Here is a 144,179-nt window from a genome sequence, read left to right on the forward strand (position 1 = left end):
GACCACTTATTCATAATCCTTTAAACATATTTTCTATTTAAGAACGCTTCGATTAAACGATCGAATGAATTTAAAAGTGTTGTAAATACATGTCAGACTTGAGGCACTGAATGAGGCCGTCATTCCAAAATCCCCCCCAAAGACAAACCTGAATGCGTCTTATACACATGCATACAGTATTTCACATTCTCATTGGCAAGGGTTGGTCCCTCCCCGGTACTTCTGACTGTTAAAAGAAGTGTGATATCTCACACATACACGGTATGTCAGGGGATTAAAGGTCCTGAAAACAAAACCACCTCACATCATGGGTAATAAAAGTCATGCAGAAAGACACACAGGCAGGGTTCTAAAGCCAAAATGTCCATGTTTATTGGTAAAGACCATCCGTGTAGTAAATGGCATACTGCAGAGGCTTACACGCACACTTAAGCATTCGCCACAACCTTTGACCCAGAACCGATGGGCAATCCACTAGCTCTCCACAGCTGAACTACACAACATCAACAAAGAAGAACAGAACGGAAGGAACTAAAAATATTCAGTACAAATAAATAAGTAAACAAATCAAGAAGAGAGCTAAATGGAACAGAGCCGTACTGTACTGTAATACTGCAGAAGAGATGAAGATCTCGACTGATTCCGGGGAACGTGTTGCTCTAGATACAGAGAAATATATACTGTACGCATCAACCTGTCAGAAACATGTCCCGATCACATTTCACATCCACACGTCAATGACACAAATGAATAAGAAATTATATTCTCCTAAAGGATAACCAAACGTCTCTTTTGCATCGTGAATCATTTTCATGACAACATGTGTGTTATTCTTTATATTTTAGTACTTTCTACATCGTGGTAGTATTTGTTGTTGCAAAAAAATAATAACAATGACCATAAGTAGATGATGAAAATCATGATGAGAATCAAAAAACATTTTTTATCATTTATTTTTATCAAAAGGTTAAATATATTTAATCGTCATGAAAATGTCACAATGCAAAATTATTAATAGTCCTCAAAATAGGCTTCATTTCTGGATTTTGAATTTTCCGAATGAAATGTGACCAGGACATGTTTGATAAGAGATTCACCCATTAAGAGAGACGGAGAGAAACGCAGAGTTTCCAAAAAGTCTGCCTCAAATCCTGAAGAACTGTGTTCTGCTCATGGTAAGTCAAAAAATAGAGACTATTTACATCTTTAGATTATATACATGGCAATACATGAACACACGGTCAGCATGAGATGATGACAGAAAGAGAGAGAGACAACATTCAGAGTGATGATACGGTTTTTAAAGTCCATAAACACAATCTGCCTGTGCTCAGAAACAACCTCCTCTCGCCTAAACACACAGCAACCCTGCAACATCTTTACCAACTCAGGGCTAATAGCAGTCTGAAACGTGAACAATTTAAGATGAATTATCTCTCAGAAGATTTTGCAGAGAGAGGAAAGGTTTCTGCTATAGGATGGCAGAGATCTGAACATGATCACATTCATAGACAAGAAATAGAGAAAAACAAAAATGAGGCATGTTGTCTACAATATCAATCTCTGAGTCAGATGTGACTCAGTCTCAAACTATTAAAGAACCCATGAAATCAAAAAACTGTTTTAGTAGATCTTATGTTTGTGAACTTCTAAAAGATGGTCAAATCAATAATAGGCAGATATACAGGTTTAAAATGTCTGGTCTTTTTCTGGAAAAGCCAGGCGAAAATACTCACAACGCATGACTCATTTTGCTATGTAGCACAGTGGTTTTCAAACTGGGGAGGCCCAAGATGGATCTGGGGGGGGGGCACAGATTTTGATGCATTGTATAAAATCCAGCTCAAACCTTTCCTTTTTTTATACAAAATACAGAAAACTTGTTGAGCTATTTAATGTGCCTCTTAAAAGCAAGAGAAAAAACAACTGTTGGCAGGATTGAGATAACTGGCTACTTTAAATATACTTTAATTATAGTCTTCAAAGCATGTTGTCACACAGGTAACCATTTCCAAATGACAAATAGATCTTGCGTGTGTTTTTTCCATCTTTCCAAATTTCTACATACACACACAATATGGGTGTGTGTTTTAGTTGTGTCTGCTGTTGCCCACTCGGAGAACAGCTCCCTCACATTAAATACCTTTTACGTATGTTATACTGACGTAATGATCATTTACCTATGTTCCCCATCAGCAGATGACGGTCAGACGCTACAATAAGCTTTAAAGAGCATTTCCTGGCAATGTTGTTGTTGCTAGGCAACCGCACTGGATATTCAAAAACAATCAGCTTTTGTACTGTAGGGAGAAATATGGAAAGCAATAAAAGAAAAAACACAACAAAGAAAACAGTTTATCCTATAATTCCATTATGAAGAATAGCAGGCAGACATACTGTAGGGTGATTTCGGGGATCGTGTCCTCCGATCACTGAAGTACATATACAGCGCTTTAACAAAAAAGAAACGGTTTTCCTAAATGAGAAAGATTAATTGGAGAAGTAGATTAAATGCAGAAACAAACTGCCCAATTTGTCAAATTTAGTGTCATTTGATTTATGAAGGTTACCATCATTTTTCATTCGTTTCTAAGAAAAGATCAATTTTAACAACATCACCCTGATAAAAAGATAATGGTGAACTAGAAATGAAAAACGGAGTCAAGTTTAATGAAGCACTTACAATGATACACGCATGTGTACTCCATTAATGGCACATTGTTAATACACAACTCAAAGCCATTCAAGGATGAAGACCTTGATCAATAAAATTCTTTATGTAGTCAGCAGCGACTTTTAGAAGTTGACGTATGGCTGCCTCGCATTAGATTTAAACCCTGAAGCTTAAACCTTCACCCCGGACCACCGATTCAATATATAAACCGTATACTTGAAAATCTTTACATTAGATCGCGTTATATTGCAAAATCTTTCATCTGGAAAATCTGAGCGTATTCATATCATGTTTCATTTTCTACCTTTTAAAAATCTAAAATTTCACTCTGCAATTATGTCTTGGTCGGCTCTCGGTATATCTGAAAGCCTAAATAGAACTTAAAATCACATTTGCCTTCTTTATATGCGTATTTGCATTTGTAATCTTTAACCAAAACGTAATGGGAAATGTCGCTTCTAAAATGACTAACGTCATCCCTCTTATGTTCACCAATATAACGAAAAAAGTCCCACCCAACATCCAATCCTGTTAATTCATCAGAATACGAAAGCAAAACGGGTCCAAATTGGCATTTCACATTGATTTCCAGACACATAAAAAAAACATGGGACGCCAGTGAAATAGCCCTTACACATCGCTGTTGCTCTTCAATTTGGCACAAACAGAACGAACGGCCTCTCAAGATCTCTCCAAACGTACATATGCACCAAAAGCTTGCGCTACGGCATCTCGCGGGGGGAGGTGAGGGGGGTACCGCAGCCAAAGATGCGTATTACCTTCCTCTAGAGCGGTGATGAAAATACATGTCACCCTGAAATTGAGTCTTGTGGAATTCGGATTCAGATAATGAGCTTATGAATGGATTCTCACTTGTGCTAGATTCCAATGGCGTCATGAAGCAGAGGGAATGTAAGCGTGTGTTCTGGATCACAGCGGTTCAAGTCTTTATTTCCGAATCAGTCTCGGCCGTCCCTCTCACACACACACAGGTACACTTCCTAGTGAGGATGACCTCCTAGTGATGAGCAATGACCTCCGAGAAGTGTCAATGTGTTTATGTCTGTATACAGGTCTGTAAGCTGCTGTACAGCTGTGTGATTGTGTCGCTGTGGCAAACCAACATTTATGTAATTACACTACTTTTAATATAGACTATATTTTAATACGCGGACACAACTCATAGGAACTGCAAAAAAGACGCTTGCTTTGGCACGTGTGTACTCAATAGTGCCATGTCCACTTTGTGTGTAAAAGCTTGTCCTTCTGTCCATTGAATGAAATATTCCATTGAATCTTTCGGCGAGGAAGGGAAGGACGTTCTGTAAGAGTCCATAACGTCAAAGACCATCCCACTGGCACAAAAACCAGTCTACTTCCCTTTCTGTAAGTGTGAGCAGATCAGATCTGGGTCTCCTGAACACTCTCCTTGGAGCCATTGGAAAGCAACAGAGGCTCAGTCTGCATGTTGGGACCGTGGCTAAGGCCTTTCAGAGTTCCATGGAACGTCATGGCCATCGGGATGGGAATCGGCAGGGGAGGCGAGGAGGGGTTGGAGAGGTCACCAGAAGCAATCCCCATTTTCAGGGTCGAAGACTGATTTTGGGACCCAGTGTTGGGTTTGTTGTTAAGCATTCCAGAGGACATGTTCAGGCTCAGGACGTTGTTGTTGAAGTGATGCGTTTTGTAATAATGGTTCAGGTGGTCAGACTGTCCGACGCTCGGCAGGGTCATGATCTCGGGCTCGTGGATTCTCGGACTCTGACCACCTCCTCCGCCCATCCCCGCACCCTTGTGGATGGTGCTCCCTCCTGTGATGCCACTGGTTCCTCCTGCAGAACCAAGCTCATCTTCGACGTTGATGATTTCAATGGCACGTGCCGGGCCATGGTGTTTGTGAAGCTGGTGCTGCTTGCGGAGCTTGTAGAAGACGACCAACATCACGGCCGCCATGAAGGTGATGGCAACGAAGCAGCCGATGATGATCTTGGTGGTCTTCATCACGTCCTCCAGACCCGACAGGTTGGCCACGTCTGTAATGGAGACGGTGAACGGGCGATCGGGTGCACGGGTTGCTCGGGTCGACAGAGAGGACAGCATGGAGCCAGTCGGACCTGCTGATGCGGATGAAGCTGTCGGCCCTGGAATGCTGATGAAGGTCTCGTTGACAAACTGCTGTGCAGAATCGTGTCCGCCTTGCACCGTCTCGACGGTTTCCACGGTAACTGTTGTGAAGAAGCTGTATACGTTGCCTGGGTCGGGAGCAGAAACGTTCAACATGGCGGTTGCAGTGGTGTTGCCAGCAGAGTTGGTCACCATGCAGGTATACGGGCCTGTGTCCTGCATGGTCACGTTGGTGAAATTCAGGGTGCCGTTGTGAAGGACAGAGATTCGCACCTTGTACGCACCGTGGGTCAAGAAGGTGCCGTTGGGGGTCAGCCAGTTAACGGACGTCATGGATGTGCCAGAGCGGCATTTCAGCTCAGCGGCCATTCCCTCCGTCACGTTCAGGTCAGTAGGTGGTTCCACGATCACAGGTGCGTAGCAGGTGAAGTCTCGCAGGTCGAGATCTCCGATGTACCTGCCCTTGGTGCCTGGCGGCGCGTGACAACGTGCACAACACGTGGAGTTATCGGGCACGGTTTCTTTCAGCCACCAGCTTAACCACAGAACATCACAGTTGCAGACCCACGGGTTGTGGTTCAGATGCACACGCTCCAGCTGCTGCAGCGGGGTGAACAGATCGTGGGGCAACGAGTGCAAAGAATTATGGGACAGATTGAGCTCCTCCAGGTTCTTGAGATCATCGAAGGCGTTCCGCTCGATGACGGAAATTCGAGAGTGCATGAGCCACAGCTTACGTAGGGAAACTAGACCCTGAAAGGATCCAGGCCGCACCACGCCCAGCTGGTTGCCCGATAGCTCCAGTTCCTCCAGCCGCACAAGGGGTGTTAAGTTGGGTACGTCCTTAAGCCCGCACATGCCCAAATTCAGGAAACGTAAGTTGTCCAGGCCATCAAATGCCACCTCTGAGATGAAGCTCAGTTTGCGTAGCTCACCGAGATCTAGCCGCCGCAGGGATGGCACGCGATGGAAAGCGTACGCTGGCAGCGTCTCTATAGGGTTGTTTCTCAGCCAGAGTTCACGCAGCTTGCTCAAGTACTCGAACGCTTGGGATGGAACCAGTGGCAGTCTGTTGTCAAACAACTCCAGCGTGATGAGATTGGGGAGGCCATTAAATGCTCCAACCTCGATCTGACGAATCTGGTTCTTAGACAGCTGCAAAATCTCCAGGTGACTTAGATGCTTAAAGGTGTCTGACTTGATCATCTGCAGAAACCGTGAGAGAAAACAGATTAAATCTGGAACTGTAACTTCTGGATGTTCACTGACATTGGTCGTCTTGCACAGCAACACTGTAGTATAAAATGTAAGTATATTTAAAGTATAATGACTTGTGTCTGTAGGTCAATATGCTTAAACTAAATGTTATTACTAAATTACATTTAATTCATATATTCTATCGGTGGCAATTTGCTCAATTGCAGCTGAGTTATATTTTATCAAACTTAATGTTGAGGACCAGAAACACGGCAATCCACAGTACCTCATATTATAATTATATTAGATTTGAGGCACGTTAAATTTCTACTGAAATAAACCATGCCATGACAACATTTTAACATGGTTTTATTAGTAAAAGTGTAGTAGTAGTAGTAATGTTTGGTTTAGCTTATGGTTAAACTACAGTAACCATATATCTTTGGTATAGCACAGTCGTTTCCATTGGTTGCTCACATCAGTCGTGGTTTTAGATCAGAAGTTACACGTGTGTAGTGTATGGGGGAGCTCACCTGTATGGAGTTCTCCTGTAGGTTGAGGTATCGAGTATTGGACGAGATACTCTGTGGAACTTCATTCAAGCCTTTTCTGGTACAAATGACTCGACTGGCTTGATTGGAGCAGCTGCAGGGAGTAGGGCAGGAAGGACTGGCCTCAGTTAATCTAGGTCCAAGGAGGTGTGGCCACAACAACAGCTGGACCAAACAGATGAGGGGGGAAGGGCTAAAAAAGCCTGTTACCATAGCAGCCTGCATGGCAACTGGGTCATGTCCTGCCCCTTTCCTAAAAAAGGCAAAACGAAAGTAAGTACCAAAATGTCAAAACTTAATTTTCGTATTAATAATTTTCCATTAAGTGAACAAACTATAAAAATGTGCAAGAAAAAACGTTGTTTTTTACTATCAACTTCGGGTAATCGGGTAACTTGGCATCCAAGTGTGAATCCAAACAGTTGATAATAGCGCCGGATGCTGCTAAAGGAATCTTCTGCTTTCCATCAGAATCATCACAGTCAGCAATGACTTTGCTTACTGGAAGAAAGAGTTGAGAGAGAGGACGAGAGAGGTCAAAAACTGCATATGTGTACATCTGATCATATTTCACATAGCTAAGGACGTGATGGCTGACCGGTTCAGCAACTAAACCCTGTGACCAGTCAAAGAGGAACTGTTTTCTGTCATTTCAATACATTTACACTATGATTAATTTTCTACTATTTTTATTTACTTATTTTCTTACCTTTAAATGGTGGATCACTGAACTTATTTTATTCTATTTGATTGTCCTTAGAACAATACCAGGAGCCAAATATAACATTAATATAGCAATAGTATGCTGATTCTAAACTAGATGTAAACGATTGCACACAAAATCAATGGCTTTCAAGCCATGGTTGAGTAAAATATAGACAAACTCAACCCTTGATAACCTTAACATAAAATGTCCATAAAACTATGGGTCAAAACAACACAACATTTGTAGCAAATATGAATCACATACAAGTATACAGTCTTTTCACATGAATAACAATCATTATTATTATTATAAAAATAATAATAAAAAGAAGAAGAAGAACTGTTTTTGGTTGCATGCTGCCTTCTCAATTTCATAAAACTGAATTAGGCCTATAATATTTTAATTCGGTTCTACAAAAAGTCAGCCAGACCTGAACTCATAAATTCATATTTGACTCGTTTACGAACAAGTCAGCATTTGCTTTGGCTTCAGGTTATTTAAAAATGAGCCAAAGGAAAACATTCTTACAAGTGCAACAATACAATTTAAAAACATAAACCTGAACTAATATCAAAACGTCCTAATATGGCTGTAGCATCTCTGCCCATCACACGCAGGCGCATCGTCCCTGTGTATGTGTGTGTGTCACAGGTGCGGTGCTGCAGCTTCACTGTAACCATGACAACGCTAAATTGATTTGCAGATGCTGGGTGTCGGAATCCCGTTGGGTGGCGGCGCTCTATTTGCGCTACGGCTCCGTTGAAACACATCCACAGGCCAAAAAAGCCCGAGACAAATGCAAAGATTAAAATATCCTTTTCAGAATAGATTGTGTGCGTGTCTACCACACAAAACCAATGATATCCATCATGTAATGAAAGGTGGCAACCGCAGTGGGTCTTCCAGTCATATATGACCGAAAACCGGTGCGTGTGCATTTGAATGCGTAAGTGAATGCGGTGTCGTTTTAACGGAGACCGTCGTACGCGTTTGAAATACACAAGTGAGGCCCCGACACATACACATACACACGCACGCAAACACACACACACACACACACACACACACACACACACACACACACACACACAAGAAGACGCGCAACAAAATGGCACACGGCGCGGGTCTGATAAGGAAAAAGAAAAATCAAATCCATGCGTTATCTCCATAACCAACATCCGAATAGATTCCTCAAAATGTCATTTTTTATAATTGCACGGTAAATTCATACGCATAAATACCCAAATAAGTAAATGGAATATATAAATAAATAAAAACGTGAAAGGAATGCTGAATGAGACGTCTTACCGTTCTTCTCTCATGCGTCCGTGACATTATCCAAATCCTCTTCTAAAGACGCATCATACATTTCACAACCATGTGGCAACCTCTGGAAAACCAAATCAATGCCAATCAATCACATCGTGCATTTGTAACCAAACCTATTCATTATTCCACAGACGCATTCTGAGACCACGCATGTGATAAAACGCCAGTCTTTGTACCTTTTCTTATTTCCATGCGCCAAACCGACGGATCCCCTAATGGTGTTTTGCGCTCTCCGTTTGTTCAATTGATTCTGTGTCTCCAACGGATCCGGCGCGCGTCAGTGGCGCGCGGCGACGGTGAATAACGGGGAATAAACACTGAACAAATAATACGAGAAAAAAACGACGCTATGCAGTCGACGCGAGCTGTAGAAACCGAACGCGAGTCGATTAACCGGTATACGAAGCGTAAAGAATCATCCGCGCATTTTTCTAGACGCTATGCATGCAGCTCGAATGCGTCGTGGCCGTGTAGAGGGACGGATGCTGCACCCAGCGTAACGGCACATCTTACGTAAATTCCGTAGCGTCCGTCCTGAATACGGCGGCAGGCTGAAGAGATATGTACAAAACACACCTGCTGTAGCCAATTAGTGCCGATCTACTCTCCATACATCCATGCATGCATGCATCCATAAAAGCATCCTCCCGTCTGTGTAATGCACAGCTGCATCTTTGTGCTCGAGCTGGAGGGGTGTTGGGGGGATTTCTTGCAATAAAACACAGTGGGGTACAAGACACCCCTCGGTAAATGCTTCTATGTTGTATTTTTTATCTTGACAATTGTAGGTACAAATGCGAGTTAAAAGTTTAGTCGAGAAGTTAAAACTCAAATGCATTCACAGGTTCGTGCAAAACCAGATGATCCATGTAGTCCAGCATCACTCAATATAAGACATCTGACCTTTTGTACAAAGTATACACTTGCATATATATTGCATCATATAGGCTATTTTATTTTCATTTTAGGCCAAAATCGTTTTGAAGAAATTGGTTGTCTACATTCTGGTGTTCATGTTATTGATTTAGCATTTACACTAAATTCGCCGTAGTGTGCGTTGTTTGCATTGTAACCGGTGTTTAAGCGTCATTGGTAAAACTAGATTAATATGACTGTGGGACACAGACCGGTGTCTAGATTCATTCTTCCTGGTTTTCACACTGTATGCTTTGGCCCTGCATGTTAGAAAAAGCACAAGAGAAGGGTTTCATAGAGAAGGGTTACACGAGAAGGGTTTAAAATGATTAGTGCAATTTACTTATCAGTGCAAATGTCATTTAATCATTGTTAAAATGATGCATGTTTGCTTCTAATGTTGCATTCATTTGTAATTTATTGAGCAAAAGATGAATTCTTGATTTAAAGCTTCAGGGACCTTGTGAAGGTCCAGCGAGGAGTCTGAGAAAAGATTAATACGACATGTTTTTATAAATGTTGTTAAATGAGTTTAAAAATGTGAGGATCATACGGGCCGGGGTGCATCACAATATTTAGAAACTGTCGCTTCTTGGGAGGGGTCCCAGTGCTGGTTTTACATGTGGATGATGGGGTCTCTGGATCTGTAAAACCCCTCTGGTTTAACTGGTTCTCTCTCTCTCTCTCTCTCTCTCTCTCTCTCTCTCTCTCTCTCTCTCTCTCTCCCTCCCCCCTCTCTCTCCCTCTGTCTCTTTCTGTCTGTCTGTCTCTCTCCCCCCTCCCATTAAGAATCCAGTCACACAGTGGTGCAGTGGATATTCTGTCTCTCCTTACCTCACTCCATTCCCTACCACACGCACAGACACACACATACAAATATCAACAAACAATAAGCAACGTGTGTTCGGTCTCTCTCTCCTGTAGGTTGAGGTGTGTAATAATATTTGCTGATGTCTTATTACCAGCGGTCGCTCTGTAGACGTCTGTCATCATCAATGTCATCATGTGGATATGATCTTTTGTGCACTGGTGTCAGTGTGTTGCGGTCTATGGTGTGTGTCCGAGCCAGCTGTGTGTGGCGGTGGGTTATATGTGCATGTGTGTGTGTCTGTGTGCCTGTGCGTGTGCGTGTGAAGGATGGGGTTGTGTGTTGTGAATGAGTTCTCTGTGTCAGGTTCACTCAAACGCTATGTGCTTCTGATACTAATCCTGAAGCTCTGACCTCATACATATGGACCTTTAGAATGAGAGAAATGATTTTAGCTTGATATTTACACAGCCGCGGAAAATAAGAGCTACTTTAAAATGATTTCCGTTTTTTATTTACTATTTATACCTGTTTAAGTAAAATGATCATTAGTGACAATATAAGACTTTATGTCATTCTACAGGTTTGTTTCTGTTGAAATTCAACTTTGTACTGAAATTAAAACAACACATATATAAAGGCCAAATTGGAATGATATCGTTTTTTTCCCACGTCTTATTATTTTATTATAGTAAAGCTCTCTCTGATCTGATTTTATGACCCCTTTGTCTTGCCCTAGTTGTGGAATATTGACAACAATATTTTGTTATGTATTTTTATTTATATCCCAAAAACATTTATTATCTGACTTACTCAGCCAGATATTTTTCAAACTGTTGCTCTTCAAAGACATTTGTTGAGCTGAAAGAGAAAACAGATCATTAGAGGACAGCATGTTATCCTTGCTGAAATTCTATTTTGTTATTGAATACAGTGCAAGACAAGGAAAATGTAACCACCGTCTGTTTACTAAGTTTCATCCACATTTGCGTGTTATGTTCAAGTAGCTTATATGAACATATAATGTTTCATTTGCTCAGAAAAACTCTCATCAGTTGAACTGAAAGACGAAATTCTATATTGCAGAAGTTACTAATCCATTCTTTTTCTCACATTAAATATGATTTTAAATACTTTTGGGAAATAATTGTTTGCCAGACGTTGACAAGGTTAATACTCAGAAAAACACAGAGCTCTTTAATTTCTCAATTATTTCTCCTAGACATACTGTAAATGAGATTAAATAGAGATCAAATAGAAACTATCGCTCAAGTCTCATCTGCGTCTCAAATCTGACAAATGTGTCTTTCATTAGAGTTTCAGAAAAGATTTCAACAGTGTGTCAAACTGAGCGGAGATTGACACAATTAAAAGACATTATTAATGAAGTTCTCAATCAATGTGCACTCAAACATTTCTCATCAAATGTATTATCATAAATCTTATTTCTAGTTTTCTTCCTAAGTCTGTTTGTCCAAATATTTTATACACAAAGTCAACACACCAGCTGTGTGGAAACATGCGATTTCAGATCCACCAGCAGAGGTCCCTGTCATTCCAGGATTTATGATGAGTTGCTATAGTTACACACCTGTTCCTGGCTGTTCATCTGGTAACAGAAACAAAAACTGGTAACCATCATGTTTTCATCACATGTTTATTGCTTTAATAAGAATATAATTGTCTCTAACATTTATCTGATTTCAGATGCATAAGATCAGCTGTTATATTGGGTTTGATGATTAAAGATTAAGTTCTTTAGTCTTGATTGCTCCAGTGGCCCATAATCTTTCTAACAAGCTCCTACTGGTGTTTTCTGCACGCTCTCTTTAAGCAATAGAAATGACAAAGAGAGAGTTTCTGGAGGATGCTGGAATCATTTAACAGACTCTCTAATAGGGTTTCCAAAATCTAAGAGGAACACGAATCAATTAATAAAGAAATAAAAGTATAAAGGTTTATCAATAAAGATAAATTACGTTTTATTGTAATGTTGGTGTTTCTTATAGTTGTTGTTTTTATTTAGGGGCAATACAAAATGTAATTTTCACCAGAAATTCACCAGCCACAAAAATATTTGGACACTTATGTCACACGTACAAATGTCATTGTATTAGATAACAAAATATCAAAGCTAATGTATTAGTTTAAAGTTAACACAAACACAAGTGAAGTTTCTTTTGAACAATAATATGCAAAATGAAGAAATATAGTGTTGACACTTTATCTTAAAAAAAGGTTCTTCACGAATGGGATAGGAGAACCGTTTTTTGCTCGAATGGTTAACATTCAAAATACTTTCTGTTTCATAAAAGGTTCTCTGTAGTAAAAGATTCTTTGCATTATGTAAGGGTTAATGAAATGTGAATTTGAAATATTTTACTTGCTCAATTTTACCGAATGCAGAGCTTACTTTCCGTTTTAAGTTAAGAAATTACGTTCAAATGTCACGAACAAGCAATTTGGTTTTATCATTTGTAAATATAATGTCATGACATATTTATATGTCAAAGTGATTTGCTGCAGCTGCGTTATTGTGTGTTATTAGTTTTTAGCGGTTGTTATCTGGGAATAATGAACTTGCAAATGTTGCGACTGGCCAATCAGAATCAAGCATTCCAACGAGCCGTGTGAAAAAAAAAGTTAATAGTTCAGAACTGTTCTTCTATGGCATCGCTGTGAAGAACCTTCTGTTGCACCTTATTTCAGAGAGTGTGTTTTCACAAAACAATAATACTGTACGTACACTATGAATACCACCTTAACTTCAGTTAATAATCATTGCAAAAATATCTCAACTACTTCTAACCAAAGCTTCAGGATGAATTGCTTTAGACGACGCTCTCGTCAATATTTTGTGAGACTCAACATGTGTCCATATCATTTCTGGTGGCACTGTTTATAATACCCAAAAAGGAAAAGTGTAAATAAGCGTTATGACATTATTGCACAGGCAGCACATAATTGGCTGGATAATATCCTTCAACTCCGCCCTCCTTCACCCCCCAGCACCAGCCCTGGTCATCTTCATCCTCCACCTTGAGGAATACCTCACCTGTAAGACAGACAGGTTCAGATCACCTGATGTGTTTTCATCATTTATCCACAGACGCTCGTGTTGTCATGTACAATCACCTGCTTTCAATGACAGTTCATCGGCTTCTGCTCCTTCATAATTGTACATCGCTCGTACACGCACGCCTCCGATCATGACCCTGAGAAAAAAACATTCAAGAGAATTTCGACCTGTGTTTCACCGACTAACACGAATACTCTTTAATATCAAAGTGAAAAATAATAATGTAATAAAAAATTGACGTTTGACACAACATGCAAACTATATAGAAAAACCTTTTCATATCCCTTAAAGACACTAAAGCACATCATTTAAAAGATAATTTTCACCAGCATGAATCTGCCAGAACTGAGTGCCTTCCAGAAGCTAAATGACAGCACGGAGAAGCTGTTGTAAGTGAGACCATTGTTTCTAAAAGAGTTCCAGTCCTCCAAGGAACGAACGCAACAATAGTGACTACAATACGCTCACAAAAATGGAATGGAACTGGACGAAACAAAGATACAAAACAGACCTTGGGCTTTTCCGCTTAAGTGCAAAAATTTGTCAGAAGTCCATGACAGCCGCTCACAATGAAAACAGCTTTCCCAAAAGTGAAACACGAGAGCTTTGTGTATTATAAATGTGACACTGAAAAAACTATAAAACTCATAAAAACTTAAACACTGACGGAGTAAAACAAACTAATTCTCAGAGAAAAACATTTGCAAACTGGGTTTAAAATATTCAGTCGTGCAACAAGACAGGGTGAACTGAAACAATACATCAAAGCTAAACTTCAGTGGCTTAAACTGAAGCGGATGACAGAAGATGATGATGAGGTTATTAAAGTCCTAGTCCAGGCTCTTGTCCTGTCCAGACTATTGAAATGCGCTACTGGCTGCCACAACCAAACCTCTACAGATGATCCAGAATGCAGTGGCAAGAGTGATCTTCAACGAACCGAAGAGAGCACACGTTTCTCCTCTCTTCATTAAGTTACATTGGCTCCCTACAGTCGCTCGCATCAACTTCAAAGCTCTGCTGTTGGCCTACAAGATCACCACTGGTTGCCAGATCCCTACGCTCTGCAAATGAACAACGTGAACAAGTGCCATCCCAAAAGGGGGAAAGAATCCCTCTCACGTACCTGTTCCAATTCTGTGGCTTGATCTGCCCGCTGCTACAAGATCAGCAGATTCTGTGGCCATATTAAAGAATCGGCTGAAAACACATCTCTTCCGTCAGCCCTATTCTATTTATTTTCTACTCTTTATATCCTTAAATTCATTGAAGTTTATTCTTCAACTTTATTAAGTAATAGTACTTTAGTATCTCTGAACTGTAAAAATTAAGATGAGGTAAATATACATTAATAGACACTTTAGTGTGTGTTTGTGTGTGCGCGTGTGTGTGTACAAAGCGAGCTTACGCTTTGTCCTCTGTTTCTCTCTGTAGTTTTTCTTTCTTTTTTGGTTTCTGCTTTTTAATTGGAGGGATCCATTCCTGCAACACACACCCCCGCACACACGATTAAATCTCTCTGACATGTAAACTTGGGTTAACATTTTCTATAGGTACAGTAAAACCAAACTATCTATCTTAAAGTCAGTCAGTTAATTTAAATAAAAGACAAGTAACTTCACTATAATATTTACCCGAATGCAGATGTTTTGCACACACACACACACACACACACCTCTAGTTTGGGCCAGTCGGTGGGCATCCCGGGCCCACGCTTGTTTTTCCACCAGCGAAGGTCATCTTGCTCGCTGATGGTCATGATTGTGTGATGCAGTTCACTGTAAACTGCTTTTATACTAAAACGCACAAACACTACAGTTAGTCCAGTTGAGTATCAACATTGCATTAAACAACACTGCAGTTAGGATAACTTTATAAAAAGACAATATTAAAAACAAGATTTTGTTTCATGCTTTCCATGTAAAATGATTGTACATGTGCCAAGGGCCCTTCAATGAAATTATGCTTATAGACGCTGTAAAACACTGATATAAAAATAAATGTTTTGGTTTATAATCTTTATTTTTAAGAGTGTTGGTTTTAGGTTATGAGTATTTTAAGAAACGTGATCACACACAAACCTCTCATTGTTGGTGATGTCGAGGTGTCTGTGTACAGACAGGAAGGCCTGTTTCAGGAAACTAATCCTCTTCCTCTCCTCCTCCTGTGATTGGTCGAACACAGATTCCATTTCCTCCATGTATCGAGGTGCAAAGCCAGTGACGTTCTCCAAGACCTTCTCATAACGCTCACGTGCCTGCGACAACATCCACAGTCAGACCTGAGATCAGTCACTAGCATTGTGATGATTAATTGAAGTTTAGATGTATTTTTGGTGGTTACTTTGTTGCGGTTTTGTGTGGCTTTTTCTCTCATCTGCTGAATCTTGGAGAGTTTGCTTTCGCTCAGGTTGGGCTTGTTTTTGGCTTGACTCTCTTTTTCCTGAGCTTTCTGCTCCTTCTGGCATGACTTATGATAAACCGCACAAGCCTTTTCCAACTAACAGAGATGAAAATAGTACAGTCAATTCCCAATTAATTTCCTTGTTTCATCTTTAAAGTCCCGTGAAGTGGAAGTTGCAATCGTTTTTACTTTTGACGCATTTCCGAGTGAAGCTGAATTTCTAATGAGAAAAATAGTGGGCGCGGCTTTCGGCTTTCTCTGCGATTTGATTGGATGTATAAAAACAGGCTTTGCAATTTGAAGTGGAACTGGCAGCAGACTAACAGTTGAAGGGGAGGATAGTCATTACAGGAAGTGCATTTTCAGATTTTAACTGAAGATTAACGCACACAAATTTTAAAAAGAGAATGACCAGCATTGATAAACTATTTAAAATGATGCTGCAAAATTTCATGAAACAATAGGCATTGTAGTTTTTTATTTCACTGGGACTTTAACAACTTATAAAGTGTGAAGTCTGCAATGTAGTGTGTATTGCAATTGATGTATTGTTTCGAGTTTGACCTTTTTTAATCTTTTCACCCAGGGCTTCTGAGCACGCGAGAAAGCCGTCTCAAGGTCACGAGACTCTCTGAAGCCACAGAACATCTTCCGTGGAAACGTCTCCTTCTGCCAAGAGCGTATGCGTTCTCCATCTTCTCCCACCAGAGACTGAGAGATGGATGTGTGCAGGGCAGACAGACGCTCGGCGGACGAGAAGAAGCATTGCCAGGCCCGCATCAGTGACCCGTAGAGCGGCCCTGACCCGGAGAAAGGAGTGAGACACCATTGAGAAACAGAGATCATCTACATTTTTGAGTATCTTAAATAGGTTTTTGGGATCTTGATCTACTGAATTGAAAGCCAATTACAAACAGAACTAAACTAGTTTACAACATCTAGCTGGAGCTTTAAAAACTCACGGCTGTCCGTGATGGACTTCCATCTCTTGCTCCATTGAGTCAGCTGGCTGGCGTACTGACGCTCGACCTGGGCTCTGTCCTTCATACACGCTATGATGTCCTTAGAAGCCTGGTACGACTCTGACGTTCTCTGCACCGTCCGCACATAATTTCCTGGCTGGGAGACAAACACAGGAGGAAATCAATACAGAATTCGATGGAGTTTGAGAAACACATTGCCTGTCAACCAGACCATTGTACACACTTTTAGTTTTTAACAAAACCTAGTGAGCCCCCTTCATAGACAGCATTTCAAGACAGCATTATGCTACTTTTTCGTACATACTGCACATAAATTTGGCAATTCTTTACAAAGAAAGCAAATCTCAGAATGTCCAAGAGAAGCCGTGTTCCCTTTCTGTCGGTCTCTCGACGTTGTGTCGAACCGACAGATGGGGTTCGCCCCTGAGAACCTATCATCTTCTGACTACTTTGAAAAGGACTATGAAATTGGCGAATGAAATTTGCATGCCGGTCTCCGCCCCCGGATATCCGGGTATAAAAGGGGAGCCGGTGTACTCATTCATTTACCTTTTGTTCTTCGGAGCCTTCGCATCTGATGACATTCTTCGAATTGCCGAATTCTACAACGCGGTCCAGCGGAGATTCCCCTGGGCGTCCTGGCAGTTCCTGAGGTATTTTTCTTAAAGAGCAATTTCCTCAGCGTGGCATTGCCCACTGATCTCTTGGGTGCAGTACACTCATCGAGGACGGGGACGGACACGGTGGTTGCCACAGGTGTTCGGGGGTCCGACCACTGTGGCAGCCTCGTGGATTCGTCCTGCCCGCACTGCGGGCGGATGGCTATTCAGACGCTGCGTCATGGTGGCTATGTTCTGTCAAGATCAAGCCACCACCTCGTTTGCTTCCCGTTCTGTGACCGCAGCGGCTACGGCCCTGCCGTCAGCGGCGGCGAGCAGCGAGGGTGATGTGGGGATTATCGTGAGCGTTAATCCGTCAGCCGGCCGGCTCGCGGACCGCTCGCGCCCCGTCTCGCTTGTTTAGCAGTTCCCCAAGGATGGTCCTAAGCCATCTTATTCCTCAGCCACGCGCTCGGACACGAGCTGTGGAGATGAAGTGTCTCTTGCAACATCGGAGCGTGACCTGCTGGCATCAGACTCTGGCGATTCCCTGAAGCTCCCTCCCTCGGGAGGTCGAGCACAGGTGAGAGCAGACGTCAGGATGTCAGCCATGCTCGCTCGGACCGCCGTGAGCGTCGGTTTGCGGTGCGCCGCAGCCCTGGTGCTCGCGGCTGGGTCCTTCGCACATTGGGCCCGGGCGCGACTCCAAGCCGTGTCCGGCTCAAGTGCAAAGTTTTATCGAGCTGCATAAGGAGTTCAGTAGGACCTGGAGCGCCCCCTTCGGCGCGCTTCCGTCTAGCTGACTCTATCGCCCTCTCTTCCCTCGGGGCGGGGAGGCAGCTAGGGACTATGTCAATGCACCCTGGGTGGAGCATGCAGTCGCGGGTATCCGCAGACGGCGGCCACCTGGAGAGCTTGACCTAGACTCACCGTCCAGGGCATGTAAGGTCTCGACATCTCTGGTGTTGAGGCTGGCAGTGCCGTGGACCAAGCTGCCTCCACTCTTACGCCATGGCCATCCTGCAGGCCAGGGCTCTAAAGAAAGCCCCACGGGGTAAGACCGACCCAAGTAGTGCCGCCGCCGACTGGCCCTCCGGGGACCACGGTGGCAGCGCAGGCTGGGTCGGACGATGTCCACATCAGTGGCCCGGAAAGACGCCTCGGACCCAATCTTGCGCAGGGGGGCGATGTCGAGAAAGGCCACTTTTTCGACTCCAAGGTTGGCTGATTGGTGGCGCTGTCAAGGACTGCTCCAGCAGCCTTTTGACAGTGTAGAAACAGACCGGCCTGCTGTGACCCGGCTGCCTTTCGGCCGTCGAGGTCTCGCACATGGTCTGCCCCCGGCAGCCCTGGCCTTCTCCAGCGTCGACTCCGGTTCTGGTGCCCCCGCAGGTGGCCCCCCGGAGGAAGACGTCGAGAGAAGGACCACCTAGAGAGATTGAACCATCGGGCCCGACCGAGCATTGGTAGCCCTTCGGGGGCCTAGTGCCCGCCTTCTCACAAGGAGAGGTCTCTCTCTGGGTCCCACTTGCAGCCGCTCTCACCCTCTGAAAGATGGTGTTCGGAAACTCGACGTTGCGTCGTGGCGGCACGCAATGGCGAGTATAAAGCAGCCCTCAGCACTCTCGCTTCGACGGTGCGTCGAGCTGCGCCATTGCCTGGCAGGTGATTTAGCGGAGCTGTTCCCCCCGGGGGGACCAGCACTGCTAGTCATTGAACCAACCCCCGCGGGTTGATGAAGCAGATCGTAGCCCCCCCTGTGAGGTCCCTGGGTTTTTGGTTAGCATTTCAAACCATCACGGTGGCTGGGAGTGTGGTCCATCTCGGCATTCGATCCAGTTCGCCAGACCTCCGCCGGACTTCGGGCATCCTCTTACCTCAGCAGAGGCAGGGATGTTCCCGTGCTCCAGGCCGGGGCTGCCACCCCTCTGGCGAAGGCGATCGAACCATCCCCTCGGCCGAGATGTCCAGTGGCGTCTACAGCCGCACTTCATCATCCCCAAAACCAGGGGTCGCTGCATACCTTGAGCAGCACCTTGTAGGGTGCCGTTCAGGAGGCGCAGAAGCGCGTCCTGGTGTCTGTCAGACGCCAGGAGTGGTTAATGAGAACTGACCGCATACTCTCATGTCCAGTTTCCCTCGGCACCGTCGAGGGGCTGGCATGTCAGTAACGGGTCAGCCGGGAAAAAGAGCAGCTCTCCCTGGCGCAGAGCTCCCCTTTTCCTGGTAGAGAACTCAACACTGTCTCCATGACAGCGCACAGTCAGTGCTGAGCTGCTTGAACTTTCAGCCAGCGGTCCCCTGAAATCAGTTTCAGAGGCTCCTGGGCATGGTGTCGTCGGGGGTGGCCTGTCCCCCTCGGGTTGACGCACATGGGACCACGACAGCACTGACTACGGAGTTGAGTTCCCTGAAGAGCGTGGCGCACTGGGAGTAGGCGTATCGTCATTACGCCTGAGGCTCCGGCCTCTCGTGCAGAGCCAGCATACTGGCCCGGACAGCACGACCTGCATAGCATGCTAAACCTCAGGGTGGCATTCGCTCGCTGCAGTCATCGCAACTCGCCCAAAAGCCTCCTCCCGTGGAGACAGCAGGTGGCAAAGCCCCTGCATGTCACATGCCCACCGGGTGTCCTGAACCAGACAGCCAAGCGCTCTCTCGTCAGTTGACGCCTCGTGGGAAGTGACGGCTCCACCCCTGGTGGAGACAGCAGGTGGCAAAGCCCCTCCAGGTCACACTCCCACCGGTTGTCCTGAACCAGACAGCCAAGCGCTCTCTCGTCAGTTGACACCTAGTGGGAAGTGACGACTCCACCACTGCGGGACGGCTGGGTGTGGTTTGGGCGGGCACAGGTGGACCTGTTGCCTCCCTGAACACCACCCAGTACCGCTGGGCACTCCCTGGTCGAGGCCCCCCCCCCCCTCGACACGGGGCCCTAGCGCGCAGCTGGCCGCGGGACAAGCGGAACTACGCTTCCCCCAGTGAGCTTCATTGCGCAGGTCCTGTGCAAGGGCTGGGAAGGGAGTATCAAGTGCTGCTAGTTGCGCCTTACGGGCCCAACTACACTTGGTCCTCGGAGCTAATACTCCTGACGACAACTCCCCCTGGCCAAATCCCCTAGAGAAAGGGCCTACTCGCAGGGGATGGACACGTTGTGGCATTCGAGCCGGACCTTTGGGTCTGGCTCCTGGATGGGACGAGGAGTTCCTGGATGATCTACCCCCCACAGTGGTGGAGACTATCACTCAGGCAAGGGCCATGCCCACAAGGCTGGATGCCTTTAAGTGGCACCCCTTCTCGTCCTGGTGCTCTTCTCAAGGAGAAGACCCGCGGAATTGCTCGCTCAGGAACGTGCTGTCCTATTGCAGGAGAGGCTGGGGAGTAATCTCCCCTTCCACATTGGAGCGTGGGTACCCGCTGTCGCGGTTATCACGTACCAGTTGCTGGTGAGCCTCTGGGGCGGCATGACCTGATTATTAGGTTCCTCTAGGGCGCGAGGGGCTAAGGCCTCGTCCGCGCCCCGTACCCTCTTGGGGCCTTAAGGTGGACCTTTGGGTCCCCTTTTTTCGGGCCCTGCGGAGAGCCCCCTTCCTCGTTCTGCGAGGGGGGTTGGCTCTCCTGCTGGGGCTCGAGTCTATCCAGAGGGTGAGGCACCTGCAAGCATTCCGTGTCCACCGATTGCCAAAATTCAGGCCCGGTGACTCTCACGTGATCCTGAGACCCCGGCCGACTTACGTGCCCAAAGTTCCGCCGCCCCCTTTGGGAACTAGGTGGTGAACTTGCAGGCGCTCCCACACTGGGAGAAAGACCCAACCTGTACGTGGGGTGTCCAGTAAGCGCATTGCGCCTCTACTTGAAATACACGGAGGGCTTCAGGGCCCTGAGCAGCTCTTGTCTGTTATGGAGGTCAGCAACGGGAGAGCTGTCTCCGAGGAGAGTTGTCGCGCTCTATCGCACACGCCCTCACTACGGCGTGCCGATCCTAGCCCGTGCCCATTTGAGTGACGGTACACTCCGCTCGGGGTGTGGCCTCCTCGTGGGCATCGGCTCAGTGCGCATCTCTGGCAGACATATGTAGAGTTGCGGGTTGGGCTACGCTATACCTCGCAGAGGCTTGCAACCTCCGTGGGGAACCGGCAGCTCGAGTCTTGCCAACAGGTGAGACCAGCGGTCGTAGGGCATACGCCTGCGCATAGCGCCATTCCCCTTCTTAGGTGGATCAGTGCGCTATGGGCTGCCTCCCTTCTTTCCCCAAGGGTTAAGAATAGGCAGTCCGTCCATCCATCAATTAGCACTCAGGGCGTCGGGCTTCGCGGAGCAGCCCTGCCGCCTAGGGCCGGGTATCAAGCTGAGTTATTACATATAGCTCTAACCGGACCTAGTGCCCCACAAGTAGTAACCCCCCACTAGGGTGGTTCCGTCTGAGATGTCGTCATGAGATGGTTCCCCGCGTGGCAACCCATGACCTCCCCCAGGTGGACGTCCACCTTGCGGCATTCCCCACATACCTCCCATGAGTTCTCCCCTATTTGGTGAGACCATGTTGGTGTCTCCACTGTATTCCCCCCTATGGTGGGAAGTGGTCTCCGTAGCGCTGGTCCACATAGATTGTGACGCGGCTTAGTGCTGTGCTGTTTTCAATAAGAACCCCATCTGTCAGTTCGACACAACGTCGAGAGACCGACAGAAAGGAAACGTCTCGGTTACTTATGTAACCTCTGTTCCCTGATGGAGGGAACGAGACGTTGTGTCCCTCATGCCACAACACTAGCCGTCCGCTGCAGCGATCGTGAGATGCTCTCAGGCTCCTCAGCACAAAAGGTGAATGAATGAGCACACCGGCTCCCCTTTTATACCCGGATATCCGGGGGCGGAGCCCGGCATGCAAATTTCATTCGCCAATTTCATTGGCCTTTTCAAAGTAGTCAGAAGATGATAGGTTCTCAGGGGCGAACCCCATCTGTCGGTTCGACACAACGTCTCGTTCCCTCCATCAGGGAACAGAGGTTACATACGTAACCGAGACGTTATTTCATGACTATAGTTCATCTAAAAATGAAAACTGTCATCATTTACTCACCTGCTTGTCTTTTCAAACCGTTTGACTTTCTATCTTTCGCAGAACGCAAAAGAAGATATTTGAAAGAAATATGGTAAGTGAACTATTGTATGAACACAAAACCAGTGCAAGTGAATGGGTGCCTTCAAAATATCTTCTTTTGTGTTCTGCGGAAGAAAGACAGTCATACAGGTTTGAAAAGACAAGAGGGTGAGTATATAATGACCCTTTTTTTTTGTTGGGTGAACTGTCACTTAAAAGGGTGTTGTTAGACACAATACATAACTCTTTCCAAATATGTAATTTCATGAGGCCCATTTCAGTCACGATGCTGCCTTAGAAAATGGCCACCTATGTGAGGCAGGTCTCTTCTTACCATCCAGAAACTGAGTTTGTTGAGATCCTCAGGTGGAGATGTTGGAGGGTCGGCCATGACTGAAGCGGCCTGCAAAAAAAAACAAGTTAAAACCTTTATGTCCTGCGTGCACGTGTGTCAGTGTCACTCTACGGTTTAGTGTCTAAAACAACCGTTTACAAAACAAAAACAACTAGCAAATGGATCAGGTTGTCCTTAGTTTTTATTTAAACGAAGGAAGGGTAAATTAATTGTATGCATGCACTATGACTGATGACTGTCTCGCATGTATTAACTTTATAAATTCATGTTTGGTTAAAGGTCTGGCTGTCCTCCAGAGCTCACCGCTGTCTGTGTGACTCATTCTGAATCTCTCACTGCTGCATGCATGCACGACTGTAACTGGATACAGACGCTTCTGATGATAGACATCTTTTAAATGTGCTGTCAATTCTTCATCATTACACAGGAATATACCGCATATAATATTGAAAAATACTGTTGATCAATAAGGATATCAATCTCCTTAAGGAAGACTGTAAATGTGAACACAAGAAATAGATTACAATCCAGCTGAATAATAAAGTTAGAGTTCAAATTGATAGATTTATATATATACATTTATGTGTTTATGAGCATACTGTACGTGTGTGTGTGTGTGTGTGTGTGTGTGTGTCAGTACTGGACTTTAGGACCACAAATAGAATCCACTCCCCCAACCCACCCTGAAATTCCTGACACCACCCGAGAGATCCCCAAATAAACAAGATCCAGCAGGTCATGTTGCACACACACACGCTATAACATCTTCCATCAGAACACACATTCCATGTTAAATACATGCACACCGCTGTCAGAAATATGTTTATTAGTGGGCGATGCTAGTTCTTCAGGGGATTTTTATCTTTATGAAAACACGTCTTTCTAACACACACGTGTATCTTCAGCTTACGTCACATACTTAAATAGACTCAGTTTATCATAACGGTCACTATGGAAGCTAAACGCATAACAAGACGAGAATAGAGTGTTATTAAATATATCAAATGTCTGAAAAGAGCAGAAGAATCCAGCAGCGGAGCATTGGCAACAATGTATCTGGCAGACGTTGGTTCATGTATAACCCCTTTTCTTTTTTTAGGAAAAATGCAGCCTATTACAATATCAGTTTGTTCGTGATTCACTCCTGTTTTTTAAACCTATAAATACAAGATCATGCTAATGTCATGTACACTTAAGCTTGTGATCAATTGTCAACTCCAGACTGCACTAAAACATGTTTCGGCACATTCGATCACATAATATTTGTGCTAGTGTGTGACTTGATATTTAACTATATATTTAAAAACCATTAGCTACTTTCTTTGCAATATCCGATAACACTTTACTGAAAGCATACACGTATAATGCACCATATAATGTCTCATGAATTAATGTATCTTCGGTTTATACATTCCAACACTTATCAATTCATTTTCACTTCTTTACAACATTTATTGTATTACAACACATTATGAACAATTATAATGCGTCGTGCCATTTAATAACCCTCAAAAATGCATTATACCTAAAGGCTTTAAGTAAAGTCCTTTACATGCAAAATATTGCATGACATTATAATGGTGTTTGATCTGAATTTGCGCGCTTATGCATACACATGAAATCGCAAAAATACTATGTATAGGACGCTTTAGAAATCACAGTGACGAGATCAAAAATAAGTCTTACCTCCTGGCCCAAGGTTCTTCTTCTCTCTCACTACCAGAAGTATTCTTCACTGCTGGTCCATGTCTGATGATTCTCTTCAGTGTGTGTGTGTGTGCGCGTGTGTGCATTAAACCCCAGTCAGCTGTTACACAAAAGTGCATGTGTACTGTACACACGTGTGTGTTCTCCCTCTCTCACACACATTCGCTCTCTCACTCTCATGTCGGTGTAAATGAGTTGCCAGGTGTGAAAGTCAATCGTGTTGTAGAATGTGAGAGTTATTTCAGCTCTCTGCCAATCACAACTCGCAGCCAAAAAACTTCTGAAATGTAAAGCAATCAGTGTGTTTACTGAAGAAGTTCATAAGTTCAATCTATGCGTTTCATTTCACGTTTGCATTTCAGATCTTGTGGAATGAACTCAGTATAGTAACACTGGAGTACATCGCCTCGGTAACAAGAGTGAAGACCCAGAGCGAATACTGTCATGTGACATCTACAGAAGGGAAGAGTTCGCCTATAAATGATACATGTATCATCCTCATGTCGTTCCAAACATGTACGACACCATCATGAAATACAACGGAACAATAAATGAGAAAAGAAAAAAAGAGGTAAATATTGGCATCAGGAAAGAATCGATTGGAAAAACGTCTAAAGTAAACAACAGCTGATGGAAACACAACAGGGCTCGGTGACATTATCACCAAAGATTGGGGAGCAGGTTTGATATCTTCGCTGTCTTTCTAAAAGCTTGTATCTACATATTTGGAATTGGAAAGAAAAACACAGTGCTTTTGAAATGATTATACCATCAAAGTTCTGAAGTTTGAAAGGTGTGATCCCTATATGAAAACATCGGTGTCTTCTTCATTTCTTATTTTATGCTGCACAATATAAATGATCAAAATAACCCCCAAGATAGAAGAGTTAATGATAAAGGATGTTTTTTAACCAAACCTTTTAAGAGTAAGAGGCGACGGTCCACTTCTGAAAAGAACCTTTTCGTCAAAAAATCTATGAAAAACAAAAATCTTTCTCACCTTTGGTGCCATGGAAAGGCTGATGATAAAGGTTCTGTCTTCAATCATACAAAGAATCTTAAGGAAACTTGTATTCACCTCTGGATTGTTTTGTATGTGTACTGTATATGTAGAGGCCAATAAGAGATGAGAAGAAATTCAACAAGAGAATAATTTATTCAAACCTCTGAAGCAGAGCTTATGTATCATCATATTCATCAATTATTGTACAGAACAATAGAAATATCTGATATTTATATATATATACCTTTAAATTTGCATACATCTTTATACACACACGCACACACACACACACACACACACATATATATATATATATATATATATATATATATATATATATATATATATATACTGTACTGTACTGTACTGTATATTTCCTTTGTTCCTATTTCCTTAAATATATTTTCAAATGAAATGGAGTTATGCTTTACTCCTATAAAACATCCACCACTGGCATAAGAAACACACAAGCACACATACACACACACGGTCGATGTGTGTTTGTGTGTTGAACGGAGCGAACTTAAGCTATATAAACAATGGGTTCTTTCATTGTGTTTTGATCTTTGGAAGACTGATTCGGCTTATGGTATTAAAACATTTACATACTTAATTCTTATCTGGATATTATTGGAATTGACTTTTCTTTTTAGTTTTTAAAGTCGACATGAAAATGCTTGCAACCCATTTTACGTGTGTAAGCAGTGTTTTTAATTAGGACAGAATGTTGAAATATTTTTGAAAAAACAAGAGCGTGCATTACGACAGTGAACTGGGTCAATTTCATTTCATGTTGACTTTAATCATCATTATTATCAGATGAATGAAAGCCTGATGCTATGTAAATATGCACAGTACACTCTTACAAATAAAGATGCTTAAAAGGTTTTTCGCAGCAATGCCATAGAAGAACCATTTTTGTTTCAACAAAACCTTTTAATTTAATTTGGTTCTTTAAAGAACCATCTTATTCTTACCTTTTATAATCTAAAGAACCTTTTTTCCCCACAAAGGACCTTTTTTAAAACAGTCTATGGCATCGAAGAACCTCTTAAAGCACCGTTTTGAAAGAGTGTTGCCTGATTTTTGTTAATATAATTATGTTATTATTAAAATTAATCGTACGCTAGTCGTCCCCAAAACAATGAAAGAAGTACATTCTCACTGTCCGTCTGGAGACGTTTGACCTTCCGGCTTCAAAGCGGGAGGACCAGAATTCGTTAAAAGTGCTCTAGAAGCGAGGACGCAACTTTAACTCTGTATTCCAGAGCGTTTCTGTCTCTTCCACATCCAGTCCGTATCCATCCATCAGTGGACGTTTTAGCATTTCTGTCTAACCTCATCCTAACTCTCCTCTAGCTCTAAGTGGCTTCGTCTTTCATACGTTCATTCTGCCCTTCAGAGGAAACAGTGGAGACAGAGAAAGCAGAGGACCTGGAGAGATGCACGGGAGGGGGGGGTTGAAAAAGGAGGAAGAGCGTGAGATAAGAAAGAAAAGTGCTGGATAAACTCTATCATCTATAGACTGAGATGAAGAATTTGCAGCGTGAAAAGTAAGTTACGTAAGTGCTATGCATGTAATTATAGGGCTCCATTGTGTTAGCAGAAATATAAATGCCACGCTGCACACAACAAATGATGTGTAATGGACAAAATGGATGATTTTTGAGCATGTTTTAAATGTAATATATAAAAAAAGATTTATATTACTGTATGAAACAAAGCATGTTTATAACTATGGGTGGGTTGCACCAAGAAGGATCTTTAATCCAGACAAATTTTAAATGATTATTTATCAGTCCCTGCAGGATTTTTTGATCGCAGAATTTAACGCATAACAAACTCAAGCAACTTGCTAAATTTTTAGATTGACGTAGATTTTCCGCATAATTTGGCCCAGACTCAACATCATTGCTTCGTGCAATCTGTCAAAACCAGCTCCCAAAGTACAACCAGAGATCCTTGCCGACATGTGTGCCACGTTCTTAAACAATACGCCTGGAAACAACACAAAGTCATATGATCTATGAAGAAAGTGATCATGTTTATATCGTTGACAATGAACATTCAAAACGATCGACTAAACGCTGATTTCTTAAAAGTATGCGAGGTTCATGGTACAAACTCATAAACGTTGTTGTAAACTTTTGAAACATTTGTATACGCACACGTTCTGTTATCACAGGGACATATCCATAACCATAAACATCAAGCGGCATCAAATGAAACGTGATTGGTTGCTTGACCTGAGGTATGCTCCCTTCACGTGCTTTCGGAAATATGAATTTCCTAGGTACAAATGCACATGAAGGCCCTCTGCGTTTCCCACTGGGAAGTTGAGAAATATCTTTGGACGGATGGGAGAAGGATTTCTGCTGTGACAGATATGATTTATTTGTTTTTCCGCAACAGCTTCATTGCTCTTGTCGTTACATATTAACTACATATTTACATACTGTATATGAATAACTATTTGAAGCATACTGGGAAAATAGCATGTAGGCTATTTCACAAAAAATGCAGAATTGTCAGAAATCTGACTAGTAAAACTTTACAGTAGGATTTAGGGTTGAAAACTGCTGAAAACATTTTCCCAAGACAGACCCAGGCAGGAATCTGGCGTCCTTCATTCTTTCCGACAACAAAGCACCCAAACACAACCAGCTCGGAATCAAGACATCGGAAGTTGGAATGATCATATTTCCGAGAGCACGGGAAAGCAGCATTAATCAGACCATCAGTATGAATTTGATGCATGCCTTTTAACTATAGGAAATTATTAAATAATTTTTTCACAGGTGGTAGTTTTGAAGAAGAACCCTGCTTGCCAATTCAAGTAGTATTTTTAAGAACCCTCCCCAAAAAAATCCAGCAGTTGTTATCGTAAGATTTGAGCTGCAGAAATCACAAAAAATCTCTGCAAAATCCTGTGATGCAACTTACCCTGTATGTACAAATGTCAAAAGAATCGAAAACAAGTTTTGTGATCATTAGAACCTAATGGAGATCAGATTAAGTCTTCCATCATTTACTAAACTTCATCTTAAGCGCACGAAAACAGAGGGCAGAATACTCATTTATCATGGAGTTGAGCTGCAGGCAGAATTATCCATGCACAGCTAAATGTTAGGAAGCATTTTATGTGGACAATAAAAAAACAAACAAACACTCTTTTCCTCACTACACTCATCCACATGTCGCTTTCCGAGCTTGGTTTAAACTCTTAATCTCCTATCTCACCTGTCTGTAAGTCTCTTAAGCGCACGCTCAATGTTCATGCGGTGCCCGACCCGACTCACGCCCAGATCCAGGAAGTCTTCTTTCGTCAGAGACGGCAGATGAGAGCCGTCGATCTCGTTGTCGAGAAAACGCTCCCGGTGCTCGGACAGATTCAGGTACGTCAGCCAATCGGCAACGTCGTATTTGCTCCAGTAGGGGAGAGGCTTGGACACGAAGGTCTGGTTGGGTGGAGGCAGAGTAAGGGGCGGGTAGCTCAAACAGGAAGGGGAGGAGCCTCCGGACAGGAAGTGGGTGGGGGAGAGAGAGCTGGACACCAGCACGTTCTGAGGAGCAACAGGGGAGGGGAGTGGGAAGAGAGCAGAGGTTTGGGGGAAAAAGTGCTCGGAGAAGTGATGTGCTATACCCAGCGGGGGAGTAAGAGGGGGTTGTATTTCGTACGCGGAGCTGTAAAGTGGTGCGGATGGAAAAAGAGGGAGCGAGGAAGGTCGGGGAGGTCCGGGTTGAGGGTGGTCCGAGCAGGAGATGAGAGGACTGGGTACTCGCCGGCGCTGGGTGTACGAATGAGATTCGGTACGCCGCAGCTCCGGCCCGGAGAACTGAAACTCTTTAGCGCGATATTTGGAGCGAAGTTTTGGAGATAAAGGATAGGGGGAGTAAGACGGAGAGAGAGGAGAGTGGGAAATAGCGGAGGGAGAGAGAGGTGGATGAGAGAGGGATATCGGAGAAATGGGTGGATGAGGTAACAATGGTGGAGACAGGGGAGCATGAGCGAGGGAGAGGGGAGAGAGGGGGGCGTGGGGTAATGACGGAGGGGAGAGAACACCATGAGGGAAAGAGATTGGAGAGTTAGACGGCGTCCAGTCTTTAAGAGGAGGTGCGGGTGGAATCTGGGCCAGAGGTAGTGGAATGGGAGTTAAGGCTGGGGTTAGAGAAGTCACTGGAAGAGGAGATGAGGGTCCAGGGTTCGGGTTTAGTCCTGCAGCAGGGCAGTTCGATGTTAAAGAGTTTGGAGAGAATGGACGCTGGAGTGATTGTGCAGAGGGAGGGAGGAGAGGTGCGCAGGCTGTGGGATCACCTGACAACCTGTGAATGAACAAAAAAAGGGATTAGTGTAAAACAAGCTAAATTTTGCAATATGCACGGAACAACGCTCGGATATAGTGCAAAACTGCCTATAAAAGGACAGTTCACCCAAAAATATAAATTCCCATTTATTTACCGTCAAGTCATTCAAAACTTGCATTCAAAAGGTCTCAGTGGTTTTGTGTTCGTACAATAGAAGTCAATGTCAAATCAACATTTCTTCAAAATATATTTTTATATACAAGTTTGGAATGACATGAGGATGAGTAAATAATGAAAATAAAATATTTTGAGTTGAACTATCCCAAAGCACCCCTTACACACAACAAAGTCAAAAGTGCATAGTGGAAATACACATCATGTGATTTTGCGTTCTGGTAAAATTAGAAAAATCACGAGTGTGTTTGTTACCTGTGATTTTGTGGTGGTGCTTGATTCTGCCAGCCTCCTAGCTGTTGTAGTTTACTGCTGAGTTCATTAATGATGCTGGCCTTAACGCTAGAGAGAGGTGAGTTCAGATGGCGGTCCATAAATGCCGGAACCTTGCCCGCACCCTCACCTCCTCTTGCTTGTTCATGTTCCTCCTCTCTTGACCTGTACATGTTGGGAGCAGTACTGGACTGCCGTTGTAGCATCGGCCCACTTTGACCATTCTCCGCAAGAAATTTTGACACGTTGTGCATTTGCGGTTTGGCAAGCGGTGGGTTCGGAGGTTTGGTCTTGTACATGTTCATCTTTTGGGTGACTTTCTCAGTATGAGACAGATCCAGCGATTCTCTTCTGTCTTCTTTAAACTCATCGATACCACACTCCATACTTTCTCTCCTCTGACCCGCTGCACGTTCTTGCTCTCGAGCCTCTTCTCTCTCTCTTCTCTGTGCCAGGTTTCCCACCTGGGGATCGCTGCTGCTCTGACTGTCCAGTTCATCGATTCCAGAATCCACCACGGGTTCCATCCAATCACGCCTCTTGACTGTCACGGGACGTCGATCACCTGTCATTGCAGAATTCATTGTTGTGGTGACAGTCGCTGCAGGATACGAATAAGAAACATTACTGTGGCCTTGCGGCGGGTAGAAAAGAGGTAGAGGCCGATGCAGTGATGTGGGTTCGGATGATGAGGTTGGGACAGAAGGAGAACTGGAGGAAGGGAATATTTGAGGTGAGGGAAGTGACGGAGATAAAGCCGACTGAGTGAGATTAGCCACCTCGCTGTCATACGATGTAAGACTGGACGCGGCTGAGTCTCCAGCCTGGGGTGAATGTAAAGGTTGAGGTTGGTTGGTGTTCGGGTGCGACGGACGCTGAGAATAGACCTGGGCTTGGGGTGCGTTTGGGGGTGGTATTTTGGGACAGAGTTGGGGGGATGGGATTAGAGGAGACTGCGGAAACAGACAGGGATGATCCACAGCAGACGGATGTGCCAGTGTCGGCTGTGAGTCAACATGAGGGTTGTTTGGTAGAGACATGGTGTCTTGCGGGGGTTTGGAAAGCATTTGCTCCGGTAGCGAATGAGATCCTGACAGCTGATTATATCCACTTGTGTCCATTTCGAGTCCGTTTGCAAACTGGATAGGGGGAGGTAAAGGCTCTGCGAAGACAAACTCGTCGTCTACATCCATAGATGGAGCTGGAGGTGGAAGCACCATCACATCTCCAGCTTCTCCGGCCTCAGTATTCCTCCCTCTCTTTGCCTCCTTTACTCCTTCCCTCTCCACCCCAACATCTGCCATCTTCTGTCCACCCCTGTCGTCTCTTCTCTCTACGTCTTGAGAATTGGGATTTTTGTCTGCTGTTCCAGGTTCGTTCTCCTTATCTAAAAAAGATGGTCTTCGGGGTGGAGGCTTGGGCGGTATCCGCTTGTGCCCCTCCCTCTCTCTGTCTCGCAGGTACGTGTGGTAGTGATTGGTTCTGTTTTCCTGAATATGAATCTGATACTGACCGGCTTGATTTTCCTGAAACCGCACCTTTGATGCTACTTTCTCCTCTCTATCCATAACACCCTGCTCATTCCATTCTCCGCCACCACCGCTTAATCTCAGCATCCTCGGAGACGGTGGACGTCTCTGGGACATCGGCCCACCTGTTGTTGCAGACGTGTTGAGTGAGGTGTGTGACTGGTAGATGTAGTAAGGAGGCACTGGTGTCTGATTGGGAGGCGAGACGGCAGAAGGAAATGCTCCAGTGCTGGACAGCTGCCGACCGAAGTGGCGATCATCTCTACGTGTGTGATGGTCATCTTTAAGCGCTCGTTCGCGTGCCGCCAGCGCGAGTCCCAGCGGGCTTGTTGGGTCAAGAACCTTTCCTGTCAAAGGGTGGATAAACGTAGTGGCCTGATGAGGTGTGGCTGATGCGTACTGGGGCAACCCAAACGCGGGTGGCATGCTTAAGGCGTCACCAGAGATCAAGCCTTCGTCGATAGATTTGGAAGGACGTAGACGTGGAGCGGAGGACCTGGGCTCCCCGGAAATCTGGGTAGATTCCTGCTCGTCCAACACATCCTCCTCAGAGGAATAGTAGAAGGAGGCACTTCTCCGACGGGAATCGCGGTAGCGCTCACGTTCTCGCTGTGCTGTGCTCCTGCCAAGTGATTCCAGTTTCGGGGGCAAACTGGGTGGTGGGGGAGGAGTGGGAGATGGGGCAGCGTTTTGAGACTTTCCCTCCATCTGCTCCTCATTAGGCTCAGGAGGCGGCTCTGTGTCCTCGCTGCTCGCATGGCTGCTGTGTCCAGAGCTGCTGGTAGACGGTGCTTTAACTATAATAGTCGGGATTGAAATAGAACATTTCTCCACTTTGCCAGTCGTTTCCTCCACCTTACGCTGCTTTACCAACAGCCCTTTCCCACCCTGACGACTTGGAACTTTGGCCACCGCCGGCACTTGGTTACGCTGTGCGATGGACGGCTTGCTGTTCATGTCAGAGGGGGGTGTGGCGTTGCTATATCCACGCCTCAGGCCGCCCATTCTTGCTCCACTCATCTTGTTGGGATCTGTATCCCCCTGTAACCAAGAGGCCTTGATTATAAAATATCCTGCCATGAACGAGAAAAAAGAAATGTTGGATATACGTAGATATCAAAGTTCTTACCCTCCGGTTGGGTGGAACCCGGTGCTGTGTCTGGCTGTGAGGCAGGTGGTGTGATGGAGGAAGTGGAGGGACAGCAAAGAAATGTGTTGGGGCAGATCTCCGGTCTGTGTGGCCACCAGCGGAAAGCGGTGGCTCAGGCGCTGAGGTGTCGGGCGGAGGGGGGATGTCCTCCGGTCCAGGCACAGAAAGACTGCGGGACAACTTCATAGATGGAGGATGAAGATGTACCCTCTCCTCCTCGGTCACTCCTTTGGACAGAAGAGTACACAAGACAAAGAGTATAATTATTTCAAAGCAACCTCCCATTAGCACGAGACTTCATTCAAAGGATTACTTCAATACTTGCATCTAAACTGACCCATAGATTTCTGACGCATCATCACAGCACGCTGAGTTGAATGGCCTGATGAAAACTGGGCTTGGTTATAACCATACCCAGACCCTGATGACATCATGCCAACACCTGATTGTTCAAATGTTTGCTGTAAAAAAGTTAAACGTTTGAAATATATAATACTGTTTAAATGTTCGGTACATTTTCCAAAATTACACAAAATCTTTCCACTATTATAACTTAAATTGCCATAATAACACTATTTCCACGTTCACCGCATTCAAACATTTATTTTTCGCAATGTGCACCGTTAAATAACTGCTGTTTATTATCTTTTTCTTTGGAGCTGTTTTTAGTGTGCAGTATATTTGTGACATTATGAAATATTTTTTTGTGCCAGAAAAATACAGCTTAAAAATATCATCAACTAAAATATTGAATATAATACATTACAATTATTAACATCATAACAATAAAATATATGTATAAAAAACAGCAATCAATATAATATAGTGCTGCATATATACTGTATATATAAACGGAAAAAAATCGAGTCATATAAAACAATGATAAACCTTGCGAATAATAACTATAGTGGTGCTAAAATCTCAAAGGTATGATCATCTCTTAAACTCCAATGTGGCTAGTCAGCTACTTGTGAAGCACCTTTTGTTAACACCGCTGTATCACTTTGTTAACCAGAAGAGAGATAATGAAACAGAGATGTTACCTCATTAGCATTAAAGCCCTTGTTTCGTTCCTTCTTGCCCCCGTGACCTCTGTGACCCTGAGAGTCAGATGTGCTAATTGTCTGCTGAGCAGCAGCCAGAATCTCGTCCAGTTTATCTGGAGAACAAAAGCGTGGGAGAAAAAAACAAAACTAAACTGTAAATCATGACAGCTTAATTTCTTGCAACCATTTCATTTTTATTTATAGAAAACAGCAGACTGAAGATAGCACAGAGGAGGAAAAGGGTGCAAACATGTCTCGCACTCAAGAGCACACATGCTAACCACTAGGCCACAGCTTAGATTAGAATTACTGGACCCTTCTAAATTGAACCATTCGTCCCATTTCTGTCTTGCCTTTTATTTCAAAAGTGTTGGAAAAAACTGTGCTCGAGCAACTGCAGTCCTTCCTTAAACATAAATGCATTACAGAAAAGGTTTCAGTCTGGCTTTAGCCTGCCCATAGTACGGAAACAGGTCTTCATAGAGTGTTAAATGATATTCTCTTAGCTACAGATTCTGGTGATTCTGTTGTCCTGGTTCTTTTAGATCTTTCAGCAGCATTCGAAACCGTGGACCACTCTATTTTAATATCCCGTTTAGAGTCTGATGTGGGCCTCAAAGGGACAGTCCTTAAGTGGTTTCAGTCGTTTTTATCCGACAGACATTTCTCTGTTAGATTAGGTCATTTCTCATCCTCCACTGGCCCACTCATATGTGGCCTGCCTCAAGGCTCAATATTGGTTACCTCCCTCTTCTCCCGGTACATGTTTCCTCTTGGCTCCATCCTTAGACGGCATGGGGTGTCCTTTCATTTTTATGCTGATGATACTCAGATCTATTTACCCATTAAGAGCAATGACCCTTCAGCTCTGAATGCCCTTTTAAACTGTATAGAGGAGGTTTAAAATCTGGCTAGCTCAAACATATTTTTACGTTAATGAAGATTAAACGGAGTTGATTCTTTTAGGTCTGTCTGCTCACTCTCAGGCCACCAGTCCTGATTTGGGCTGCATATCAACTTTTAGATCCTCTCGTGTGCGTAATTTGGGTGTCCACTTCAATGAGTCGCTGACACTCGACAAGCATATCTCCAGTGTAATTGGCTCAAGCTTCTACCAACTCCGTTTGCTGTCTAAACACTTCTTAAACGCTTCTATGTTAGACGCGGTTGTTCATGCGTTTATCACTACATGCTTAGACTACTGCAACTCACTGTATTTTGCTATTGCTCAGTCACAACTGGTTCAAAATGCTGCTGCGATGTTCATTACAAAAAGCCGAAAATATGACCACATCACCCCCATTATGAAGGCCCTTCACTGGCTGCCTCTCCAACACCGAATTGTTTTTAAAATCCTTTTATTGGTCTATGAGTCCCTGCATAATGAAGCCCCCAGTTATTTGTCAGAGCTTCTGCATTCCTACACCCCCATTAGAAACTTGCGTTCCAGCAACCTGAATCTCCTTATGGTTCCCCAGTCCAGACTTAAATGCAGAGACCGAGGTTTTCCTGTAGCTGGCCCTATGCTGTGGAATAATCTGCCACTAGAGGTCAGTGTCTTCTCATTTTTAAATCTGGTCTAAAAAGACGCATTTATTCGATCTGGCCTACCATAAAGGATGTTTCTTTTTCTGGTTCTTTATTGTATTTGCTTTTATTACTGTTTTTGTAGTATGAGATCTGAAATGTACAGCGCTTTGGTCAGTCGTGTGGCTGTATAACAAGTGTGCTATAAATAAATTAACTGAACTCATTTGTAATTAAAACGGCATAAAATACCACTTTCTTCCAATTGGGCCCTAAAACTGTGAGGTCCCACGAAAAAAAATTATCCAAATCACATGCAAATATGCCTAAAAACAATATTTTAACCACACTATGTGCATCCAACTGTTTACATAAATCTTAAAGAATGTAAGGTAAAACAATAAATAAATCAAGATAAAAAAAATCCAAGATTTCATGCTTGTCTCCAACATCAGTTAAAACAACATCAGAGTACACATTCTCAAAAAGATCCTGCAAATTTTGTATTTGTTCTGGATTGAAAGGGCAACAAATACTCTTGATGTAAAGCCACAACAAGTATAATAATATTCACGATAATGCAGGTATAGAGACATGCTGCCAGAGAGGTTAATATCATAATACACATGGAAAAAACGGTTTCTTACTAAGAGCCATTTGATAGACACTCCTCTTCTTCTCTGGTGCTTGAGAGCTCTCTGTGTGATCTGACACAAGGAAAAAAGTACACTAAGAACTTGAACAAATACAATATCTACAGTACAAACACACCTGACACTTGGACCATATGGAAAGATTCCTGGCTCTAATCTCCTGTTTAAGAGAAACTTTGTAAATCAGTGTTTCTCAAAGGAGGCTAGTTCAATATTACTCATTAATTCATTATTAACAATTTAATTAATTATTCAAACTAAGACAAAACAAGCGTTCATGTTTTATGACAAATATACGGCTGAACACTAGAATATTTTTAAGTCAAAAAGCTTTCCTTTGGCTCAGTGGGTAGGGCACTGTTGTAGATACTTTCAGATGTCTGCTGTCATATGGTTTTCATGTGTTTCACTGACTATAAGCAGTCAAAAAAACAGAAACACACCTGTATACGCACGCATACACACACACATTTAAAAAGGGGGTAAATCAGGTCACCTGGTTTCTTCGTCCATTGTGAAGCTGCTAGAACAAGAAGGTTTATTAGAGTAAAGAAGTGCTAATTTTTGTAGACACGTGCTATTTTTCTTTTTTAATTTTGTTTCAGCATCATTACTTAATTACAAATTAATTCATTTAATAGTGCTACCAATCAGTATAATTTACCAGTGCTTTACTAAAGTTAGGAGATATGCAATCTATTACTAGTTGCCATGAGAACAAACTCATCTGAAACTGACAGATGAGCCAAAAACATGATAGAATTGTTTACAGCCTTAGTTATGATTCTCATTACCACCATTACTTGTGCTATCACTATCAGCTAACAGCACATGTCCTTTACTGATGTACATACTGAGTCTGTTAAAGTGACAGATGAAGTTAATAACATAGGAACGTTTTATCCAACTAAAAGAACATATGAACCTCTCAAAAAATGCTGATGAATACATGTTCTGAAAAACATGTTCAGGAGAGATTTCCCACCAAAAGAAAAGAAATACATGTAAACATACGTACAAAGGTTTTGGGACATTATATGAGGATTTATTTAAATTACTTTAAGCTAGATTGAAGTATTAAGCATTATTGAAATAATTTTGGTCACACTTCAGCATAGGGGCAATTCTCGCTATTAACAAACCATTAACTATGACTTTTCCCCCAATAGACTCTTAATTTGTTGCTTATTAATAGTTAGTAAGGTAGTAGTTAGGTGTAGATATTGGGTAGGAAGAGGGATGTTGAGAATGGTTATGCAGAATAACTGGACTACTAATAAAAGTACTAACAAACAGCCAATATGCCAATAAATAAGTGAGAATTGCCCCCTATACTGAAGTGTTACCCACATTTATTTACTACTGTCGCCTCTGTAACAAGCAAAAGTAAAGAACGAACCTTTATCCACTGCGGGCAAAGCAGAGCGAAACGCAAACAAACAAATATCAGTCAAACAGAACAATGAAAGATAAAATCATACATATGACATCCACGTGTGTGTGTGTGTGTGTGTGTTTTATACCCATCTCCTCCAGTTCTGAAGTCATGGATTTGGAGCGAAGCGCGATAGCTGGAGGAGTCAGTCGCTTGCTTTGCTGAGAAACTACAGATAGATCAAATATATTAAAAATATACATTTTAACTAACATACATGTATGCTGTACATAGTACATACATTACAATGCAAGTATGCAAAACGTTCTCAGTGTTGCTACAAGGGATGCTGTAGGTTATCAATCATTTAGTCTTTTTTAAACTGTTTGTAACTAGCTAAATGAGATTCAACACATCCAGTTAAATGGCCCAAACATTTAAAGCTACAGTAATGTAGTATGTACAGTCGGTCCCTGCACTAGCAGTCAAATAACAGTTACAAATGTATAACTGCATACAGTACGATACAGTACTGTACAGTATGGTTCTATCTGGCAAATCCTCTGACCTTTCTTTTTAGGCATTTCCTCCATCTCTGGATTCCGCGCCACCATGACGACCTTCACCATCAGGCTGTTCCCGCCTTGACGGATCATGTTCACCACCTGCCTGTGTCCCACCTTAACTACATTCATTCCATTCACCTGTAAAAATACACAACATTCTCATACAACGAATCTGAAAATACATAAGTTATATAGATACTGTATGGATTCAAATAGATGCACATAGACATATTTACAGCACTGTGGTTTGTTATTGGACTATATGCATCCACTCTTCCGTACCATGCTGGGGTCTTCATTTTCATCATGGACAAATATTTAATTATTTATTCAAAGTGGTTCAATTAATTATTATATTGTTTAATATAAATAATGAACTTATTCTATAGCGCTTTTGTATTGTTGTAAAAATAATTGTGCTTTAAATAGTTTTGTGCATCAGAAATAAATGGCTTTATGTATAAAAGAATACAAAGTATAATATTAAAAAAATAAAAAAAACAAAGAAAGACAAAATTATTTGCCATAACAAATTGTAAACTAACATTTCTAACTGCAATATTTCAATAAAATGATATTTAATATTATATTAAAAGTGATGTCAACTAGTATTGATAGTTTCATCTTATCAACGTAAACAAACGTTACTGCACATGCACACATGAGATTGTGTGACCCCCATCTCAACTTCTGGTACACATTCACAAACGAGAGGAACCGTTACTTGGCTAAACTTGTCTCTACGATATTTTGACTTTAGACTTCGATACCAAGCTCAACCACTAGATGTCAATGTACAATAGAGTTTCTTTAAATGCGACCGAACTACAGGAATTATTCAACAAATTATTTATTTTAATCAAATGAACACATAACAAAATTTAACAAATTGTTTATTTAATACAATTATTATACAAATTAATATTAACATAAATTAAATACAATCTAAATAGTTATATTATTAGACACTAGCCAAACACAAACCGGAATTTATGCACTTCCGATGAAACATTCGCCAGGTATAAAAATAAGCATCATTTTTCCCCATTGCTAATCCGCGGGAGACAGGCTGTCAACAATAAATCTTTAACGTATAACGACGATGCACACAGAAAATACAAGATATAAGATCTTTCACATCATCATCTTTTCCAAATTCAAATGAAGTCAGGTCCCAGAAGCAACACAGTAAGTTTTAACATCTCAAGAGAATGTGTTAAGATTGTTCAGTGCAGGGCTTCACACCTCACAGATGGAGTCTGTATAACTGAGCCAGTTTTGGCTTTAACTCAACCTCTTTAACACTCTTTCATTCCGTGAAAATCATTAAAAGATTGAGCGCAAACACAGGAATCAACGCTGCTAACCTCTATCAGAAAGTCCCCCATCCGCAGACCGGACCTCCACGCGACTCCCCCTTCATCCACAGACTCCAGGTACTGCAGGGCAGGAAACGCTGGAGTCGGGCTGAACTCCTCCACTGGAGTCTGGGCTGCAGAGATCACAGGTGTGATGTGCTCGGTAAGATGCTGTGATGTGTAATCCGGCGGTTTGTGAATGTAACTCACCTTTGGCTCCTCTGAGAACAAAACCAAAGCCTTCATTGTCTTTTTTCTGCAGAAGTACAGTCTTCTCCTTGATGATGTAATCACTGCGAGAGAGAGAGAGAGAGAGAGAGAGAGAGAGAGAGAGAGAGAGAGAGAAAGATAGAGATGCTGATTTAACACTCTGGGCAGGTGCTGTGAAGTGATGCCATCGCATTTTGATATAATTTATGAGATGTAAAATCTTGACTCACACCTCGTTTATTTTAACTTGGTTTGAAAATCCAAAAAGCAAAAATGACATCACAGACTAATGGTCGTGGCAATTGTTAACTTTTTATTGTGGCGGCTAATTCATATAAATTTATACAATCTTATTTGTTCCTTTTTTCTAATAATACACATTTTTGTTAAATCACATTGTGTGAATTCATACGTAATCGCCACTTTGTTAAATAGCTCAATTCTCATGAGATCACTCAAGAGAACCATACAATTTCAGTAGAATTACAAAACTTCAGCAATTCGAAAATATCATGAAAGAAAAACAGGGACATAAAACAAGAGCTTGAACCAGTTTCGGTTAATTCACCAGTTTGTCCACATCCAAAAAACATCCCCACATGCAGTTTATTATGATCTATAGCCACACACATATTTTCAAGTCAAGAGCCCCTAACGTGCGTGTCGTCATCGCCACCGGTCAAATGCAGATTCGTAAATACATTATGTTTGAACTTGATCCCAGTGTTCAATTCTCAAAAATTGCTTTTGCATTTATGCATTTGAGCTGGCACTTGACATAACGGACATCAGAGTTATACATTTTTATCAGTGTTTATCTGTGAGATTGAATCTGTAGATGAGAGCGCAAATTTAGTAAACGCTCCTATAGAGAGCTATGCTGAGGTCTTGGGTTGGAGGATGTAATGAACATCATTTCTGTAATTATTAGAATTTTCCATGTAAAACTTATTTTTGAAAAAATCCAGAATCAAATTTTATGTTCTGTTAAAGTTGATCCATCTTAAATTTCAATCAAACGCCATAAGCAGATTTTTTGCTGGCATGCCTGACATCATTTAACATGAACAGTTCTGAAAGGCAACATCATGTTGGATCTGTGTAGGAGCGACAGCAGAAAAGATGCATACATGACGAAATGCAAGTGAGCGCAACTCAACTATCTATGATGTTTTACTGGAATCTCCACACACACCCATAATGACTCACACACATTTTCAACGATTCAAAAACACATGAACATGAAACACAAACACACGCACTCATCTGCAACATTAGCCCACGCCAGAAAAAAACGTGTCTAAAAGCAAATCCACTATATTAGAGGAGATTGACCGCATTTACGTTAAAATGCACACACACACATACACACACATACAGAGGTTTGATTTAAGATAAACGACACCTCGACAGTCTGCATTCACACACAATGATATATACCCAAAAACATCAAAACATCGATTCTGCTCAACGGTCTATCTTCTACCTCTTCAGAGCATCCATCTGCCTCTCTCGCCCTCCCTCTCTCTCTCTCCGCAATAAAAGAACGGACGAGCCGGTACCTGTAAATGAACCAGACGCTGCGATTCTGGGGACCAAGCGAGGGCCATGAGGATGACAGGGAGAGAGGGAGAGACAGATCTTTCTCTCCATATCCCCCCATTGCCATGTGCCCCCCCTTCTCGGAGCGCACCTCCTCCTCTCCAGCCCCTCGTCTCTCGGTACGCGCGCAGCCAGAGGAGGAGAGGAGGAGAGAGAGAGAGACCTGGCGTATCAAAAGCCTTCATGCTTAAGACAGAATTGGACGAGGGAGGAGGGGAGAGAGAGAGAGGATGGGTTTAAAAGCGCGCTTACATTCACTCACTGCGACATTCAGAGAGAGAACAAGGAGGGGTGTGAATAAAGAGGCGGGCAAAGCAAAACAGAGAAAGAAAGGAAAGTGTGTGGGAGAGAGTGACGTGTTTTAAAGGGACAGTCAGCCATAAATGAATATCATGAAACCTGTAGGATGCCCTTTCTCATAGAGAACACAAGTGAAACATTCACACACAACGACAGTTCGTGTTGACCACATCCGTCACGCTTAAAAAAATCAATAGGAGATTCAAGTCAATTTTCAACAATGATGTTTCCCAGTCAAATCTCATTTGCATATATTAAAATATGTATGCATTACAACCGCTATGACATAAGTGTGATGCATTCGTGGTGCTTTTATTTCCTTTTTCAAAGCTTTATAACCCATGGCCGCTGTGGTGAGGAAGGCGGGACGAGAGCCATGAGGCGGGGTCGGTGACTTGAGTGATAGTTAGAATGAGCTGTGCGCACACCGGTCCCGCATACCTCACGGAGAAGATCGGGAGCTTAAGAGGACGAGCAGCAGGACTGTTGACAAGAGAGGACCAGGCCCGGACATATGTTAAGTTTGTGTTAATGTTTTGTGGCCGGCAGTCTACCATGAGGTGGCTGCCGGTCCTTTACTTCCGTGTTATTGTTTGATTATTTTGATTAAAGTTTGTTGAATGTTCTCTGGTTCCGTCCTACTAACTTCCCCTTTATAGATCTTTGTTACAGTGGTGACGAAACCCGGGAGACAGGCGGGACATGCTCCTTTCTACCAAGAAGTTTGGGCAGTGCGAACCAGGGACATCCGCCGGCGGATGCCCGAGGCGGTGGTGCTGGATCGAGATGAATCGGCTGTGATGGAGAGACCGTTGCCGTGCTCCTTGGCTGAGGTGGAATGGCGGCCATTAAGGCGGGAGCGAAGGGGTTGTCGCCGTTGACGGTGGGCCGGAATCCTGCCTCCAATATCCATTAGGGTGAGGACAGGAAACGGGGGACTCGCTGCTGGCTACCCTCAAGCCGAGAGCCATCACCAACCGCCAGGAGGCGGAGGAGGATCGAGCTGTCCCCCCGACGTCCAGCATCACCGCATTGCACCGTGAGGAAGAGCCTCTCGGCTGGGCTGAGGATCGAGCATGGGCTTGTCGGGGAGAAGATCGGGAGCTTAAGAGGATGAGCGGCAGGACTGTTGACGAGAGAGGGCCGGGCCCAGACATGTGTTAAGTTTGTGTTTATGTTTTGTGTCCTTTACTTCCGTTTATTTTTTTTTCATTGTTTGTTTATTTTGATTAAAGTTTGTTGAATGTTCGCTGGTTTCCGCCTCCTTCCTTCCCCTTTATGGATCTTTGTTACAGCCACCATCTACTGTCACTGCATATAAAAGGAACAAAAAAAAACCACAAGAAGTGGAATTTAAGTGACTCATGAGCTCTCAGAGGCAGTTTACATAAAACCTTTTATGTGTTTTGTCAGTTCATTTACACGACAACTGATTTTTGGGGGACAAAGTGCAAGCTTTCGGCATTATCGTTTCCATGTTAACTCTCAAGGTGGCGTTTTCCGAAAACGATGACGTCATACGCATGCATATTAAGCGTTCAGTCAGTGGGCATGCTGAACGCTTAATAGGCATGCGCATGACGTCATCGTTTTTCCCCAAACAATACTGGCGGCCTCCATTCTACTTGGTTGTGCTGCGTGACATACTTAATATAATTTCTCCAGCTAAAAGTAGTTCAGTCACGACAACTCTCGGTGTGATGATTTCAATCGGCATTTATTAGTATGGACATGAAATGTATGTAAGCTTGATTTTGGAGAACGACATCTGCTACGCTGCTGCTGGTGGTGAGATAGTACTGTGGCGAGCAGGGCGGGCGAGAGCCGTGAGGGAAAGGTGGAAGTCAGCTGTGCGAGCGTCAGCTGTTCGTGCACCGTCTCCCATCTCTCACGAAGGAGCTTCGGGAGCATAAAAGGACGAGCAACAGCAGTGTATGACAAGAGAGGACCAGGCCTGGACTTTATGTTTTGGTTTAGTGTGTTTGTATGGCCGGCAGTCGACCGTGAGGTTTTTTATTTTATTAAAAAATGTGTTTTACGTTCGCAGGTTCCTGCCTCCTTCCTTCCTCTTATTGAATCAGGTTACAAATACATATATAAATAACAAAAGAAGGACGCAGCAAGGATGTAGAACCCTGTAGCAGATATCTACAAGTGGAGCTGGGGAGGAGGAAGGATAAGGGAGCTTTTATAATCTCGCCCCTTTTCTAGCTCCTTGAGTCATGACATTGCCATGGTTTGTTGTGTTATGTGTGGAGACACGTGGCTTTTGTTGTTTCTTGCCACCACGTGTCATCCTGTCATGTCTCTCAGCCCTGGCCTTGTTTCTCCGTTAGTGATGCCATTGGTGTTTAGTCTTGTCACCACCCCCGGTCAATCTTCCCTTTAGTGTTTCATTTCCCTCACCTGCTCCGTTTAATCCTCCTGTTAGCTTTCCCTTAGTGTTTCATACTAGTCACCTGCTACCACTCTCCCCATGTAATCAGCCCTCGTTAGTGTCTCCCTTTTATATTGCTCCAGTTTCCCTCTGTCCTGGGTCAGGTCTTTGTCTAAGATTTCATGTTTAAGAGTTCATCGTGTATGTGGATTACCCTTGTTCTGGATTACCCTTGCTTTGGTTTAAAGTTTGTGGATTTATTATTTAGTTTTCCTAAAGACCTTGTTTTGTCACCCTTGTGGGAAGTGTTTGTTTGCACATTTTTTGGTTCATGTTTTCCCCCTTGTGGGTGTTTCATTTAGTAAAGCTTTTTATTGTACCCTTAGTTCTGCCTGCATCTGGGTTCTGTCTAAAACAACGTGACAGTTATTTATGTTTGCCAAGTGACTTAACTCGCCACTGTTTGCATACTGGTTTGCCTGACAGGGGGGCCTGCTAGAATTTTATAGTTTTATTTAATTAACACTGCATATAGGAATTTATAGTCTGTCTGATATTTGACCCATGTTTTGACTTGCATAACCTTATATGTTTTGTTAAGTTAATGTTTTCTTGTGCAGCTGCTTTGTAATAATGAAAATTGTAAAAAGCCAATATAAAAAAAGCTGACTTGACTTAAAAACGTGCCTATAAATTTGCCTAAATAACATGCCTGTACAATGTGGTTTCATCTAAAGCAGTGTAAGGAAGCTGGTTATTTATAATTATTATTTTATTTATTTAACACACAAAATGGAGCATGAAGAGGGAGAGGAAGTAAACAAATAATAAATATAGGCCTACCCAGCACCACCCAAGTCATAGATTAATTGTCTTTAGACCTATAATGTATTTGTGATTAAGCCTTATGTTAATTTCCTAGGCTTACCCATCTCCTTAATTGTAGCAGATGGAACACTTGGAGTAGCTGTAGTTGCTGCGCCTATCCTGAATGAGTGGGGAGTGAAAAAGTCTGGATTAAGTCTGCCTAGACGGCATAGCTGTTTTAGTTTGGAGGAGTTCCTGGAGCTGGTCAACGGTTTGCCCTATGGTTTGCACAAGCGCAGATCCTGGGTAGCTGCGTTTCTCTGAGTTTGAAGAAATCGAGACATGGAAAAAAAGGGGTAAAACACAGAATCAATGCTAGATAAAAATATGTGAGGCCCATTGTTAAATTTATCAACAATGGGATCGAAATCTCCCCTTCTGAGCTTGTGGAGCAATTTGTGCAGAAAATGTAGAGTAATAGGACATTTTCTTTCTTTGTTGGGGAAGTCTTCGCAATCATTTTCACACTGACAGCAGGCGAATGGCTTGGTGCATTGGTGTCCAAGCAGCAAAGAGGAAACTGGATGCCTGCTATCGCAGCCTTAATGGAAGGAGGTTGTAATTTACGGGAATTCCGTAGATCGTGAAGGCAGCTAAAATATAGAAAATGTCACAGTCCTGTCTGCCCACTTTTCCTCCATTTTCAACACGTGGACTCCCTTTCAGTGGACCTCACATTTCATGGACTTCATTTCCCATCTCCTCCTTGCACTGGACACCATCTTTGATTACACCCGCACCTGAGACCCATGATCACACTCGCACCTGAACCTCATCCCCATGGACACTATATATATGCTTTGTGTTTTGTTGTGTTTGTTGTCAGGTCTACTAGTTAGGGTTAGGGTCGTTTAGTGCCGACCCAGTAGTTCTTTTACCAGCGTACCTGTGTATTTCTTACCTGTTAACCTGTGTATTTCTTACCTGTTTACCTGTGGATTACGTACCTGCTTACCTGGGTATTACGTACCTGCTTACCTGGGTATTACTTACCTGCTTACCTGGGTATTACTTACCTGTTTTCCTGGGTATTACTTACCTGTTTTCCTGGGTATTACTTACATGATTACCTGGGTATTACTTACCTGTTCACCTGGTGATTACGTACCTGTTCACCTGTGGATTACGTACCTGTTTACCTGTGGATTACGTACCTGTTAAACTGTGGATTCCTTGCCTGTTTTACTTTTGGAGCACTTACTCGTTTACCTCTGGACTGTCAATAAACTATTCTAAGGTAGATACCGTCTTGTGGTGTGGCTCGTCTTGTGTCCAGTAAACCTGATGACAGAAAAATGGGTCTGGGTGGAGTCAGAGGTTTTAAGGCTGGAATTATCCATTCACCGTCTAATTAATTGTATTGCTTCCTCCAGATATGATGCGAGACTATTTAGTCTAGTACTGTTAGGCAAAACGGAGGGCATGTAGCACTGGCTGGAAGAGTATCTGGGTAGTAGGAGTGAAAGTCGTGCTATAATTTGACTTCTCAGATTGTGAGGTATTGCTGTAGCTGGTGAAATGAAAGGAGAACTGTTTGATGGTGCTGCCAGCACCGTGGCAAGGCTGTACCGGGGAGAGATTTTGTGGGATGGAGAAGCTGTATTATCTGATGGGAGGGCCATGGATGGCAATTAGGCTGTGGATGGAGAAGAAGGGCCGCCGTTTTCCAGGGTTGAGAACGGAATGGTTGACTGTCTTCAAAAACCGGGAGAAAAAACGTTCCTGGTGGCATAAGCCGATTTTAGGTGAGATGTTTTGGTTGAATGTCCGGGTATAAAAGGGAGACGGCGTGCTCATTCCTTCCAGATTCTACGACGCGGTGCACAGAGATTCCCCTGTGCGTCTTGGCGGTTCCAGAGGTGTTTTTCTAAAGGAGCTAATTTCCTTAGCGTGGCATCGCCCGCTGATCTCATGGGTGCAATACACTCATTGAGGACGGGGATGGACACGGTGGCTGCCGCAGGTGTTCGGGGGTCCGACCACTGTGGCAGCCTTCGTGGATATGTCCTGCCCGCATTGCGGGCGGATGGCGATTCAGACGTTGCGGTCACGGTGGCTGTGTTCTGCCAAGTTCCAGCCACCACCTCGTCAACTTCCCGTTCTGTGACCGCAGTGGCTATGGCCCTGCCGGCAGCGGCGGCGAGCAACGAGGGTGATATGGGGATTATCGTGAGCATTAACCCGTCAGCAGGTCAGGTCGCGGACCGCTCGTGCTCTGTCTCACCCCCTTCGGCGCGTTCCCGTCGAGCTGACTCTGTCGTCCTCTCTTCGCTCGGGATAGGGGAGGCAGCTACGGGCTATGTCGACGCACAGCAGCCCTCCGTGGTATAGAAGCAGACTGGCCTGCCGTGACCCGGCCGCCTTTCGGCCGTCGAGGTCTCACAAGTGGTCTGCTCCCCAGCAGCCTGGCCTTCTCGTCGATTCTGGTTCTGGTGCCCCCTCAGGTGGCCCCCCGGAAGAAGGCATCGTGGGAAGGACCACCCAGAGAGATTGAAACCACCGGGCCCAACCCCAGCCATTTCGTCGCTGGGCGGTCGGATTGGGACGGTCCCTGCCCCATCCCAACACCTGCTGGGCCCCTACGGGGACCTAGCGCCCGCATTCTCACAAGGAGACATCTCTCTCTGGGTCCCTCTTTTTTCAGCCGCTCTCACCCTCCGAATGACGGTGTTCGGCAAAAAATAAGCAGCACTCTCACGCTATCGCCGGGCAGGTGAGTTAGCGGAGCTGGCCCCCCCTGCGGGTGGGACCAGCACTGCTAGCCATTGAACCACCCCTGCGGGACCGATGAAGCAGATCATATCTCCAGCCCCCCTGTAAGGTCCCTGGGTGCTTGGTTAGCATTCCCAAACCATCACGGTGGCCGGGAATACGATCCGTCTCGGCTAGTCGATCCAATTTGCCAGACCTCCGCCCGAGCTTTGGGCATCCTCTGCAGAGGCAGGGATGCTCCCGTGCTCCGGACCGGGGCTGGCCACCCCACTGGCGAAGGAAGTGATCGAGCCATCCCCTTGGCTGAGACGTCCAGCAGGTTATCAGCCTGCTCTATCAGACACCAGGATTGATTTGTGGCCATTGACCTGAAGGACGTGTACTCTCATGTTCCAGTCTTCCCTCTGCATTGTCCAGGGGCGGGCATGTCAGTACAGGGTCCTCCAATTCGGTCTGTCCCTGTCTCCACATACCTTTTGCAAAAGTTGTGGAACTCGCCCTCACTTCCCTGGTAGAGAGGTTTGCGCGTGCTCAACTATCTCGACGACTGGCTATCTTGGCTCACTCGTGAGATTGGTTAGGCACACACACAGGGACCTGGTGCTCTAGCACCTAGACCGTTGGGATTACGGGTCAACTGGGAAAAGGGCCAGCTCTCCCCTGCGCAGAGCTCCTTTTTTCTCGGTAGGGAACTCGACTCTGTCTCCATGACGCCGTGCTCACTTTCGAACGCGTACAGTCAGTGCTGAACTGCTTGATCTTTTCAGTCAACAGCCAGCGGCCCCCCTGAAATCAATTTCATTCATCAATTTCATAGGCCTTTTCAAAACTGGTCAGAAGATGATAGGTCAGAGGTTACATACGTAACCAAGACGTTTCATGCCTGAACTATATATGCATATTTTTATATACAACCAGCGGAGACATAGTATTTATATACACAAACTATAAACGCACATACATGCCGATAAAGTGTATTACATTTTTTTTACATTAAAACATCCACTGGCCTGGCATGCATAATAAAGCGTTTTAACTCGTTTTCCCAGATCCATGTAAATGCAGATCGTTTCCGTGAAACTTTCAAAAACGCAAATAATTTTTTTTAACGTAACCTCAGAGTTATATTTTAAAGAGCAAAGTCAAAGTTATACTGCTATCAACTGAAATCTTCATTGTCAAATATTTCCGAGTTTGCAATATCTGAAATGACTTTTGGTTATAAAACACACAAGAGCCAATGATATCAAACCTGCAGCGAGTCAATATTTTCACAACATACTCCTGTCAATAACAACTTGCATTTCAGCAAGAGAAGAATGAATGGAGATTAGTGGTTTTTGTAGCTCGATACATACGGTCAACAAAGTACAAACTGTAATTTATATTTGAAGAGTTCATTTGCAAGAACAGATGACTCAAAAATCTTGTTTTTCTATTGTACAGTTGGGTTATTTAGATTAAGTAATGATAATTCAAAACAAAACAGCAAACTGACAGAATAAAAACATGATAACATAACAAAACATAATTTTTGAAAGGTCTCTTTTTGCAAATAAACTCTAATTATGTAATAGGCAAACGTTTTTATCCAAAGCACCTTACTGAGAAAAAACCACAAGCTTTGCGCTGCTAATATAATGCTCAGTTACACTACACGTACAGAATAGAGGTGAGTGAGAAAATTGTTTAAAAATGTCCCTTTAAAGAGCCATACAGATTTGAAACACACACAAGGATTGGTAATAACTGGATTTGATTTTTGTGTGAACTTTCCCTTCACCACAGAATTGTGTTGAGTGGGTGAGAGGTAGAGGGATACGAGCGGATGCTGTTAACTGCACATACTCAGCACACATAGCAACAGATGACCAACACTCCTTATATATGAACTGGACAGAAACACACTTATACAAAAAGATATATGCACATGATGTACATATTCAAAGTAATAACCAATGATTTTAGCTGATGTACTGTATGTGTGTATGTGTGAGAGAGAGAAAGGAAAAATGCTGGAGAGAGACAGAAGTGGTCACGCTGCATGTGATAATGTTCCACGTGAGCGTGACAGATCCAAACATTGTTGTATAATTTCTGAAGCGGCTGGAGCATTTGCATACATGTCTAGTGGACATTGAGATCTGCTTTTTGCAACGTACCTGCAAATGGTTGAAGCAGAGAGAACCCACTGATCTTTTGAAGCATCCTTTTACAAAAACCACTCATCATAGTTTTACTGGATTAACATTTTTACTCTTACCTCTTACCTTATCTACACTATACGGTAGATTCCTTTGTATCTTTAACATAAATATTTAAGATATGAATCTAAGCTTATGTATCTAATTTCACTTAATCATCTATAAAATAACGATTTATTTATTATTATTGTAATGATGTCTTATAGTGTGAACATTCAAACTGGTTTCACATTAGAACAGGTGGATGTATCTTTGTTGTGTTCCCACCTGGGCACCTCGAGACCGTCGTACGTTCCTACAGTGTAATGACGAAACAGCTTCCTCTTCGCTTTCTCGCTGCGGCTCTCTGAAACACACACACACATTTCTGTTAGCACATGTAGGCGTGTGTGTGTGTGTGTGTGTGTGTGGAAGAGCGGTACTCTCACACGGATGTGATTTGTGTGCTGTATGGACAAGATTACATGAGTAGGCAAACCAGCCTCCACAGGAAAATGCTTTGGGGGCTGTCCTCAAAAAGAAGCTAAATCACTATTCACTTCTGAAAAGACAGATCCTGTTATTTTTCTTTAGGAACTATATTTCAGTTCATGTAAAACAAAACAAGTGTCCGTTTAGGTAGTCACCATCCAGATATTTGTCTGAGACATTTTTAATTTTGCAGAAAGAAAAGTAAAACATATTAGTGTGTGTGTGTGTGTGTGCGTGCATGAGTGTGTGTAGATCACCTGTTGGCTGTTCTTGATTCTGTGGCAACACCTCTTCTACACAGTCAGCCGGAAACCAGCCGGTTCGACCTTTTACTGTCCCTTCCCAGAATCCTCCTTCACCCACACTGAGAACTGACAGCAAGAATAAACAGGCCTGGTTTTGCAGACAAGGCTAACCTTAATTAAATTAGGATATTTAAGTCACTTTTATTTAAATAGCTTATATAAAAACATAACTGGTGTGCACCTTGAAACAAAACAATGACATCTTTTAAGATGTCATGGCAATTTATTTTTAGATAACAGACAGCTCAAACTTTCATTTTAGTCTTGGACTAGCCTTAAAGGCTGAAGCATAGTTCCCTTTATACGTGTACGCGAGAGACAGCGTGCCGTGTGTGTGACATAAAATTCCGTCATCGGAGTAGTACGCACATTTTAGCTCTGTCTGAATTCGCCCCCATATCTCCTATATAGTGCGCTATATCTGGTGTCCGCCATTTTGCAGTGTTGTCCGAATTCTAAGTAAACAACTAATTCCCTACATTTGTTCCCTACTTTAACAGACAATGCAGTCTGATTTTGAGTGTATATCCGACGTACACTTGCTCACTCATATTGTGTGTATGCATTTGAGTCGAAAGCTGTATACTTTGCAGGGCTGTGCGCTCGCGTCCACATGAAAAAAAGGAAGTATGCCACAGGCTTAAGCCCTGTCGGTGAAACGGGGGAAAAATATCTTTAAAACAGACAAAAGAAATAACCAAAGGCAAATGAATCTCTACAAATAACACTTATGTTTTAAACCTACTGTTTGTGCTGTTATTGACATGATATATATTCCAATGTTTATTATTAATAGCATTGAATTTAAAGTCACAAGATTAAGCATTACAGTAGTTGTATGTTTTTGTGTCACCGTGCTGTTTTTGTGGTTTTATAAAAGCAAAATGATAGCTACGTTTTCTTAGCAACAACATAAAAGAAACTCTAGCAAACACTTACATTTATTATGAAATTCATCAAAATAAACAGTTCTGCCAAGCAATTTAGTTTATTATCCTAACTGTGGGCTGCGTACGGTTGCCAAGCAATGTAGCAGCTTGGCACATTAATATAGAAAGTGCCGTCACAAGCGTGCGTTTTTCTGCATGTGTGTTTCAAACATGCCTCGTCCATCAGATATTCAAGTCTGATGTTTTATAATACTTTGTTAACTACGGACAAGAGTTGAGAAAAAAAAACAAGCACTTATAGACATATGGATAACTTCAGACTGTTTTAAAATGACAAAAAACACGCATAAGGAAACCAATGTTTTCATGGTGACTTTAGAAAGGTGTTCTGACCTTTGACCTTGTCTCCTTTGCTGATGTTGATCTCGCGTTCGCCGTGAGCAGAGTGAGAACGTGTCGCCACAAACACGCGACCTGGAACAGCACTGTACAGCCTCTTCCTCTGACCTCCGACCACTCTGTAGTGAACACAGGGTCATGATGTACATGTAGGCCAGAAAGCGACATCCCATCCAAGGCTCTATCACAAACTGCGCCAAGGAATAAAAAAACTGTGTGGGCGAGTAAATTATGTCTGCCAATGCCAAATCTTGGCGTGGTTTTCATTTTTGGGGGAAGTGTCCAAGGATCTCGTTCAAGAATGTGATTGTAAGAACTCAGAACTTAGGCCCAAAAGCTTCACAACACATGAATTTTGTCTGAATAATGTAACTAAATGTTCAAAATCGAAAAAGGTGTTGGAATTGGTCGTAGGAAAGGTAATCGCTAATGTAAAAAAGCAAATCATCAGGGTCAGATCGAGCAGAAATAGCTCAGTTTGGTATTAAAAGACTTATTCACTGTTTACTGTGCCGGGTTATGTGTTTAAGCCTCCACGCCAGAACAAACAAACAAACAAAAAACAGGTGAAAGAAGACGGACTCTGATAAATGAAGCGCAGCATAAAGATGAATCCGTTGGAGAGGTTTATGAGTGAGAATAAACTCAGTGTGGCAGTGACGCTTTGGCCAGAAGCCTTTCAAAACAAATCACGACGTGCAAAACGATGACTCACAGCTTCTGTAACATACAACATAAGATAAGCAACACAAATCAGTGCTGACATTTTTAACATTTCAAATACATCAGCTCGATGATAGTGGTAAGATTCATACACAGTATATACACAGTTAAAGGGACAGTTCTCCTGAAAGGAGAATTCTGTTACTCACATTCGAGTTGTTCCAAATATTTGGAAGAATGCTCATAACCAGACAGATTTTGCCCCCCATTTACTCCAATAGTAGGAAAAAATACATTGCTAGTCCGAATGTCTTATTTTGTGTTCAACAGATATGTAAATTTGGAAGCCGATAAAACACTGGAAGCTAACAAATTTAGGATGTTCTTCCAGAGCAACCCAGAAAAAATGTTCTTAATAGCCACGTGTCTACAAGCCTTTCCATTTTTAAATTATTCTGTCTGTGTCATTTCATCAGATTCTTGCTACATTAAATGTACTTGTTTGTAGCCATGGTGACACCCATAATTTTAATAGTAAATACCTTTATAAATTAATACATTTATGTAGTACAAATAAACTTTTACTATATTTAAAATGCAGTACAACAAATACACCCATTACGTATTTACGGTAGTTGAAACACATTTCTTAAGAATTTGCGATCGTAAAATAATTCTAAATACAAATACAAAAAATTTATAAATGAGAACACAAACAACTTAAACAAAGCCTGGAGGCACCTTGAAAAAAACAAGTAATAATTTGGGGGTCTGCAGTACACCCAACTCACTGTTAAAGAATAACTAACTAAAGGTGGGGACGTTTTTCCGTCACACTGTCGTGTGCATGTAGTTTTAAAACTAAGGCAATAATCATAAGCTGTGTTTGATTTACAGCATCCTTACACAGTGAGCTGGGTGCATTTCTTCATCATGAAATAAAAAAGACAAATGCATTGAAATGTCACATATCACACAACTATCTAGCAAAAGAGTAAGCTGAATTAAAACACGGGACGCTTTCCCAAACCTTTTACATACTGCGGTGGTGCATAAACACTTGTGGGTAAATTTCCCTGTGAAGTGGTAAATTCATGTACACGTGAATCTACACTGTTATGCTGTGCCCTTCAAAACGTTTACAGCACATTAAATTATGAACATGTTGTGCATAGCTTGGCAGCGCTAGCCTGTATCTCTGACAACAGAACCAACAAACAGGACCTGCTTCCAAAAACCATCACCACAAAATACCTGCCAACGGCACCCGGCGAGAAGATTCACACGTCGATACTCACCCCTGCCTTCCTCGCTGTTTCTGCGGCTTCTCCTCAACCTCTCCTCCCTCTCTCCCGCGTGACGGAGAACGGGTGCGAGCTCCACGTGGACTACTGGAACTCCTCAGAGCGAATGAGGCCCGGCGTTGAGTCTGAGAGGAACAGAAAGGGAAAGGATTGGTTCGGTGGGTGATCTTCGCTCGTCGGCCGGGGGGATATGAATCGTACCTGTGAAGGTGGCACGTTGGAAGCAACGTTGGGCTGAGGCACGGGGTCCCCTGAGGTTGTCGTCATGATGTTCTCGCTCTTGGCACGCATCAGCGGGTGGGGATGCTGAAGGCCGGCCGGGATGGCTTGATTCGGCACACCATCCATGAAGTGAGGAGCATATTTAGGGGTTTCTAAAAAAGGAACTGATAAGGAGAAAATGTTTTCTGTCATTATAAAAAACACATTTTACTTGTATTGAGGTTCTTACGGGAAATAATAATTTCAGAGAAACAAACTTACCAATATCCATGTCGTTGTGATTTTTTATGATTTCGCCAAGCTCAAAATTGCCAGACATCACAGCAACCTGCAACAACAGCCATGTAAGGTTTTCTGCAACACAGTAATCTTTCATTTGAGAATATGAGGACAGCCTTTGTAATATAGATTCCAAAACAACCAACCAAATTTGGATACAATAAGACAGCACTCTGGCTAAAACAGATAACCCATAGATACCTGGAAAGGGGTTTGACCATGTTTGTTCTTTATCTCCTTTTTGGCTCCTCGGTAAAGAAGAACCCGCATACAGCTCTCCTGATTGGACAGAGACGGCACTTATCAATATTATTTGATTTTGGGAAACATTTTGTAACAGTATGTTTGCCAAGTCACTGGCCAAACTCATCTTTGATCTTGCGAATAAACTTTAAACAAGAACTATAGACATGATAAACAATGACCTGCCCAAGATTATACCAATGACACAAACTTGAAAGTACCTTGTTGTAAAGGGCGCATATGTGGAGGGCAGTGTTCCCTGATGCATCCTGGGATGTGGTGTCTGCTCCATAGAACAAGAGGTGCTCTAAGTGCTGGGCAAAACCGTGCTGGCACGCCTGCAGTGAAGAGAACAAAGGTGAAGAAAATAAACAGTCTGTAAGTCAAGCAAAGCATGAAGAAAGTGTTCGGAAAAGTATTTCTTTGTCCTGCCGGGTTAAATTCATTAACATGGTTGGTTTCTTTAAACTTTCTTTTTATCTACTGTTTCTACCCGCCATCGGCCAACCTGCTCTAGTTTTCTGCTCTCTGCACTGGTTTTAACATATCTTTAATATCTCCTGCTCATTGGGTTCACGAAACACAAAATCAAATCTCTCTGACTGAGTTCAGAAGATGTTTCATAATCTTCAGGCTCTTGAGGAACTGTGGGTGTCGTACAGCAGCCAGGTGAGATGTGGTGAGCGGATTGGGGAAAAGGAAATATATTGCTTTATTTTTGCACATAAACCGCTTTAGAAGAGAAGGCGGAAAATAGAGGAAATAGAAATAGAAACGCAAACGACAAACAAGCAGGCAATGAATGAGATGAAACATGATAGATGGGTACCTGTGAACTTCAACCTCTCCAAACGCCTCCTCGTGTCTGATCTATGGAGAGAGACAGAGACACACATAGGGTGGGCTATGGACAGGGTGTCTTGATTGAGTTCATTCAAAGTCCCTGTGAACCGGAAGTTGCGGTCGTTTTTACTTCCGTATTTTGACGCTTTTTCGAGTGAAATGGAATTTCTAATGAGAAAAATAGTGGGTGTGTGCATTCGTCTTTCTCTGCAATTTGATTGGATGTATAAACAGCCGTTGCATTTTAAAATGGAATTTGCGGCAGACTGACAGTTGAAGGGGAGGGGTTAACGGATGCCCTGCCCAAGCCGTCTAACATACGTCATTTAAGATGGATAGTCATTACAGGAAGGAAGTGCATTTTCCGATTTTAACTACGGATTTTGAAGGCACACTATTTACAAACTATTTACAATAAACGCTGCAATGTTTCATGAACAAAATAGGCATTGAAATATGTATTATTATGGACTTTAAAGACGCATAGACTTGGAGAGGCTCAGTTACTTATTCACAATCAGGTCAGATTAGATAGGGTCAAAAATATATTCCTGGCGAAACAGATAAAAACCAGTTCAAGGAACAAAAAACGGAAACGAAAGAAATTTTTGCTGGAACATAAACAAAAACGAAATCAAGTTTAATCTTTCTGAACAGAAACCCAAATTTGCAATTGCATTTAGCCGTTTAATAACGTTATTTTATCGTTCCATTTAATATCAAACAATCTAACTAGTCGATCCCGAAAATAGGTATAAATGCCTTCCGAAACCCTTTTGAGACCGATTTAAATCCTGTCGGTCAAACCACTTCAGGAGGTGGTCAAGGATGTATTCCAGACAAAACTGGACAAGTGTATATGCATCTTGTTGAAGCCACATTTGTTATCGCTTTACTCCTCTTAGCAAGTTAGATGGGTCTTAGCTCAAGTTTGTTGTTTTAAATATATAAACACGATGATCACGCTCACAATTAGAGAAACACGGACATGATACTCATGCGTTTTGACCATAGAGGTTATGAAATTTCCCCTAAATGGAGCCCAGTGGAGATGAACAGATGATAGCATAAATAAAGCTAATAGCATAGCTACTGCAACGGAATTTCGGTGATTGAAATCAGTTTATAAATTTAAAGCTATCCGATCAAAGAACACATGAAGTGACCAGGTGTACCTTTTTATACGACCTTCGTTTAAAGGCTACACAATAGAGGTATGCATTGACGTCACTTTCCCACGTGAACACGCCGGGAACACGCCCCCTTGAGCGTCAGGACACGTTCCCCTGAGTGGTAGAACACACAGCAAAATGGCTGAGGAGAATAGGAGAAACTAAGAAACTAGGACTAAAACACGCAATTATTTGCTGAAATTACAAGCAGCTGGACTCGACGTGATCATTACAACTTCCTTATGACTTATAAAGGAATCAGGTGTTCCTGGATACTGAAATGTAGCACGGAATTGCGTTTCCTGATATTGTAAGCAGTCATTTTGCTGAAAGTTTTCCTCTCACGGAGGTGCGCTCTGGCGTGCTCACATGGTAAAGTGATGACACGTCCATATGTGAGATGTTCCTGAAGCTTTCCTGTGTAATATATACAACTACTTTTTAAGGCTATATCTTTATTAACTCTGTGTTTGGCTAACCTGTGCTTTTTTTGCTTTTTTGGATACTTCTGCTTTGGTCCAATACAAATAAAGCGCTATAAAAATAAATCTGACCTGATTTGACTATATAATTAGATATTACATAGAACACTTGGGCCAAAAACAGGAAATGCACCATGAACGAAGTCAAGTGGTCAAGTGCGAAGAACGCAAGTGGGGGTATGTGGACGCAGCATTTGAAAGTGAATTTCTGAGCAAGCGGGTTAAAATGTTGACATTCATAACATCTAGGAAACACTATCGCCCCCTCTTCAGGACTGAGGTGTGTAATCGCTACTGTAACGAGAGCACATATAAAGTTCGATCATAGAGGAGAAACAGAAACAGAGAGTGCCTTTCTGAAAAAAACTTTGTTAAAATGTTGACAGTCACACATATCTCATGTAAGTGCGGGCAGTTTTTTTCAGGCTGGAGAATCGTAAAGGTCTGTGTGGAAAAGACCGAGTTGGAGAGAACGAATGTGAGAAATAAAAGTCTGAGAGACAGGCATGGAGACTCTACTGATCTAGAATGAAAATTAAACAGCCAAACAGAACAACAAACAAAACACAAGAAGGAACCATGTCTGAACTTCACTGAAACATAAGAATCCCAACAATATGTGTAAAACTGCATTTTTGAGATATAAAATACCTACATTTGATCTGATGTTAAGAAATCAAATAACATGATACACACACACACCTGGTGCGACTCGTCCCAACCGTTTTCATCTCTGACCCCCAGTCGTGCTCTATAGTACAGCAGTGTTTCACAACATGAGGTGTCGCCCCCTGTCAGCACAGAGTGGTATAGCGGCGTTAGACCACAACGATCTCTGTAATCTGGAGATGCTCCCATAGACAACAGCACCTTTACAAAGAAAGATTTACAAACAAATATGATAAAGTGTGTTAAAATAAAACTTTTTAGCATTAAGAAGTTGACCATATTCATTCAGGTTCCTGGTCTTATTTTAACTTATTTAACTTATAAGTGCAAGCTATACCAAAGAAAACAGAACATTTGCCTTTTTTCAGCTGACATTATTAATGTCTGTTTTAACATCACTGAATTGCATTTGTACATCTCTTGGTGTTTTTGTACCATAAGTGCAGATTGGTTGTGCGCTCTGACTGCTTTATGCAGGGGTGTGAGTCCGGCTCTAGACCGGAAATCCAGATGAGCTCCGTTTATCACAAGAACATGAATCCCCTCAATGCTCAGAGTCCCTTGAACCGCCAGGGTTAACGGAGACTCTAAAAAACACAAACCACACGCTCAGACTTCTCTGAAGTGCCAGGGTTAACAGACATGCTGGAGAAACACAAGAATATTTTATTAAGAGGAACAAGCCACATGCTGAAGGTTTCTGTGGTTTGAACACAACGAGAATCATGTACAGCTTCAAACTAAATAAAAATGCTTTGTGTAAATAAACCTCTGTCAAAATGGTTGCCATCGATTTGCCTTGCATGAAAAGGGTTGCATTAATTCGTTTTTACCTTTAAATTCTTGAGAATAAAAGATGAGAGGATATAACATCACTACTTATGCAAAATCTTATTCATTTTTTAATAAATCTATTTTTAAAACCTAATCATGTTAATTTACCACAACATTACTCTGCATCATGTTTAGGGGTTACGGATTAGGTAAAAGAAATGGATAATATGCTTGCAGAAAATTACCAGAACATTTTCCTTTACTTCCTGCTTTTCTTTCTAACCGTTTACCGCGTGTTACGTTTAACAAAACATACATATATGTAATAAAGAATCACCAGAGTTGACAGAAACAGACCACAGGCAACATAGTTTTGAGTCTAAGGTAAGGAAAATACGAAGATCCTGACAGAGAAATGACAGTCATCAGAACTGAAAAGGTCAAAGCAACATGAAAATTAATTTCCAGTCTTCTTTCTAGACAAGTCAACATTGCCCCCGAATCCTCATGGCCATGTAAAATACTTGTGATATTTTTGTAGGCTAAACCGGAGTGTCACGCTGGTTCCCTCAACCGAAAGCCTTTGCATTTTTCCCATAGACTTTTGGAAGATGTTTGTTTGTCCTCTTTGCCTAGGTCTCTGAAACACGCAGATGTTTTACAAAGCTCATCGCTCTGAAAAGCCAGTTGACCAGTGCGTAGTGATTGGTCGAATACTGCAAGCGTGTGAATGAAATGTAACGCCTCTGACCATGTTTGGAACATCAGGTTCCAAAGCAATTATTCTGACAGGTATTTGGGTGGTCTTAGTCAAATCATACCATGAGCTGACCTAGATTTGTTGGGTGTGGTTACACGAGGCGTTTCTGGCAGGTCTGGGTGAGCATTCGCTTTTAGATAGAATTCACATTTTGTTTTCCGACACTTACATTTTTGTGTCTAATACATGCATGGGCGATTTATAGCACACCAAAGAAAAACACGTATTCCCGCCATATGATCCCTTTAAGGTCGCTCGATATCCACGTCACCACCAAGCCTCCGCATTATTTGTGCTTTATATGCCCGTTGACGTTTTATGTCCCTTGCTTTTAGCAACTGTCTCAGTCTAAGGAGACATTAAGGCTTCAAAAAAATCACAAGCGGGTTATAATTGGTGTGTTTTATGTCATAGAGTAAAACGTGAAAATATTTAGAGGTTGTGTTTACCACAGACCTTATTTCGGGCGATTTACTAAAAACCCATTCAAATAACCAATAGAATTTGAACTTGATGGAACCCGAAGTCCTAAAATGTTAACTTGCCTACCTATTTGCCTAAAAGTATGAATGAAAATAATGAAAAAGTATATTAATTTAAGTTTGTAGCATATAAATATGCACGCACTGGGACATACAAACAGGAAGCAGAAGTGGCCGTTGTTGCCTAGACAAAATTGTGACCTTAACTGTCACTCATATCAAAATACAGCTCTTCTTTCCATTAAAGTATTTATTCATTCATTATTTAGTATAATGTTTACTGTATACTTACATTTGTTTATTTAGTGAGGCATCAGTTATATCATTTATTAATGCAGTGAGCATCAATAATAATTGTGGCTAACATTAGCCGTTAGAGTGTGCATCATCTTTACTGCAAATTTCTAGGCAGTAGTACACCATCCTGAATCTTTGGAATACTCTTTTCAACATACTATTGTTTGGGACATACATTCTACCTTCAAATACTATTTAGGACACATAGTGTGCTGATTGGGACGCAGCACTCTGTTCTTCAAACCTTTTCATGTATTTTCATGATAATAAAGTATATTTATAATGATGATGTTTGACGAGTTTTGCTTTTTCAAATGCACATTATAAACGCGTCAATCTCGTAGTGGTTTAGATCGAGCAGTACTTCCTATCGATCAGAGCCGTAGATCACGGAAGAGATGTGCATTCAACACAGAATTGATTCAGACATGTATAATTAGTGCGAATAGCCATATATTCCTGGAGGTTTGACCATGAACTGGTTGTTGTTTGAGGATGTAAGTATAGGACTGGCAGTCTGTGCTTCTCACCTCCGCTCTCAGTGTCATGGTAGTTCGGATCCAGTCCTTTCTCCAGAGCTTTACCCAGCTTCTCCACTGCTCCAGTCTGAACATAGTCCATAAACTTCTTCAGATTGGCCTGTAGAGGGAGACGCACACAAACACTGGCACCCTGTGTAGTGCGCTTATCATACATCGGTACTAAACGTGTCATATTATACAGGCCGATCTCCTGTAGCCTGTGTGTGTTTCTTTGTGTGTACCTTGGTGTGGATTCTGGCCAGCTGTTTCTCATCTAGGTTTGTCTGTTTGTAGACTCGTGTCTTATATCTGAACTGTGATGGGAAAGAAGGGGAAAATCATAACTATTCATTATCCAAGGCTCTGAAATCCCAGATTATGAAATATAGAAAATAATAACAGTCACAAACATTTATGACAGGGCGACTGGATTGTTATTTCTGGATACTTTGTTTATACAGTATATATTCATCTTAATGTATATCGCTTTAACGGCATGTGATTTCCTGTGCCCATGTAATCGGATGATATCATCTCACCTGCCGCTGTATAGCTGCATGGGTTTCACTACATTAACATTCAGTGGGCTAGATGTAAACATTTACGAACAAATAAACACACCAGAGTAAACTTTGCACTGCATTATGTACGACACTAGTTGGACCTCACAAATTTCTGGGTCATGGGGTTTGGGAACAAACTGGGTGACATGTGGCATAATATTCCTGAGCGTTTGAGGGCAGTCTGTGATGTAGGATTCGCTACAGCACCTCCAGGTAGGGCACACCCTTCTCCAGGGACTGTGAGAATTCTCCCAGCAAACGCTCTTCCTCCAGAAACTTGGCATCTCTTCCTTCTCCAGCTGGCTGGAAAAGGCCATAGTTGTAGACGTCCCACAACGTCTCGCTGAGGGAACAAATAATCTGTTGCTTCGCATTCCAAACGGTGGAATCCGGATCAAAGCGCAAACACTTCTGCAGATGGCGAGAGAGAAAACAGGGTTAAAAACAGAACTGTGAGGAATAGACTGAACTGTTTCAGAGTGAAGGACGAGACAGATAAAAGAAATCCGGTTACACTTTACCATAAGGTGATATTTATTACCAATTAGTTAATACATTAGCTAAAATGAATTAACAATGAACAATACTAATACAGCATTTATACGTGTTAGTTCATGTCAGTTTCAGCATTTACTAATACATTATTCAAATTAAACGTTATCACTGTTAACATTAGTTAATGCACTATACATAAACGACCGTATTGACATGAACTAACATTAAAAAAGATTAATAAATGCTGAAAAACTAAATTAAACAGGAAGGAAGCATTTATAATAAATCCTTAACAACCAACATGGTAAAATGTAAAAATTAATGTTCATCAGGGAAAGAACTCTAAGGGACTTCCCTAGTTTTGATCAAAATGAGTTTGTGTCGTCCAATGAGCTCTTGTAACCCAGTATGTTCCTTTAATGTCAGTTCAATTAAGATTGGACTTAGGACATATTATACAAGGAAACTCTGAGTGTGTGTATTCAAATATCCCCCAAAAAAGCTATAGACACACACAATTCAACCACTCCCACTTTTACACTGAAACACATAATGAGTCAAAGAGTACCATCATTTAATATGTATTTTATTGGAGTACAGCCGTGGACAAAAAATAAATAAAGAGACCATAACAAATGTTCATTTAATCATCATTTCAATGTGTTTTAAATTTGAACTAAACCAAACCTCAGGAGTGACATCCAACAGAAATGTGAAAGACTGACTGTACAAAAATGACTGTTGTGTTGCTTAAGAGTGAATATGAACTTTTTGGACTATTAGAGGTCAGAAAAACGTTTTATGTTCACCTGTTTCTCCAGATTACATTTTCAGCAAATAAATACATAACAATCTTGTATTCTACATTTGGAAGAAATGTTGTTAGTAGTTCACAAAATGAAACAAAAATGATTATTTTACCAAACAATTTAAATTAAAAGAAACAAATTATGAAATGGTCTCTTTATTTTTCTGCAGCTGTACATCTATAATATTAATACAGTAAGGTGCGGTGGTGTATTTCATTTGGCATCATGTTTGATTGCAGAAGATTTGAAGGCATAAAAAATGACACTTCTTTTTCTAATGTAATTGTTTTCAGATTGATATCCCATTTTACTTTTTAATGAGTTAGTTCATTTAAGTATTAACCCTAATTAAAAATTGTAAAATGTCAGTAATAAAAAATATACAAGACAGTGAATTGCGCAACTTATTGCTCAAATAAGTAAATTTTTGCATATCGCTGTTGTCCTCCTGAAACCTCATACAGTATCTCCATATTTCGTGATTTTTATTGATTATTCATCACCCTTTTTGTGTGTCACTAAGTTTTGTAAATAACTAACCAATAAAATTTATTAAAAAGTGCTGGTCAACTTTGACACAACAGTATTTAATCATTTTAAAAGTAAAGTCTTTTCCATTCAATTTGGACACTCAAGGTTTCAGAAGGACAGCAATGATATATGTGGCGTAAATCTAAATGCATGCCAAGAGAAATGTACAGACCGTTTGTTTGATATCAGGTATGCCAATCCGGAACACAATCACGGCGAGGTGCGAGTCCTCCACAGGCTCCGCGGTCATACTGCGCTCCATCATACGCCTCCGGGCCTGCTGATTGGTCAAGACTGGATGATACATCGGCTGATTGGTTGTCTGATGATACAGAGTCGGCTGACTGGGCAAATGAGGAAGTCCTCTTTGGGCAGAATTGACCGCCCTCGGTTGCCTCTCTCCTCGTTGCCAGCCAATCACGACGGCCGCTGGCTTGGACCCATCTGTCTTGCGTCCACCTCGGTTCTGATGTTCTTTGTCTCCCAGATCTATCAGCCCATTTTGTTTTCCTCTCCTTGACCTTTCCTCTTCGTCCTCCTCATCCTCACCGTCTTTGTCATCCATGCTGCCAAAAAAGCGCTTGGTATTTCCCAGCATCCTTTGCTGGACAGGGTCAGCAGCCAGCGTTGAGGTCGTGGTGGTGGGCCATTGTGCTTATTGTCATCACGTATTGGTTAGAAAGACTAAAATGAAAAATAGTGAGAAAGAATACCATTTATGGGGTGAGATTAACGAAGAACAAGTCATGAATGAGACTGAAGTAATTTTTACTTATTTTATGCAACTTTATGCAAATAAGAGGCTTCATCGAGAATTATATTAAATAATTAGGGATGTAACGATTCATAATTGATAATATTATTTGACCCTAATTCTTCCAAATATAAACCTAAATCCTGAATGTTCATTTGTATATTCACAATACAAATGAATATGTTTATAACAGAATGTGTAATATTAACTTCCTTGTGTGTTGTGATATTTCTTGTGCTTTCGGTCTTGTTGGGTTTGAAATACACTCATTCATTCACCCACATTTGCGTCGCCTTTTATTTATGTATGACACCATAACCCACAATAAATATCAGATGAGGCCTAATACATTTTAAATGACATAATGCACATACACAGATCCCTTCATATTAAACGGAGAATAAAATGTGACCAATGAGAAGGCAGATATGTGTCTGCGATTAGCTTTCTGCAGTATAATTGGCAGTTGACTGGGGCAGGTGGGGAAAATAGAGCACTGTCCTCATTTCAATCTCTAGAGACAATTCAGATAGAGAAACACAGAAACCGGTAGCCCAAGGACAAATCGAGAAGTGCAGAGATACCAGACCGGGCCAAGAAATCTACAACAATTTCTAAAGACCGCGGCAATCTGTATGTCCATTTGACCAAACCGACACCACAGAAGGGTCAGAGAAACCCAGCCGATCATTTACAGCAGTCAGCATTATATTACCTACAAGGTGCATTTTACACACATCCAAATGTCTGTTCGGCACGCTCACCTGCTCCGTGAGAACAAAATTCTCTTATTGTACTTCATCATACAGAGCACCGCCTCTGTCTATGTAGGACAGGGTGAATATAGATATATTTCCAGTGAATTGGTCCCCAGGAACTTTAATTGGAGAACTTCCATGGAACAGACTGTCCCACTTTTATAACCCGTTAAAAAAAGTAGAGCAACCAGGTCCGGTATTGGTCTCTCTCTCTCTCTCTCTCTCTCTCTCTCTCTCTCATTGTCCATCACTACGTTAGCAAATGAATGACAGTGCAGCCAATGGACAGTTAAACGGTGTTGATGGTCCTTTCTGCATTTTCCCTTGAGCTCAGCACATCTCCACACTTTCCACTTCATGCTGATTTGCAAACGGCCCACGTTACACATGCCAACGTGTGTATCTACAATGATTTTATGAGCTTATGTCCTGATTAGTTTTTACATCACACCACTGGTGAAGTCTGTAATGATGGCTGTGTCTGTTAACGGGTGATACTTTTTCCCACCTGACAGCATCTGGATAAATCACACCTGTCTCTACTCGCATGTGTTCTGTAAACAGACAAAACAGTCAGAGGAGCAGCAGATCCTTCTTTTATTCATTCGATTATCCAGCCAATCCGAACGCTCTTCACCCATCAGACATTTTGCATGTGGCAAAAAGCACCGTACAATCCAGAGAAACAAAATATGGGTAAAAAGCAAATCAAAATAGTTTTTTAACGAATTATTCTATTGACTTAGATGGTTCAACTCATAGTATTGCTTACTTTTGTAACGGTAGGTTGTAAAAAGAATGATTTTATTGACTGGTCATGGCAAGCTACAGTGAGCCATTTTATTTCTATGAACATGCCAAAAGATGATTTAAAAAGACGCTTCAATCCAAATAAAACACACCTATGTTTTAGATAAGAATCTCTGGAGTGGATCTGATGATCTAAATCTATTTACATTAACCCTCAACAGAGACACAAACAAACAGTGATGAACAATATAATAACTACACATTCCAACTATAGAAAGCCCAACTTACAAGCTCACATTACCCTTACATTTACTCTATTAAAACAAATCATCCAAAAAAAAACTAATCATAAATATGCGGGGAACACAGGAACACCCCTGTACAGCTATGACGTCACAGAATTATGATCATTATGAACATAAATCACAGTCACAGCCATCTCCAAAGTCTCAAGATTCATTATACAATCTATCCCACAGGATACTCCTTGGATAGATGGACAGTCCGTTGCAGGGCACATACGTATTCTATATATATATACATTAAATGAATATTTATTTGCCTGTCTGACCAGTGCTGCAAAAATGATCACATTCTGTTGTCCTACATAAACCATGGAAGCACATGTGAAGGAGATACAGTAGATCTCCTGCAGTAAAGTTACTATATATAGCTGCTAATAAATAAACTGAAAAGGGTCAAGCTGTCACCTTGTCTAGTAACACACTACACAACATTTTTCTGAATGTTCCAGACATATTTTTCTGCAGTATGTACTGTATAAGGACATCTATGAACTGGGAGTATTCACTATACATCTAAAGAGATCGTATATTCCCAAACTGAAGCTTTTATCATTTCAGGTCAAACCTTTATGGCATTCCTTCTTCTGCAGAAAACCAAAGAAGATATTTAGATCTTAGGTTCCAAAGATATTAGGATTTCGATCGCGATATACAAACAACATTTCACCACATTCAGTTGAACACAAGACCACGGAGACATTTCTGGAAATGTCATCTTTTGTGTCACACACAGGATTTGATAGATGAGAAAATACAAATATACAATGTGACCCAACATGCTATAGCAAGCAGATCAGAAACACACAACCAATTACAAACAATCTCAATCCCTTATTAAATATTTTATGAGGTTTGCAGTCACATTAAAGTCCATATGCTGCATTCAGTTTCAGCATTTAAATGCACATCTCGATGTGGAAGACACATGCTGATGATTTGCTGACAATAACATAGACAGAGAATGCAAATAAAACTGAAAAAACTTCAACTGGTCAATTACTAACCTAGCGTGTGAAGTACAATATAAACAATGTGAAAACAGAACAAGATAAACCAGGATTAAACTAAGCCCTAAATAATAAGCAGGGACTCTACAGAAGGAGGCAAGCACAGCATTGACCTCTTTCAACAACAAGATGAGAAACCTAGATCAACAGTTAGAAAATGATGCTGGAGATGACATCACATACTTTCCGATGCTCTTATCCGACACGTTAGCATCAAATTGCACATGGATAAAACCACAAAGATGTTTAAAGAATGTGCACCCAACTTTCGCTTTCTAAAAACTAGCATGGTATGTCATCAACAGATCAGACTGAAAGTGTGCTGGTGTTTCCTGGATAAGTGTGTGAGTGTATCATTACGTCCCTGTGCGCTGTGACCTACCTTTGCTCTCAGCAGGCCTCTCTCATCACCAAAAACAGCACACACTCTTTACCCACCCACACACTCTAAAAGTGTAATTGAGAGCAAACTCTCTCTCTCTCTCTCTCTCTCTCTCTCTCTCTCACACACACACACAAACACACACGCGCATTTATTAAATCCAAAAACAGCAGCATCTGCATCTACAACACACAGATGAGATAATAACACACATATGCACAAAGCAACGAAGCCACACTTCCCAAAGACCCTCTGCCACTCCAAGAGCCCAGCTTTCACACTCACGACAATAAAAAAAAACATTTGCATTCATTAGAAATACCTGATCTAGTGCGAGCGTTCTCATTCCAAGACCTCTTTTGCTCCAGAGGTGGGACTTACAGAACAGAGTCCACAGAGACAGAACCAGAGGAGAACCAAAGTAAGACCTGATAAAATTGTTAAGCGCAAATGATGCCTTTCCCCGTCACATCTGTAGTTGTGTCCGATCACCTCCAGCACTGGAACGATCTGTGTATCTGATCTCTCCCACTGTCATGCTCTCTCCTCTCTCTCTCTCTCTCTCTCTCTCTCTCTCACACACACACAGTAAGAGGAGATCAAACTGGCTTGCTCTAAAGCTCCAGTTTCATCTGGACCCTCTATAGCTTTGAGGGAAGATCTCATCTGTGACTCCAGAGAACCACTGAAACCACACGGAAAAAAATATTAAAGGTTTCACATACAGTACATGATGCAAGGCATACTATGCATGCATATTACATGTGTGTGTGTGTGTGTGTTCTATACATATGTACATACAGTATCTTTCACAGGCTTATTGCGCACACACACACGCACACACAGCAACATAAGTGTGTCATAGGCAAATAAATGAGAGGAGAAATTAGCCTGACTGCGTGTGATCATGAGACGTGCAGGGCTGAATCAGAGCATGGCTATGATGAGAATCTCCTGACTTTTTCATTTAGGGACCAGATTTTCGCTAGAACATTGAGATTAAAGAGAGGAAAAAACAGACGCACAATACTGTCAGGCTGCATGGATGGTGTCATCAGATTTAGAGGAAATGAATGACAACATCAACAGCATCATACAGTACAGATGGAGCATGTTTAAATAAGGGACGCACTATAAATTATCCTCTATATTAGTATTGGAGGATAAATGATCATGTTTATGTTATCGTTATCGACCGATAATAGAATTTAGGCTGATCCCAATTCAGACTTTAATGGATATATTCTCCTCTGTCTTGTCAGTGTATGGCACGCGTTCACGGGAGCACTTCTTCTTTGTCTTCTTCTTGGACAAGAGCATTGTCGCATTGTGAGTGAGAGCTCCGGCGTCCAATAGGGACAAGTCCCATGCGGCGTTCGGCGCACAAACCAATGCGCAAGCGTCAAAGTGCTCTCATCCAAGAAGAATGCAAAGCATTTCACCAACGATTGCTTCACGAATCTGGGAGAGATCAAGTTTAGCTATGCACTAAGCTTTTGTTGAGAAGTGGGGCAATTAAAACAAGGACTGTCAGATTCGCAGGCTGTAAGTATATTTTCATCGTTAAAGACTTTGTTACGGACGATGTTGTTGTTTCTTTGTGCATTGTGGAAAAAAATGAAAAAATAAGTCCTAATAATCAGTCATTTTGTTCCAACTAGAGGCAACAAATGTGGTGTTTATAATGTTTTTTTTTTGTCTTATGGCATAACACTGGTTGATCAAGAAGGGCCGAAGTGCTCGCGGTATTTATAATGTTACCATTCCCTGCTGTAACGCGATCTTGTTACTATCTCACACAAACTCTGTATGATGATGGTTTGTGAAGAGGCGTTACATTTCCGTGAAGTATTCGACCAATCACTACGCACTAATGAACTGGCCAATCACAGCACACCTCGCTTTTCATACTTTCGTAACTTTCTCTACGCGTTCTGTATACTGTCCAGATGCTGCATAGCTCTCGCAGTTGATATCTGTTTTTTTGTTCCGATAGTACGTCATTAGATTAACTAACTAAATGAAGTAGTTTGCGAATCTATTCAGAATTGTCTGCATTGAGATGCATCTGATCTAAGAATCATTGTTTCCCTCCATCCAATCCCTTACTGCCCAGCCTCAAGCCACTTTTGTTCGATATTGATCCGTCTTTAAATGTAAGTCAGCATTCCGCACCGCGGTCAAGCAAGCCGCCGTTTGATTCATTATGCGCGCATACTTAGTAATTTACGGTCATTTCTAGAAACACCGCTTTTAAAGCTTTATTTAAATGTAGATCGTCTGTGTGTCTCCTCAATATTATATATTTTGTTTTACGTTTAGATATTCCGTAATTGAAGAACATTTTTGTCAGAATGTTTGCATTATGCATGTTGTGAAAGCAATGTGTCCGTCTGCAACTTTTGTTTAACAGTTACTGTTACTGATATTTCCATCAAATAAAACGGGTTAAAATTGTTTTACCTGTAGCCTACTCCTGTGAAATTCTTTTCTTAATGTGTATCCTATAGTAGATGTGTTGTTAGTGTCTAAATGATTAGCTACAAAATGCAAATAGGCCTACATGATTTTAATACAGTAACATAAGTTTGTACAAGTTTAACTGTGGAATGGCTTTTGAAAGCGTATTATAGCGTTTTGAAAAAACATGCTTTCCTACTATAATGACTTATAACTAATGGTAATGGTTTACTGTAGCATTTGGGAGAAACTGTCAGTTTTCCACTTTAAATGCCTATAGAAACATGATTTCTAATAAGTTTCACAAACAGATGGTCTCTTCCTGTAGGGGGAATCCCACACTGTATGCACACCATATATGGCCTCATTTTACTGTGGCATTTGGGAGAAATTGTATTTTTTTCCAATTTAAATGCCTATAGAAACATGATTTCTAATAAGTTTCACAAACAGATGGTCTCTTCCTGTAGGGGGCATCCCACACTATATGCACACCATATATGGCCTCATTTTACTGTAGCATTTGGGAGAAATTGTAATTTTCCAATTTAAATGCCTATAGAAACATGATTTCTAATAAGTTTCACAAACGGATGGTCAGTTCCTGTAGGGGGCATCCCACACTGTATGCACACCATATATGGACTCATTTTACTGTAGCATTTGGGAGAAATGGCGATTTTCCCAATTTAAATGCCTATAGAAACACGATTTCTAATAAGTTTCAAAAATGGATGGGGGTTCCAAAAGGGGGAATACCACACTATATGCACACCATATATGGACTCATTTTACTGTAGCATTTGGGAGAAATGGCGATTTTCCCAATTTAAATGCCTATAGAAACATGATTTCTAATAAGTTTCAAAAACGGATGGTCGGTTCCTGTAGAGGGCATCCCACACTATATGCACACCATATATGGCCTCATTTTAGTGTAGCATTTGGGAGAAATTGTCATTTTTCCACTTTAAATGCCTATAGAAACATGATTTCTAATAAGTTTCACAAACGGATGGTCGGATTCTGTAGGGGGCATCCCACACTATATGCACACCATACTTGGACTCATTTAACTTTAGCATTTGGGAGAAACTGTCATTTTTCCACTTTAAATGCCTATAGAAACATGATTTCTAATAAGTTTCAAAAACGGATGGCCAAAATTGTAATTTTTCTGCTTCAAAAGTTATAGACACATTAATTATAAATTGAAAGGTACATTCTCTGAAGAAATTGTAAAGTGGTGCTAATGTGGCAAAATGCTGGTGTTGGGCTAGGGGGATGACCCTTCAAACCACTAGGGAAACAGCCAACCCCCATGTCTCTACGATGTTCTGATGCAAAGATGAAGGTTTTGCTATTGGCCCTAACGGTTGCTAAGCTAAGCTGTTTGGTTGCCACGGGCGTGGCTTGGCATTAAACAATTTATAAAACTCTGAGGTATAAGTGAAATGAACCAACTCCCATGTCTCTACGATGTTCTGATGCAGAGATATACATCTTGTAAAATAAGTAAAACTATTTGGTTGCAATGGGCGTGGCTTAAAAGCTTCACAATGATCCTGTGACAGACTAATTGAATGCCTGAGACAAATGAGACCACCCCCTTGTCTCTACGACACTGTGTTGACAAGATATCAATGTGGGCTATTTATAATGGAATTCTATAGGATCGGTTGCTAAGTCCATGTAAATGGTTGCTATGGGCGTGGCTTCATATCTTTATGAAGTTCCTGTGATGCTGATTGGTTGCCTGGTACTGCTAAGTTATATCATGTGGGACATTTTAACTCCTTATATGGGCATCCATTATAGTCAATGGGGCTTTTTCGGGGGGCTCCTACGCCCCAGGGGTGCAACTTACAACCCATTGTGAGGTATGTTCTTACAGGGCCAATTAGATATATGTTACCAGCATGTATCTCAACGAAATTCTCGCTCGGAGCTACGACCCGCCGAAATTTGACGTAAAGTTAAATCAATGGGATTTTTGGGGCGAGTTTTTGCCCCCCTATCACACCTGATCGCTTATAAAAGTCATAGCTTACCATTCCTCAATAAGCCAGACGATTTGACTAATCATTCATGGGTGTACGACCAAAGCTGCAGGACTAGTTACGGGCCGAAAAAAAATGTCACAATAATAATTATTTGTGCATATAGTGTGGGATGCCCCCTACAGGAACCGACCATCCGTTTGTGAAACTTATTAGAAATCAAGTTTCTATAGGCATTTAAAGTGAAAAAATGACAATTTCTCCCAAATGCTACGGTAAAATGAGTCCATATATGGTGTGCATATAGTGTGGGATGCCCCCTACAGGAAGAGACCATCTGTTTGTGAAACTTATTAGAAATCATGTTTCTATAGGCATTTAAAGTGAAAAAATGACAATTTCTCCCAAATGCTACAGTAAAATGAGTCCATATATGGTGTGAATGTAGTGTGGGATGCCCCCTACAGGAAGAGACCATCTGTTTGTGAAACTTATTAGAAATCATGTTTCTATAGGCATTTAAAGTGAAAAAATGACAATTTCTCCCAAATGCTACAGTAAAATGAGTCCATATATGGTGTGCATGTAGTGTGGGATGCCCCCTACAGGAAGAGACCATCTGTTTGTGAAACTTATTAGAAATCATGTTTCTATAGGCATTTAAATTGGATAAATTACAATTTCTCCCAAATGCTACAGTAAAATGAGTCCATATATGGTGTGCATGTAGTGTGGGATGCCCCCTACAGGAAGAGACCATCTGTTTGTGAAACTTATTAGAAATCATGTTTCTATAGGCATTTAAATTGGATAAATTACAATTTCTCCCAAATGCTACACTAAAATGAGTCCATATATGGTGTGCATATAATGTGGAATGCCGCCTACAGGAACCGACCATCCGTTTTTGAAACTTATTATAAATCATGTTTCTATAGGCATTTAAATTGAAAAAAATCGCCATTTCTCCCAAATGCTACAGTAAAATGAGTCCATATATGGTGTGCATACAGTGTGGGATGCCCCCTACAGGAACCGACCATCAGTTTTTGAAACTTATTATAAATCATGTTTCTATAGGCATTTAAATTTGAAAAAAATCGCCATTTCTCCCAAATGCTACAGTAAAATGAGTCCATATATGGTGTGCATATAGTGTGGGATGCCCCCTACAGGAACCGACCATCAGTTTTTGAAACTTATTAGAAATCGTGTATTAAAACCACTAAACTTGTTTTGAACAAATAAAAATCATGGTTAATTGTCGCAGGAGTATAGATATTAGACAAATAATTGAATTGGATAAACAGTTTTATATGCAGGACAAAGCTCTATAATAATAGGCTAGTTTTAGACGGAGACATTGTTTTTACAAAAAAGTAGGCCTACTTTAGCCTACAGAAATTATAATGCAAACATTCCGAAATAATACATAAATTACTACAAAAACGACATATTCTAAATGTAAAACACATTATATAATATTGAGGAGACACACAGACGATCCGCATTTAAATAAAGCTTTTAAAGCGGTGTTTCTAGAAATTACCGTAGTTTACGAAGTATGCGCGCAAAATGAATCTAAACTGCGGCTGTCTTGACCGTGTATTTTCGAACTGCGGCTGGCTTGACCGCGGTCAGTCACCGCAAGAGACACGTTTCCTCCGTAGCTTGAGTAATGTATGACCAGATCGCTGCTTAGGAGAAGGACGACTAAATTAAGCACGTTAGTCAGCAAAATACAAACCTCCAATGGTTTCATTTCTCTTTATGCCCATAGCAGCAGTGAATGCAATTTTACAGAAATGAGTCAGATGAACGGAAACAGTGCTGAGCTCTTGTCTTTTTTAACGGCCCACCAACAGTCCTCAAAAGCCCCAGCGCAAGTCTCAAGCCAGTTGACTGACAACTGAACCGCAATTCACGTTATTAGTCATCACTACATATAAATGATTCATGGTATTTTGTTCCCAATGCTAGTAAGTTCTTAAAATGTCCCTTGATATAGATGGAAAGTCACTCGGCTGTTGAAATGCCTTGCTCTTTTATTCCCAACGAAGGACACTGTTCTACCTTTTTAATGATGTTTTATATGGCACATATTTTTCATACAGCCATACTTTCATTTAGAATGTGTTTTCTGGATTCATGATGAAAGTTAAGTTTAAATTGAAAAGTTGAACTATTTCCAGCTCGATTCGGCGTTGACATGACGCTGACTCTTGCGGCAAACCGATTTCCACCGGCATAACACTGTGAAGTCAACCTCTGCCTGCTAACTTTTTAACTACCTGCTAACTTCACAACAATACGGTTAGACTAAAATTATATTTATCCTTCGTTCTTTCTTGCTACTTGAGAATGCAAGTAACTTTTTGGAACTCTTTTGTAAGCGAGAGTTGGAAACAGGAAGAGATGAAAGTAGAAATGGACATGCAGGAGTTTTCGAATGAACACTACAGCTGTGTCTCAATCAGCTCCCTTGTTCAGTAATCAGGGCACTGACCAGGGAGTCTCATTTGCAACATCCTTCCAGTGCACTGAAAGGTTCGTTCCCTAAACATTCCCACAATGCACCGCAAAAAGCATAGATGCTCCATGGCCGTTTCTCAATTCCAGGAACGTAAAGAACAGACTTTGTGGTTTTGTAAAGGTGTCAATCTTTGAAAAGTCTGTAAAATAGCATAGTTGGTTAGAATTTTTTGACCCCCTTGTGGGAAGTGTTTGTTTTCTATTTTGTATTTTAGTTTGGTTAGTATTTTCCCCTCATCGTTGGTGTTTGTTTTGTGTTATGTATTTAATATTAAAGTCTTTGTGTTTAACCCCTTCATCCTCGCTGCCTGCACTTGGGTTCTTCCATCATGTTCACGACAGAACGAATACGAATTTTATAAAACAAGACCAAATATCTTGGGTCGCTTTTCTTATGTAAATGTTTTGTAATTTAAGAAGTTTTTAATATTTGTACAAAAAAACAAGAGAAGAACGTTTGAGAGTAATTGTTTGCAGTGTTGCTGCGTTAATGCCAGTCTCTTGCTCATTTAAAATTTCAAAAGTCAAAGCGTTTTAATTTTCATTAATTGGAATAATTGGAAAGTATATTAAGTAGTAATTAAATCTACAATAAGTTACTGGCAAACCTGCTGCAAAAACTACAGCAAAGTTTTACAGTGTAGTTTCGGACATTACGTAAAAAGTTAACAGCACCTATATGTCTGAGATCATGGTGCTATTATAGGCAGTACAGTTTAATGCTGTACAGTTGGTTTTGTGAACCAACTGTAAGGAACCAACTTTGTTTTGACTTGAACTGTGAAACCAGAAAATATTGTTGTTTTTTAATATAAAATATGCTAAATAAATATTAGTTGAAGCAATAAAAGGACTGGAAGTGTAAATTCTTTAAATTATCATTGTGAAATGAGTACAGATGTGCAAGAAAAAAATATTTCTGCTTTCATTATTTCCATACAGTGCCATGTTAACCATGTTAATAAAGTTTAAGATTTAATATTCATATTTTGATATACATAATGTTTATCTTCATTGTGTTGCATACTTCTTGCACACAGCAGGTTTTTAAGAAAAATGTGATGTAAAATGTAATGAGGGCCTGTGCCCCAGCAGAGCTTTAGGTCTAGCAATGCCTCTGCCTTGTCCTATAAAATAGAAGTCTAAACGCTTAATATAACTTATAATGCAGCAGCAGGCTGTGTAATACGAGGGATTTGTTTTATTTTAGTTTTCACTCAGATAATGACCATTTGACTTATAGCAGTGTCTGCCAACAAACATAAATCAAAAGCATGCCTCAGGACAGTTGAGAACTTGCTTAAATGTTTTAAGCAATGCATTATTAGACTACTATCTTGTACCATGCAATAAACACTCAATCTTTCTCACTCAAATGCACTGATTTGAAGAGACGTGTCTTCAATAAATGTTTAAGCAATAGTTTGTGTCACTTCTTATTACGTAAATGTTAGATTTTATGAGATGAAGGTGGATAAAAGAAAATCGGCCAAACATATCCGCATCATATATCGACCATCGGCCGGCCTAATTTATAAAAACCCACATCAGTCGACGTCTGATTAAACAGTTATATTAGAAAATATTAGTGTATATAAATAGTGTATACACTAAGGAGCTGTGGAAATATTTACGATGCTATAAAATATAGCATTTTTGACAATATATCATAAAAAACGTTTCTTCTTCACACATTGAGCAGATGTGGTGGCGACACTCACGCCCATGCATAATTTTTCAAAATGTGTTATCGCTCCTTCACACAGATGCAGTCTGTTTATCTAGTTTTCAATACTGCATTTAAAACAGGAACGGAAAACAAACCAAAAAAAATGAACCCCCAGCATTTGCTGTTCATAAAACATCTATATATTGACTTATTGGAGGTATACATAAAGCAGTGATATTGTACATAAACTGTAAAAAATAAGGAAAGCACACAAACCAAATCCTGGACAAAATCAATCAGAAGATATCAGAACATCTCCTTTCCAGTAGAGAAAAGGGATTTTACAGTAATGGCGACACTGAAAACATTTTCATACAGAGACCTGTATTTGTTTCTAGCAAACGAAAGGAACATGCATGGTGCTCAACGCTGCATTCCTATAAAACACATGCAATCTAATGACTGTTTCAAAACCTTCCCTTTGAGTCAGCAGTTACTTAAACATTTAGATGTTAATGGAGGATGTAGAGCCAATATAAGTTTGCAAAAATTATACAGGCTAGTAAAACAACAGCAAGTAATTGTGAGAGTTCAGAATAGACACGATAGTTTCACAGGAAAGTAAATTGCTCAGAAAACCACTGAAAATACTTAGAATCTTAGCAAAGGGCATGTGGACAAACCACACACCACTTCTGTCATCTAGAACTCAACCACTGTTAAAACTAAGTGCACACAGATCAGAAACTAATGCACGGAAGAGATGATCTGCAGATCATTCTAAACAGGGATTATTGCAGCATGATATACAGTTAATGGGAATGAATTACTCAAATGTCACATATTGTAACCCAAGAACCTTGAGATACTTAATGGAAGCATTGAAGCTAAACATTATCATGTTGGTTAAATGAAGATTTGATAGTAGCATTATGATTTGAGTTAGACAAAAACAAACAATACAAAATATATAAAACCATGGTCAATGTATTTTGTGTCAAGGGGTCATGTTTTGTAGTTTTATTCAATTGGTTCACACTTTCAAACCACACTTTAATGTATGAAACATTTAACAACAATACAAAAGTCATAATGCAAACTTTTATATAGTTAATAAACATTACTCTGAATAATCTAAATAAATATTAAGCAACAAAAGTTAAGACAGTGATGTTCAGAAGTGTGTACAAGACTTTTAACAGCATAACAAACACAAGGAAAATGCGAAAGAGTGAAATGTGTATTTTTAACAAGTTCCCTACTTAGTGTTGTGACACATGTACAGTGCAACCGGAAAGTATTCACAGCGCTTCACTTTTTCCACATTTTGTCATGTTACAGACATATTCCAAAAATGTATTCAATTAATTATTTTCCTCAAAATTCTACTAAAAATAACCATAATGACAACGTGAAAGAAGTTTGTAGTTATTCTTAAAAATAAAAAAATAAAAAGCACATGTACATGTGCCTTTTGTATTTGTTGTTCATAAAACATCTATATATTGACTTATTGGAGGTATACATAAAGTAAAACAGATGTATTGAGTGATGCATAATTTCAGATGCAAGTGTATTGCTTTAGGAACGTTTTGCCTTTTAATTGCATTTATATATTGAGACATAATTAGAAGATTGTAAATCACTAAAATATATACAATACAATAAATGAATTGTGCATTTCTCTTGAGACCATGATGCACAAGATGACTGACCATCTGCATGGTTGCATCTTCGTAACTTTAAATAGCAAACCCAGATAACAAGCAAACACAACACAAGCACACAAACACTGCTGAGGGGTGCAAATACTGGTGCAAGTGATAAAATAGACTGAAAAAACATACAGCAAAAGACACGAAACACACACAGAGTATCAAAGCAGAGAAACCACTGGACGTCCACTTCCTCAGTCATTTACACATCGGTCCTCTCTAGCTCTAGTTATTTTCTCTTTCTAACAGACAGAAACACAGACTGATCTGCTCTGCGCTTAGAGATGAAGGCTTTTCTGCTGTCACTGTCAGGTAAAACAATCTGTTAACCATTTACTCGCAGGGATTTGGGGCTACATGCCTAATGGAGTTGTCACAAGGATCTCTGTCAGTAAGGTGTTAACAACAAAACAATGTAGTGAAATTATTTTTTGTCTTGACCTTCTATTCTTGCGGATTCATGAACTGTTTAGTCTTAGAGAATAGATATTAAATGTTAAAGCTGTTTTCCACTGTGACAACTTACCCCAGAAATGCATTAGTATGTTGAATATATATATATATATATATATATATACCAGACAACTTTATTTTAACTCAACACAAAACTAATTTACAGTATGTTAGGACCCATAACTCGTTATGTCTTGTTATATAAGTCATGAATTTGCTAAATAACTTGTTTTCCAGCTCTAGCATTTCAATTATATTGCTTGATGGCCATAGTTAAAAGAAATTCTTAAAAATATATATTTTCACTGGCTCACTTGATGGCTTGACAGTTTAATTACAAGAAATTTGAAACACTACTCATATTGTACCTAAACATATGGAAACATGGCAATGTATTTTATTGTATAGGTATGGTATACATTCATTTAATAATGAATTCATATATAAATGATAAAAAGGGGCAACTTTAAAGTAAGCGTTTGATCTTAAAAAAACTGACAAACAGACTTTTGCATAAACTTCTACTCAAAAGAAAACGGTACAGTGGATGTACTAATCATCTTACAATAAACATTTATGTTCTTATGTGTGTATACAGAAGACCCGCTGTCTCTTGTATACACACAGACCTACAGTATGTGAGAATCTGGTTAGCAGTCTGTAATAAACATCATATTTCATTAGAGATTCATGCAAAGAATATTGAGCAATCATTTACAATCATGACTCTCAAGGGAAGCTGTTATGTTACCTTATCCATGTTATGAAATAAATCAATGCACTGTTCCATTTTCGGTGAAACTCTGAATGTGTGTGTAAACCTTTTCTCTCTTTATGTCACAGTGTTGTTGGCTTTCACAAGAGAAAACAATGGAAAGCCCAACGGTACGTAACTCACACTTTTCACTTGACATACAGTATCTAATCGATTCCCCTGCTTATAGCAGACCTCAACGCAACACTTTAATATTCCTTTTCATAAATGAAAATTGTGGTGTTGTCATAAGAGGACCGAAACATTTTCAGAGGGGGGGATAATAATAGTCTGGATACCAATGTTCCGAGTGGTGTCCCAATAACGTTTCAATGCTAATAAAACAGACTGCAGTCTTATTGCTGATTGGTCAATATACTGTGTTTCAGTCATACAACTTACAGTAAGTTACTACACACCAGCTACACTGCACATCACTAATAGAGAAGAGCAAAAGACGTTTAATGTATATGTCAGAGACCAGAGAAACATTGACATCAGTAATTTTGTGATGGTGATGATGAGAGTACCTCATATAAAGACACTCCAGCCTGCTTTTCATGTGCCTGTGTCCATTGAAGAACGGTCAGTCTGGTTGACTCTTAGATAGCGCAAATAACAAAGCAATACAAAAAATGATCATATTACACCTCATCCTCCTCATCACAGGTATTTGTGAACAATATCAAACTTAAGTCCGTCTGTCATCCATCGTCATTGAAATGCGTCCTCTCACAAAAACACTGAGCGCCGTTGTGAGTTTGTAATGTTTCAGTTTACCAAGCTTAACATCTGTAAGGCTAATGTGCGTTTTTGTCATGTCTTTTATTTTCTCGTTGTTTTTGTAGTCATGGTTTTATGGTCTCTGTAGTCTTTTGTGTTTCCCTTCCCTTATTGTTTCCAGGTGTGCCTTGTGTATATATACCCCTGTATTTGCCATGGCCCTTGTCGGTTATTGAATGTATTTGAGTTGTGTTTTGTTCTGTTTGCTATGTCTGATCTTGTTTATGTTTCTCGGTCTTGGATGCTACCTTCATTTAGACTGATTAAAGGGGACTAACACAATGTCAAAGTCCAGTCGCTCAACCAATATGTGTCTGTAGCTTAAATGTATATCTTCCATCAAACTTTAACACATGTACTGTACAATACAAGTGACCATGGTAACTGTGGAATGAGCCGCTCTTGTTGGCTTCCTGTCGGCTTCCTGAAGGCAGTGGAAGTGAGGACAATGCCTGGCATGGGGAGAGCACAGGATGTAACATGCGAATGCAAACTCTAGCCTTATGAGTCAATATCGTACTTTTAGCACGGAGATGTGTGCTTCAGTGGGAGATGTGATGGCTTGCTGTTGACAAGTTTAAACTCTCATCCGCGTGATATTCAGCTGTGTGTATTTAATGGAATTTACAAAACAAATGCATTGATATTCATTTTTGTGTTTTTGTATTGCTGCGATGGATGAATTCTCTAGTGAGTTGTAAGCAACTAACTAGGAAATGAGATTCTAAATCTTTTAAATATAAATAGTTTTAAAGCCAGAAATGAGATTTAATGTCGATCAGATGAAGTCTGCAAGTTTAGTTTTCAAGGATGTGATGAATGATGTCACCAAATGTGCTCAGATGTGCCACCAAACATTTGTGTAAGAATTTTCCAAATAATTATATGATATATTAGGGCTTATTTGGTCAGCTTGATTCACCAAAAATACATAATTTTGCCGGTGAACAATAAAACCCATTGTGCTCCATCAACCAGACCAACACTAATCATGGAAACCTCTAATACTAAAAGGGGTCATTTGACGCGTCTAAAACAAATATTATTGTTGTTTGCTTTAGATGTAATACAATGTGTATACACGATTTAAGGTTTAAAAACGCTGTATTTTCCACATACTGAGCATGTTTGTATCTCCTCTTTGCTCCGCCTCTCTGAAACGCGCTGATATTTTACACAGCTTGCGTCGCTCTGAAAAGCGAGGTGTGCTATGATTGGCCAGTTCACTAGTGCGTAGTGATTGGTCGAATACTGCACGGAAATGAAACGCCTCTTACCATCTTCGGAACATCAGGTTCCAAAACTACTGACATGTGACAAAATGGCATAGATCCTTCCTCATCAATTCGAGCCCACGGACTGCTCTTCTGGAGCGTTTTGTTTATACATCTCAAATCTTTCTGTGACAGTGTATCGGTTTACTACACATAACACACATTTCAAGACATTGTGAACAGTTCACATTTCCCTAGCAACGGTCTGGGGAATGTGCTGAACCTTGAAACATTTGGGAGTCTGCGCGGCAAAAACGTACTCATCGGCTAGGCCTTTTTTTGAGCTTCCGTGAAAAGCTCGATAAACAACTCCACAGTGTCAGTGAAGAGGCCGGAGGGAGTGATTGGAGTGTTAAGAAGCAACGGTATCGTATTTTGCTGCTCCTGCTTCCTTCTCCGACACCTCCAGAGAAACCGAGTCGGCCTCTTCTACAGAGCCAAAGGAGAAGAGATCCACGGCCGCTGCCGCAGGAAAAAGGCTGGGGTCCGAAAAATAGACAGGGGAGCCGAGAGAGCTTGTAGTAGCTGCGGGTCGGGGACCCATCGAACCCGCCTGCGCTGCGATGGCCCTGGCAGCATTATGGCGTGAGCGAAGAACCCGCGTGGGAAGTTCATCACACTGGCCACATGCACCGTCGTCGGTGAGAGGAGCTTAAGCGTGGGTGAGTCCGAAGCAGCCAATGCAGGTGTGGGTCTGCCACGTCAATGGGTCCCTGGCAGGTCTTGCAGAGGGACGCCACCGGAGTAGCTAATGTTCCATTCATGAGGCTTCTTCGTGATGAATCAAATGATGGCAGCGTGAAAGAGAAGATTCTGATGAAATTGCCGCTGCAGCCGCCTTAAATAGCATAACTATTTGCATGCCGCAGGGCAATTGGCCAGTGCATTGACACTGGCATGAGCCTATAAGTCTTAATGAGGGTCCAGCAGGGGGAGGAATCCCACATTGTAAGGTTGAGTGAAGCTGTGATGGGGAACAGCTAGCCAATCACTGCACTGTTTGTTTCAGTCCATACAAACCTGTGCATTCATATTCCTAGTTCGGACCAAAAACATTTTTCCTGGTTCGTTTAGCGTTCAGACTGGGATCTTAACAGCAAACCTAAAGATATCGACAGCGTATGTGTAAAGTCGCAATGTGATATGACACCTTTTATGATGTATATGTTAAAACGGAATTTACCGGACATCCAAAACAATGCTGTGTGCACAGTTCTGCATGGGTTATACATGCTCAGTGTATGCCTGGGCATATGGGGATTTTTAATGAGCCGGTAACTTGCGAAGACCTCATAAAGTGTTTAGAGCAGTCCAAACGGCTAGAATTCCTCCGTTAGATGCGCAAGCGATGTATAAACACTCCTGTTATAATTCCAAATCACTTGATTTTCTGGTTGTATATTGTTATCAGTTCCGGTTTTTGGTTCGGTTCGATGTCTTTGGTCCGTGTTGCGTTCATATTTCAATATCTAATAATTTTTTCTATGTATTTATCATATTTTTTTTTATTTACTCATAATTTGAATGTTCTTATACTCGTTTTATGATAATGCAGTGCTATTTTCTTTATGAATGAGAACAATGAACCTGATTCAAATCTGTGTTTCATCCATTTTTACAATTCATACATTTATTTACAGATTTTTAATTGCATTTGCTGCTTTTTAGACCCTGGCTAAATGTTTTTTATGAGAAAAATTCTGACACTTTACATTCAATATTACTTAGTAGAATAAAAAATATGTTGCCACTAAAATTTAACTAACGTTGTAAGCAGATCACATTTTAAAAGAATTATTACATGGCCCTTTTGAAACTATGTAGTTGTATGAACAAATTTTATATAAAATATGTGCAAACGAAGAGTTTGTGTGTTACAGCAGATCTGTGTCTTTAAAAGATTTTCTAATTTCTATTATTTTAGTGTATCGCCTGCCACGGTATCCCTCGGTGTATGTTGGGGATGATGTCAGTCTGAAGTGTAATGGCATCGGTGAACAGATAACCTGGAAATTGAATGGCAAACAACTACAACATAAAGATTCCTTGATGGCTCTTACTATGGTTACACCAGCAAACAGCGGGGACTACTCTTGTCAACGCAATGGACAGGAGAGTGATTCATACACCCTCACAGTTCTAGGTATGAGCTTCATTCTCCAATATTTCAGCATTGTCATGGTTTTCTCTCACTGTTCTCTCTTTCTATCCCCAGTGTTGGAGCCACACGCACAGTTATCTCTTCCACCAGGGGGCGCAGTGATCGGCAGAGGCGAGGCGAGGGTCCTGACACTGCAGGTGGACGAGGAGCTTGATAAGTGGAAGTGTTACGCATTTAGGGGCAATGCCGGCTTCGTGATCAATATAATGCCGGACGGCATAAACACTGCGCGGGTGTATGCAGATTTACAAGAATCACAAAGAGCTACATTCTGGTGCATGAAAGCTAAAAGCAGCCATCGGAGCAATGTGGTTACCTTGATGATGACAGGTAAGTGTTCACTAGCTTTTTGAAATATCAGTTGTGTTAAATAAGCGGGCTCATCCATAAAGCTTGTTTCACTATGTGGACCTGTCTGTGTATAATGCGTCTTTGTCTCTTATAGAGCGCATGGTGATGTTGGAACCAGCCACAGTTGTGCTGAAGGAACAGGCCCTCACCCTCCGGTGTACTGTGTGGGGCGGAGCCAAAGTGGAAGAGGCCGAATTCTACCATAATGGATCAAAAATCTCTACAGAAGGGAAGGACTTTTACACCATCAAAAGTGCCACAGACATAAATAACGGCCAGTACAGATGTAACGCCACCTATAAATTCAGTCACATTAACCCAGAAGCCGCCAAATACACCAAGGAGTCCGATCCACAACAGATAAAAGTTATAGGTGAGTGCTCTTCTTGCAAAAGCTTCAAAAATCCAACATGAACGGCTTTTCATGCCTCAGAGACACACAAACTGATAGATAGACAGACAGGTCCTTACTCATTGTAATGTTTGTGTGTGTGTGTGTGTGTGTGTGTGTGTGTGTGTTTGATACAGATGGACCTCCAGCTGCTTCACTTGCAGCAAAGCACAAGACAGAATTAGAGTGTTCCTGCGCAGCGTGCAAAGACTGTGAGACGTACCAATGGCATCACACTGACATCTCAAAAACACGCAAAAGACTCAATGAGGCTGACAAGATCATTTATATAACTGAACCTGGATCATACACCTGCCGGGCAGACTGTAGCAAGGGATTTTCACGATTCAGCAATGTTCACAACTACAAAGGTAAACACACACAGTATTCTTCAGAAAATGTGTTGGAGTTGAACTGACGTGCTTTCAACCGCAAGACATGTTTTAAAGCTAAACTCATTTTGAACCAATTGTCAATGTCACACCCTTTTCTCTCACCATTAGCACCCAAGCAAAGATTATTTTTACAGTAATTTTTGCACTGTACACATTTTCAATTCTCAGTCCACTTTTGTGCAACGTATCACTTCTCATATTTATTTTTATGCTGTAAATCCAACCTTCCTGTCTTTGCATTTAGCAGGAGAGCCGGGCGGAGGAGGAACAGTGGTGGTTCTTTTGGTAGCGATCGTTGTTTTTTTGGGCCTGATTTTCATTGTGACTGCGGTAATAATCAGACTCCGTCATAGAAACAGGACCACAGTACAGATCAAAGATGACGGGAAGAAAGACAAGTCGGGTGGAGACTACGAGCAAATCGGTCTTAAAGACAAAGCGATTTATCACACGCTGGCTGAATCCACCGGCAAGGAGAAGACTGAGGGGGGATACGAGGCTCTTGAGAAGAAAGATGACGATAAGGCCGTGTACCACACGCTCGGGGCCGCCGAGGGACCGAGCCAGGCAGAGGGTCAGGGTGGGTACGAGGCTCTTCAGACCGTCAAAGCTCAGGTGTACCAAACTCTGAGTTCAGGGTCAGGGAAACCTGAAGGGGAAGCGGAGGGAGGCTACGAGCAGCTGCCTCAGAAAGACGTGACCGCGGAGGAGAATCCTTATGAAGAACTGAAAGCAGAGAAACAGAAGAAAGAGGCGACGCGGGAGAAAGAGTAACGATGACATCATCACGGTCAACATGAGATTTACATTTACCTAGTTTAACTTCTGTATACACATTACTAATCTTAGATACTAAAAGGGGAGCAAATGTTTGTCTTCATCATCTTTCATCTTTAAGTAATAATAAGAACCATTTTGCTTGTATGACCTCACATGGCTTGTAGATGTAAGCCAATAACCAAATATATTAGTAATAAGAGTCATTACTGTAAATGTTGTAGGCAAAATATGTTTGCTAAAACACTACCGGTAAATGACTGCTAGTTCATGTTGTTGTAAAAGGTTATGTATCAATAATGGCAAATAACATAAGATTCGAAAGAAGCGTTACCCTTCGGATACATGGAGATGCTCGGGAAGGTGAACTTGAAATTTAGACTCCAAATGAAGTAGCTCCGCAGAAACGTGTTGGTAATATTTCAGGAGGGCAGTAAATCCCCCACAATCCACTGCACAATGCCCTGACTCAATTTTGATACGAAAGACCCACATTTCTACATTCTTTGTAACCCTGGTTTAGTGCTAAATATATCACAATACAGAAGCCAAAAGAAGCTTAAATGTAATTTCATGTTGAATTAAATCCATCACCTATAAAAAACATTCTATTACGCAAAAAAATCAAAAGCTGCCTTAAATGTGAAGTTAAATCAAATTAGCTTTACAATTGAATTCCAATGATATTAAACTGCAATCCAGTTGCATTTCACATAAAATAAAGTTGAAATTGGTTTAGATTATTCTATGAGGTCAAGAAAAGGAGATGGAAGATGAGAGAGTGCTGACGGTAAAACCTGTTGGGTTGAAAATCATTTAAGCACATAGACTAATAATGTGAAAGCATGAGAACGTTGGTAAATGTTGTAGAAAAATACACAACACAACCACAGACATACAGCTACATACACACACATTTTCACAAAGCATTTAAAAGCTTTTCCCTCGATGCTATAAGAATTAAGACATGTGCATTTGCATGTCACAGTAAAAACTGAAGAAGAATAAAAAAATTATCGTTGTGCAATACAACTGGGAGGAATTCCTAGTTATAGAAAGTTAACGTCAAGCACCCAAACACACAAGAACAGTTAAACACATTTTAGGAATATACATCTACACAATTACACAAACAGCAATACATAGTTCTTTTAAACGTGCGTGAAGTTATTTAGCTTTGAATTTCTGCATTACGCTAAAATATGATGTTGTTTGCGTCTAGCAACCGCTGGTCAACAACAGCATTGGTGCATTTACAAACGAATACAACTTTGGTTTGTCTGGAGATAAGTTTTGACAGAGCTCATGTATAACCTCCAAGCCTCAGTTATCTTCTTGTAAATGTATTTCTCTTTGCACTATTTTCCTATTTGCACATATTTTATTTTATTTTATACTTATTTTTACCTGAGAGATTTGGATTCTGGTTGAATTGTGTCACAAGCTTTTTTGGTAAATGTAACAATGCTAGAAAAAGTAAATCCATAAAGCAATTTTCAGTGTAGTTCTGTCCTTCCCCATAAGATGGAGACAAACTACCAAATAATGAAAATGTTTTTGTTTGTTCTTGATTTTGTTGTATTTTCTACTCACTTGGTCCTGAACTAACAGTTTGACCATCATTAACAGTGTGTGAAACAAAATAAATGGATCCTATAGCTACAATATCGTCTTTTCCTTGTTGTCCACCCATACACAACTGAAAGCGATGAAAGTCAGTTACCTGTGAATGAAACGGCCGTGTTGTTATACAGTTGTTTTCATGATAACCGCAATGTTAATAACCACAACCAATGTCATCGTATAAGTCGCTTTATCATAACTTTCTATACATTCAAATTCATAACATATCATCAATATGTAGGAAACAGACCCAAAAGAAAGACACAAATCAAAGTGATGTTTCATTTATATTGTGATGTAGATACAGACCGGGTTTTTCATTTGACTAAATAACATCTCTTCCTAAAACAGTTTTAAAAATTGATGATAAAATGTTGTACACAAAACCCCCAAGTGCCATGCTGGAATACAAAAAAGCAGGAGAGCACATCATCTAAAAATCAATTTGGTTGAGGAAACAACATCTGTTAGCCTTTAATGTTGTCGCAATGACAGAAACTACTGCGTTGAAACATCTGAAGATTTTCCTGGGTCTTCTCTCCTTTAGTCCATATACTTTATATGTGATTTAACATCTAACACACTGTTGATCTGTGGAAACAAACATCTGTGCTCGGGACAAAATCATGTATTAATACAGATTCTAAACCCCATGTCGTCGCTGAACGAAGCCCTTCATGCAAACATTCAGCACTTGGCATCATTTGTGTCGCATTTGATAGACAACGACAAAGGCTGAAATGATGTTTTATCAGAGAGATGAAAGGAATGTTCTGGGTTCAAGCGTGCTTGACATTATTCGTGGTTTTTACATCCATTCGAGGTAAAGGTGATTTTAGTCATGTGCTTACTGTACAAGCCTTGTTGACCTTGTTATCTATTTTTCACTTCAACATAGTTTAAATAAAATGCCTGGAATATCACATCACACCACAAAGAATTATTAGAAATAATTAAGACAATTGAAAAATGTACAGCCCATACAAAACGCCTATAATACAGACTACTTGACTATAGTTTACTGTACCTCCTTCTTTTTTTGAAATACACACAAATTCTCCACAAAAGCTTTCTGGATGGAAGATAATATGACTATGTGCTTACAGAATGAATATATTTTAAAAAACGAAGCAATAAAAAGAAACCATCGAGTATCTCAATCTTGGTATCAAACTGTTTCAGATTATATTTCTAGTTGATTGTATTTGTCTACATTTAGGTTGCATTGAACATGGACCAATACACACACACCTCTCAGCATTGGCACGGGATCAATTCCCTAACTTAGTTTTTGCATTATATATTTCACTTGTAATTGTATCGTCTTGTTCTGCAAAAACAATGAAACAACATTTGATCTTTTTCACGTGTAAATGTCACATTTAGGATATTTAGGATTGACAAACAGACACTTAAGACACAACCAGCCGAACGTTTAGACACACTGTGAGCTTCTCTTGATCCTCAAAACCTTAAAAATGTGAAAGCTGTTTGGATTGTGAGATGGACATTTTATTTGTCATGGATTACAAGGCTACATACAGTAACTCTTACACATCCATGTGTTATCATTTACAAATGTGGGCCAGATGTATAATGAATGAGGAGGTGTGTCTAAACATAAGCTGATTGTGAAGATTAGACATGGTTTGACTTTCATACCATGGTTAACTGAACTAACACGCAAACATTCACACACAAACACGCTTACATATTCTCTTGTGCTGAATCTATTGCTGTGATTTCACTATAAGGTTTGGTAAAGATTACATGGGTTTTTTGTCGTTCTCTCACCACTGTCAGTTTCTGTAATGGCGGAATATTCTGTCCTTTTTTCCACCCAATCCCTCCCTTCAGATTTATTCTTCCAATCCCTCAAAATCAATCCAGTTCTCCTCCATACAAAAAGCTATTCGTGCCGGCAGGTTGGACGTATTCTTCCTTTTTATCCCAGTCTGAGACCCAGCTTCCTCCAGCTCCGCCCCCTCCTGTCCCCGCCCCATTGGGGTCACCTGATTGCATGGTTGCTCCGTAGCCTCCACCCCCAGAGCGATACAGCTCCTCCGTTTCATCCGCCAGCTCGTCTTCTCCCAATATTCCACATTTCTCCTCGCTCATGTTTTCTGGCTCCGCCCACGGCTGCTTCTCTCCTGATGCAAAAATACCTGGAAGCATCCATGACACCATCATCATCATATGACCTCATTTACATCCATATTTATTAGTTTATTCATAAAATTCTTGTAAAAATGTACGAAAATATCCAGATCATATTTAACACTCTGAAAATATTTTTTGCATTAGGCTGATTTTAGGGCCTTTAATAAAGGTAAAAAAACAAGTGCCGTGCCTCCAACGTCAAATAATAACTGCAATGTAAAGTACGTTTGTGGGAGGGTTTCCATAAATATAGAAACCGTTTTCTTTATACATATGTTGAATGTCGTGGTGCATTTTAAACAAGTATATTGTACATATCGCACAGCAAAATGAACTTAACCTTCATCTTAATATTACACATGAAAAATGATAAAGAGATGAATGAGAAGAAATAAGAGAAAGAAAAGACAGAAATATTCACCGTAGAAGATAACTCCACCATAATGAACAAGTGAAGCAATGAGAAACACATACTGCCACTCCTCACGGGTCTACAGAGAAAGACAGGAGGACAATGTATGTGTGTGGAGACCGAATATATCTACAGATATACGCGCTTAATGATTGAATGTCACCTGTACATCAACTTTAAACTAACTCCTCTTTTTTGAGTTATTTTTGTTGTGATTTTAAATCACAGTTCACCCAAAAATGCTATTTTTAAAAAATTGCTTTAAAATCCTTAAAGGGACAGTTACCCAAACATTCCGCCACCATTTATTCTCCATCGAGTTGTTTTCGAATCTGTATACATTTCTTTGTTCGGATGAACACAGGGAAGGATATTTGAAAGAATGCTTATAACCAAACAGTTATAGGCCACCATAGACTACCCAGAGCCATTGAGAGAGAGAGTTTTGCCAACGGATGTCCAAAGCTCTGGAGAGTCATGAAGCCTTCTGATTATATTTTCTCTTATTTATTTATTTCATTTTTTTATTCATTAAATGGCTTTCCTCAGTTGACCTCAGTTGGTCTGTTTAGTCACAGCTCAATGCGTAACTAGTATCTTCCGTGAACTAATGAGAGCCTCCATGAACCGCCATTGCTCTGAAAAAACTGTTCCATTGGAGTCAACGGAGTTGATGCGACTCTCTCTCTCAATGGCTCTGGGACTACCATAGTAATCATAGAAGAAATGTATAAATTGCTTTAAAAATGTCTTCGTTGAACACAAAAGAAGATATATTGAAGAATGTAGGAAGCAAACAGTTCTGGGGCACTTTTGACTACTATTGTCATTTTGTCTATGGTAGTCAATGGTGGCCAAGAACTGTTTGGTTACAAGCATTTATTCATTTGGCAGACGCTTTTATCCAAAGCGACTTACAAGTAGTTTTTTTTTTACAGTGACACAAGCATTCCCCCAAATATCTTTCTCTGTGTTTATCGGAACAAAGACTTTTATACAGATTTGGAACAACTCAATGGTGAGTAAATGATGACAGTATTTCTTTTGTTGGGTAAACTCTTTTAAAGCGTATACAGTTCCTGAGATATTGCTGGAAGAGCATATTTGATCATTTAATGCAAAGACATTCAAACATTTTAAGTGTGACATGATAAATTTTTAGCACCACTTGATAAATGCTTTTTGCCATGTATGTGAATGTGAAAATTCAGATCATGTATGATTATGATTTATGCAGAGAGAATTAAAGACATCCGGCAATGAGAGTCCAACAGAAAGAGGTTAACAATGATGCAGTACGTACAGCTCTATGGATATTATAAAGAGAGATTGAATGAAAGGTTGTAAATAGAAACTGAAACAAACTGGCGCCACACAACCAGGACCATGACCTCTATACACAACAGCAGCGCTGAAACCACACCGTCATAACCTGCAAAGCTTACAGTAACGCTTCCTCTCTCGTCGGGTGTTTGGGTGATGTGCGCGTACCTTATTTTTTGTCATGGCACCAACAATCAGAGGGCACACCATACCAGAGAGAGTGCCCACTCCGTTAGAGATACCCATCAGAATACTGGCGTAGCGTGGAGCGATATCCAAATGATTCACATTGAACCCTGAGAGTTCGGACAGAAAGTTGCATGACTATTAAAAATGTAAATCCATAACACAAACGCATTAAATACATCTCCTTACCTGAGATAGCAAAGCCACTAAACCCGACAGCCAGGACGAGAAATGAGATGGCCACACCTTTAGTGTGAGAGAAGCCCACAACCAGAAGAAACGTGGCCTCTAAACCAAAGCCTAAATATATACACAGAACAACTCATCAGATGCTCAAAATATGGATTTATATAAGCACATTTGCACACAAACACACATACACAAGATGATCCTGATTTACAGTATATGATACAGTATATTCATAACAGTCTTATGAAAACAGCTGAAGATCTGGACACATCATTACCGCCACAGTTCATCATTTTCCTGACATTGGTGGTGGTCATAATGTTGTGACTCCTCAGATAGTCGGCCAGCTGTCCTCCAATCGGCACGATGATGGTCATCACCAGATGAGGAAGAGCAGAGAGCATACCAACCTAGAGAGAGTAAGTGTAAGTACACACACAATCATGGCAATAAAGAAACTTTAAACTGAAAATGAAATTTACGGGAGAACATACTGTTGAAAGCAGGAGATTTAATCTAGACTCTAAAATATTAAAGTGCTAGAAAAGGGAGTTTCTCACAGAAGACATTTGGTCACATGCAAATGAATAAAACCCTCAAAGGGTCTTAAGAAGAACCATGTCTGAAAAACCTTTTCCATTACAAAGAACCTTTTTTTTGTTCTGTTTTGAAACCGGAGATATTCATGTGTTTTTATCCATGATGGAGTTCGTACCATCATCTATTTGTACGCTTTCTCACCTTACTGATCTCAAATTTAAAGACCTCTTCGAAATACGCAGGCTGGCTGATGAGAAGCAAGTAGAAGGTCCAGCTCCTGCAGAAATTTGCCACGATGATGGCGTACACGGGCATGGATGTGAAGAAGTGACGCCAGGGGGTGTTGAATTTCTGCACGAGAGGAGATGACACTCATTCTGCATTTGTCTTCCAGTATTACTATAGATCAGCGATTCATCTTCATACAATATGTGCGTGTGCGTACCGTCAGTGGATTCATGAACTGGGCTGATTCACCAATGGCATCTTCAATATATTTTCTCTCCTCAGGGGTGATGGTGGGGTGAGCTGCTGGACTCTGATATGACACCAGAATCCAGAACAAGTACCAGCATATCCCAAAAGTACCTATGGAGAGAGAGAGATGTAAATATTGACTCTTTCCTTTGTTTATAATGTCATGTTAAATTTTCATATTTTATATGTGGGTGTGTATATATGGTGTGACAACAAAATTGTAGAAAAAAAACTAACAACGAAGATGAATCTCAAATGGTGTTTTATATTACAGGCTACATTTAAATCATATATCATTTTACATATTTATTTTTCTTATTTTATTTTCACATTTACCTAGCTTATACCACCTTATTTTTTGTTATTTCTTGTCTCGACTTTCTTGTCTATGACTCGTGTATAATATTTCAGCAATATTGTAGTTAAACACAATCATGTATATCAAGTATTTGAATTCAAATTCAATATAAAAATAAAAGCCATCTAAACATTATAAACAGTGATTTATAAAACAACCGTTAGCAATCCAATGTTTCTCACCATATACATAGAATACTGATGACCAGCCTGAATACTGTACAAGAATGCCGGCTAAAGGCATCGCGATGACGGCGCCTGCGTATGAACCTGACGCCGACGATGACACATACATTACAATAAATGTCATTAACACGCAATCCTCGGTCTTACAGTAGTTTAATATCTTCAACAGCAATCAAACAATATATATAAACATATAAAGATATTAAAATGCCAAGCAAAAATAATGACCTCACCACAGAACGCTGTTGTGGCCAATCGGCTTCTTTCTAAAGGCGGAGCCCATTTCGCCCAGATCCCATGGCATGCTGGGTAGGATACACCCTATGTAGGAAGAATGTAGTCATTGCTGTATAATCTATTAACTTTTGCTACAGCAATAGTAAACTACTAGACGTGTGTTAGGAATCTTGTTTTCACCTCCACCAGCCCCTGCAGTACTCTCACTATAATCACACAGCCGAAATGCATCCGCGCCGCTGTGGGAATGATCATATTCAGCACTGACGTGGCAACAATCGCAAAACCAAATACCCTGAGACACAGAGAGACAGACATTTAATACAAAGGTTGTGTGGATTCCGTTTAATGTGCTTCAACCACAGCACGCCTGACCTGTTGGCAGCAAATTTCTGACAGATGAAACCTCCAGGAATCTGAGTGACGATGTATCCCCAAAAAAACGATCCGTGGATCATTCCGACGGTCTCCGGATCCCACGAGAACTGAGCTTTCTGAAACACACCAGGATATTTTATTTGAAATAAAAAACACAATACAAAAAGTTGAACCTAGGTGTGTAACTGAATGAGATGTCATCAAAGGTACCTTCTATTCCAAATGGTTCGAAACATATTTTTGGGGGGAAATTCTAAGACAGCACTACACATATATGTCGTACAGAAGACAATCCCACAATGCATTAGACTTGGTTCAGTGAGACGTTACAGCCAGGATGGCAGATGATTATAAAAATAATTCCCTTTTGGACCCAACACGTTAACACATTTTTGTGCTCAGTTTTCATTTTGATCTAAAATATAAATGGACGGCAGATTTAATGCCAATCGATCAGAAAGTTTTAAGCTCATTTAATGTCTATTTACCGTATGTGGCATCATCTCCAAACCAGTCAAGGCACTGATGACAATGACAATCACAAAGTGTTGTTTTGATCTGCAGAAGTAATGTCTGTATATTTACTGTATGTACAGTATTTAAATAGTTTTTTCTATTTGTTACATATCTGTCATATTCAAATTGTCTTGTTTTTATTGATTAATGTCTCCGACAACACTGATTTCTTTTTGCCATGAATTACTCATCCTCTAGTTGTTCCAAACCTGTATAAATGTCTTTGTTCGGTTTAACACAAAGAAAGATATTTGGAAGAATGTTAGCAACCGACAATTCTGGGGCACTGTTGACTATCATAATAGTACAAAAATAAATGGTAGACAAACTGTTTTCTGTCCTACATTCCTAAAAATTATGATTTTGTGTTCAAGGAACGAAAAAATAATACAATAATTGATCCTAATATGGTAGTCAATGATGCCCCAGAATTTGTTCTTCCAAATATCTTTCTTTGTGTTCAACCGAACAAAGACATTTATACAGGTTTGAAACAACAAGAGGATGAGTAATTCATGATAGAATTTTTGGGTGGATAATCCCTTTAATATCGTTTCACATGAACGATTCTTCACAATTCAAAATAATGGAAACTCAAGTTGGGTGGAAATTGAAACTTTAAACTTGGTACTCGAGGATGTGGAGAAAAAAAGTGGCTTATATACCAGTCTCTTAAAAAGAACAGTCTGTGCCATAAGACAACCGCATCAAATTTGGCAAAGTAGAATTTAAAACGTTCCCTAATAAGTGTGCAAAGTGTTACCCTACAGAGGCTAGAACCATACAACTCCTTACTGTACTACATAATGATACCTAGACATTAAACAAACAAAAAACAGAGTTAAGAATTTACACACACTTGAACGTACCACAATGTATGGTTTGCCATCTCTGTAGACGGTGTGATTATTGACCATGCTGACAATGGCCACACCGCCACACCGAGGTTACAACGGATTCCAAATGAGATGCAGAAGCCGAGGCCTGACAGAATGGCGATGATGTATCGTCGCGGAAGCCCAAAACACGTGCAGTCCACCACAGGAAGATCTTTCTCCTCCTGAAGCTCTGGACGACCTTCTGCAGACAACTCGATCGTCTCTCCATTCTCCTGACGCTTCTCTAAGACCCTGAGAAATGAAACAAACCTTCATAACTGACACACCAGGCACGCAAAACACAGTGTCAAATACGTCACTTTCAGAACCAAAGTGCAAAGAATTGTGCAGAGTTCAGAACCAGCTGCCCAATGAAAATAAACATCAGACATGAGATCAATCTCATCGAAGTTGATACTCAAATGAAACAAAACGGAAGTTGTTTTATGAACCACTTCAATGTCAAATGTTTTTGGTATACAATGTGAACTGGACCTGGTTCTTGTGAAATTTCATGTGGTTAATAAAACTTCTATATAAATAACCCGCCACAATACAAAACCTTTTTGTGTCACACAAACATTGCCAAATATGAAAAGAAGGGCAAGATCATATGAAAGGAGTTTCGCACGATGTGTAAATTTCAGAATAAAGCAAACGTCATTCTCTGTTAAGTACAGACACGCTCTTACTGTAGTGTACAGCCGTACTTCAGCTCTGATTAAATAATAATGTTCCTCTGCGCCTGAATTATTGATCAAACCTTCTATTTTCGTCTTTTTCTGCTCTCTTCCCCTCCCCCATCATCCATCCATTCCTCTCTTCTCCTAAATCGCTTCAGATCCCCAGTGATCATATTTCTGACCATCCCATCTGGAGCGAGTGTATATTCCCTCATATTGTGTGTGTGTGTGTGTGTGTGTGTGTGTGTGTGTGTGTGTGTGTGTGTGTGAAGATGCTTGACATTGAAATGTTATAACATTAAATGATAACGCAATGACGTTTATCATTGTGCTGTATCAAATTATGAAAACTGGCGTTGGGTGCACTTAAAACAGATTCGGTTATCATTAGAGAATAAACAAGAGGGAGGGTGCAATGCATCCGTGCAGCGGAAAAACGTCAGAAAGTGACGATGTGTGTTTGGTCTCAGAGGTCTTGGAGACTTATAGAATAAAAGATTGCTAATGCATATACCGTAGATCTGTCAATTGATCAACTGCTTATATCATTTTTGTTTTGTGCAAATCAAATTGCACAACACAAACCCGTCAGCATTTTATTCTATTACACAGAACTTCTCAAATGTATCTATTAAGGTTCTGAAAAGCTCAATTTAACATACAGTATATCACACACCACAACGTCACATAGACAAAAAAGGCAAAGATGTCTTAAACAGCGGTAGTTAGGTGAGTTTAAGCAGCTTCAGCTTCTAGTAAACAGGCTATTGTAGACAGATTATCCTCTGCTAATCCAAGTGAAACAGAAGAGTAAATATTAATTTAGCCCACTGTCCATTCACTGATGGCAAACACCAGATCATGTATTTTAATTGTTCCAGATTCAGCCAGGAACAACTCTTAACAAATTTAACAAATTTAATTTAATTTTAATCCAAACTAATGAGATCATTCATAGCCTGTGAAAACTCAGAATTTAAAGGGACAGTTCTTTCAAAATGAACCGTCATGCATCATTTATTCCCCCTCATGTCATTGCAAACCTGTATGACTTTCTTTCTTCTACAAAAGAAGATATTTTGTAGAATGTGGATAACCAAACAACACTGAACCCTATTGACTTCCGTTGTATGAACACAAAACCACTGGAACATTTCTCCAATATCTTCTTGTGTGTTCTACTGTCACAGGTTTTTTATTTTTGTTCGAACGATCCCTTTAAACACGCCGGTTATGATGAAACAACACGGGTTCAGGAAGTCATCATTTAATGATGCTCAAGAGTGCAGTCCAGTTATAGCAGGCATGACGTGTAGAACTGTGATAGGCTTTCCAGGCAAGAGGAAGACACAGAGCGAGAGACAAAGACACAAAACAGGAGACAGCGAGTGAGAGAGCAAGAGAAAGAGAGAGAGAGGATTTGAACAGGACCAGGTTGGTTGGAGATTTATTTCAGGATTGGATTTACAAATTAAAGACCATTCAGAATACAACAAACAGAAAAACAGAAAGAAAGAAAGAAAGAAAGAAAGAAAGAAAGAAAGAAAGAAAGAAAGAAAGAAAGAAAGCAAGAAAGCAAGGAAGGAATGAAGGAAGGAAGGAAGGAAGGAAGGAAGGAAGGAAGGAAGGAAGGAAGGAAGGAAGGAAGGAAGGAAGGAAGGAAGGAAGGAAGGAAGGAAGGAAGGAAGGAAGGAAGGAATGAAGGAATGAAGGAAGGAAGGACGGAAGGACGGAAGGACGGAAGGAGGGAAGGAGGGAAGGAAGGAAGGAAGGAAGGAAGGAAGGAAGGAAGGACGGAAGGACGGAAGGACGGAAGGACGGAAGGAAGGAAGGAAGGAAGGAAGGAAGGAAGGAAGGAAGGAAGGAAGGAAGGAAGGAAGGAAGGAAGGAAGGAAGGAAGGAAGGAAGGAAGGAAGGAAGGAAGGAAGGAAGGAAGGAAGGAAGGAAGGAAGGAAGGAAGGAAGGAAGGAAGGAAGAAAGCAAGAAAGCAAGAAAGCAAGAAAGCAAGAAAGCAAGAAAGCAAGAAAGCAAGAAAGCAAGAAAGCAAGAAAGAAAGAAAGAAAGCAAGAAAGCAAGAAAGCAAGAAAGAAAGAAAGAAAGAAAGAAAGAAAGAAAGAAAGAAAGAAAGAAAGAAAGAAAGAAAGAAAGAAAGAGATATTGAGTGTTTTTCTTGTCAAATGCTCAGTGGCGGCCGGCCAATAGAGGGCGCTAGGGCGCCGCCCCCCTTAAGCCACAAAAAAAAAAATTAAAAAAATTAAAACAAAAATAGTAATAATAATGAGAAAAACATCAGTATGTCAATATTTGTGTGTTTTAAATATGGAATGCACCCAGTAATACATGTAAAATATGATACAAAATCATATTTGCAACCTTTCCTCTGCCTGTCTGACCGCTTCATCAGCTCTGGGGCGATAGAGAAAGCGCCCCAAGGAGGCGGGTCTATGTAGCAGTTAAGCCAATTGCTAATTTAAGATATGAATGTATGACATAAAATTTAGCCAATCAGCGTTCTTAAATAGAATCCAAGAAGGGCGATCATTTTATCGCCCCAAGCCCTGATAAAATAAGGACTGGGCTCTAGGGGCGCCATTTTTACTAAACGACAATGGCGAGCGCGGACGTTACTCCTCCAAGACCCAACCCTAACTCGGTGAAATCTCTCCTCCAAGATCCGTTTGAGAGGAGGACTTTGTCGGAGAAAGTTCGGGTGAAAGAGCTGGGCCCAGATCAACCTGACCTCTCAATCAAACAGCAGGCTAGCGAAAAAGGGAAGCAGTATATGCGCGGCTTCTCCCGTAGCTGGTACACCAGGAAGGCTTGGCTAATCATTCAGTTATATATGGTACTCTAAAAAATGTTAATAGTGTGTTTGCTAATATTACTGTATATATGTTTTGTATCAATTAATTGTTGCAGTTCTGGAGCACATTAACAATTAGTTACATTTAGTTTGATCATAAAATACTTTATGCTATTCTTCCAGTCAAAGGTTTGAGTTCAGCCACTTGATATCCATTTCTATATTATACATCCTTTATACAGTGTAAGAATTCCTATAAACTTTATAATAATTTAATGTTATTGTCCACTTTCCACTCTGTTCTGACAGCATGCATATTGTGTTGCCTATTTACTACCAATGGCATCCAAAAGATGTTACTTATGTAGAAATAGTCAATTGTTTACAAGTTCAGTTTAAATGCAAATAAAAGGCTTGTGTTTGTGCATCATGATGTTTATGTTTTTGTGTACGAATGCCTCAACTTTTTAATATTGGCATTAAATAATTACTGACTATTTCACTGAGCACTGCTGTCCTGCAGTTTGTGTTAAATTTTATTGCGATGGTTACGGAAACAAAAAAGTATGGCACAGCCCCACCGAGAATATTTTTCACCAGCCGCCACTGCAAATGCTGTGAGCTAATTTTATCCTTTCAGTATGAACACAAATCTATTAAAATCTATAAACCATCACTATACTTCATTTATGTACACAAACCTTTTGAGTTATTAAGGAAACCTGTTACTTAATTCTTATGTATCGTCTAGTTTGTTAATTTCCTTGAAAAATGATGCAAACTGCATTATTGCTGGAGCAAAGTATGAATTATTATTCAAATATTGCTGGAGCTGTTAAATGCATAAAAGTATCATACTGAATATGAACAATACCGGATGAAATAGTCATTGCACTAAACACCACAGATAAATACTCCAAATAAAATGAAATGTGTTTACAGCCCTGTGAACGGAATCCATGACCAAACGGATACAAATAATTGAATATATTTATATTTTACATTTTAGATTGACCAAAGGCAGTTGAAGCAAAACAGTGTCTTTCAGTTCTTTGAATAAGCGAAGAGGTCGAATTTCTTAACACAATTCAGAATAAACCATTTCCCGGTCCATGACATACTACTGTCAGTAGGGCTGCACAGTTAATCGCATTTTAATCGTCACAACGATGTGCGCTTCCCACAATAAATTGAACCTATTCGTTGTGATGTTGTTTTAATAGAAAATAATCGCACAGCATGTATTTAAACTGACACTTTACAGGAAATAAATACAAACATTTCTAAGTTTTTGCAAAAGCCACAGACAAACATGAAGGGTGAGCAATAGTAATTATTTATAAAAAATAAATATAAAATAAGAAATCAAATACATTTTTTGGGTGGATTGATTGTGTGCTTTGAAACACGCATATCAATAATTGGCTGTAAAGTATTGGCCTATTAAACATGCTGAAGTGAAATAAAAAACTAAAGTTCTGAACCGACCAAATAACCGTGTTTTTGCTGGCCCCGAATCGTGATTATAATTGTACCCGTGATCGTGCAGCCCTAACTGAGTGTTTATAATAAGAGTAATGCTTACAGCTGTGTTTTCAACTCATCTCAATAATAAAGCCATGATGCAGAACGGAAGTGGTCACCTGACAGGTGAATCGTGACGTCAAAAACCGGACAAGTGCCGCTATAAATAGTCCAGTCGAGTTAATCTGGTCATCCCGAACAAACACACACACACACACACACACACACAAACTACACAAGCACTAAAATAATCAATAAAATCAGCTTTTCTTCAACGCATCACGATACATTCTCCTGTTTCATCAGATTCCCAGCAACCATCAAGTCCTGTCCATCAATCATGCAGAAATCATTCTTCCAGCTTCTATATAAACACACATTTAACACCGTGGCGTGTATAAAAACGAGTTCTTGTCATTGCGTTAACTTCATTAAGCTCTTTTAAAGCTCTATCGGTGTTGTTGGATGCATCGCTGTCATCAACACCATGTGCTCAAAATACCAAGATGCCACCTAACTTTGACATTTTGGTATCAGTTTAATGTAAGTAAATAAAGTTGAAGTCTTACCGGTTTATTCTTCCGAGAGTCTTCGCCGCTGCCGCTTTAAATCGCTCGGGTCGGACCTCCATTCTCCACAACTCCACACCGGCACCACACTGCGCGCTCCCGTACACCAGCGCGGGCACGAGGCACAGCCACCCCCTCCGACACCCATCCACACAAACACTAATTCTCTCTGTCACACACTTCCTGATACACACTTTCATAGAACAATACAAACTACAAATCAGGAATAATACAAATGCAGAAATAACATTCACAAAATGACGTAAAAAGACAAGTAATATCGTCCAAAGCGATTTTATTTGATGTGATATGACAGATTTCTAGAGATATTAGAGATAACAGGTTGAAAAGAGTTTTAGATAGAAGCGGGACTGTTCTGAGGTCAGGTGTGTGTGTGTGTTCTTCATGTGTCACTGTCCGAGGTGCTGAAATGAGATTACAGTAAATCTGCAGGAGAGGAGATCCCAGCGTGCTCACTACACACAAATCCCCTGTGTGTGTGTGTGTGTGCACGAGAAGGTTAGGGGTCAAGCCCCGATCCCTAACCCTTCATACACACCACAAACTAGCTCTAGGAGAGAGCCACTAAGTGGTTAGAATATGTCACAAAAAAAGCTAAAGTGAATAAACTCGCTCATTCATAACAAAAGTCACCATAGCTTGTATTTGAAGTAAAACCATATCAACACAAATTGGCTTTGTTCTTAGCACTGTAATCGTAGCGGTACCTGTTTGCACTAAAACTATAATATACAAATGGAACTCAACAATCCAAAACTTGGTTATTGCACATTTACTTGAATAAAACCATGTTATTTCTCCTAAAGGGGTGTCCAGTTTATGGAGCCAATAGAATAGTTATCAACACATTAAAAAACTGGTCTACTGATTTGATTTAAAACATGCAGAGTCAGTAAAACAGACCAAGACTCTCTTCTCACACATTCATAAGACACACTGATGTTGCATTCCGCTGTGAATCAAACCCACATCACACACATCACACACACGGATGATCTCACAGGAAGCTCTTCTCCAGGTCTTGGGCCGAGATGGTTCTCAGGGGAGGGGGTCTGGACCGAGAGAGCGGGTGAAATGGAGAAGCTCTCTGAGGAGGTGACAGAGGAGGAGGCAGAGTGATTATCGAAGGAGTGTCAGAGAGAGAGCCGTAGCTTCCTCCTCCTCCCTTCTCCATCCTCTGCTGCATCCACCCGTCCGTCACATAGCCAGAAAACACAGAGGACGAGGAGCTGCTGAGATCCAGAGCGATATCTGTCAAAAAAGGAGCAACATTACTTCATTCTCATGTGTGATGGTACCATTACAAATCCGCACACAAACGAAAGTCATGTGTTTACAATTCTTAAACTGTCATTTCTTTCTTCTGTGGAACACAGAAGCATACATTTTGATCCAAAATCGTACGGAATCTCACTTGAGTCTGATTTGTGAATGATTAATTTATTGAAAACAGCAGTGTCATAAAAGAAAGCTCCTATTTCACACAAAAAGAAAGTCACATGGGTTTGGAAAACGCTGCCAACATTTTAATTGTTTGTTAAAATGTTTAGATTAATATATAGATCCACTATCTCCAAAACGTATTTGCTCATTTGGGACTTATTTGCTTTGCAATTTGCACCATAATGTGTGTGCGTACCAGACTCGTGTAGCTGTGTGTGTGCGTAAATGTTTTTGGTGTAGAACTGGTTGTAGATGCAGTAAACCACAGCCATGAGGGTCAGGGTCCCCGCCGCAGCCGCGATGAACACACCCAGCTTGTTGTTGTCCTTAGACAAATGAACATCTGTCACAAACACACATAGGAAAGTATGATATAAACAGCCCAAAATATAACAGAAGGAACAGAGAATACACTTCAGATGAAGTGACTTACAGGTTTGTTTTACTGTGACACGACCATGTTCTGAGGTCAGTTCAGTTTCCTCTGCTGGGTCAGTGTTGATGGGATTCTGACCTGAACACACGCTCACACACACCGCCAACAGAATGCACTTAAGCATACTGCAAACAGAAATGCATATCCCCACTAAACGTACTGTACTTTAATATCTAATCCATTACCAGGCAGATAGACGTACAATGATGGAGAAAAGATTTGTCTGCCCTCAAGTAGCCATGAAGTCGACCGAAGTGAATTCTGATTGGCCAGTCGCGACATTTGCAAAATGTTGAAACTAATAACACACGGTAACCCGGATGCAGCAAATCATTTCGATGTTTTTTTACACATTAAATATAAATATTATTTAGATAACCTTTATGACATCATATTTACAAATTGTAAATTTCACTGTTAGTGACATTTGAACGTGAATTCTTACCTGGGCTACAAGACCACCACTGGTTCGGCACCCCCTTATCTTCACTTGCTAATACACACTTATGTACCCGCCAGATCCCTACGCTCTGCAAATGAACTAGGTCTTGTGGTACCATCCCAAAATGGGAAAGAATCACTCTCACGCACCTTCCCTGGATCTGTTCCAATTCTGTGGCATGATCTGCCCGCTGCTACAAGATCAGCAGATTCTGTGCCCATCTTTAGGAATCGGTCAACACCTGACCGGTCAATTCTCACTTCTTTTTATGTACTACTCTTTCTATCTGAAGCTTTGTATAATGTTGTGGGCTATATGAGATCAGTTTTTACTGCACTTATGCTTTTTGTTGTCCTTGTGTTGTTCTAATTGCTTCTAAATTCACTCTATTACCTTCAGCAACATGTTTTTTTTACATTCTTTCACCAGATGAAACAAAACACACAACAGATGATAGAGGGACCACAGGCCGACACCATTTCAACTGTTTGTATGTAGTTGTTTTGTGCATTTTTATTCATTTCTGAATTACTAAATTAAACAGGACATTAAAACCCATCCAGCCAGAACTACATTTATACTGAGGATATAAGATTGCTCTACAAAATATACATCATATTCTTTATCACGTACCTTTAGCAGGGTTTCTCCTGTAAGTATCTCTCTCCTGTGGATTGTGTCTTTCGGCTCAGTTGAGCATCATTTTTGTTTGTGGATTCGGTCTTTCCAGGGTGGAGCATCACACCATGACAACCAAAGTCTCAGGACCATTGGGAATGGGAACACACACATGCAATGTCTATGTCTGCCATCCATCTCTCTCAATTCTAAAACCAGCTGTAAACGCAGTATGAACACTACTAACTTTAATTGTGAAAAATTAAATGAGCAAAACGTCCTTCTAAGAATTTTGACGCACTACAATGTCTGCGTCCACAGTGTGAGATCTGACGTCAGGTGATCGCGTTTATCTGGAAATCACACGGATGAAGTTTTACGCAGAAGTCCGGCGTTTGTATGTTATCAGAGGCCTTTGTGGTTCGCCATCTTCGAGTGTCTTTTTTATGGGGTTTTTTTTCACTGTACACACTGACCCCACGTGCATGGTCTCACAAACTCCTATCATCAGGGGCCTGTACCTTGAAGCCGGTTTAGATGGCCAGCCAGGTAAGTTTAGGATTAGTTTGTATTAACCCTGGGTTTTAGGTGCCATAAAAGTAACTCGGCTTTAATCGGTGTTCATCGCTATGGTAACTTACACTGCATAGCTAACCTGATCCAGAGCAGGTTATGATCTAGATTAGAGATCTCGCACCAAAACTGAACCAATCCGCGGCAAGCTAATTTACATATAAGTGAAGCAAATAATTCACAGTACGCGTTAGAATGGCAACTTAACAATTTCAGTTAATGTGTAATAAAATAAAATACTAATATAAAAATTTAGAGATAACATTTGCTGGCTTTCCCTTACACTCACATGAAATGTATTTATTTTCAGTTTCACTGGGTTGGGACATTTATCTTCTTTCCCTGCTAAGAAAGCCTTCTATTAAACAGCTCAGTAAGATACAGACAAACCCATTAACAGGTGATGATCACATATCTTTTAACACAGCGAATTCACCTAAATAATGTATCATACATTAGCATTTTACAGATGTACAAGAAGTCTTTAATACTTTAATTCCGAAATCATTCCCTAATACATCTGTGCTGTGTTGGTGCTTTGAGGAAGGTAAAGTAAATGGGGAACAGTACAAAACCCTTTAAATGAATGAAGTATGTGATTAGAGATCAATTTCAAACTTCAATACGATCTTCCTTTCTTTGGTCTATGACAGGACTGTTTGATAGCTGTCGGTGGGAGACAGGGGTTCCTTTATATGCCAGATGTTTTAGCTATCAGGACCACAGAACCACTTAGACAAACCTTCTTAATTTAGAATAAACTTCTCTTGTGTATTTTGTTCGCATTACATCTGTGACCTATGCAGGAAGACACTTCAGTTTCTGGGGAAAGTTGTAAAATGTCCTACAATAACAGAGACAGTAACGTAAAATATAAATCTTCACATTCACACGTGTGCCATAATGAATAGCCTACAGTACATTTATATCCTTAACTCTGTCAGAGCAAACATATCTTTACTCTGCATTTCGTGCTTCACTCTCATTAATAAAAGGTCAACTAAATGATAACTAATATAAGGCAGGATATTTTCATCCACTGTGCGTGGGCACTGGTCAGACGCGTAGCCTACTATAGCAAGGTAAATACTACAGTAATAATAATAATAAACAATGCATGTGTATAATATACGGTAAATGCGTGTTCTATATAGTCGTTTAACTTGCGCATTAACGGAATTAGCAGTGTATACTTCTTACTCGTGGCTGAAATACATTTTTGAGTTACTAATATTTGTGCATTATTATTTCCTGGGAAACACACAGAACTCCCTCAATCCTTGTTAACTGGGATTGGTTTTGCGATGCCGACGTCATTCTTTTATGCGTGTACGTGAACTACTCTTAACTTCAGGATCAAAGCTTGAGTTGACAAAGAATCTCCATGAGCTGCTTCATGGTACCAATAAAGCTTAATTATGTTGGTTTGGCTTTGTCAACCCAAAACTAATCCTGTAACCCTGAGTTTGTTGAGCTACATTCATTGCACAGGCCCAAGGACTCGTACCTTGTTCGTTTAAACTTAACACTCACTGCACAGTGTGCTAACAAATAATGTTTACATTATTATATCATTATAAAAGCTTTATCGTCTACACCTGTTTATTATTTTCAGAAGTTTAAGGATTACACGTCCTAATATAAAACCAATTTTGGTAAGCTTTTCCTTAAAAAGCATCGCGAAAAATTGCATTGGTGCTGTTAGCGCAGACGTCTTAAGACCTTAGCACACGTTTCCAAAATTTCACATCAATGTTGACAAATTTACATATGCCTTCGTTCATTGCGTACATTTCACGAACTCTGGGGTTACAGACCAGCGCAAACGCGTCTAACGCCACCCAGAGGGAACTTTTCATGTCTCCGTTTAAGTCAACACAAAGATATTTTTCATTTTGGTGATTGTTTAATGAGGCTCCAACATAAAGTTGTATTGTGCTCATGTGATGTAGTTCTATAAAGTAGACAAGACAAAACCAACACACGTCACAATTTGTTTGCATGTGATCATATATTTAAACTTACACATAAGGGAGAAAGCACATATGTCACGTTAAAAGCAAAAAAGACAGCCATAAAGAAATACTGAAAACAAACAGTAGTGTGTAACAGTTACAATTATTACACCTCTCGTTGGAATGCTTGATTCTGATTGGCCAGCAGCGACATTTGAGGGTTTGTTATTCCCAAATAATAACCGCTCAAAACTAATAACACACGATAACCCGGATGCAGCAAATCACTTTGACAGGTTTTTTTTTAGCAAATTAAATATATATTAACAGTGACAAAACCATCAAACCCCTGTGAGAGGCAAAGATCATATTAGTTGACAATGACTACAAGCCATAAATCTGCCTGGCCAATAGGTCAGATAAGATCTCTGGGAAACACATGTTCAGAGATATTTCAGGGTTAATAACAAAATAATTATGTTTAAAAAACAGCTTTCCCCAGCATGTCACCAAACATTCTGTACAAAGTAAAACTTACCCTGTAAAACGGTTTGCATAAAAATACTTCATAAAATATCAAAAGTGAAATGCATTATTTACAAACGTTTTTAAAACTGGAATTACTTAAAAAAACATTTTTTAAAAGTTCACATGGCTGTTATTGCAAAACCAAAGACCAATTTTAAAAGGTTACTTACAGGGAAAAAACAATATGCGTTTTGAAAACCCAAACATGAGGAAATGTCATAGAGAAACTTCCAGGTAGAGGTCTTCAGGGAGGACCCGAGGTCTGTTGAACATTGTGTGTAATACCCGAGTCGATCGGAAAACACGACGGCCCTGACCAGTGTCAGTCAGCACTGTGCGTGTGTTTAGTTACGTGCAACACGTAACAATGAGGAGAAAAGTGAGTCTGGAAATTAGGGAAAAAACACGAACATCCTCAGTGATCAGGAGCAAAACTACGCGCAGAATTACTGTACGCATTGATCATCGATCTATTACAATTTTTCATCGTGTTTATAATAAAATGAATGAACAGTCTAGTTTCATTATCACAACTGAATTTGCAGTGGAAAAAATGCAGGTCGAGTCGGCTCCAGTTTTTTCAAAAAATATTCGGGTCTGCGTAGTAAATTTATCATTTTTCTTGGTTTTGTCCGGGTCATGCTCCAACTTTAAAGTTTTAAGTAGTTTAAAGACAAATATGGGTCAGACCCATTTGGGACCCGTGAAGACCTCTACTTCAAAGTCCTACTTCACACCCGAACTAAAAACAAGTGCAAAAGATTGAGTTTTCTTCTGTGCAATATAACCCATATATTTCTTCATATCTGCCATGAGAAGCACTTTTTTAAGACTGTAGTTTGTGATCTGAGCTCTGATGTTTGAGATTCATGTTACTGAGTCTCAGTACAGTTAAAGGTGGTTGTGCACGCTTATTGCTCCCCGAACTCTTTGTAAGTCACTTTGGATTAAAGCGTCTGCTAAATGACTAAATGTAATTGTGTTCAACAGGATTTTTGTTTTTTTTATAAAAAATGAACCTTTACCTTTTAAGGACAATAACTTATGTTTAAATTACAAATACATTTAAATAATGACCCTGTAGACTTCATTTAAATTATAATGAAAAAGCCAATACTTTGTCTCTTAGTTTCAAGTCGCAAATCATTTAAAAGAGTACACTCTGCAATGCACATCGCATTGGATAAAAGCGTCATAACATTATTAATGTGTCGACTAGCATTAAACACTTACTCAACAGAGATCAGACCACTAAAGCAGTACCATCAGTTGTAGTCAAAGGTTATGATAGTGTTTCATTGTTGCAAAGATGTTTAAATGTTCATTTGGACCCAACAGAAGCAGGTAAAGCCCAGCAGTACCGTTACTTAGATTTACCTCAGAAAATGAAAATTCTGCCACCAAAACTATGGCCACTAGCTTTGTATGGAGGTGTCAGATTAGAAAATTTGAGATCTGAATGCACAACCAGGGTGACTAAACAAATTCTTTGAAAAAAGTACATTTTTCGTAAGTACAGGCAAAAATGTCTGTTTTGAACAAGAGGCGTCAAAATAAAATCCTCGTCCCCTTTTCATTCAAATTGATCTATCGCAGATGTTTATAAACTCAGATTTAATTTTCATAACTCACTGTCCACATGGCCGTTTTGAGGAAGAAAGTCAGCGTTTTCCCCGGCTAACAAGAGAGATGAATTTGTACCGAGTGGGGTGAGGTCCATGTCTGTGGTAGCACATGGCACATAACCTGCCTCGGGATCTAAAGGGGACCGACCGAGCCGTTCGAGAACAACAGCATGTAGATATCCAATAGGAACAGGAAGTGTTGCAACAATAATGAGACTTCCCATGACAGCAAGCGCCCAATCTGGATACGGGAGATGTATCTCAGAAGCCTAAAACAGATTTAATTTAGCATCAATTCAATGTACAGAGATTGACGTGAAGATGTGCAGCGTGTGGATTTACCATTTCTTTATTCCAGCTTGTGTACGTGGGCCGCTGTAAGAACATCTTCAGCAGACTGGCACCCAAAAGACCCAGCATAGCAACCGGACACACATACTTCCAAAGATACTTGTACACCACTGGAACCGGACGGCCCAACATCTGCTTCAGGTCCTCTAAAAATCTAAAATAATCATGATATATACCCATTAAGACACAAGTAGTCAAATGTGTAGACATGCCCACTACATAATTGTCATAATAAATAATTTCCTTTCGTGTTTAATACAGTTTGTACAAAAGATCACATTGAAATGACATTGGCGCCCTCTACCAGACATTTTATGCTACTGTGTTTGAAAGTGAGAACCACGTGACTTATTTCATTGGTGCGAGTAAGCCAAACTAGCTGTCAATCATGTATCATTCTTGTTCAGACAGACATGTACCAAGGCTATAATAAGCTGGTCAGAAGTAATGTTGATGGTCGCTATTTCCTAGTTCAACTTCTAACGTTTTGTGTGTGCGTACATCTAAAAAATAAGTAGCTAAATACTTCCTTAATCTCTTAGTAGTCAGACTTGATCCTCTGAAGTATTATTCGGTGCACTCAGAATCTCAATCGCCTGCTCATACCAACATTAAACAGGCTTGATAGGATTTCGATTGGAATTGTTCTGATTGTTATGTGGAAATATTTAATTCAGCTTTTTGGATGGTTGATTTAAAGTGAATTTTTTACATATGTTGTTATTATGTATGTTGTTAACGTCACTGTACGTTGTCTATTTAGTTGTCACTGTTTCTCATTCATGCTTGTACTTTATTATCATTCATTTGCAGAACCACAGGTGTATGTATCTATTGGAAACAGTAAAGACTTTTATTATGGGCATGGACAGAGTGATTTATTGTTCTGCCTCAACATTCCGCAGGGGTTGCCACCCAATTTAAAACGGCACCTTATATATCAATTTCATACACGTTTTTTTCTTGGATAATAGACATAATAAAGATAAAGCAGCCGTCTACACTTTTGACTGCTACAGTAGTGTGTATTCTCAACAGTTACTACGCAGCGTTCTAAAACACTTGATTCTCATTGGTCAGTTGCATCATTTCAAGGTTTGTTATCCCATATAACTGCTAAAACCGATAACACCACTCACACGGGTACTGTCGGGTCATTTTCAGCAGTACTGCTCATACGACACACGTCCCTTATATTTGACTCAGACACGGAGTGTGATGTACCTGTCTGCGCCATAAAACCACGCCACACTGATGGTCTGAAAGATGACGACGATGATGAGTGGAAGCGTGGCAGAATAGTCATCGAACATCAACACGAAGTAGTTTCCACAGCGCTGAGTAAACATCAGACCGATCAGAAAGCCCATCCCACAGCTGCACACTGTGAGAGAGAGAAAACAACCAATCAGAGAGGCCTAAATGATACCAAACAACCTCGAGGTGAATTAAGCAGACCAATCAGAAAACTCAGTTATTTGAAAAATTTTCTCAGAATGAGTAAAGTTGTGTTTCGCTTAATTTAATATGCAGAATACACGAATATTGTTTTTACCATTGACAGTACTTTTCACACATTTATACATTGCGGTATAACTCGCACACAGAAATGACAAGGTACTGGCATAACACTGAGCTCAAAACAACAGTTTAACACAAAAGTTCCTAAAAACAAGTCGTCCAAAACTTCAAAAGTGTATATTAGATAGTTGTCCGTGCATGCGTTTTTTATCAAGTAAGCAGTAAGCACGTAAGGTTTCTTATAGCCCAAAAGCCTGAAGATCGTTTTGATTACGATGTCGCATGTACGTGAAACTTTTCAAAGTCGCAAAGGAAAAACTTTTCCTCTTTTTACCGTATAAAAGTGCTCTAAACATTGATGCTACATGGAAATAAATATTACCACAATACGGCCCACAGAATTGACCAATAACTCAAATAAAAGGTCGGGCAAACAGTTGGTTACACGGTGTTATCAAGGGTAAGTAAACATAGCATTACAATATCAAACAACTGAACAGAAGAACAAAAGAATAGTTACTTGTAAAAAGCAGCTTGCGTTTGCGTAGCGTTTTAAACGTGTCCGTTAATGGAGTCATAATCCCAGCCATCGTTCCAAACATGGTGGACAAACCCAGATTGAGCAGCATTAGGAAGAAAAGAGCCGACCAGAACGGACTACCGGGAAACAACGTCATCGCTTCAGTGAAGGCGATAAACGCTAGACCGGTTCCCTCAGCGCCCTGAAGAGAAACAGAGTTAGACAATTGTAAAATCTCAGTAATGCTATAATACAATATCACTGGGTGACTCCGCCCACATCAACATCTCTTTGACCCACAATCCTGCTGCACACAGGATGTATATTAAACTTTTCTGCATGACTGTGACACGCTTGTATTTCTTTGGGAAAAAAATACTAATTTCTAACATTCATCAGTTTGTACCTTCTTCATTTCTTCCTCCAGGCTGCAATCGTCGATCTTCAAACCAGTAAGATTGAGCTGGTGACCCTCAACTCTGTACCAGTCTTCATATTCATTCAGTACATCTGATGCATTGATGAGGTGAGAGAAAGACAAGTTGGGCATCGCCTCAGACACGGCCTTCAGATTACTGAAACATACATGTTTTCATTTTAAATCTTGTGAAGCACGCATCAGTATGTATATTAGCTATTTTACAACTGCTTCACATATGCCACTGTTGCATGCTCTGATTTACAAACCAATTTTATTACTAAAAACAAATCAAAACATATTAAAAGCATTTACTCTTTTGCACACTGACCGTTTGGCACAGTCTGTGGCGATAGTTTTAGCTCTAAAACCCAGCACGGCGAACACGACCAGCGTGGCCAGAACAGACGTCATGAAGTTGACGCCGGACACTGTGAAGGCGTCACGGTGGCAATTGTTGCTCCGCGGGTTGTAGGACGAGTACGCGATCACTGAACCGAAGCCCAAACCCAGTGCGAAAAAAACCTGAGTCGCCGCCTGACGCCACACCTGAACGTCCTTCAAGATCTCCAGCTGTAAGATGGTTCAAGCCGACATGAATAACACTGAACCCGTGTTTCTGAGACGCTTATTTTAGTTTGTGTTAATGTGTGTGTGCACGTACGTACCCTTGGGTAAAACATGAATTTAATGCCCTCTGATGCCCCGTCCAGCATCACCCCTCTGATCAGAAAGCACAGGAGTACCACGTACGGAAACACGGAGGAGAAATACATCACCTGCACACGACCAAATCATGATCAATTTAAATCAATATCATGTTATTTTGTCTCACAGCATTCACATGACACATACAGTATATACACACTCGCATTACCTTGCCGGTGGATTTTATTCCCTTGTACATGGCCAGACAAACAATGACCCAAGCGGCTAGCAGGCAGCCAGTGATGATGAGGTTCATCTCGCCCGTTTCATCTATAGAATCTGTGATATCCAGAGCCTTGCGGTACCAGAAATATGTCGTCGGTGAACTGTCTTCACATTCCTTCACTAACAACGAAGAAAACAACAAAAGCATCTCCATAAACATATCCCTCCTCACATTTCCAATCTCTGCTAATAATTAGTCAAATAATTACAATTGTACATCGAATCACAAACACAATTCATACCGGTGCCATTTCCTTCTGTCGGGCAGTTTTCCCAGGGAAGAGGATACCGGAAGGAATTCCCAAGGTAAAAAATACTCCAGCCAATAATTACATTGTAGTACAGCGCCACAAAGGAACACACCTGTGAAACAGTGTATATCAGGATCGTAGCTTTTTGTAAAAATCGCTGTGAATGAGCAGAAACACAAAGCTTCTCACCACACAGCTGGCGTATCCGATGCCAACAAGCTTCGGAGAAATGTGTCTCCAGACGCCAATACTGCCCTGTCTGATGCTCTGACCTGCAGCCAACTCCAGAAAAAACAACGGCACGCCAACCAAACCCATCAACACCACATAGAGCAGGATGAACGCTCCTGAGACAAGGAAGCATGTGTCAGTTCTGCTGAAATCACAAGCGCAAACGAAAGGTGTAGGTCCGCTCACCTCCTCCGTTCTGATGACAGAGGTACGGGAACCTCCAAACATTTCCTAAGCCCACGCTGAATCCCACCTGAGCAAGGAAATATTCCACTTTACTGTCCCAGCCATCTCTGGCCATCTCCACGGCAACACCCTGCACAGCCCCGCAGCTAAGGTCAGCCTCCTCCAGCTGGTCATCGGCAGGTAACCGAGGCTTCTCTGACGTCATCTGAGATAAAACAAGACACACTATTTTTCATTGATAACAAGAAAGCGAGAAAAAACGTTACTTGGCTCAAATTAGTGTCTTCAATATGTTGAATTTAGACTGCGATAGAAGTCCTAAAATACGGTTTCTTTAAATGTGACCGAACTACAGGACCCATTCACAAATCGTTTATTTAATACAACGATTATACAATAAATATAAATAGTTATATCCTTAGACACTAGCCAAACACAAACCGGAAGTTGAGGGGACACTTCACCCAATGGGTGTCGAGATCTGTTAGGTTAAGCATTCTTCCCCCAGAGAATGTCTGTGTTCATCACAATAAAGAAGTGTATGCAGCATGTGACGAAATGATGACAGAATTGTATTTTTGGGGTGAAGTATCACTAACTGCGGGTTATAAACAGGATGAAACGTCTCAACAGGAAACACGGACTTCCACTTGTCAGATGCTCGACAATGAACAAATATTTGTATGTCTCACAAGTTAATATTAAATAACAATAATTGTTCCACAGAAATGAAGAAAGAAATTTAGTTGAAATACTGCACGATTCCCCTCTTTTTATTTAGATTGTATTGTAACCAGGAATAATAAACTCTAATATTCAATCCTACAAATATAATCTAACGGCGTAAAACCCGATGTACAAATCGTGAAGGGAGGGTTTTCTATTAAATGACAAAATTAAATCGAATCTTACCGCCGCCGTCTTTTATTGTTTCGTACACATTTGACGTTACACGTGCTGAAGCGGAATGGCGCGCCTTTCTGTCAGAGACGCGCGCGCTTAGTTCTTCTCAAAGGGGAAAGAACTTCACAGTTTTGTCTCGCGAGCCGTAGAGATCCTATATTTATATAGAATACATTTTGGCGCTGTGTGACTCATGCAATTGGTTATTTTCGGGTGGGTTATCTTCACGTGTCCCATTCAGCAACCGCGCCATAGACACAACAGTTCCGCCATATTTACATGACCCCACCCACTACACAGACCACGTGATTTAGTGACGTGGCTATTTCCATAATAAAAAATACGAATTTTATACAAAAGTCAGTTAAGACCATGTTAAACAAGATAATTGAATATTCAAAATAAATAGATATTTCTATAATGAATTAAAAGTTGTTTCTCTCTGCAACATTAAGAGTTAATTTCATGCAAAATAGTCACTTGTTTTACTGCTCAAGTTTCAATTATCTATTTGACAACTGTTCGTAGTATGTACACTTATTCATTTGTATAACAGTACTTCCGCACTCCCTTGCCATTATGAATATTTGTCCCGGTTTGTCAGATGATGTCCACCTGCTTTTGTTCCGTGTAAATCTGATGCAATTCCACATCAGTATTTCACTGGTTTTTAATTTAACCAGCTGGCGGCGCTCTCTGCACACACTGTGTTTGGGTCTTATTTTACAGTAAAAGTAACCCCGGGTCACAAGACCTATTCTTTGTAAACGCTTTAAAGTTAAACATTTTCTGTTGAAATCAGCTTATATATAATACATATGATGTTGAGTTGTGTGATTGTATTTGTAAACTGTGTGATTCAAAAGCTGCTTTTGTTATGGAAACGTCATATCACCTAAAAATGAACGAATAGTGATATAACCATTAGGCAACGTACCTTTCTTTTACAGGTGATACTGTAGCAGCTGCGTCTCTCTCTTTCTCGTTATATTGCAAAGATCGGTCGTACAAATAAAACCCATCCTAAACTTTTAAATATCATGACCAAAATCGCGCCAGGAAATCAATAAAAACGTGTCACAGCAGCCTTTAAACTAATAATCCTCCACACCAGCAGCTCCAGTTGTCCTCAGATAAACTTCATGCGCTTTGTTTTGCCACGTTGAGCGCGCCGAATATTTCTGCTGTCAATCAACCAAGTAAGACCCGCCCACTGGGACGCTCTAAATTAAGCACCGCCCCAAATTTATTCTGTTCAGTTTTTTGATCCTCCGTTCAGTTTAGAAAAGGAATTGCTCATGACGTCATGACATTAAAGCCCCCGCGCCGCCATACGTTTGAGGAAATCATCTGTTGCGGAAGATTCTACACAGAGTGATACAACCTCGCACAGACCTCACACGCTGTTGGCCCTTTATTTAGCTCTTTATTGAAATAAATAGTGGTCGGTCTATAGGTCTACGATAGGGAGCAACAAATGACCTACTGCAAGTGTCCGTACATAAACCCGTCCGTATATCACAGTGATTATGCAGTGTAGTGTAGTGTTAGAGACATTTTTACTAGGCCTTGGCTATTTGTAGTGTATTGAAGTCAACTCCAGTTCAAATGATGTCATTAGTGGTAAAATCCGAGACATAGGCCTATGCTTACTGCAAATTACATGCATGCAAAGATATATGTTGTATTAGATCAACTACCTCATATAAAGATCAGTGACGTTTGCCCTGAAAGTGACATGACCTCTACAGGACTATTCGACCTAGCTGTGTGAATTGAATCGGCAATATGGGTAAGTAATATAAACAAGTTTGGGACATTGTGTTACATTCTGTGAAATGCAGATTTAGTAAACAATAAGGTAGATTCTAAAAAAGGTATGTGTTGTATGCGAAGTAATGCAGGAAATACAGTTTCTAATTCTTACTTGCTCTCTTAATGAGAAGTTCTGTAAAATAATGTCAAACTTGAATGTACAAGTACACTGTAAAACTTTGCTGTAATTTAAAATTGAGTTTTCAACATAAACTTACCTAGTTCTATTATTTTCTTTCATAAAACAAGACTAGGTTTTTTAAGTCACTTTTCTTGTTATTTACTTTTGAATCACAAAAGTCAAAGTGTAAAGTAAATAAATAACAGCACTAATAATAAAATATGAAGTTGTATTGAAATCTACAGAAAGTTACTGGCAAACGTTTTACAGTGTATTAATAAATATAATAAAGTTGATAATAGAGACACAGTTTTCGTGCAGTCTAATGCTTTTCAGACATTTTTGTATGTCAGATTAGCCTCAGTCAGTTACCTGGTGGTAAAGAATGTCAGGGCGGTTACATGCTTTCAAAATACATCTCACCTCCAAAACACAAGTCAGACGAAGATCATCCCAGCATCAGGAGTGTAATACCGCGGTGAGTGTTGGAAAATCAATTATTATGTGATAACAATATACAGTATACACAATTTGTTTTAAAAACCGAAGAATTGCTTTGATTGTGTTTTTAATGTCTTAGTTGGTTGTTTATTGTCAGGTGGTATTTTTCTGGCAGGAATAGTTCACCTAAGAATTAAACCTCTGTCATTACTCACCCTGATGTCATTTCAAACCCTTATACCTGTTATTCTTCTGTTGAATGTTAAAGAAAATTCATACTGTGTAGTAACAGGGGCCTAAGCTTTCATAAGCACAAGACAGCCCAATGAAAGCATCATAACAGCAGTTCACATGACGGGTCACAGTACTTTTATTTTGTTATGAGAATTTTATTGTGATGTTTTGTGTTTTAGACCCTGATCAGCCTCTGGTCAATGTATGATGTCACCTGTGTAAGAACACACATTTTTATCGTACATCAGAAAACAGAAAGTCAGACTGGTTTAGAATTACACAAGAGAGAGCAAATATTGACAGAATTTTGTATCCTGGTGAACTAGTGCTTTACTTTTATTTGGTATACCTAATTTCCTCAATTCACTTCAAAAGTGTTTGGCTATTGAGTATTAAAAATTTACTTCTGTACATGTACACATGTTTAGAAACTGTTAGTGTACACCTGTGTAGTGTAAGGAAACCTGTGTGTGTGTCATTGTGAAAGTCAAGGATGTGTAATACCCTGGCTAAATTGTAACTTTCAGGAATTCCAGTTGCAGGAAGTTAGACAGGTCGAGCAGGAGAGAGAGAGAGAGAGAGAGAGACGGGTGTTTGAATGATCTGTAGGTTTTTGTGTTAAAACACAGCATGGTCTTCAGCCCGATCTGTGTTTGATGTGTGATGTGATGATGTTCCACAGGTGTGAGACAACCAGTGGTCCTGATGGCAGAGATATCTCACTATCTGCTCACTGTAAGTCATCTCTGCAGTTTTAAAAACCATACTGTATCCATGACACATACATTAGCACAAAATTCCCACAAATAGATTTTTGCATCTTCTGTAGAAAATGGGGAAAAGTGCCATGATACTTGTAAAGTGTTTCTGGGGCATTGATATGCGGTTGCTAACATACTGGATAGGTACAAGATACAAGTCTCTTATGATATTCTGGTCTAATTCATAAGTCCAATACTTTAAAAGAGCGATCCTTAACAAATTGATAGGATTTGAGGTAACATCCATTCATCCGCTGCTGCGAAACACATTTTGTACAGAATGCAAAATGTATTACCCTATACAAGAAAAACAAGATTTGATTCCATAATTAATTTAAATGTTGTTGACAGAGGCGAGTCATGAGTTTACGCCTGACTTTGGGAGGGATTGAGTTTTTTTGTTATTTGGGTGTGTGCTGGACAGTAAGATGCTTATGATCCTGTGAGGGCAGTGAGATGAAACAAAGGTGTGGTGTGGTAGTCATCAGTTTGGTTCAGATTAAAGGGATACTTCACCCAAAAATGGGTTCCCTTAACTGAAAGCATTTTTCCATAGACTTTAGGAAGATCGCAAAAAAGATGCTCTGTGATTAACAAAGGTTTATGATTTTGGACACATTTTGTCCATAAAGATAATCTTTACAAATGAACACCACATTTGTTACTTTTGAAGCCGAAATACAATCAGCAGAATTAAAAAGCTAACAGGATGCTATAAACAGACTACACTTATGGTCTCTCGATTATCATCGTCACCACCACCAAGCCTCCAACAACTATTACAAACTTTATAGAAGTATAGAATTTCTAAAAAACTATTTTGTAGTTTTATTTAATTAACATTGCATATTGGAATTTATTGTGTGTCTGATATTTGACGTGTGTTTTGACTTGCATAACCTTATATGTTTTGCTTATAGTCAATGTTTTCTTGTACAGCTGCTTTGTAACAATGAAATTGTAAAAAGGGCTATATAAATAAAGCTGTCTTGACTTTATTAAAAATGTGTTCACTGGTCAGTATTTACTCTGTGAATGAATCCAGATCTACATTTTAAGAGATTTGTGCCCATGTTGCATTATTTGTGAGCTTTATATGCACGAAAAGGAAGTAGTTGCTTTAGCAACCATCATTTTTCAGACACATTAAGGCTTTAAGAAAATCACAAGCGGGTTATAATTGGTGTATGTCATAGAATAAAATGTGAACATTTTTAGAGGTTTTATTTATAGCAGATCTTATTTGGGACAATTTACCAAAAACCCATTCAAAAAACCCAAAGACTTTGGAGCGATGGAACAGGAAAGTAATTCCGGGGTTAGCATTCAAAAATACGTCATCTCTGAGCCTCCCTATGAGGGGCGAGATCTATTTGGTTATGAGCATTCTAACAAATATCTTCCCCAATGTTCATCAGAAGCACTCAAAGGTGAGTAGGCTAAATGATGACAGAATTTTTATTTTTGGGTGAAGTATCCCTTTAAATGCAAACTGTGACCCAGTTTACTTCATGATCTTCCAGTGAAAATAAAATGTACTTCCACTAATAAATTGCAAGAAAGTGAACATTATAAGTTGTTAACATCACCAGACCCTCTTTGACCAACTTGTCATCTCCAACCACTCGCCACCATTTCGGAACCAAACACATTCAGACAAGTTCCAAAGTCGTGCACTACATGTTTTTCTCTCTCCAGCGTCTGGTGAAGTTTTCTCTTGGAGATGAGGATGTTGACACCGTTGAAGAGGCTCTTTCACGGGTTCAGGATCTTCTGGATCATTATCAGCTGTCCAGTGCTGAGGTGATTCTGGAGATCAGAGTCGACAGCGTCAGCTTGAGAGACAGAAATAACCAGGTAATAACACACAACACTATACTAATAATTGCACTTTTTCCTGCAACTACAAAGGAACTTCAAGCACAGAAGAACCCAGCAGTGTCCAAAACCCAGTACTTCAGATGATATTCTGATGTTATATTATTTTCAGTTACTTTCGCAAACAAGTTGTTTGTTGTTTCATTAATTTTTTTATTTTTATTTTACATGATAATTTATGTTCACCTTTTAGCTATTTAGTTTCTGTGCTGTTTTATTATTTTAGTTATGTTTTATATCGGTAGACGTTTAATATATTCGTATTTATTTTTAGTTCTTCACCTTAATCTTATTTCAGTTTATTGCCAAGGCAACATTTTCAATTTTAATTTAGTTAAAGTTGTTGAGACCATTCCCAGCCCTACTGTACATCAATTTATCTTTAACTAACAGACATGTTTTAGTTAATGATAATATCACTGGTAATAGATCCCAAAAAGAATTTGTAGATTTGAAATATACAAACGTCTTCGCCAAAGATCTATGCAAGTACACTTTTTTAAACAAAACGGATGACACAATTTATGTATTGTTGAATACAAAACACATTTCCATAATTGATATGCTGATCTACACATGTGGTTGATCTCCTGGACACCCCTGTGAGCTACAGACATCACATCCACTCAGTAAAACGGTGACGTTGGTTGTAAGAAAAACACTGGCATCATTTTATGTGCCCCAAGTGTATTAATACTTTTTGGGCTTGTGTATATCTGTGTATATCTAACAATTATGCCTCGCTGATTGATCTGTTGCTTTGTCTTCCGTCTGATCCCTGATGAGGATTTGGAGATGTTTCCCCTGTCCTCTCTTCTCCGCTGCGATTGCATATATTCAGCAGCTCACCATCATCCGTCTCTTCTTCTGCTGGTTTGTCAGAGCTCCACCCAGAAGAGACCGGGCGTTTATTTATTCAGCTGCACAACGGTCAGTGCACAACAAGCTTCACAGCAGACGCAGCTGTGATTCAGGTGATACTGTTGTGGTTGTCAAACCCCGCCTCTTTGATGACATCACCGTGTACCTGTTTGTGCATTACAGGCGGAGCGCATCAGAGATGACATCAAACAAGTTGTGTCGTATCGCACAATAAGAGATAACAGGTAGAGATCCAGCCGAGCGCTGTTGTGATTTGCACCACACAGATGGTCAGACAGACGAAGACAAACCTGTTAACTGGCGGACAAACCGGTTCAACCAGTTTCTCTACATAACTTAGGAAGGCGTGACTGAGAGGACAGATAGAGAGAGAGAGAGACAGAGAGAGAAAGAGAGAGAGAGAGGTAAGACAGAGAGACAGATTCATTTGAGTTTAGCTGTTCTGACGGAGGTATCCAAACCTACAAGACATCTACAGTACTTCTACAGTAAGGTACAGTGTGTTTTCTTTACCTGTGTCTGTACGCTCAACAATGCCTGTGCGTGTGCGTGTGTACGCCGTGCATGTGTCTGTTTCACAATGTATGTGAGACACACCTGAACTCATTGACAGATCAATGTCAAACAAATTGCCAAACATTTTTCTCAACTTTCTTTAATGAATGAGCGAGTGTGAGCGTGAGTTTTTGTTTAGAGGTCAAAAGATTCGCTCCAGAAGTTAGTTAGATGAGATCAAACGCTTTCAAAAGCAAGTAAAAAAATTGTGTTAGAGAGGGTTACAGTCTTCAGTCTTTAATAAAAAATATCAAAAGTATCAAATTAAAAACATAAAATGGTGTTTTATAAAATAATTTCCAACTAGAAGTAAAAGTGTTTTATATTAAGTAGCATGTTGTGATGAAATCCCTTTCTCTGTGTGTTCTTTTTTAATGTTGCATAACTCGAGAGTAATAAGCGTTTGTTGCTTAGAATTCATTTACGGTTGGTGTTTAACTCTACATGTGCTGTATAATAGTTTCTGTGCATTCAGAATGGCTGGTGTTGATGTAAACGTGCGTTTATAAGGTTTTTAGAATCCAGTATGGATATTTCGGGAATACCGAGCCCTCCATATAGCCAAGCCCCAAACCCGCCCTCAAACCAGCCTCCACCCCCTTACCCGGGCATCAGAGGTGAGTGTGCGTGCAGATGTGTAAAACCATTTCATCATTTTTAATGTCTAGATTTCTAAACAAATGTTCTTCTTCTTGTTTTTAGCTAATGGAATGGTGAATGGTCAGCCTGATAAGTCATTTCTCAAGGCTCAGGTGGAGGTGGTGAGTACACCCACACTCACTGTCATCCGTGGGGACAGTCCATAGGCGTAATGACTGTTATACTGTACAAACTGTATATTTGATCACCGAGCCCATCATAGAAAACGTTTTGCATTTTTAAAACATTTAGCCAATGGGGACCTCAATTTTGGTGCATGCATGTGCTGGTGTGCATTCAGGTTTAGGTCCCCTCCGGGATATGAAAACAAGGCCACCACACGCTGATATAACATTGTGGTAGGGTAGTATGTTTTGCATGGAAAGCAGCTCACTTTTGTTTAGAAAATCAAACATTTCCAAAATGAGTTCTTGTTAGTTTTAATCGATGTTTGGACACAAATGTCAACCATTTTGACCTTCAAGAACAGCTTGTTTTGAAACACAAACACTCACATTCTTGTAGAGTTGAGTCCATGTATGTCTATGAGACTTTTGACCTTCAGCTGACCTTACGCCCGTGATCGCTCTCTCTCTCTCTCTCTCTCTCTCTCTCTCTCTCTCTCTCTCTCTCTCTCTCTCTCTCTCGCTCAGGACTTGCTCAATCATTGTTTTGATGACATGGAAGTGTTCATGGGAAAGCTGCAGCAGTCAGCAGAAGCTCAGATGATCCTCAACCAAAGGAACAAAAAAAACAAGAGAAGTCAGAGGAAAAGTGCAGATGGTACGAGTCTACATCACAGCCGAAAAAACTAAATATAAGATCACTTTAAGACAGGACAGATTACAAACGCCAGCCTCTTTTCATTATGGAAAACTACTAATATCTCAAAAGATCTCAGAGTAATCTTATAAAATATGCTCAGTGTTGTGTTACACTCATTTCATTCATCCAAACTTGTGACTTTCATTTATCTGGTGAACACAAAGGGAGGAATTCTGACGTGCTGGTCACTTTCTTTCCATGCGGTTACAACCCACGAGGAGCTTTGACAGCACAGAAAACATGATGACAGTAAATAATATATGACTCCAATGTATGTTGTGTGTTTGTGTTTTATAGAGGATCTATTGACAGCAAAAGCCAAATCCCCATCTGAGAATGAGTTCATCGACACATTTCAGAAATTCAAATACAGTTTTAGCTTGTTGGTGAGTCATATCCTTTAAATTATGTTTTAAAATAAAATTTAGTTTGAACAATTTGTTAATAGAACATTTAAAATATTTTATCATTTTTGTTTATGTCTTTTTTAATCATAAATGTTTCTTTGTATCGATCAATAAACAATATTATACAATATACTGAATGTTTAATACTTAATACATAAGTCTTTAGTGCTGATATGGCGTTTAAAGTGAATAAATAAACGAAATGTATTGTATTATACCATGAATAATTACATTTACATTTTACATTACATTTATTCATTTGGCAGAATAATTACGGTATTATAATATTAATATTATTTGTAAATATACAATAATTTTGACATTATTGGGATTTGTCATTTACTGAGAAGTATGCTGGCATATTTGTGAGGTTTGAATAAGCACACCGTTTGTTTTATAGGCGCGGTTAAAATCCGTCATCTCCAATCCTACCTCAGACGAGCTCGTGCATCACGTCTTCAAACCTCTCGACATGGTGAGTAATACACATTTACTCTCTGCGTGTGCGTTTATTTGTTTGCACACCCTGCAGCCGAGCTATTAAAGCCTTTTGTTGTTAGAGTGTTTTATCAAAAGGGGTTTATCGGCACTTGCCTGCTATTGTCTAGAGATTAGATTGATATCATGGGTGTATCGATCGGTAAAGTGCACTGTATATACAGTATTCATTTCTGTATTTGTGTGTGTGTGTATGTAGATTGTGAGGGCTTCAGGAGGTCCTGGTTTAGCTGCATCCGTGTCCAGTCCGGCCATGACACAAGCGGCTGTGACTCTCATTCAGAATGACCTGACAGCACAGGAACAAGAGTTATGGACCTTACTAGGACCCAACTGGACGCAGCACAGGTGTGTGGTCCTCTATGCCACATTAGGGAAAGTTGACCCAAAAATATACATTCTGTCATCATTTATTCACCCTCCTTGTAAACCTGTATGTGAAGATATCTGTAGAGAAATGTCTCGGTGGTTTTGTATTCAGTCAATTATCAATATTCTTCAAAATCTCTTCTTTTGTGTTCTGCAGAAGAAAGAAACTCGTACAGGTTTGACATGACGTAAGGGTGAATAAATGAAGAATTATCCCTCTCTTCTTTCTTTTTTTAATGCTAAATGTACCTTTGTGCAGGTCTGCTCTCAGAAGCCCCGTGGCCCCATACACACCCACATTTCTGGACGGATGGAGACCCCCGGGGTCAGATGTCGCAGGTTGGGTTGATCCTGTGGAAATACAACACAAACAAGATGCAGACCTCTCAAAAGTATGGATGACAAACATGAAGAGAGACATCAACTTTCAAATAATACACAATACAAAATGTGATATCCTTTATCCATCATTTTCCATGTGTCCTGGTAAATGTGATGTTCTAACATGTTGATTTCTGTGTCTGACACCCAGCTTACATCGTCTCACCCATTTGATCGGCAAACTCCCGTTCACGCTACAGACCAAAGGTAAGTTTCGTCAGTTATCAAGATCAAGCTTCACATTTTAAACCAGGAATTGTTGTCCTGTAGACACGCGGGATGTGTCCGAAAGCTAATACTTGTGGATGACTCGTCTATCGAAACTGGTTTCACACCGGATTACAAAACATCCTTCCATCATGTTTAATGATCTTGATTTACCTGAGCTTTCCGTGAACGCTCATATTTGACATTGGACGTCATGTGACCCAGCTCAGTGCCTGCATGTAACGTAATCTGACTCGCGTTTTCTTTTGCAAAGTTTTGTTGGTGGTTTAATAGGACGGGCTCATCTCATGGCTCATGCCTCTAAAGACATGTCTTTATTCATTGTGTTGGGTGTCCGTATCTCATTGGTTCTTTCAAGGTGAGCACAACAAACCCCATACCAAATCTGCAAAAGATCGGTTTCACTTCTGAGCCAAGTAAAGGACTCAGTATTGTCTTAAAGTATTTCTTCTGCTTCGTTGGCGTCAAAGCACAGAACGACTGTGAGAGTTTATGTACTGTTTTTACATGACTAAAACAGAGTTGTATTTGTGTGCGGTCGCCTTAATGGAGGGTTTTCACCAATGAATGAAGAGCAAACAGTCATTCAGAGATAACTCTGTCTCTGTGTGTCTATTGTTTCTCACGGTGCCCGGTTTCTGTCTAATATATGAAGTATTGGGTGTAACTAGTTACTAAGTAATTATTTACTGTAATTTAATTACTTTCCCCTTGAAAAAGTAAAGTAAAGTAAGGGATTACTCTGTAATTACATCAGAAGTAACTGTAATTACATTACAGAAAAACATTTACTTTGAGTCATTTAGCAGACGCTTTAATCCAAAGCGACTTACAAAGAGATCAGGGAGCAATGAGCGATATGTCATACAAAGAGCAATAATACAATAGTTGCTAATACAAAGTTACTAGTTTCAACAAAAGCTGGACCACTACCTGTTGAGATAAAGAGAGAGGGTTAGTTTTTCATTTGTCTGTCAAGTATTCACAGAAGTGATGGGTTTTAAGTCGTTTTTTGAAGGTTGTGAGAGATGACCGGACCGCATTGGGAAGAATGTTCCACCAGGAAGGAGTTGTGAAGGAGAATTAGCGGGAAAGCGATTTAATGCCCTTATGAGAAGGCATTACAAGGCGCCGCTAGTTCGCTGAACGCAGGGTTCTTGATGGGGTGTAGGAGGGTGTGAAAGTATACAGTGCAGATACAGTGATAGTCCTGTAAACTAAATACTTTGTCCAATATATGTGTTTGCAAAAGGGGAGTCTAACAAAGTCTAACATTACAATCCGTGAGGAACCAAAGTATTACAATTCTAATTTGTAATACTTTGGTTAGTTAATAATACTACTTTATGTCGTTTTATATTAGTTATTTGAACGAATTAAAAGAGTCGTTTCATGTCTATCCTTGAACCCCTAAATAAGGTTGATATAGAATATAGAAAGTAATTAACAATAATTAATTAAATACTTTTTGGACAGAGTCGTTTGTAATGTAATCTAATTACACTATTGAATATGTCATTAGTTACTTTAAGAGTAGCTTGCGCAACACTGATTATACGTGTCAGGACAGAGGTGGTTATGAATCCAAACATTCTTTGAATGAACAAAAACTAATTTCTCTGTTTCAGTGAAAGCACGGTGAAAGAGAGGTCATATCGCTGCAGTTACGACTTTGTTGCACGAAACAACAGCGAGCTCTCAGTTCTGCAAGGAGAGACACTAGAGGTTTTCATTCTCTCACGCACACATATCTCTCTATATCTCAATAACGTTGTTGTCGCATCAAAAGAGAATAACAGTACAAATCATATTTTGATCCGTCGTTCAGGTGATCGAATCATCTAAACGCTGGTGGAAGTGTCGTAATACGTTTAACGAAGTGGGATTCGTACCGTTCAACATCCTGGAGACCATCACACATGTTGACAATCCTGTAACCCGCAGAACTCCTAAGGTACAAACTCACATCCAACGCTTCTCGAACGCTCTCTCCTCCTGCGGTCCTGTTACATTTCATCTCTGTTACAGCCTCCCGTCGCTCCACCAATTTCCAACAGCCTGCCCATCCGGTCCGCCGTGACCTCTGACCCCATCAGCCCTCGACCCCGCAGCATGGTGCTGGGACAACATCTGCCTGAAGACACGGAGAAAGGTACCAACATGCACAAACATGGAGCTTGCAGCTGAACACAAGTTACTATTATGAGCAGAATGAGCAAACTGAGACTTTTTAGCTGATCTGAGATAAAGCAGCTATTTTATAGCTCATTTGTGTCTTTAATGCGGGTGAGAATCTTTGCTGGTAGAATAACGCTTCATTGTCCGTCCGGTTCCTTCCCGTCTCCTGCATCTTCCTGCTTTCTCACGGGCAGGTTTGTGCTCACATTGATTCGGTCGCTCTGTGTCAGTCATGCAGGTTAATGATGAGTTACTTCAACGCTTGACCAGCGGGAAGAATTTATCCCCCCGGCTTACGATCCCTCGCTCAACGGACACAACGGCTCAGCTCGATTACAGCTCGCCTCCAGATGAAGTGGAAAACTGGCTGAGAAAAAAAGGCTTCAGTCAACCGTGAGTCTCATAATAATTCACACAAAACAAAAACAGAAATCATTGAATCCATCTGTAACTTGTCATATCATTGATCTTGTTTGCACAAATACAGAATAACACCAATCGACCAATTGGATTGTTTTTCAATTACTTTTTCAACGTTTGTAAATGTCCACATATGTTTGATTGTTGTTATAGATTGATAGTGTAATGCAGGAGTAAAATGCTAAAGCGCTGGGTGTTGTGTTTGTAGGACGGTTCAGTGTTTAGGGGTTCTGACTGGAGCTCAGCTCTTCTCACTGAATAAAGAAGAGCTGCGTGCTGTTATTCCTGAAGAGGGCGCAAGAGTCTACAGTCAACTCACAGTACAGAGAGCCCTGCTCGAGGTACACACATTCACACCATACACTCAAATAAACAATGGACACAACTGGCAAAAAACCTTAAAGACACACACAACAAACAAACACTCATACACACAGTTGAATAAATACACACACTTAAATATGAACATGCACACAATGTACAGAAACGTGTTCAAACACTATTTAGTGAGATGCATACACATCACACACTCAAATAGCTACACACACACTCACCATACACTATTATACACACATATACTTCCAACACTCATAAACACTGTATATAAACCGCTTCCAACTCCCTCTCTCTTTCTGTCAGGACGCTCGCAGATCTACAGAGCTGGAGACTGTGATGGAGAGACAGAAGATGAAGGTGGATTTGAAACTGGAGAGTGGAACTCTATAAACATCTATTGATGGATGAGTGTGCACACACACTCACGTGCAGAATAACGCTTAGATGAATCTGCCATCTTCTGTTTATTCTCTCTGTCTAACACACTCTTGCACCTGCACAAGAATATTTGACCTTTCCATCTCTGTCCATACTGACAGCACGGAATGAATTTACGAATCTTATGTACAAACATCTAAATTTCTTATGTTACATGGATTAATATATTCTTAACTAATAAATGGCCAAGGGTTCCATCCCAGGGGATTGCACATACTCAGATAATATGTGAAGTATAATGCAATGTAAGTCCCTTTGAAATAAAAGCTTCTGCTAAATGCGTAAATTTGAGCTGAAACCAGCAGTTCTTCTTTCTTCCCGAAGGGGGCGACAAACACCGACGTGTGCGAAACAGAGCCAGTGACGCTTCGACAGACCCTTACTAGAGTAAACTGAGGTCAGGTTATGAATGATTCATGATTTAAACCTGCAGTCTTTTGGTTATTAGCCTGGATTTTAACTTCATAATGGATGAACTGTACTGACAATACAGGTTTGCTACTTCATAAGTTTGACAGTATTTGGGAGACCTACTAATACCAATGCTCAACCTTAGTTAAAACTTTCACATTGTTATATTTAGTTGCATATTCCCCCAAACAAACAGCTTTAAGACTGACAGAATGTGAAAAAATTACCTACTATTTACCCCATAAATGAAACAGATCAAGTAGTTGCTGCTGTCAGGGGTTATGAAAAAGAGCATATGGCTGCATAGTCTGAAGATTTGATATGCAGTGTGTGCACACGTGTGTGTGTGTGTGTGTGTGTGTGTGTGTGTGTGTGTGTTTTACCAGCTGCATTCTGTTGATTGTGCTCACGGCTGTGAACAGCTCAGGTGTGGTGTCAGGTGTGAGGTGAGGAATGTGTGTGAGAGAAAGACACACACACACACACACACACACACACACACACACACACACACACACACACACACACACACACACACACACACACACACACACTCTCTGATCCAACGCAAACAAAATTGTGATTTCACATTTGTGTAATGCAAATACACACACACGTCTTTATCACGGCTTCAGGGGGACGACAGCAGACATAAACATCTATCAGTTTTCAGTTTTCTCTCTTTTGGGTTTTTCTTCGCAAAGTTACTTAAACTGTCAAAGTGTTTATATGTAGCCACCTGAAGAATAACACATGTGGTTTAATAACACTTAAGGTTGATTGTAGGGCCAGGCATAACTTTTCATTTCAAATAAAAAACATTTTAGTGTGTTAAACTTAAAAAAGGATACTTTCAGCCTACTATGTACTTCTTAAGTGTACTTATACTGACAGAAAAGTCTAAATATATTTGACCTGTACCTGAACTTCATCTTTTGAAGGAAAGTGTCATTTAGTGTTGTAAGTATACTATACTACTCTTTTGGTGGAGTAGCTTTATGGTTAGGAAACTACCTGTAAGAAAACTTGTATTATTGTTGCAGTACAAATTAAAATGGTAAATTAGTTGTGTATTCAACGTTTACTATTGTTTGTGCTTACAACTCAAATGTAATAAATAAAAAGTAGGAAAAATATACTTGAACTACTTAATGATTAAATCAACGTAAAGAAAAGTTTTTGAAACAGCTTTTATTTATATATTTATATGCTTTCATGTCAACTTTTGTTGTAATATTTGTTGGGTTTTAAATATATTTTTAATGTGTCTTATAATATTGTATTTTTATTTTTATATCAATAATTTATTTCATATAGATTTACTTTTATTTTCAGTGCCTTGTTTTAAACTAAAGTAAAATCAAATATGTTGCTTTAGCAATGAACTGAAATAGGTATTTCAAATATATTTAGGCTGATCCTTTATTTGATTTACATAGTTTTAGATACTCAGTTTATGTGTTTTACTAAAGGTTCTGTGCCGTTCCTCTTAATGTCTGTGCAGTTAAAACACATGTAGGATTATAATATCAACACCATCAGAACGCCAGAAGAAATCTTAATTTCAACAAAACTGGCCCTGAAACAGACATCAGAACACAACGCTATAAATGTCTGTGAACTTTCACATACATGCACATAAACATGTTTCAGGCACGCGCATGTGTTGGTCAAGCAGGTAAAGTACATTCGGGCCTAAACATGCAGTTCTTTACTATCACATTCCATCTGCACCTGTTCAACTCTGAGCTGTCTGTGGTCGATAAGAAATAGTCTACGTGAGCGTGTGTGTCAATATCAAGACGGGATATTTCACATGGGAGCAGGAAGGTGACCTCTGACCTTTGATCTCTGTTGAGTTCATGTTTCTGCCGAATCCCTGGAGTTCTCACGGCCCCTGCAGGTGAACATCATTTCAAACACATTCCACCATCCCGCACCTGTGGCATGGGCTGCGCGTGTGTGCGCGTGTGTGTGCGCGTGTCACTCAGCAAGCCGTGATAACGGTACAAAGCTTCTTTGGATTCGACCGCTCACCCCAACACCAGTCACAGAAGATGATGAAAATTCCGTCACAACATCGTTCTTATTTCTCTCCTTCCTTCTGTTTTCCTCCGACACTAGGGAGGAATAATGAGAAAAATACGAGTGGGATAACGTAAAGAATTTTGGACGGCCATCTGACATGCTCCAGAAACTCTAATTCGAGCAGAACATCAGAAACATTCCAACCCACTTTTTACTGGAAGTTCAATGTCTCCAAGTTTTCCACCGACACATCACAGACTGGAAAACTGCAAACATTCTGCACATGGGTAGCCAACTTTGAACGTAAAGCCTAACGTTTATATAACGCGAAAGGACGTACTTTAGACGATATATAAATCGAAAGATAATTAATACATCATGACTAACGCTTAAAAAAACCTTTTGCATTTTAAAGGTTCCCCGATGGGAGGTTTTGTCTGCTTTAGTTTGGGGACCAATTTGTCCCCAAAAGTTAAACAGCAACACACACACACATAGTGGGTGGTCTACACAATGAAGACAGTGTGCGTTCATGTTTGTAGTGTGTCCCAGTGTGTGTGTATTTGTGCGTGTGTGTTTGTAAATAAATGTTAGCGTTATCAATGGACTAAAATGCTTCTTATTTCAAATCAGGCAGGAATAAAACAACAACTCCACCTAACAAGTCCAAAGGGAATACGTTAAAGGAATGTGTGTGTGTGTGTGTGTGTGTGTGTGTGTGTGTGTGCATGCGTGTGTGTGTGTGTGTGTTTGGCAGACTCGGCTCTTTTCTTGGCAAAGAAAATGAGGAGCTAAAAATTGATTTCATGCTGTAGAAAGAGAGCTCGACAGAATGATGATGAGAGACAGAGAGAGAGAGAGAGCCACCTGACCGCTTGATGGATGGTGTGTATGGAGACAATGCCTCACACATACGCGCTGTGGGTTTGAACGAGCTGTCTGACGCTCCTAAAGGCTTTTGTCAGGCTGGCTTCTGTCTGTCCCTCAGATTGTCCTGATAGTTTTCCCATAACACTGTGCAAGCCCCGCCCTCCTCGTCTCCGTGGAGACGCGGCTTTGCATCTCCAGAGACCCTGAACGCACGGATGGACCTTTGTTTGCGCGATAATGTGCGTCTACGTAACTTTACATAAAACGGCATTGATCCAGAGCAGAGCCCAGAGCCGGAGCAACAATTCAATATAACATCATCAACTCTTTTCTTAACATTCACATAACATTAACATCAACAATATTTACATAATTAAACCTGAACACTGTAAATGCGCTTAACACTGTGATGTTTGAGAGCCAACTACAATATCTCAAACTCTGTGTGTCATGATAGAGCGATCAGATATATCAAGTGGAAAATGTGGTGGCTCTTTTGGAGCTCAGGAGATTTGATGGGAGTCCTCACTTGTGTGTCATTTAAGTATCAACTTATTCTCAGATGTTTCTCTAAAATTGGGAGAAATAAAAAGAAACAAATGAGAAACAAATGAGAGTGTGTTTGTTGATACACGTGTAAAATGAATATAGATTGTTGAGGTAAAATAACCTGGATTTGGATAAATTTGATGAGAAATGTTTGAGTTCACATTGAGATCTTCAATAATATTGACTTTTGATTGCAGACTTGACAAATCTGAGCTCTATTTGACACATTATTGAAATCTCTTTTGAAACTCTAATCATTTGGAGATATATGACTCTTTTTCTGGGAGAAATATCTGAGACTCAGATGAGAATTAAGCAATCATTTGTTCTCCATTCAATCTCATTGATGTCTATGAGAAATAACTGAGATATTAAGAGATCTCATCCGTGTATTTATTGATGTCTATGAGAAATAACTGAGATAATAAAGAGATCTCATCCGTTGTTTACATTGATGTCTATGACAAATAACTGAGATATTAAGGGATCTCATCCGTGTTTACATTGATGTCTATGAGAAATAACTGAGATATTAAGGGATCTCATCCGTGTATTTATTGATGTCTATGAGAAATAACTGAGATATTAAGAGATCTCATCCATGTTTTACATTGATGTCTATGAGAAATAACTGAGATATTAAAGAAATCTCATCCGTGTTTTACATTGATGTCTATGAGAAATAACTGAGATATTAAAGAGATCTCATCCGTGTTTTACATTGATGTCTATGAGAAATAACTGAGATATTAAAGAGATCTCATCCGTGTTTTACATTGATGTCTATGAGAAATAACTGAGATATTAAGAGATCTGATCCGTGTTTTACATTGATGTCTATGAGAAATAACTGAGATAATAAAATGATCTCATCCATGTTTTACATTGATGTCTATGAGAAATATCTGAGATATTAAGAGATCTCATCCGTGTTTTACATTGATGTCTATGAGAAATAACTGAGATATTAAGGGATCTCATTCGTGTTTTTTTATTGATGTCTATGAGAAATAACTGAGATATTAAGGGATCTCATCCGTTTATTTATTGATGTCTATGAGAAATAACTGAGATATTAAGAGATCTCATCCATGTTTTACATTGATGTCTATGAGAAATAACTGAGATAATAAAGAGATCTCATCCGTGTTTTACATTGATGTCTATGAGAAATAACTGAGATATTAAAGAGATCTCATCCGTGTTTTACATTGATGTCTATGAGAAATAACTGAGATAATAAAGAGATCTCTTCCGTGTTTTACATTGATGTCTATGAGAAATAACTGAGATATTAAGAGATCTCCTCCGTGTATTTATTGATGTCTATGAGAAATAACTGAGATAATAAAGAGATCTCATCCGTGTTTTACATTGATGTCTATGACAAATAACTGAGATATTAAGGGATCTCATCCGTGTTTTACATTGATGTCTATGAGAAATAACTGAGATATTAAGGGATCTCATTCGTGTTTTTTTATTGATGTCTATGAGAAATAACTGAGATATTAAGGGATCTCATCCGTTTATTTATTGATGTCTATGAGAAATAACTGAGATATTAAGAGATCTCATCCGTGTTTTCATTGATGTCTATGACAAATAACTGAGATATTAAAGAGATCTCATCCGTGTTTTACATTGATGTCTATGAGAAATAACTGACATAATAAAGAGATCTCATCCGTGTTTTACATTGATGTCTATGAGAAATAACTGAGATATTAAGAGATCTCATCCGTGTATTTATTGATGTCTATGAGAAATAACTGAGATAATAAAGAGATCTCATCCGTGTTTTACATTGATGTCTATGACAAATAACTGAGATATTAAGGGATCTCATCCGTGTTTTTTTTATTGATGTCTATTAACGAAATATCATTTCAGTTTTTTATTGATGTCCATGAGAAATAACTGAGATATTTAAGAGATATTTCTGTGTTTTTTTAAACTAAGTTTAGACAAAAATCAAACTGGCAGCACTGGTCTCTCTGGGTCTGTCTGATACACATCAGTGTTTTAAATCTTGGCACATTCATCCTTCTTGGCAGGTTGGACTTTAGTTAAGTTCTTCTGCATGTGCTCTGTGGAACTGAACTCTGCTTTGGGACATCAATCACTTGTTTTTAAGCCCCTCCAACATGCATTTTATGTCTTGTTATGGGTCATTGTCACGTTGAAAGATGAATCATCTTTCACTTCTCAATGCTGCTACACGGGCAGCGGCCTGTTTAACCTCTTGATTTTTCTTTACAGACCTCCGATCACTTTTCCGTATGTCTTTATGACTTTTCCAGCCCTCGCCGCAGTAAACCATCCCTTCAGTATGATGTTATACCATCACCAGGCCTCCCCGCCGGGATGCTTCTCCTGATGTTATGTGCTGCGGTTGGCTCACGCCGAACATCTTGCTCAACGCCGAGACCCAAATGTTAGATTTTGCTCTTATCAGACCGTAGGATCTTCCTCTGAACGCTCCAAAGAGTCTTTCACACGCATTTGGTCAAACACCAGCTGCGATGTGACAGGAGTTTGTCTGAACAAATTCCTTCGAACACTCCAAAGGAAGTAAAAAAAAGAAGAAATGGAAGGTTTCGGAATCGCCAAGTTAAATCCCAGACGTTGTGGGGGAACTGAGGCGGCCAGCGCACGCAAGAAAACCAGCAAACGTAACACAACACTTCAAAGAAACATACACACACGCACAGCGCATCTCTGAGAACACACACAATATGTATAAAACGACTTGCTTTAATTTGAAGCACCTGTGTGCGCTTTAATCATTTTTTGAAAAACTCTCTTTATCCACGTACACTAACAGGTATTTGTGTGTTTAGAAGGAGCCAAAAATGTTGAATCATCCCTCAGCATTCTGAAAATAAGACACTACTGTTTGAGGGGTTAAAGTATATATTAAATTCATTCTATTAAGTACACATGTAGTATGTAGGCCTACTTGTACTACTTTTTAGTGGATAGAAGTGCACTAGTCTAAAGTAAACTATGAGTGTAATAATAGTAAGCTTCCAGTACAATGTGTTAACTTATATAAAAAGTAGATTAAAAGTATACTTGCTTATATTTAAGTTTAAAAGTATACTAATAGCGCACTTGAACAAACTTATATAATTATAAAGTGTAAAATTTGTTAACTACAAGCCTGTTAATTTCTTATAAAAAATATTTTAAGTATTATGAAAAAGATTTATGAATCAAAAGTACATTTTGAGTTTTGATTCATGGTTTAGAGTCCACCGAAAGCCAGGAATAAAAACAAACTTCCTCTCTGTAATTCTAATATTTCTTGCTCATTAGAGAAATCTTGTAACATTTCATCACCTCTGTACTGTAACATCATTTGTTTGATGCCGAGCCAGAGCCAACAGGAACACAGCTCGACTTGTGTGGCGTTCAGACTACATGTGGTAGCAGTCGCTGTGTTTTATATCGAGGGCCCTCGCTTCTCTTTCAGGACCATGTGTTAGTAAACGTGTTGAGGTGATTAGAACCACACACTTTGTCTCTCTTCACCAGCTAATGAGACAGGAAAACCTGCGATCACTGCGTTAAAGAGAGAGAGAAAGAGAGAGAGAGACTGAATTTATAATTGTAGTCACTCAGCGTTTGTGTGTGTGTGTGTTTGTGTGTGTTTGGTTAATCCTTGAGACTTGGTTTAATTGATCCGTGTTGAAATAAAGGATGAAGCTTCGCTTTAAATGCGGTAACTTGAGAGAGAGAGAGAGAGAGAGAGAGAGAGAGAGAGACCCCATATCATTCACAAGCCAAAAAGTTTAGAGAAGTGTGCTAATATAGTCGCTGTTAGTTGTGTGTCAGAAAGAAAATCCATAAAACATTTTACAGATGACTTTCTGCCAATCACAGATGTGATCTCTTTAATATCTCAATTATTTCTCATAGACATCGATGGGATTCAACGGAGAGCAAATGGAAGCATTTGCTCGAGTCTCTTCATTTGACTACGGTGGCCGCGAAGTCAAAATCAAAACAAAAAAGAACAAAACTAATAATAAATCTAAAAGCTAAATAAAAAATTCAAAATCACAATTACAAATCTGGAAACGCAATATCAATTGTGGCACATGTTGTCAAGCGATATCGTCTTCACGACTTCTAACCTGCTGGACTTAAGACGGGTATCAACGGACTTCTTCCTTCTGAGCAGACTTTCCCTGGGCATTTCGGCAGTGTGCTACAGACCTAAAAGAGCAAATTTCAGTCGGTGCTGAACTGTCTGAGGTTGGACGGACGGACAGGTTTCGAGGTGCATCGTAATGATGACGGATGCCTCCCTGCAGGGGTGGAGTGCAGTGTACAACCGGAAAACGGGGTATCGGGTCGGTGGACAGGTCCCCGACTGCGGTGGCACATCATCTGCCTAGAGTTGCTGACTGTCCTTCTGGCACTGAGGAGGCTGCCGTGGTGTACATCAATTGCCAGGGCGGCATTCGCTCACGGCCCTTCTAGCAATGAGGAGGCTCCTGGACCTCATGCAAGACAAACACGCACTAGTCCGGTCGGACAGCACGACTGCCGTGGCGAACATCAATCGGCAGGGTGGCATTCGCTCACGGCAGATGTCGCAACTCACCCGATGCTTCCTCCTATGGAGTCAGCAGGTGACCAAATCCCTGCGAGCCACGTTTATCCCGGGCGACCTGAACCAGACAGCCGATGCGCTCTCTATTCAGGGGACACCCCGCAGAGAATGGCGACTCCACAGTCTGGCTCATATGGGAGCAGAGGTCCTGTGCAAGGTCAGGAAAGATGGGCATCAAGTACTGTTAGTTGCGCCTTACTGGCCCAACCAGACATGGCTCTCAGACCTGGTGGGTCTGATGACAGCTCCCCCCTGGCCAATTCCCCTGACGAAGTACCTTCTGTGGCAGGGGAAGGGCACGGTTTGGCACCCCAATCCGGGCCTCTGGAATATCCATGCCTGGCCCCTGGACAGGACGAGGAGACCTTGAGTGGCTTGCCACCGGCAGTCAGGGAGAACGTCTTGCAGGCTAGAGCCCCCGCCACTACTCTTTATAAGTGGCGCCTCTTCTCGTCATGGTGTTCTCCCCGTGGGCGGGAAGTACAGGTATTCCAATTCATCACTAAGCATTGGCATTTGGTAAACAGACTGGGCTGAGCAGACTGTTGAAGCCGAGTCCAGCATTGGTAGAGTCACCCCTGCTCAGGTGGACCCCTATACTAGGCCTATTGTCCCATACGTAGTGACTCCCATGCAGGGTCGTCCCGTATGTTGAATTCCTCACTCCTGATTTCCCTATTGGTGAATCTGTGACCTTCCCACCGGTGGTTGTCCCACCTGGGTTTTGTCCCCCTACTCGGGCTGACACATTGTCTCACATGTCGTTCTCCCCACTGGTGAGACCATGTTAGTGTCTCCACATGTAACCTCCCCTTATGGTAGGATGTGGCCTCTGTAACACTCTTCAACGAGGAGAGCAGTGTTTCCCCAGTATCATGGCTCCGAACAGTGCCTCGCTATTAGAGGCGAACGCTACTCTCCGTGATGACCATCAGTACAGGCCGCTCAGAAAGACCACTACTGATTCCACTGGAAGATTACGTCTCGAAGTTGTAGTCAATGGTGACTCGCTAGTCTAGTCAGTGTCGCTCCGCTTGAGGTAGTGATACGGCTCAGCGCCGTGGCGTGTAGAGATAGGTCCCAAGTCATGTCTCTCCACACTACGTGTCTTCATGCCACAACGCTTCACCGAACAGCTGCAGTGACCGCGGGAAATACCTCTCGGGTTCCTCAGCCCAAAGGGTCAATGAATGACCGCCGCCATCTTCCTTTTATACCCGTATATACGGGGCGGAGACTGGCATGCGTGTGCCATTCGCCAAGCCCATTGGCGTTTTGTAATTCGTCTCGGAGATGATAGGTTCTCAAGATCAAACCCCAGTGAAGGGAACGGAGGTTACAGTCGTAACCGAGACGCTTTCCCCTCACATGATACATACAATAAAAGCATTATGCTCATGTGACACGAAGGCTATGCTCATGCATCCAGTGTGAAACAGTCGTGCACCGGACACGCATCTTCTCCTAATGCAATACTTTAATCAATGAATACGCTCTGTATCACTTATGAATGTCCTTCCTCAAAGTGAGCGTCCAGGATATCCTGATTGACAGGAGTTTGTCCAATCAGCAGTAGTTATCCCATCTCAACAAAAGACACACATTTTCCGGATTAACTGATTTGTCGTTGTGTTTTCGGACTTATCGTTTTATATTCTGAATTTTCGTTGTGTTTTCTGACTTGTTATTTTGTTTGCCGAATTGTTGATGTGTTTTATGGCTTCCTGTTTTGTTTTTAGATTTGATATTGCGTTTTCAAATTTGTAATTGTGATAGTTTTGCGATTTTTTGTTTTGATTTGCACTTCACGGCCATGGTATTTGACACCTCCTTCTTCCGTCGTCTTTATTGTCTAAAACCTTGTGTGTGTTTTTCAGCTGCAGTAAACTCAGGCAAATGAATTTACTCAGATGATGTTACAGCGCTTGTAGATAAGAACATTGAAGAGCTTTTTCACCTTAAATGCCTTTTAGCAGACGCTTTGTATTTTAAATGACCTGCAGTACACTAACAGCGGGTCGAGTCCCCTCGGAGTAACCTGGAGTTAAATGTCCTGCTGATGGGCTGAAACGGTGACAGAGAACTATTGTAACGCTTTTTTCTCTCCAGGTCCTGGGTCACCCCGGCTTGGATGTGAAACAGTTACCTTGATGTTTATAGGGCAGATCCTGAACTTGGCATTCATACTGTACACTCGGCAAAAAAAAAGGCTCTGAGTGGATTTACATTTCCTGAAAGAAAATGACTGCCAAAGAATGAAGTTGAAGTTATAGAAAAGTTTACGTGTGTATTTGAAAAGAGCAAATACTTAAATGTTGCAGACAACGAGAGTTTAGATTTGTGCTATTTCAATAAACAATGGTGACATCATAAACAGAAATAGATTTACAACCTGATGTCATTGGAGAATCTTTGTAATCCCTTTGTAATGATGAATGTACCCGTTCATCTGGAAAATTTACGCAAAGCAACCTCAAAATTGTTCTTGATGATAAAAAAACAGATGTGATCTCTTTAATATATCAATTATTTCGAGACAGCAATGAGATGAAATGGAGAGCAAATGGAAACTTCTGCATCTCCTGAGAAAAACGTCAGAAATCTCAAAATGCCTCCAAGTTTCAGAAGAGATGTCAACAATGTGTCAAACTGAGCTCAGATCAAGTCAAAGTCAATTTAATGGAAGATCTCAATATGAACTCAAACATTTCTCATCAAAATGACCCAAATCCAGATTATAATATTCATTTTACACCTCCATCCCTTTCATTTCGTCTTTTTATTTCTCCAAATCCTAGAAGAAACAGTTTTTATGAAACATAACTGAGAAATACACTCTGAAGAAGATTTGATCTGAACTGAAGCTATTTTTAATCATTAATTACTCACTGGTGGTGTTTTATTAAAACAACAGGTAGTGTCAGATGAATTAACTCTCTGCTGCCAGATCATGTCTGATGGTGCGAAAGCAGAGCCGTGTGTTTGTGTCTCCAAGCCAAGCTAAACAGACTCATTCCCTAAGATCAACAGCGCGCGCACCTGAGAAAACACGCTAATAGAGCCTAAATTCTCAAAACCCCCTGAACACACTCGTGTATAAATATTAAGAAACGTCAGTCTAATGTATACAACCCAACAGAAAAACGTGTCTGTGTTTATATACATGCAAGCAAAAATATTAATAACCGTTCTCTCTCTTTCTCTCTCTCTCTCTCTGTGTGACCTCCAACACTCCGCTGTTAAAATTGATGCATTATGAACGCATTGTACAAGATGTGCTCTCAGTCTTATCCAGGGTTTTAGGCTGGATTTCCCTACCTCCTGTTTGGAAATAACATCTGGAAAGACACTCGAACTCGGACATCTGACCTGTGAACTCGGGGAGGTCGATCAACCCTGACCTCAGGGAGATGCCTCATTTGACGTCACGTTCAAGATGCTTCCAGTCAGTGAGATTAGCGCTGAACGTAATGCAACATCAAACGCATTTCCGCAGTAAAAAATCATATTCACCAAAGTCTCTTCTGTCTGCTTTTTTTAAACTAAATTTAAGTTCAGACAGTAGAGATCTAAACATATTTATGTTTCGAATCGAAGATGTTTGATTTACCAACATATAAAACTATACAAATAATTTGGCTAAATAGTTGCCTGAACTCGTTTTTTTTCCAAAGGGGCAGCTATGGGGCAAAGTGAACCATATGCTGTGGGTTAAATTGAACCGGTGTTCACACTTAAGTTAACTTTAATTTAACATTTTTAAACCTGTCTACAGTCATTTCAATGAAATATCACATAACTTTCAAGTTTGTCTTGTTTACTTTAGTATAGGCTACTGAGTTTAGGGACAGTGTTCACCAAAGTACACTTACATTCTGTGATTAAAAAAAGCATTTTACACCTGATTTATTTCCTACAGTATACTGTATATCTTCATTTTCATTTGAATTCACTAATGGCCTAACGTGTTTGGCATTAAAAGCACTGTATATGCCAAGAATCTACAAAAACAGACATAGTGAGAGCAGAAATTCAATTATTCAACTCTCTGTTTAGTCTGTTTCTGGAAGGTTACAACTTTGGTGTTTCACAAGACTTTATTTGGTGTTTCACAAGACAAGTTATTTCAGAAATGCAAACCGAAAGATATTGTCATTTCAAGATATATTTTTTTGTTTAAATTGGCTTAACTGTTAGATCTATTAGTACTTTTAAGGGAAAATAATTATTGCGTAATTTTTTTTGAAAGTAAATCTATAAAAACATGGTCTTTTTTTTTAAATTCAGTTGCATGCTCAGTATATCCCCATATGGTTCAACTTACCCCCTGTCGCTGACCTATCATGGGGCAAACTGAGCCACAGGAGCACTTTACATTTACATTTAAATTTAAATGTACATTTATATTTATCCAAAGCGACTTACAAAGAGATCAGGGAGCAATAAGCGATATGTCATAAAAGATCAATAATACAATAGGTGCTAATACAAAGTTACTAGTTTCAACAAAAGCTGGACCACTACCTGTGAGAGAAAGACAGAGGGTTAGTTTTATTTTCATTTGTCAGTCAAGTATTCACAGAAGAAGTTTTTTGAAGGTTGTGTAGCACTAATAGCGCTTTTCTATAAGAAGCCATATTTTTCAAATCATATGTCATTTATGTGTTTTAATCATTCAGATTGATAAGAAACATCCTGAAATTAGATTAAATACTTTCATTGCACTTATGCCTCATTTTGTTTCATCTTGAGGACCACATACGTTATAAATGGCCTATATCGCACCTACATGAAACATGTTGACTATAAGCAAACATTACATTTAGACAAATTAAAACAAAAGAAGTGAACACACACACCGCGTGGTTATCTCAGAGAGGCACACATTTAAGATAGAAGAGAGAATCACTGGTTAAATATTATTACTATTATAAATAATATTACTAATTATTATTATTATAACTACGAATTCCTATGTGTAGTAATAAATAAATTAAGCAAAATGTAACATTTTAAAGTTATATTAATAAATCCGAAAACTAAAATCCTAAAGCTGATGTCTGCAGCCGCAAAACAGTATGCAAACGGTGGCGAGGAACCCAAAACCTCGGGAGAACCCAGCCCCGACCTCTGGCAAAAACTGCAGCATCTCTACAAAATCAACAGTGCTTGCACAACTAGGCTTAATAAAAAGGAAATAAACTGAAGTGGGAATACTCGTATATGCCGACCTCCGACTTCATCTTGCGGCATTGCTCCCGCACTCCAACTTGTTTCCATGTATCTCAATTGACATTGTGGTTGGATTGGCAGTTTAGTCATGACATTGTGTCCATAAAGCATCGAACAGACGGTCATGAGAAACCCAGGTGCTGGGAAATTTCATAGGCTGTTTGATTTGAACCATCCGTACAGAACAGACAGAGCTAATGCCGTACATCTTTAAAGAGAACCAAGATTCATTCGTTGTAACGTGAAAATAAATCATCAACAGCACAGAGTTGTGGACAATCACAATCTCACGGCAGTTTTAATAAACGACTGTCATCATTTACTCACCCTCATGTCATTTTAAATCTGTCAATGGCTTGTTTCCTTCAGTGGAGCACATAAGAAAATCATTTGAAGCATTGCATTTCAATAAACTGTACATTTTTACATGGTCAGAAAGAGGATGTTGTTGTTTTGGATAACAGTATAAGTGTATGTTATACATTTAGTCTTCATGCACTTCATCTGTCTTCTGTTTTGAATGTAATATTAGTATGATGTGAATGTTTCAGAATTTTGTCCTCAGTTGCCATCAGTTGTAGTTTGTGTTTTTCTGACTGTACATGTGCTCTTCATTACTTGACATCTGCTCCAAACCTTAAACCATTTCGGAAAGTTACCAAAAATCTCTCTCTAGTTATGAAGCGCTCAGAGTTCATTAAATATGTCCTGTCTGTTTTGTGGTTCTGTGGAAGTTTTATATGACTCACGGATCAACTGGACTTTGGGCTGGATGGCCAAACCTCGCTTCTGTACGTAATACTGAATGACCCTTTAAAGGTGAGCGAGTGATGCTCTGGAAGCGGTTGCCATGGCGTTGCTCATGTCAGATTCCGGAGTCAAGATATAGTTGAATTAAACAAATTCACATTTTTGTTGTATATAAGCATAACGCGCACACAAAATCATACATCAACTAATAATTTATTGTGTATATTTGATTAATTCAGTGGTCAATGAAGTAAAACAGAGAAACAGCAAACAGAAGAAGTGAAGACAAGCAGATAAGCTCTCTCGGTTAGACGGATGAATATTCCTCACACGCATACATTTCATATTTACTTACGTATGTACACATTCATACAATGCATGTCAATATACACACAAATAAACACGCGCACACACACGTGATCGGCCTAATGCATGTGAATATACACACATATATACATTCATACACAAATATGTAAATATACAGTTGTGTAAATGTTACACACACCGGGTTAAATGAAACATTGAGTTGATTTTCTAAGTGAAAAGACGTCAACACTGCGGCAAACAATACCGGTTTACTCGCATGGTTTCTTTAACGTTTACCTAACGCACGCTTGGCTGGGATGGAAACGGCGTGATCTTGCCAAACCGGATCACGAAACATGGAATTACACCAGGGGAGAAAGAAAATGAGAAAAACATTCAACAGATCTGAGGAATCAGCCGTGTGCGAGCGACATCATCACGGCTGTGATTCATTCACATGTGTTGTTTTATGAGTAACTGCGCTGGAGACAAACAAAACAACAAAGCGTCCCAGTGCTGTTCTTTCGGTACGCCTCTCGTCCATCGGATTCACGGACTGCAGCATAATTAGAAATATAATATCATGATGTCACTGTGAGTGTGGCATGCTGGGATTGTAATGCAGCTAGATCACAGACAGTCATAAACATGGCAGAAAAATTGAAACACAACACATCCACCTCGTTGTGAACCGTGTGAAGGTTATATTTGATATCTATATATTTCTCACGTAACTGTGGGCATCATGAAGGCCACATTCTGAGGTCGGTGTGTGTGTGTGTGTGTGTGACCGTAGTGTGTTATCTATGGATGCTTATCAAAGTATAGAAACATCACGTTAGTAGTTAATGCTCGTGTTAGTACTAACAAAAAACATCTGAAGGGTAAAAAACTGATTCAAAACAATTCTGAGAGAGAAAAGGTCTCCTGGTCTTTGCCATCACACACACACCTTTCATGTTGACATATAAGATTGTGTATAATCGATTACGTACATCCATAGGAAACTATGACGCAGTCCTTCATATTACTGTACAGTTCTACTGTCCTCACGATAACACACAGCTACACACGAGTTAAAGATATTTGCGAATTGACGTTTAAACGTAAACTTTATATTCTCTTCCGCCAGTTTTCAGTGAGATGTGGGCCTCAAAATCAATCAACATTAACTGCATTAAAACAAATGACAAGTTACATTCTTTTAGTGTTAAAGTACCTGTAGATATTCACACAAAAGAGTATGCACAATCTGGCCTGAATAACAAACAATGTTAAAGATGATGATTTTGAGGTTTAAAGAGCGACCATCATGCGGTGAGCACCTGGTCTTTTGCTTTAAAATCGCTCCGCTGACTGTAACGTGAGGACATATTTCAGATTTCTTTAATAAAACCATGGGTTCGGGATGAAATGAAAATGTGCTCAGATGTGTGATCGTGATTCAGTGGTGTGAGAATATAAAAGAGTCTTTTTATTGGTCCCTTTTGAAGGCTGACCAACAGGATGATACATCAAATAACACACAGACAACCATGCTCAGGAGTTCGCTTTCGCACACGCGCGGCCGCTCGCCGCAGTCTCCAGCGTACACAGGACAGTGGTCAAAGAGTGCTAAAGAGTTCCCATCGCACAATCCCATCATGCTTTGCCGCACTTGCCTTTCTTCTCCTTGCGCTGGAATTTACGCAGTCGTCGAGTCCAAATGTCCCTCCACTGAATGACCAGACTGTTTTTATCCGCCAGCAGTCCCGGGCGTTCAGGGCGTTCAGGGCGTTCAGGGCTCGTGGTGCCCTCGGTGGTGCCCAGGATGAGGAAGCGTTTGCCCATGTGTATGCGAGGACATTTGCAGGCCAGATCTTTCATGTGGACCCACAGCACGTGATCGCCTCTCTTCAGCGGCTCGCCGCGGCTCTTGTACACAGACACCAGGTTGACGGTAAATTTGGCCCAGTCGCCGACCGTCTGCATGTCCAACACGCTGACCTGGACCACTACACACACACACATGCATATTAATATACATTAAGATACGATGAAAGGAGGTCAGTTTAGCATTACAAAACATTATGTAGAAAAGGAGAAAGAAATTCTACCGTAGTCTTTTTTGCAGTATTTCTTCATGTTTATCTTGAGATTTCCCTTCGGTGGTTTACAGTACGATTCACAATCTGACCACATAAATAACACACGGATTTAATAACACTCATGGATTTTTAGTTCGCTTTTATCATTATATAAAACACACTCTTAAAAATAAAGGTGCTTAAATGGTTCTTCACAGCGATGCCATAGAAGAACCATTTTTGGTTCCACAAAGAACCATTCAGCCAAACATTTTTCAAAGATCCATTAAGAACACTGTAAAAACATTTTTTCTATTTCACCCCAGCAGCCAGAAAATGTCAATTTTTTAACAGGATTTTTTTTCCACTGAACCTTTTTTTGACAAAAATAACCCTTTGTAAAAACAGAAAAGTTCTTTGGATGTTAAAGGTTCTTTATGGAACCATTTAGACTATGGCATCGTGAAGTACCTTTCTTTTTAAGAGTGTAAACATGTGTTTGTTTTTATTATATTGACCAGTCCAGACTACACTAACACACAATACAACCAACAGAACATTTCCAACCAAATGAAAACATTACATAAGCATCTTTAATTAAATAAACATTTTTAACGTAGTTCATGTAAAAATAAATAAATTAAAACTTGAGCTGCTGGACAAGAGTTTGTCTTTATACTATTATTTTGTTATGGTAGTAACCAGGCAAAAGATAATATTTAATATGTATTGAATTTTGTTGAAATTAAATAACATACGTGTTTTAGTGTGTTTTTGTATAGTTGACCTTAGTGTGTGCGTGTGTTTGCAGAAACAGAGAAAGTAAATAACAGCCAGTTTTGTTTTGCTCTGTAACGGTGCTGGAAAGAGAAGAAGGGCTCATAATTTGTCTTTGTCACAAGTGAAACAGAGGCGTGTGTGTGTGTGTGTGTGTGTGTGTGTGTGTGTGTGTGTGCTCACCAGCAGGCTCCTCTGTAGTGCTGATCACAGCTGTCGGCTTTATAACAGGGACTTCTGAAAGACACAATAAGTCCACACACAACGTTTTGGGTTATTTGTTTAAAATCCTGGATTAAAATTCTTGTTAGCATTTGCATATTTACAGCATACGATTTGAACACCTGTGTAACTGTCAACGTTATTTTGAAACACTATAAATAAAAACTTCTGTTCATGTCTTCAGGAGCTTTTTCTCCGATAACATACTGTAAAGTACCATACACTGTATGAGATTTCTTCATTGACGTTTTGTGTGTGTGTGTGACTCACTGATGCACGGAGCGACGGGCGATCGGCTCTGCTGATAGCCTTTCGCGCAGCGGTTGCAGGTGATG

General features: G+C 40.4%; 8 protein-coding genes across 16 annotated transcripts in view; 2 read left to right on the forward strand and 6 right to left on the reverse strand.

Moving 5' to 3' along the window:
* Positions 1-1,945: 1,945 nt before the first annotated feature.
* lrrc4bb (leucine rich repeat containing 4Bb) lies at positions 1,946-9,117 on the reverse strand. The gene is made up of 5 exons (XM_079488108.1): positions 8,758-9,117; positions 8,561-8,642; positions 6,917-7,047; positions 6,529-6,799; positions 1,946-6,004 (listed from the first exon to the last, which is right to left on the reverse strand). Exons 4-5 carry the CDS (start codon positions 6,769-6,771, stop codon positions 4,076-4,078), a joined length of 2,172 nt encoding a protein of 723 aa, XP_079344234.1. The 5' UTR covers positions 6,772-6,799; positions 6,917-7,047; positions 8,561-8,642; positions 8,758-9,117; the 3' UTR covers positions 1,946-4,075.
* Positions 9,118-11,086: 1,969 nt separating this feature from the next.
* LOC306912196 (protein kinase C and casein kinase substrate in neurons protein 3) lies at positions 11,087-24,701 on the reverse strand. 3 transcript variants are annotated; one of them, XR_013788308.1, is made up of 11 exons: positions 24,511-24,685; positions 22,804-22,872; positions 16,749-16,905; positions 16,351-16,586; positions 15,727-15,882; positions 15,465-15,640; positions 15,059-15,179; positions 14,792-14,865; positions 13,440-13,519; positions 11,809-11,913; positions 11,087-11,165 (listed from the first exon to the last, which is right to left on the reverse strand). XR_013788308.1 is itself a non-coding variant. In XM_079488141.1 (10 exons), the coding sequence occupies exons 2-10, from the start codon at positions 22,858-22,860 to the stop codon at positions 13,247-13,249; spliced, it is 1,170 nt and encodes a 389-aa protein (XP_079344267.1). In that variant the 5' UTR covers positions 22,861-22,872; positions 24,511-24,701; the 3' UTR covers positions 11,203-13,246. The 3 variants fall into 3 exon arrangements, 2 of the variants coding, with proteins under 2 accessions (XP_079344267.1, XP_079344268.1); XM_079488141.1 differs by lacking the exon at positions 11,087-11,165 and having other exon boundaries at positions 11,203-13,359; positions 24,511-24,701; XM_079488142.1 differs by lacking the exon at positions 11,087-11,165 and having other exon boundaries at positions 11,203-11,913.
* A 2,194-nt stretch (positions 24,702-26,895) lies between these two features.
* LOC306912086 (SH3 and multiple ankyrin repeat domains protein 1) lies at positions 26,896-68,261 on the reverse strand (the record flags this gene model as incomplete). Its single annotated transcript, XM_079487955.1, has 28 exons — positions 26,896-26,968; positions 28,775-29,857; positions 30,269-32,856; positions 32,945-33,192; positions 33,303-33,426; positions 34,009-34,124; positions 36,186-36,245; positions 36,688-36,714; positions 37,715-37,795; positions 38,135-38,270; positions 39,500-39,624; positions 39,701-39,783; positions 50,030-50,108; positions 50,491-50,604; positions 51,822-51,946; positions 53,789-53,919; positions 53,996-54,180; positions 54,278-54,344; positions 54,497-54,574; positions 54,760-54,876; positions 57,738-57,905; positions 58,140-58,291; positions 60,548-60,656; positions 60,781-60,852; positions 61,309-61,512; positions 63,109-63,590; positions 67,498-67,577; positions 68,173-68,261. 28 exons carry the CDS (start codon positions 68,259-68,261, stop codon positions 26,896-26,898), a joined length of 6,996 nt encoding a protein of 2,331 aa, XP_079344081.1.
* Positions 68,262-77,421: 9,160 nt separating this feature from the next.
* On the forward strand, positions 77,422-86,272 carry LOC306912191 (uncharacterized protein). Of its 2 annotated transcripts, none has more exons than XM_079488135.1 (7): positions 77,422-77,580; positions 78,565-78,606; positions 82,457-82,675; positions 82,748-83,023; positions 83,139-83,417; positions 83,573-83,806; positions 84,075-86,272. In XM_079488135.1, exons 1-7 carry the CDS (start codon positions 77,553-77,555, stop codon positions 84,602-84,604), a joined length of 1,608 nt encoding a protein of 535 aa, XP_079344261.1. In that variant the 5' UTR covers positions 77,422-77,552; the 3' UTR covers positions 84,605-86,272. The 2 variants fall into 2 exon arrangements, with proteins under 2 accessions (XP_079344261.1, XP_079344262.1); XM_079488136.1 differs by having other exon boundaries at positions 77,447-77,580; positions 84,078-86,272.
* Positions 86,273-86,404: 132 nt separating this feature from the next.
* On the reverse strand, positions 86,405-99,710 carry slc17a7b (solute carrier family 17 member 7b; the record flags this gene model as incomplete). Its single annotated transcript, XM_079488125.1, is given in 14 exon segments — positions 86,405-88,395; positions 88,812-88,881; positions 90,294-90,421; positions 90,501-90,611; positions 90,778-90,910; positions 91,242-91,391; positions 91,486-91,628; positions 92,058-92,144; positions 92,294-92,381; positions 92,478-92,592; positions 92,673-92,791; positions 94,061-94,126; positions 94,129-94,321; positions 99,649-99,710. Coding segments are annotated over 14 exon segments (1,749 nt in total). The 3' UTR covers positions 86,405-88,111.
* Positions 99,711-105,078: 5,368 nt separating this feature from the next.
* On the reverse strand, positions 105,079-113,796 carry slc6a16b (solute carrier family 6 member 16b). 3 transcript variants are annotated; one of them, XM_079488110.1, is made up of 12 exons: positions 113,541-113,796; positions 111,701-111,905; positions 111,473-111,630; positions 111,275-111,395; positions 110,977-111,152; positions 110,768-110,878; positions 110,431-110,672; positions 110,088-110,256; positions 109,682-109,883; positions 108,865-109,024; positions 107,632-107,794; positions 105,079-107,558 (listed from the first exon to the last, which is right to left on the reverse strand). In XM_079488110.1, the coding sequence occupies exons 2-12, from the start codon at positions 111,903-111,905 to the stop codon at positions 107,286-107,288; spliced, it is 1,980 nt and encodes a 659-aa protein (XP_079344236.1). In that variant the 5' UTR covers positions 113,541-113,796; the 3' UTR covers positions 105,079-107,285. The 3 variants fall into 3 exon arrangements, with proteins under 3 accessions (XP_079344236.1, XP_079344235.1, XP_079344237.1); XM_079488109.1 differs by lacking the exon at positions 113,541-113,796 and adding an exon at positions 112,613-112,913; XM_079488111.1 differs by having other exon boundaries at positions 105,177-107,558; positions 111,701-111,925; positions 113,541-113,786.
* Positions 113,797-114,978: 1,182 nt separating this feature from the next.
* eps8l1b (EPS8 signaling adaptor L1b) lies at positions 114,979-127,549 on the forward strand. 3 transcript variants are annotated; one of them, XM_079488113.1, is made up of 19 exons: positions 114,979-115,017; positions 115,897-115,949; positions 117,674-117,832; positions 118,640-118,783; positions 118,898-118,959; positions 119,801-119,907; positions 119,993-120,051; positions 120,583-120,712; positions 121,052-121,140; positions 121,562-121,636; positions 121,859-122,007; positions 122,288-122,420; positions 122,561-122,616; positions 124,266-124,362; positions 124,466-124,591; positions 124,666-124,789; positions 125,046-125,208; positions 125,444-125,576; positions 125,875-126,304. In XM_079488113.1, exons 2-19 carry the CDS (start codon positions 115,920-115,922, stop codon positions 125,959-125,961), a joined length of 1,923 nt encoding a protein of 640 aa, XP_079344239.1. In that variant the 5' UTR covers positions 114,979-115,017; positions 115,897-115,919; the 3' UTR covers positions 125,962-126,304. The 3 variants fall into 3 exon arrangements, with proteins under 3 accessions (XP_079344239.1, XP_079344240.1, XP_079344241.1); XM_079488114.1 differs by lacking the exons at positions 114,979-115,017; positions 115,897-115,949; positions 117,674-117,832; positions 118,640-118,783 and having other exon boundaries at positions 118,898-119,228; positions 125,875-127,549; XM_079488115.1 differs by lacking the exons at positions 114,979-115,017; positions 115,897-115,949; positions 117,674-117,832; positions 118,640-118,783; positions 118,898-118,959 and adding an exon at positions 119,110-119,228 and having other exon boundaries at positions 119,809-119,907.
* Positions 127,550-140,668: 13,119 nt separating this feature from the next.
* The window catches only part of ntn2 (netrin 2), a 22,383-nt gene continuing 18,872 nt past the window's right edge, over positions 140,669-144,179 (reverse strand). For both annotated transcript variants that reach the window (XM_079488116.1, XM_079488117.1), the window contains exons 5-8: positions 144,115-144,179; positions 143,806-143,859; positions 142,876-142,950; positions 140,669-142,773 (exon numbers count right to left, since the gene is read on the reverse strand). The exon at positions 144,115-144,179 is cut by the window's right edge and continues 85 nt beyond it. In XM_079488116.1, the coding sequence (XP_079344242.1) occupies positions 142,421-142,773; positions 142,876-142,950; positions 143,806-143,859; positions 144,115-144,179 (547 nt within the window). In that variant the 3' untranslated portion in view covers positions 140,669-142,420. The remainder of the gene's footprint in view (positions 142,774-142,875; positions 142,951-143,805; positions 143,860-144,114) is intronic.

The sequence above is a fragment of the Barbatula barbatula genome (assembly GCF_947034865.1).
Source record: "Barbatula barbatula genome assembly, chromosome: 23".
Lineage (NCBI taxonomy): Eukaryota > Metazoa > Chordata > Actinopteri > Cypriniformes > Nemacheilidae > Barbatula > Barbatula barbatula.

What these genes read in the sequence shown, in the direction of transcription:
- lrrc4bb (XM_079488108.1), bottom strand. Translation starts at nt 6,771, where the DNA reads ATGCAGGCTGCTATGGTAACAGGCTTTTTTAGCCCTTCCCCCCTCATC. An exon ending in TACAGGAGAACTCCATACAG is followed by an intron (nt 6,005 to 6,528) that starts GTGAGCTCCCCC and finishes CGGTTTCTGCAG; the next exon opens with ATGATCAAGTCAGACACCTT.
- LOC306912196 (XM_079488141.1), bottom strand. Translation starts at nt 22,860, where the DNA reads ATGGCCGACCCTCCAACATCTCCACCTGAGGATCTCAACAAACTCAGT. An exon ending in CCACACAAAACCGCAACAAA is followed by an intron (nt 15,641 to 15,726) that starts GTAACCACCAAA and finishes ATGTTGTCGCAG; the next exon opens with GCACGTGAGCGTTATGAGAA. An exon ending in CCGACTGGCCCAAACTAGAG is followed by an intron (nt 14,866 to 15,058) that starts GTGTGTGTGTGT and finishes TGTGTGTTGCAG; the next exon opens with GAATGGATCCCTCCAATTAA.
- LOC306912191 (XM_079488135.1), top strand. Translation starts at nt 77,553, where the DNA reads ATGAAGGCTTTTCTGCTGTCACTGTCAG. An exon ending in GGTTACCTTGATGATGACAG is followed by an intron (nt 83,024 to 83,138) that starts GTAAGTGTTCAC and finishes TGTCTCTTATAG; the next exon opens with AGCGCATGGTGATGTTGGAA. An exon ending in ACAACAGATAAAAGTTATAG is followed by an intron (nt 83,418 to 83,572) that starts GTGAGTGCTCTT and finishes TGTTTGATACAG; the next exon opens with ATGGACCTCCAGCTGCTTCA.
- slc6a16b (XM_079488110.1), bottom strand. Translation starts at nt 111,905, where the DNA reads ATGACGTCAGAGAAGCCTCGGTTACCTGCCGATGACCAGCTGGAGGAG. An exon ending in AATTCATGTTTTACCCAAGG is followed by an intron (nt 110,673 to 110,767) that starts GTACGTACGTGC and finishes ACCATCTTACAG; the next exon opens with CTGGAGATCTTGAAGGACGT. An exon ending in TGGTTTTATGGCGCAGACAG is followed by an intron (nt 107,795 to 108,864) that starts GTACATCACACT and finishes TGATTATTTTAG; the next exon opens with ATTTTTAGAGGACCTGAAGC.
- eps8l1b (XM_079488113.1), top strand. Translation starts at nt 115,920, where the DNA reads ATGGCAGAGATATCTCACTATCTGCTCACT. An exon ending in ATTTATTCAGCTGCACAACG is followed by an intron (nt 118,784 to 118,897) that starts GTCAGTGCACAA and finishes TGTGCATTACAG; the next exon opens with GCGGAGCGCATCAGAGATGA. An exon ending in GTTCACGCTACAGACCAAAG is followed by an intron (nt 122,617 to 124,265) that starts GTAAGTTTCGTC and finishes TCTCTGTTTCAG; the next exon opens with TGAAAGCACGGTGAAAGAGA.